The sequence below is a fragment of the Lethenteron reissneri genome, chromosome 64 (assembly GCF_015708825.2).
Source record: "Lethenteron reissneri isolate LAM-NWPU_2019-01 chromosome 64, ASM1570882v1, whole genome shotgun sequence".
Taxonomy (NCBI): Eukaryota; Metazoa; Chordata; class Hyperoartia; order Petromyzontiformes; family Petromyzontidae; genus Lethenteron; species Lethenteron reissneri.
Window position 1 is genome coordinate 9,359,546 of NC_083842.1, and position 127,620 is coordinate 9,487,165.

At 46.0% G+C, this 127,620-nt stretch overlaps 3 protein-coding genes across 8 annotated transcripts; all 3 read left to right on the forward strand.

Moving 5' to 3' along the window:
• Positions 1–4,935: 4,935 nt before the first annotated feature.
• On the forward strand, positions 4,936–29,672 carry LOC133359177 (tumor necrosis factor receptor superfamily member 6-like). Of its 3 annotated transcripts, none has more exons than XM_061577590.1 (10): positions 4,936–5,292; positions 6,416–6,487; positions 7,822–7,897; positions 8,849–8,983; positions 14,531–14,641; positions 16,076–16,177; positions 20,068–20,124; positions 24,175–24,242; positions 25,643–25,961; positions 26,299–29,672. In XM_061577590.1, exons 1-10 carry the CDS (start codon positions 5,224–5,226, stop codon positions 26,832–26,834), a joined length of 1,545 nt encoding a protein of 514 aa, XP_061433574.1. In that variant the 5' UTR covers positions 4,936–5,223; the 3' UTR covers positions 26,835–29,672. The 3 variants fall into 3 exon arrangements, with proteins under 3 accessions (XP_061433574.1, XP_061433575.1, XP_061433576.1); XM_061577591.1 differs by having other exon boundaries at positions 24,190–24,242; XM_061577592.1 differs by having other exon boundaries at positions 25,643–26,441.
• An 11,057-nt stretch (positions 29,673–40,729) lies between these two features.
• LOC133359012 (tumor necrosis factor receptor superfamily member 6-like) lies at positions 40,730–67,177 on the forward strand. Its single transcript, XM_061577385.1, has 7 exons — positions 40,730–41,067; positions 44,929–45,004; positions 46,140–46,274; positions 48,935–49,045; positions 62,553–62,666; positions 64,640–64,707; positions 66,992–67,177. Exons 1-7 carry the CDS (start codon positions 40,999–41,001, stop codon positions 67,175–67,177), a joined length of 759 nt encoding a protein of 252 aa, XP_061433369.1. The 5' UTR covers positions 40,730–40,998.
• A 16,978-nt stretch (positions 67,178–84,155) lies between these two features.
• On the forward strand, positions 84,156–115,382 carry LOC133359188 (butyrophilin subfamily 3 member A3-like). 4 transcript variants are annotated; one of them, XM_061577610.1, is made up of 9 exons: positions 84,156–84,509; positions 88,676–88,787; positions 94,947–95,022; positions 95,508–95,642; positions 98,063–98,173; positions 108,536–108,652; positions 111,643–111,710; positions 112,687–113,002; positions 113,408–115,382. In XM_061577610.1, the coding sequence occupies exons 2-9, from the start codon at positions 88,719–88,721 to the stop codon at positions 113,953–113,955; spliced, it is 1,440 nt and encodes a 479-aa protein (XP_061433594.1). In that variant the 5' UTR covers positions 84,156–84,509; positions 88,676–88,718; the 3' UTR covers positions 113,956–115,382. The 4 variants fall into 4 exon arrangements, with proteins under 4 accessions (XP_061433594.1, XP_061433595.1, XP_061433593.1 ...); XM_061577611.1 differs by lacking the exon at positions 88,676–88,787; XM_061577609.1 differs by lacking the exon at positions 84,156–84,509 and having other exon boundaries at positions 88,401–88,787.
• Positions 115,383–127,620: the final 12,238 nt, after the last annotated feature.

Genomic DNA, 127,620 nt, shown 5'->3' on the forward strand with positions numbered 1-127,620 from the left:
GTGCCCTGATTGGCTCCAGCAGAGGTACATCTTGCTTAACCCCTGGTCGTGTAAACGTTGGTTGAGAGAGCTCTGAGAGTCTTTGTTAGAGTGCAGAGGTCGCAAACGGGTTTTGATTCCTTACCCATACCCGGCCGCACCAGGGTCGCAAATGGGTACCCGTACCCGGCCGGGTACGGGTACCCGTTCCCTACCCTTACCCTACCCGAAATGAGTGACAAGCGGTTACTCACCATAGGTTACTCACCAGTGACTCACGGCCTACCCGTACCCGTACCCGGCCGCACCAGGGTCGCAAACGGGTACCCGTACCTGGCCGGGTATGCGTAGCCGTGTATCGGGTAGAGTACGGGTATCGGGTACCCGGTTGCGACGTCTGTTAGAGTGGGTCTCCACTCAGCCCCTGCAACGTTCCAGCGGCTGATGGAATTGGTCCTCGCTGGGCTCCAGTGGGACACCTGTTTTATTTAAAGACCTGAAAGGGGGGGGGGGGGGGGGAGAGCATCGCATCGGGCAAGAGGGTGGGGCTAGAGATTGTGAGAGATTAGGATGTCAATGTATGCGCTTAGTATGTAGAAGCCTTGGTGACTGAGCGGGTGGCAGAGATCGCAAACGGGTTTTGATTCCTTACCTGTACCCGCACCCGGCCGCACCAGGGTCGCAAACGGGTACCCGATACCCGTACCCTACCCGTACCCGGCCGGGTACGGGTAGGGTACGGGTATCGGGTACCTGATTGCGACCTCTGGGATGAAGCCATGTTGCAGGCGCGGGTGGGTTGATTCTAGGAACTTGAATTGTGAGAATAGACAAGACGTTGGGAAATGAGTGACAGTTACTCACCAGTGACTCACGGCCTACCCGTACCCAGCCGCACCAGGGTCGCAAACGGGTACCCGTACCCGGCCGGGTACGGGTAGCCGGGTATCGGGTAGGGTACGGGTATCGGGTACCCGGTTGCGACCTCTGGTGGGTGGAGACTGAGCGAGTGGAGCATCCAGAGAGGGGTGCCGAGTCGAGGGAGGGGAAATGTGCGAAAAAGAGAGAGGTGTTCCGATTGCTGCACAAGCAATCGTCTTAAGAGAGAGAGATAATAAAGAAGCTGAGACATCAAACTTAGCAAACTTAGAAATGCAATGCAACTCAGAGAGTCGGCTAACACAACAGTTAATACTTTACCTGGTTGATCAGGTCCTTCCAATGATTGATACATTTGTATCCATCTTCTCGCTTGAAGTTTTGTCTGAGTTGTGTGGAAATCCTCCCTGTAGAGGTGGTTCAATCTTGATTTGAAGTTCGCTCAGTCTCCACTCGCTCCATCACCGAGGCTTCTACATACTAAGCGCATACATTTGTAGTGGATACAAACTCGCAGGTGAGGTATTCTTGGAGGCAACACGTTTATTCAGTAATAACCACAATAACAGTTGTCCCTGACACGAAGGGGTACGGCGACTTCCACCCACTATCCTGGGGGAGGTATAGCCTCCGGGCTAGCGTGTCCTATTCAACTCGGGACTACGCTCCCTATTGGGTCCTCCGCTATGTGACCGAGGGGAGGATATTCTGACCCGACCTTGCCAGGGTCTCCGGGTCTTATCACTGGCCCACTCGAACCCGGCTCTGACAAGAGCCTTGATTGAGGGGTCCACGGTCCTAGGCTTGAAGTGTCTTCAGTTCGTTGAGTGGACGACAACTGCCGGTCCCGTTGAGAGGACCGGCTTTTATACACGAGTCCGGGCTCACTCCGCCCCGAGCCACTCCTCCCTTCTCGAACCGTCCAGAGGATCCTGGAAGGGTCTGGAGTGAACCGTTAGCTCCCCCCCCCCAGCCTCCACCCCCTGGGGGGTCTGTGGTCCACACCTCCGGTCACGAGTTTACCCCAGGGGGGTTACCTTCGTTTAACTGCCACTCAACCTGCTACGCCTCCTTTCCGCCCCCTGTTGACCTATTGGCGTAGTAGGAGGCTGACTTGCACGTAGCGCCTTAATAACGTGGCTATACATTGACATGCTAATCTCTCACAATCTCTAGCCCCACCCTCTTGCCCGAGGCGGCGCTCCCCCCCTCTCAGGTCTATATAATGCCTTGTCTCAGTTGCTTTTCTCTCTCTCTCACCTGAAGACGATTTATTGTGTTGCCATCGTGATCTATTATTTATTTTTCTATCTATGAGACTTTACCGAAAGAACCAAGGAGTATGAATTCCTGCAGTCACGAAAGCTTCAAATTAATATTATTGTGCTTAATTTACAAAGCACTCTTTCAAGAACTGCCTCAATATTTTAGTTTGACCTCCTCACACAGCCACGCTTTTGGCAAAAACTTTTGTAGTTTTGGCCTTTTTTTTGGTCCTCGGCCCTCAAATTTGGAATGCTCTGCCTGAAAACCTTCTATACCTGATCGCCGGGTAGTAAAAACTACTTATTTCCTATGATGTGGTAAATAAACTAGAGATATATTTTTCTGTACAGCACTCTGAAGCCCTTTGTTGAAACTGGTGCGGCTTAGAAAACGTAAAATAATAATTAACATAGAGTAATACCTCGGTTAATGAAGAAAATGCGTTCCATGACGTCACTTCGTTATTAAAAACTTTGTTATCAGAGGTAGATATAACAAAGGAGGCATTGGGATGCGTTTCAAGACTTCAGAGAAGGCGGTACAATAAGATAACATGGCCAACACAGTCGTTTTTACTTTGTCTGCTTGGTTTTGAAATGATCTTTAAGGTGGACTGCACTAACCATAATGAACGCACAACTTCAAAGTAATCTCTCCCGCCTCTACCCTCCTTATGATCTGCATTTTCGTTTCCAAAGGGAGGGATTTACGCTGTACTTTTTGCCCAGTAAGGCCACTTGGATTCGACCAGGGGTCAACAACTTTTCAAATAAGAAGAGCCATTCTTTATGTTTTTGCCTTTGACCAAAATAATTCGAGAGCCACATCACACGCAGAGCTACTTGTACACAAAAAACAGCAGGTGACAAATTCTGACTTAAACTAAATATGTGATGGAATAAACTGCGTCTATTTAGTGCTTGTCTCCCTTAGTTATTTTTTAACAACACTGTACATTTTGTCGTCACCAAGACAATCGTATTTAATACATTGCTAATTAATTATATGCGTATTAATTTACGTTAAAGATTTCGCCTTTTATCAACAGACAGCTGCCAGCAAGGGGGCAGCCAAAGAGCTGTAAGAGGGAAGCCAAAGAGCCGCATGCGAGCCCGGAGCCGCAGGTTGCCGACCCCTGCGCTAGATGGTCATTTGTATAACATAATGTGGGGGTAATCAAATATTTGTATCACTGCAAAAAAACCGATACAATTTTATCAATACGAGAACCTCCAGCTGTGGCGGGCTGGAGACGGAGACTCTCGAAACTCTTTCCTGATTGGCTACTGGTATTGTAATCGAACCCCACTCGGTTGAGTTCACGCGGCGCGTTTGGAATGTCACTCTTTTGAATCGCTTCGCATGATTTTGACTTAAAACTTTCGTGACTGCAGGAATTCATATTCTTGGGTCTTTCGGTAAAGTCACGTAGATAGGTCCGACGAAAACAAAAACATACAAAAAACGTCTCGAGCGCAACACAAGCGGTCGTCCCCAGGACGACCGCTTTTGTTGCGATCGAGTCCCCAGGACAACCGCTTGTGTTGCGATCGAGAAGCCGTGGTTTTTTGTTATTTGTTGTTGTTTTCTTTGGACCTATCTATGTGACTTTACCGAAAAACGTAAGGATATAATAATACATATGAATACTCTTAAGATGTCGTCCTAACCTTTGGGGCTCCGCAACCATCACAAGGCAGGTTTAAACATAAATCTTGGGATAACAGAATCTGAATATTTATTTATTTTGGAGGTATTCGATGAGCTATGAAGCTCTTTTTCACAGATGTCCAGTACCTATAAGGCAGGTAACACGATCTATAGTTAAATAAAATCTCTATGACTGATATAACAAACTCTGTAAAAAAGTAAGACTAGATTTAAAAATCCAATAAAAGCAGGTGACAAATTCTGACTTAAATAGACAAAATATGTGATGGAATGAACTGCGTCTATTTAATATTTGCCCCTCTTATTCTATAACAGTGTTGGTCATTTTGTTGTCACAAAGACAATGTATAGTGACCCATTCCCTGTCGCATATAATTAATTGTTAATTACCTTTGCGTTAAATACAGGAATAATAATGCTATACAGTACTTTATAAGTGTATTTGCTATGATCACGGCGCATGTTTTGCTACAAAAGATGTTTGCCGATAACCGCAGATGAGAACGACTCATAAATTGCGGATAAACGAGAGGAAAAGGGGCCTTGATAATAGTCGGAGTCGAGGGTAAAAGCGCCGTGGATAAGAGTTCCCCTGTACAGTATTCAAATGGCAAGTTAAAAAAAACGTTTCAAAGAGAATTGTATTACTTGTCATTCTCCAGCTTTCACCCCTCTATTTATTTGGCCGCTCTGAAGAAGGCTCATTACCCTAAACGTCAACTATGTTGTTGACACTGTATTTTCATGTAAAACCACAGTGTTATTGATGCACATGTTGAGTTTTTTGTTATGTATGTATACTGTTTGATTTTTTTAAAGGGAAGTCATACAATACCTGCAAGGTATGCAGCTCACATTGTTAAAGAAACTGTACTTTCTTCAAATACAGTACTCTACTGGTGGTTCAGATGTCTTGTGACCCCCTAATTAATTGACCCCTTCCGATGTGCTTCCTTTGCATGTTTATTTCTGCTTCAAATACATCTTACTGACACAAATATGACGATTTAATGGAGAATGAAATGGTGATCACAAGACATCTGGACCACCACCCAGGCAGTTTTTCCAGTTGGACCACTCCTCTGAAGCGACAATGAAAAGCACGGAATGAGGAACTTGTAAAGGAGTTGCGGTCGCCGTTTTCTAGATTGCTGGGTGTCGTTAGTCTAGAAACTGGCACGGTACATTCATCTTAATCTACATGTATTTTGAGAGACATTAACAGTGTTAATAGCTAAGTGTTTTACACTCATAGCCACTGATGATCCAGCTGGGGTTTCTTCTGTAGAAATGTTCAAGTGCCACAAGGCGTATTTGCATTATTTGACAGGGAAGTATCTCTAAAGTAAAGCTACATAACAGCGATATTAATTAATTCATCGTTAGGTTCGTGCTCCAGTAGTACCATTTTGACACCAAGTTTGAACGATGCAGCCAAAACAAGTGGCAGCAATGGGGCTGATCTCTGGAATCATCTTATTTACGTTCATCTCAATGGTAAGTGTGTAATACAGTATATACCCACTACGAGCATACGATTTCGACTCAGCTGCTCCTAATCTATTTCGTTATCAAACATTACCTCCCATCATCTTCCCAAGCCTCCGATCACCATTGACATAAAGTCCGATGGCAAGTGTCGCTATATCCCTTCTGCTGCCAAAATGGTGTTTTCTCTCTCAACTGCCCGTGATTTTTCTCCGTTGCTTCTCAGTGGCGATCAGACAATGGGAGGTTGACACTTATTTTGGGCTGCTCTCAATATCTAAAAAATAATACACGATGTGAGGTCTTTTATTCTCGTTGGCTGCTCCTTCAGTTTCGGCTAGCCTGTTTCTTGCCGTTAATGTTTCAGATGTTTTAACTATTTAATAACTAAATATTTATATCGTCACTTGTGTATAATTGCATTACACCTTTCTTTCAACTATACATATGAATAATCTTAAGATGTCATCCTAACCTTTGGGGCTCTGCAACCATCGAACACCGAATTAATTTTCCCCATAAGAATGAATGTAAATGACATTAATTGGTTCTCGACACAAGAAATCTTTCATTATAAAGCATTTTACACGAAGTTTACAGTAATTACATGCATAAAATCATAATAAAAACAAGAAACAATAAGTAAATGGAATAAATGAATAAATATATAAAATAAATGAACACTGAACTTCACTTTCCCTGTAGTAAAGATAGTTGATGGCTTGAGTGGAAGGTAGTGAGGAGGTGGTGGTGATGTTATTGTTTGGAAGGGGAGTCCCCTTCCATAATAACGTCGGGGAACTGCCCTTCTGGGGTTCTTTCTCTTTTGTGCCTCTTTTCTGCCACTGTGAGTCACTTGAGCTCTTTCTGACTAAAAAGATATCTAAAGAGGTTTGTTTCTGCCTCTCATACGGTAAAACCTTTGTCTGGGCAAGCGTCATGCACGCTGGCCATACGCGTCTCAGCCGTACAGGTTTTTTCAAGTCGCGATTGCCCGTTCGACCTCCGAATTTCGTTGGGTTTCCGGGGCAAAAGATGCTCGAAAATATTGTTTGAACACCGATTTGTTCGAGTTCTGGTGCGTTCGATCTCCGAGGTTCTACTGTATATTTATTCATCTTTTACAAAATAGGGCGGTGAAGCATCCCTCTCCAGCCGACTTGGTTATAAAAGATCTGCGTTCCAAGAGGAGTCGTTAACAGAGGTATTACTGTATTTACTTACCTTAAAAAGAAATAATTTTGTGTTACACTTAATTAGATCTGTATAAAATATTAACACGTTGCATAATGCATGATACAATGATATATAATTGTTAGCAACATCAATAAATTAACGTGAACATCAATATCAACATGATCATATATACAGCATTAACCTTTTTATGCAGAGCCACAGTTCATCATCTGAAGTTAAGCTTTTATCCAGGAAGTATGAAGGCCCATTGTAATATTTGCCTGGTCAACAATTGTCAGTGACATGGGCCATGATGCTGGGTACTCTGTAAAAAGGAACTGCATCATCAGCATAGTTGAGATCAGTAAACAGTTTGTCCCCAGCAACCCTTAATCAATCTTTTGTCCTTTTTGTATCTAATAGATTTGCCAATTTCTGAGTAAAGGTTTGGGTTAGCTTCATTTCTCAAGTTTAGAATACTGTGAGAATGGGCCTGCCACTTTCTCTTAGCTAACTGGAACCTCGCTCAGCCAGTTTCTTGTTCAGTGTTCTTGACTAATTTTCAGAGGGGGGCCACTTTCGCCGATAAGACATCATCAGTGTGAGGGCCGTCACATATTTGAAACCATTGGGTTTGACAGAACAATGGTGGGAGGTGTTTTCACAATTGTGTAATGTCGGGGGCCGCACGACAGGGGGCGCACTAAAGGCCACCAGGGGTGCTAGTGGCCGGCGGGCCTTGCAATGAAGAACACTGATATAGGGCGATCTGGACTGGCTATCCAGCACAGTAGTCGCATCTGCACGTGTCAGAGTCCCAAACCTCACCCATCTCCCATCGGCATCAGGAGAGGGGAATTATGTCATTCCTAAATGTAAACAATGCTCGTATTCTCGATATCAATGTTAACTGGACAGAGCCCAAATAATTATGGGTTTGATGGTCAAGAGAATTCATAATTAGTCTTTTTTCAATTCTTACGTTTAAAATTTATTTTTCAAGTCGAATAATTGTATTGTTTAAGTAATACATTATTTTACTCATTTTCCTTCAGGGTAATATAACGAAATGAGACTGGAAAATGTCGGCATACCGTACAGACAAGACAGTACAAGCAAGGCAGTACAATACAAGACAGTACAAACGATACACTGTGCGAAGCAGACAGTATATTTAGACAGTAGAAACGAGGCTTAACAGGCAAGACAAAAATATATTGAATTGATATTGAATCACGATAATACATAGAATCGCATGGGGTTTGGATTAGAGTGAATCGTTACCTATATTATTGATGAGTCATTGTTGAATACACACGTAGCTGTGCCCTGACTCTTGTTCTACTTTAATTTCATGTTAAGGTTAAGCATAATGAATGTGAAGATAAAGGACAATACAGATCAGTGAAAGGGTTTTGCTGCCACCTCTGTCCTGCAGGTAACGAAGCAAAGCAGTAACACATTGTGATTAACAATGCATCCACTGCCCTATGTGGTCAAATGTTAGTTTGTAGAGTGTGTGTTTTTCATGTAGACAATTTAAGCGATTGATGATTGTATTTGCAAAGAATACCACACGTTAAATTACGGCAATGCTTGCAACAGAGCGTAAATATAGCTGGGAAGGCCAAAGTTGATCACCATCACCAATGGGCGAGGTTATATTGAATCAGCTGTTCAGTACTCAGCTGTGTGCTAATGCCCATAGAGAGTTTTTGGCTGCTATACATTTCCGTAATTTGTGGTCAGGTCGCTTCTGAAAAATATCTCAGTGGGCCTTACCTAGTAAAAAGATACAAATATCTGACATGCCTTTATTCTTTGCTCAAATTAAATACTCTGTGGCATCATTTATTACAGAAGACCATAGCATAACATTAAAAGGCATTATAAATACATGTTTTGTAATTAATATTATGCTTTGTATAAACAATGTCATCAATTAGAAATGCATACAGATTGAAGAACGTGTTTGAAATAAAAGGTATTGAGGTTTCGATTTAAAGCTTTCGTGACTACAGGGATTTATCTTCTTGGTTCTTTCGGTAAAGTCACGTAGAAGGGAAATAATAAAATAATTCTCACGACGTTTCGGCCACAACGCAAGCAGCCGTCCTCAGGTGAAGAACAGGTCTATTGGAAATACGTCTGAAAGACAGCGTCTGAATGACGCTGTCTTTCCGGCAGACCTGTTCTTCACCTGAGGACGGCTGCTTGCGTTGTGGCCGAAACGTCGTGAGAATTGTATTTTATTGTTTTATTTTTATTATTTTATTATTTCCCTTTTACGTGACTTTACCGAAAGAACCAAGAAGAGGTATTGAGATGTAATATTTAATCAAACGTTATTTTCTGACCCCATAATTATTTGAACTTGTCCATTTTACAGGAAATAAGTGGCTTGATGACTGCATTTCCGATGACGGCCAATCTTTCTGCAAATCTTGCATGCCAGGGAAGAGCTACATGGACGTTGCAAACCGTGATCCTCAATGCAAAAAGTGCAGCACTTGCAATATTCTCTGTAAGAGTTCCACATCAGTAGGTTTTCTGTGTATATAGATGTCATCCGAGTGTGGAGATGCATGCATCAAAGGTTAATAAATCACTCTATGTTAAATACAACATAACTAAATCGATGAGAAAGTGTGTTGAATCACCTTGCAATTCGTGAGAAAGTGGGTTGTGGTGGAAAAACATTGTAATACGAATATAAAGGTCTATGAAATCCGAGGTTGGTTGAAACCATGTTGCCTGATAGGCTGCACCCAAGATTCCATCTTTGGATGGACCATAGATGACAAGGGTCGATTCATGAGAAAGGTGGGCTGAGCAAAAACAATCTCAGGTTATTTCATGGAGTCAGCACTCCAAGTGGGACTCGCTTTACTCCACAAGAGGCTGTGGGCTCTAATCCTGGAGCTGATCTTTTACCTCAACTTGAGCAGGGTGGTATCCACCTTGTTGCTACATATCATGAAATTAAAGAGAAATGTTCTCCATCTTAAATAGTTAAAAAATAATGGCTGTCAAGATATTGAGCTGCTTGAATGAAGAGGACTGATGATCGCACAGGCAATTGCAGCTGGCACTCCCCAGTTGCACGGCGGGCCAGCATGACGACAAGGTGGCCTGTCGAGTTTTACACCAATTGGCTCCAGAAGTTGCATCAATTGAAAAGGCACATGCACAAAGTGGAAATGTATCATACGTTGGTAATGTAGGATGGTCTGAGAACAGGAAAATTCTTAAATAATACGAAAAGCTAACAGGTCCCTGCGGGGTGGGCTGGTAGGAACGAATAACCAAAGAATATAAACATAATGTATTATTACACTTGTTTAGCCAGGAAAGCGTCACTGAGTCTAAAGGTTTTTGTAGGGTCCTGCCAAGTGTTTGCAGTAGGGGGCGATGTTGCTACACCTAATCGGACGATACGAAGGGAGAGTTTGAGGCCTAGTTCTAGGCTTTAGGCCTAGCTGTAGGCTTTAGGCCGCTGTGAGTTATTTTTTATTTCAAAGTTTTAATTAAAAGCTATCTCAGGGAATTATAAGGGAATGTTACACTTGTTTAGCCAGGAAAGCCTCACTGAGTCTAAAGGTTTTTGTAGGGTCATGCCAAGTGTTTTCAGTAGGGGGCGATGTTGCTACACGTAATCGGACATCGGACGGACGATATTATTTTTTAATTTCAAAGTTTTAATTAAAAGCTATCTCAGGGAATTATAAGGGAATGTTACACTTGTTTAGCCAGGAAAGCCTCATTAATTTAAATGTTTAATTAAAAGCTATCTGAGGGAATTATAAGGGAATGTTACACTTGTTTAGCCAGGAAAGCCTCACTGAGTCTAAAGGTTTTTGTAGGGTCATGCCAAGTGTTTTCAGTAGGGGGCGATGTTGCTACACGTAATCGGACATCGGACGGACGGACGATATAATCTATTGTAGGCTGGTTCACTTCGTTCCTACCAGTATAATTCAACCATTAAAAGGGGATGAACACACGCAAAGGAACCTTGACAGAGAAATCATACATAGATGACGTCACTGTAAGCTCTAGCACTTCCTATTTTAGAGTTTAGATTAATATGTTCTGGTTATTCACAACTCACCTAAAATGTCCACAATTACACAGTCAATAGGATCCATAGCAGCATCAACTAAGCCACTATTCTCCATTAAAACAATGAAATGCTGGCAGATTACAGGCCATATCACCCAGATACAAATGTTTTTAAATTCTTATTTTCTTATACACATGTTGTGCAGTAAGACCACGCGGAGACGGGATTTACTATAAGGGCTGCTGCCATGTATTAACACTGTAGCACACAACACTCTAAACTCACACCAGAGGTAAGTGTTCTCTATTCTTGATCCTTGCTCTGGACCCCCGAACACTAAATTGTCCTACCCTCGGCTATCCCTTTGGACTCTCTCGTCTGGCCGGAGCGGGGGTTCATCCAACACCGCCCTGCGACAAGGAGAGAGAAACCCTCTCAGCCGATCTTTACTAAATACTCGGAGCCATGTTCTTGACTGTTCCCTTGGCTCTCCCACTCGTCTGCTCGGGACAGGGGTTCAGCCAACACCGCCCGGTGATGAGGAGGGAGAGACTTCTTCCAGCCGATCCTTTCCCTGACTCCCCACAACGACCCTGCCTTCGTCACGGGGTCCCCCTTAAGTACTCCTTTGGCGGCTCCTCCCCCTAGCTCAGACCCGCCTTTGTTCCCGAAGGTATCCCCTTATAGCACCCGTGATAGCACCCGTGACATGATGTCATCCTCGGCTGTCAAATCGCTCGCACCTCCCTCTGTTCTCCCCTTCATGGTTGCTCACACTACTCCTCTCCATCACCCCCCCCCCCCCCATGAAAAAATTCAGCCGTCCCGGCTGCTAACTATACTGGAACCAACCCGCATTGGGGCCTATGGCAAACAGCCAGAAAACCATCAACAAGAACAATTGTAACAACAACATAACAATATCAACAACAACAATATCAATGGAGGTGTGAAGGCAGCCGTCTGCGGGGGGGACAACACGGGTGTTAAGGCAGAACGGCAAGTGCAAGAAAGGCCTTCATCTCTCAGTCCAAGGTGCCGACCACAACGTCGGCGATGGCTGGCGTTTGACAACAACGGGCTCAGAAGAAGGTGCTCAACGGAAAAGAGCTACTCTGGACCGTGTATGTCCCGCCGGTCCGCTCCCACGGGCAGCATCCATGAGCGGGCGGTGTGTCCGCTGATGTCGGGTTCATTCCCGACGGGGAAGCAGGAAACTCCACGGGAACTACTCGGAGTGGTTCTGTGGGTGGACAAACAGAAATTATGCTGCACCCCGTTCCGGCCGCGATGACCCGGTTCGTTGGACGCGTCAGACACCGGCCGTTCCGGAGATGGGGATGAATCTACGGGACAAGGCAAAACATCTTTTCAACCTAGATGGATGCACGATCCAGTGACGGCGACCGAACTGGATGCGCACGCACTGTGGCCGGCGAACCACCACGACCTCAATGGGACCCTGCCAAGGGCAATGTAATTTCGGAGACGTCCCAATGGGCACCTGGGGGCAATGTAGCCATGCTTTGTCCCCCTTCCTCCATGGAAGCCCGGATCCCTGGTGTTTTTGTCGGTTGGCCGAATTATCCACGGCAGCTTCCCGTGCTTCACGCAGCCTGTCAAGCATGACCCTCATCGAAGCGGGCATGACGGATCCCATCTTAGACGAGCTCAGGCCCATTTGCACATGCCTTGGGGGTTCTGGCTCTCTCTCGTACATCAGATAAAAGGGTGAAAAACCCATTGAGGAGTGAGGGGCCAACCTGTACGCGGCCAGGATGCCCGGAAAAAACAGGTCCCAGTCCGACTGAGACACGTTCACTTCGTGGCACAGCATGGATGTGAGGGTGTGATTTAACCACTCCAACATCCCATCTTTTTGAGGGTGTAGGGCGAGGTACGGATTTTATTCATGCCAAGTAGGTCACAGACCTCCTTTAGCAGTTCGGGAAGAAAAATTCCGACCCTGGTCGGTTAGACGCTGCTCAGGGGCACCCTTATCTAAAACATGCCCATGCAAAAAGGCATTGGTGATTGACGAGGCCGACTGATCTTGCAAGGGCCACGCCATGGGCCAATGTGTGAGGTATTTGACTCGAACCAAAAGATACTTGTGGCCCCGTTGGGAAGTTGGAAATGGGCCTAAAATGTCGAGGGCTTCAAGTTCATTTACACGAGAAACCTGAATAGACTGCAGCGGGGGCCGATCACGCACAACTGGAGGCTTCCACCATGCACAATAATTAGCGCCACGTCGCTTTCCATGCCAGTAATAATCCCGCTTGATGGTCAACAAGGTCTTGTGGGTATCAAGGTGCATCAATTTCTCGAGAGGTATCCTCCATCTGTAAGCGAGACCATTCATCCTGAGGTAGACTTAGGCCAAAATCCGCAGGCAGCGACGCACCCGGAAGAGGAGCTGCATCAGCTGTTGCCACAAATTGGGGCCCGGGGTCAATTGGGGCCTTGCAATGACACGAGCCAGTCATGCATGCACACCTGCTCTCCTGTGGCAATCTAGACAAAGCGTCCGCATTTCCATGCTGTGCCCCCTTCCTGTGAATGACGTCGAATGCATACTCCTGCAGCACCTCAAGCCAGCCGAACAGCTGACCTGAGGGTTGGTCTATGTGTAGCGTCAGAAATGCACATCTTATACTGTTGGTATATACTAACCTGCAATTGCGGGCACAGGCCCATAGGGGGTACCACCCTGAGCTGGGGAAGGACAGAGAGAGCCGGACCATTGAGGGGCCGGGTTCTCCCCCCCCCAGACCCCAGGTAAGGGGTTGGGGGGTTCTTCCAGAACCCCCTTGAAGGTTCCAGAAAGGGGGCAGTACCGGGGGCGGTGAGCCCCCGAGAGGTGTATAAAAGGGGCACCTCTGGGACAGCTCGGGGCAGTGCTCGGAAGACGAAGAACAGAAGACCAGCCTAGCTAGGACCCTGGGACCCCGGGACCCGACGTCCTTGTAAGGGCCCAGGCCGAGCGCGGACCAGTGGTCAGGACCCATACCTTGGCTAGGTCGGGTCAGTTAGCCTCCCCTAGGGCACAAATAGCCGGAGGGCTGGGAGCTAGCTTTACTCCGTGTGAGGGCACGCTAGCCCGGAGGCTGTACCTCCCTAGATAGTGAGAGTTAAGGGGAGTTCTGTTTGTTTTTTGTAACTACAAATAAATTATGTTACCTCTAAAGACAACGTCTCCAGTCTCCGTGGATCCCACTACATATGTGCAGGGAGTATTGCAAGGCGGCATGATCCATCTGAACAGTGAACCGCCTGCCATACAAATGGGGCCTGTACAGTTGTATAAAGTACACAATGGCCAGCAGCTCCCTACGGGTCACGCAATAGCGTTGCTCAGCGGAGGACAACATGCGACTGCCATATGCAACAACCCTCTTGGCACCGTCGACCACCTGGGAGAGCAGAGCCCCTATGCCTGTGTCACTGGCATCTGTGTCTAACACGAAGGGCAGCGAGAAGTCGGGGTAACCCAGGGGGGGCGCATCAGCCAGGGACTCCCGAAGCGCGACAAACGCTTCCTCTTCTTTGTTGTGCAGTAAGACCACATGGAGATAGAATTTACTATAAGGGTTGTTGCCGTTTATTAACACTGTTGCACACAACACTCTAAACTCACACCAGAGGTAGGTGCTCTCTATTCTTGATCCTTTCCCTGGACCCCTGAACACTATATTCTCCTACCCTCGGCTATCCCTTGGGGCTCTCTCACTCGCCTGGCTGGAGTGGGGGTTCATACAACACCGCCCGGCGACCAGGAGGGAGAGACCTCTTCCAGCCGATCCTTGCCCCGGCTCCCCACAACGACCCTGCCTTCGTCACGGGATCCCCCTTAAGTACCCATTTGGCGGCTCCTCCTTACAAAATTGTAATATACACTATGCTAAAATTATAGCTACTTGGGACAATGCCAAGACCAACATTTCGTACATTAAACAAACAGTACAGTACTGAAATTAAAGTTTCCTTTTGTTCTCTGATGTGTAGATGAAGATGTTCAACGGTACTGTACTGTCACTTGTGACACTGTGTGTCAGTGTAAGGATGGATACAGTCGGCCTCATCCTTTACAGCCTTGTGGAGTTACATCAAACACAGGTGAGAAATGTCCTGTTTATTTCTATAGCCTCTGTTACCAACATATGCAATTAAGAACGATTGGCATCAGGAAATACACCAACTTGCAATCGGTAATGAATTTACACATTTTGGACGTCATTGATATATTGTCAGTAGGGCTGTTTCGAAGATCCCACTGGAGTTAAAATCAGGTTCTTCTGTGTGGTACATTTTTGCACAATTGTAAAAAAAATATGTAATTTTTTGTGGCTTGTGTAATAAAAAAAACATAATTGTTACGTACAGTACACATGTTTTTGTCAATCCACTGCTGGATGAGGTCCTGTAATTTTGATATCAGGGCTCTGACACATTCGACCACTTTTGAGTCATGACATAGCTAACACGGTGGTGTGTAGCTTAGTGTCGACAAGGCTCGAATATTGCAACTCACAACTCTACGGGACGTCTCGCAAAAACATTACCAAGCTGCAGCGTGTACAAAATTATTTGGCACGTCGTGACGGGTACTGCAAGATCCGACCTTGTTCGTGCAGTGCTTGCCAAGCTGCATATGCTTCCAGTTGCCAAACGAATACATTATAAGGTCGCACTCATTACACATAAAGTGCTTGCCACAAATTATCCACAATACCTTACTGATCTCCCATGAGCATAAATCATCACACAAACTCCAGTCATCATCACAGTGGCTTTTTTGGCTAACCATCAACAAAGACGGTCACTGTATCGTGTGCTCTCAGATGTGCTTCTGCATCTGTCTGGAACGCTCTTCCTTTCGATCTATGCACGTTAAAATCTAGATACAAAACTAATTTATTTAGAACTGGTTTTGTGTTGTTTGTTGTCCTTCGCCCACACCTCCGATTAGCACGGTTGGCTACATACAGTGCGAAAAAAGTTCAACATACATTTATACATGTGGATTGTGGGTGTTATTTTACAAAACTGTACCACACTGGTTAGTGGGGGTTGCTGAAGAGGGGTTGCATAGATTCATAGGACAACGAATCTTGCTACATTGTCCCCTGTTGCCCACCACAGTATGTTAAAATGATATCTATACTTTGATCCATCAGGCTTCATCGTGCATGTTTACTTCATTAAGCAGATCCCTACAGCAAAGCAAATTTAGTGTGGCACTAACCAGTCGTCACGATGTTTGTGGCTAGCTCTTGCCTACAACATCTTGCTAACATTTGTATAATTGGCCACAATGCTGATGAGACATTGCCAGTATAAATCATCCCCAAGTTTGCGCACTTAAATGCATGTTACTAGGCAACATTGCTCCCGAATTAAAATTGTTTGATGCACTGATATAAAAGCATAGGCACTGGTGTCGATGTAACATTATTTCAGAGGGTGATATGCAATAGTATTGGCATTTAATTGTATATGTCAATAAATATACATGCTGAATGTTTATCCTCTGCCATTTGCTGCCTGCAGAAAAAAACATTGCAATTCCTACTGGAATTGGGACCTTCACGCTTCTGGTGGCGGTGGTGGCCTTATTGATTTATCGGAAGAAGAAATGCTTATACCCCTTTGGTAAGAAACATTACAGCATTTTACGTCATTTGCATTGTTTAATAATGAGACCAATGCTTCCACGAGTGGCCCAGCTGTGATTCATGAGACAACAAATCAGGGCTGTAGATTAATTGGAAGACTTCCCATTGCACATCACAAAAACTTGAAGGGAAATGGGCAATGTCCAAGATAAGACTGCAATAATCCTGCTTATTACAATGTTATTGAGCAGCATTTGAATCATGCAAAATATTAACTTAAGATTCTAGTCAACAATTACACTGTCTAACAATTTTTTTTGTTCCTTGGTAGTAAGTGTTATTTCCTAATTGCTTATGCCTCAAAAGTACAAAAAATGGCTATTATTCTCCACAAACTTTGGTTTTGTGACCAGGACAGTGATATTTTGAAATTTACTCATTTTCCAGAACATTCTTGATAGATTCAGTGCTGAATAAACTTGGAGTAACTTCTAGAACATTCTAGAACTTTCCAGTAATATAAATAGTAGTATAAATACAGGGGCCTGAAGACCACCAGTTCAGTTTAGTTCCAGCTGCCTAAGTAGATACATATCTGCATTTTTCTGAGATGGCATCAAGAAGCTGCAAGCATCCAGCAGACGCATTTTGCTATGTCTGCGGCCAACTTATCAAGATAAGAACGAAAAGGTACTCTGTGGAAGCATCTGCTAAGATGTGTGAGGCGTACAAGGCATATTTTGGCATGCTTGTGGGGGATCAAGACAAACCCTGGGCACCTCATTTCACCTGCGAGCATTGCAAAAAACTCTGGAAGATAAGATGGACAATTGTTGCTGGGAATTTTATGTCATATCAATTGTAAAAGAAAAAATATATCATATATGAAAAATGTTGCGAGAATCTCTTACACATTAGTCATGGGTGAAATCCACTGACCACTCAAGCAACTGCTACTTCGGCATGGTGGACCCTTCCAAACGTCGGACTGGCAAGAATGCACCTGTTATCACGCATCCGGACCTTCCTTCATCCATCGCCTCGGTTCCACACTGCCATGAGCTCCCTGTACCCACTCCTCCGGAGAGAGAGCAGCCGACTTTAGAAGAGAGCAGCAAGTCAGAGAGCGAGGAAGACGTAGATCCAGATGACAATTTCAGAGGTGGAGCTGAGGAGAGAAACCCATACTACCCCAACCAAAAAGACCTCAACGACTTGATCAGAGATCTTTGTCTCACCAAGTCCAATACCGAGCTTATGACGTCTAGGCTCAAGCAGTGGGACTTGTTGGATGAAAGTGTGCAAGTCTCAGAACAACATCAAGTGGGAGCCACTGGTGAACCCCCGGAAGGTGCTGATGCCACCACTGCACATCAAATTGGGCCTTATGAAACAATTTGTCAGAGCTGTAGATAAGGAGTTGGCAGCCTTCAAGTACCTTCAAGGTCAAAACCGGTGTCTTCGTCGGACCACAAATAAAGACGATCCTGGAGTGCAATGAATTCCCCAATAAGCTCACTAGTCAGGAGCAAAAGCGGCTTGGAACAGCTTTGTCGTAGTGGTTCGTGGCTTGCTGGGCAATCACAAGGTCGAAAACTATGTGGAGCTGAATTTCGATTTAAAGCTTTCGTGACTGCAGGGATTCATCTTCTTGGTTCTTTCAGTAATGTCACGTAGAAGGGAAATAATAAAATAATCAAAATAAAACATAATTAAACAATAATTCTCACGACGTTTTGGCCACAACGCAAGCAGCCGTCCTCAGGTGAAGACCAGGTCTGTCTGACTCATTCAGACACTGTCTCCCCGACAGACCTGGTCTTCACCTGAGGACAGCTGCTTGCGTATGTGGAGCTGGTTTAGACTGGTGAAGAGCTACGGCACAATGGGCTGTAGGATGTCCCTCAAAGTCCATATCCTTGATGCTCATCTTGTTAAATTCAAGGAGAACATGGGAGCGTACTCGGAGGAGCAAGGCGAGCGCTTCCACCAAGACATACTGGACTTTGAACGCCGCTAACAAGGACAGCATAATGAGAACATGATGGGAGACTAAATTTGGGGGCCGATTCGTGAAAGATATTTACAGTACAATCATAAATCTCGAAAAACTACTCACTTCTAAATCTTTTGTAGTGATTGTTGTCTTACTTTAGTATAAATACATGTAATTTTGTTTCATATGGTTTTTTCTGACTTTATGTGAACGAAAAGACACAAATTAGCCCGTATTCTCATTGAAAATAGGTACATTTCTAAATATCACTGTCCGGGTCACAAAAGCAAAGATTGTGGGGAATAATACCCATTTTCTATACTTTTTAGGCATAAGCAATTACGAAATAACACTTACTACCCAGGAACAAAAATTGTGTTACATAGTGTTATGAATGGGATGCATCTCCACATAGACACCACTATGTTTGTATAATAATTGTATTGTGTTGATTAGTTTCAATTTTTTCCTTGTTTGTGCTTCACAAGACTCTTCAACGTGTAGTGCTGAACTTTACGTGGACAACTTCCTTTTCTGTCGTCACTTTATTTTATCCAACTCAGCGCATTTTTCCGCCACTCCCCGGCGCGTTCTCCGCTCGCTCGCTGCCCTCCGCCGGCCTCGCTCGCCCCGTTCCTCCCCCTCTCTCTCCGTCTCTCCCGACTCTCCTCTCTGCTTCTCCATCCCACTCCAGCCGTCTCTCTCTCTCGGCTCCTCCGTCTCACTCCAGCCGTCGCTCTCTCTCGGCTTCTCCGTCTCACTCCGACTGTCTCTCTCGTTCCCGTTCCACCGCTACCCTATTCTACCTCTCATATCTTCCTCGTCTCCGTCTCTACTGCTACCCTATACTTCTTCTTCCACTCCACTGCTACCCTATACTTCTCGTATCTTCTTCTTCTGCTCCGACCGTCTCCGTCCAGCTCCCAGCACAACTCCCTGTCTTACTCTGACGCTCCCGTATTTATCCCCGTCCCTATTAATTTCCAATTAATTAACTGGCGTCCCCCCAACGCCCCGCGCCCCCGGCCCCCGCCGCCACCTGTTCCCATTCCCAGACTTACAGGCGCCACCTTGTCCCTGACAACAACAACCGGCCAATCACTGCAATGCATCCATAATTGCCTAACGGGCCGTCTCCGTCTCACCCGTTGCCCCCAGCAACACCAGCATGTACCGATACGACTCCACTGTTCCCAACCCGCACGTGTTTACAATTACCCCCCTTGGCGCGCGTTAAACCACTACAAACATAACTAACTTCAACAAAATGTCACTAGACATCCACCTAAATATTTAAAAGACACAAAAACATCACGCAACTATACATGTGTAGAGTCTTCAAAAATTACTCACACTGACACGTTGTAAAAAGTCACCTGCTTACACTTTATTCACCTGTTCTTGCACCAGTTATAGGCACTCCTATAACTATCTGTACGGTCACTTATACTTAACTTCTCCCCACTCTTATCTATTCTGCACCTCACTTATCCTGCACTCAGCAGCTCTGCTCTCAGCGACTCCACACACAGCAGCTTCGCACCCAGCGACTCCGCACACAGTGACTTCACACTCAGCGACTCTGCACACAGCAGCTCTGCACTCAGCGACTCTGCACACAGCAACTTCGCATCTCCACCGCTGCCCTCACCTACACTCCCTCAGACCCGCTCATCCGTCTGTCCCGGGCAGGGGGTTCAGCCAACACCCGCCTGACGACGGCGTGAGGGTTGAGGTCCCATTGATGGCTGGAGTGGCAGCGGCGAGATGTCTTCATTCTTGGTTCCCGGCAACAACTCCCCTCGCTCAAACACACTCCCGCTTATATCCCCCTGCTTATCTGGAGTCCTCATGTGCTTCCACTTAAGCTGCCGCCAGACCAGCGCCAGTTGTACTATTAATCTCTTATCATCACCCCCCATCTCCCATAGGCGCCAACCTCTGGTCACAGTGTAGAAAAGCTCCCACGGACGCACTCGGAGACGGAGGTAAGTTATGGGCTTTCGCCAGGGTTTATTAAAGCTGTTACAATAATACACAGGGTACACAACTCCCAGGGGCTAGGGGTCCTACTCTGAGTCCGGGTCCCTGCCGGCTAGCTCCGGTCTCTCTCTCTCTCGTGTCGGATCGTGGACTCTGCCGACTCCACCAACCGGAGAGAGAGCACCTCTATCGGCTACCACCGACTTCTCCCCTGACTCACTATTCGATCCCTTTCTCTACCCCTCGTTCCCTCTTCACCCTTCTTACTCTACCCGTTCCCACAGTGACCCCGCTTACGTCACGGGGTCCCCCTTAAGTACCCTCTAGGAGACGTGACGTCATCACATTGAACGGCACACCTGACGTCACGTCCCCATTTTACTCCTCTACATTACCCCCCCCCCCTGTGAAAAAAATTCAGCCGACTCGGCTGTAAACAATATAAAGTAGAGGAGTCCCAGAACCACAAACCAACATATTCACAACCAACTACAAACACCCAAGCAGCATGACAACAATCAATCAATTTCAAAACCTTTAAACCCTCATCACGCGCTGCCATCAATACAAAGGCGGAATCCTGACGGCCCAGACAACACACACCAACAAACAACAATTGAGCAGCCCAGACAAACCACACCAAAACCGACAATTGGGCAGTCTAGACAAAACACACCAACAGAACACAATTTGGCGATGAGGGCTTGAGGCCGACGGCAGCGGTCCCACAGGTCATCAACAGAGCGCACGCCTCCCCATGTGGCACGAATCGCCAGGGCAGGCACCGCGCCAGCTGGTCACAGGCCCCGGGAGAGCTGCAGCAGCCCAGCAGCCCAACAATGCTCCTGCCAGGCGCGCCGGCCCGAGCGGCGGCTCCTGCTGCGACCGAATTGGATGCGCACGCACTGTGGCCGGCGGACCTCCACGACCTCAACGGGACCCTGCCAAGGGCGATGTAATTTTGGGGACGTCCCAATGGGCATACGGGGGCAATGTAGCCACGCTTTGCCCCCTTCCTCCACAGAAGCCCGAAACCCTGGTGTTTCTGCAAGTGCTCGTTAGCCGCTTGTTGGTTGACCGAATTGTCCATCGCAGCTTCCTGTGCTTCACGCAATCTGTCGAGATTGACCTTCATCGAAGCTGGCACCGCAGATCCCTTTTTAGGCGAGCCCAGGCCCATTTGCACGTGCATCGGGGGTTCGGTCTCCCTCCCGTACATCAAATAGAAGGATGAAAAACCCATTGAGGCATGAGGGGCCAACCTATACGCGGCGAGGATGTCCGGAATAAACAGGTCCTAGTCCGCCTGGGTTGCGTTCACTTGGTGGCACAGCATAGACGTGAGGATACGATTCAAACGCTCCACCATCCCATCGGTTTGCGGGTGGTAGGGCGAGGTACTGATTTTCTCTGTACCAAGGAGGTCATAGACCTCCCTGAGCAGTCGAGAAGAAAAATTCTTACCCTGTTCGGTCAGAAGCTACTCAGGTGCACCCTTATATAAAACGTAGCCGTGCAAAAAGGCATCGGTGATGGACGAGGCTGACTGATCTTGGACCAGCGTGTGAGGTATTCGACCCCGACCAACAGATACTTGTGGCGGCTCAAAAATCGCGGCTATTTGGGCGTACGCCAGAGGGAGCGTCGCCCTATCCGAAGCCAAAATTGAATTGAAGGCGGTCAAGGAATCGTCATCTAATGCCGTCGGAAGTACCTTGAGTGCCTCATCCATAGGCCATCCGACCGAGGCGTAAGCCGCTTAGAACCGGCTCTGGAAAGACGTCCACCAATCGCACCCAGCTGCGTTGAATGAGCGAACAGGAGGTAGGCGCCGAAGTTTGAAGGAGCTGGAGTTGACGACTGGTGCGGGCGCTCCACAAGCAGCACTCGGCGGCGTCGCTGCGGTAGAGTCAATGGCGCCCGGTTGCTGCGTCGCACTTAAAATGGTGCCCGGTAGCTGCGTCGTACGTAAAATGGCGCCCGGTAGCTGCGTCACACTCGACGGCAAAATGGCACCCGGTTGCTGTGTCGCACCCGTTGAAAAGTTGGCGCCAAATTCAAACGTGGCGTGAAGCGCCCGTTTCCGCTCCAACACTGCGATGGGCATGCACGGCTGGGCTCCCGCCTCCGAGATGAGGGAGACGAGGCGCGCGACGAACTGCAGCAGTTGGCCGAGCTGGCTGGTGAGGAGCTTCCAGTTCTCCCCACAACGACCATGCCTTCACCGCCTTTGTTCCCGAAAGTACCTCTTACACCACGCGTGACGTCCTCTTTGGCTAACAACCCGCTTCGCACCTCCCTCTGTTTGCCCCCTTATGGTTGCTCACAATGCTCCTCTACACAAATAATACACTGTTTAACTGCATGACTGTACAGGTCATCATAAGTCGATGGGGATAACCTGTGAGCAGATAACAGTTACCATTATTTTCGTGCCCACAAACATCAGGATGTACAAGAACAATGTGCATGCATAATGTGAATTGCCATATGAATAATCCAACCATAATCCATTTATTACCCCCCCCCCCCCTCATGGACTTTGCACGTGAGTTGCTCACAAGTAACTGCATCACATCTATCCCTCTATTGAAGAACGAAACGGGATAATTTATTCACAAATCTGGCTATCGCTTGATGATGCTAGTTATCACTACTGAAGAAACGTCGTACTCGGATTGTAAATGTTGTGGATTTACTCTCCAACACACCTGTGTGCTGTACGAGTAACACATTGGCATGTTTTGTTTACCTAACAAGCCTTACTAATTGGCTGTGTCGGGTGGTGGCAGGCTTGATGGCACATTTATATTTACGCGATCAAATACAAAAATCTGTATTATGGATCCAAAGATCTGCAACACAATTAAGACCAGAATTCCATTTTCATGAAACAGTTGACACACATTACCTTGGAGATTTTTCATATTAGTAATAATGGTGCATTTAACACAAAATCAAACAAGAAAAAATGTTAGTCAAGATATCAGAAAAAGTATGTTTTAATAATAAGAACTTGCATCATGCACAACAGATGAATTAATGTAAAAAACAAAGTAATTGCTGTACAATTGATTCAGTAGATACAGTGATCCCTCGTTTATCGCGGTTAATGGGGACCGGAACTCCTCGCGATAGGTGAAAATCCGCGAAGTAGGATTGGCCCCCCTAGGAATTTCCGTAAATGTGTGTGTGGGTACCAGAATGTTTAAAATATGTATATTTATACTTTATATATATATTTTACTTAAATCTATTTAATTATAAAACCTTAATATTATACATTCACTGACTCATATATTTTACTTAAATCTATTTAATTATAAAACCTTAATATTATACATTCACTCTCTCTCTCTCTCATACAATACGTATTATGGTGTTCTACACTCACGAGTTAATTTCGAACACAACACTAAGATACGCGAGACACAGTTGACAGCGTGAACGAGAGTGGCGAGATACAACAAGGGAAGAAGCTTAGAGAAGATGCGATGATGCGCAGCCAATCAGCTCACGGGATACTGTACATCCACTCGTGCTCTCATTCGTCGATATCGCACCGGGAACTAATCACGTGCCTTGTCTGAGTGCCCGTGGGTATGTACAAAGCCTCTGAGAAAGTTTCTCTCTTTGTCTGGCATCCTGGGAAACCGTTTCTCTCGCGCATCACGATGAAACAACGCTGCTTTCCGCAATACGGCTGCCGATATGGCGGTATTTTTTTTTATTTTTCGATGAATATTTTTGAAAAATCCGCGATGCACTGAGGCCGCGAAACTTGAACTGCGAAGTGGCGAGGGATTACTGTATCTAATAACTGATAACACCATCCTATAAAATTACACCTGTACTGTCACTATGATCACGCAATATTTTTTACTCCACGTGTTGTAGTTTACTTACGAACTGAGCAGGTTCACTTTTAGACACTCCCATAATACCATAGTCATAACAGCATAAAGCATACATTGTGCTCCCAGGATCATTAGCAATGCTTTCAGTAGATGCTACAGAGTGGACATGTGTCATGTTGTCTTCTTGTACGGGAACAGATTATTCTGGCAAAGTGACAGAGACTGTGCCCCTTCTTCATTTGAAAGTGCCCAAGGATGTCCTTAAGGTAAGTCAAGCAGCATATGCTGGGGCCTGGCTCCCATCACAGGAACTCATGTACTCTTGTGGAGCCTCCCACTGTTTAATTGTGAATATAGACTCTCACAAAACTATCTTATCCCTACTTTTGGTGTGGTGGTGTGGGTTGTGGTTTGTTGTGGTGATTGGGTAGGGTGTTAGAATGGTTAGCCCAAGCTGGCCGAAGTATTTCCCATCATGTTTTTCAAGACTTCCCTGGGACTCTGTTGTCTGAATGTTGCCCTATTGTACTTGTGGTGGTCACTGTCATGTTCTTCTGCCATGGATATTTTGTATAATTTTCATAAATTTTTCTTACTCTGCATTTTGCTCTATTTTCACTGTTTTGTATTTCACTGTATTTTAAGTTGCTTTGAGATACTGTGGAATTGAAGCTATAAATACAGATAATCCTCATCCAATAGCACAATAGCAATGTATTGCCAATCGCAATATATTTTTCACTGTCTTAATAAATACATTTACTCATACAATAAAAGTAATCGCCATGATCTATTTACAATCGATTGACCAAAACCTATGTCACACATTTCAATCGCAGCTATAGCTGGAATTATGAATCAAATTGATCCATTAACTGTAATTTGTAATTGACTACTTTTTTGTGGTCAATTGCTCTGGCCATTGAAAAATGGCAGCTGCCCCGCTTACTGCCTCCCGAAGATAGAAACCAAGTATACATTCAATGTTGAGCCAACGTTGGCATGTGAATGGACCGTTAGACGAATGTTCCATGCTTACTGTAAATTTCCATACAAGCTCCACTCTGTGACGTGGCTGATGATGCAATGTACTTCACCAAGCTCCTACGTCACCTCCCATACAACAGAAAATATAGGACCAGAGGTGAGATGTGTGTTTTCCAACTTTTATTTGCGTAAGCCAATTCACGTAATCAATCCAATAACTGGCAGAGTACTAAATATAATATATTCCATGAAATAACTGGATATCTTAGCTCTAATCAGAATCACTATAAGTATGCATCTTGCTGTAGATACATACGTTAATACAGTATTGGCACTGGAGAACTGAAAATTATCAAAGGAAGATGTATAGTAAGCAGTGAAACTGTAAAATAATACCTTTGGAAAGTCAGTTGTCACCTTTATAACAATTGTGGGATCCTGCAAAAATAAAGCTCAATGCCTTGGTAGTCCTAAACCATTACAGGAAATTCCAGATTACAATGGCAGGGCCATTTATTCCTTTACAGACATGTAAGTGTTTCAATAATATGCACCAAAAATGTAACACTCTATTTTAGCAATTCTGGAGGAATGGTGTGGAATAATGCAAGAGTAAAATCTACAACCATAGAAATTCTATTAAACAATTCCCATTGTGGCTTCTTTCCCGTGTGGACAGAAACCACGAATGCTCATCAAGAAGAGAATGAAGTCCAATGATGGAGAAGTTTGGCGCCAGTTCCATGAGTTGTTGCCAGAAGTGTATAAATCCATCTCTGAAAATACCTTCTATTTCTTGTACGAGATGGATAAAAAATACAACATTCACATAAGCGTGTACTGGAACGTTTATGAAATTACTGACATCTCAGCACGTGCAAGCTATTTACTCAATTACTTTATTCGTGCGGGTGAGAAAGAGTGCCAGGGGCTCCTAGAGATGATCCTTGCAGGACAGAACAAGCAAATGCAGCTGCAGACCCTGCTTGACTTTGCCGGTATGTGGGATCTGATGAGTAACTGGGCCTCACTGTGGGACTTTTCTTAGTTAATCATGGATATCACTACTAAAGGCATAGATGTTGCTGATAGTTATCGTTTAAGTATGCATTACAGCTAAAATAAGTATAAACTAATAGTTTTTTATCTAAAAACTGAGGCAATTGTATTGTGAAGTACAAACATTAAGTAATTGTTTAAATTGCAATAATTTAACAATATCATCCATGCTTCCGTCTCATTTTGTTTTACTGAAAACTAGTTATACATCTTGGATTGATAAACTGAATTCTGGTTGTGAATGTCTGTTCTCATGTTTCACTGGTTTCTTTGCAGTTAAATGCTCTCCAACTCTTAATCGAAACACTGCACATAAAGAACTTAACATCTCAGAGGATGGTAAGACAGTGGAATGGCTCGAGAGCCCTCCAGATAAACCCGATCACCCAGATCGGTTCAAATGCTGGTCACAGGTGCTGTCCTCTGAGACTTTCTCTGGAGGATGCTTCTTCTGGGTGGTGAATGTGGGGGACGTGGAAAACCTTCGTGTTGGTGTCTCTTACCAGAGTATTCTACGTAAAGAACAAGACAGTGCATGCCTGATGGGATTTAACAGCAGGTCCTGGTGTTTATGGAAACGTAAGAACAAATACAAGGCCTGGCACGACCAGCATAGCACGGAGCTGGAAGTGGGTGAACATCCTCGCAGAATCGGTGTTGGTTTGGACTATGAGAAACGGGTTCTGTTATTTTACAATGCTGACAACAATGAGCATCTACACACATTTTATGCTCACTTCTCTGAACCCCTGCATGTTGCTCTGTGGGTGTGGCATGGGTTCCTCACTATTGAGCCTGTTAACAACGATTAAAATGGATATAGATTTAATAATTTATCCGTGTAAAATAATAAACAGGATCAAATTGCCATCCAAATTCTCTTAGGAAAGTCGTAGGAAGGTTTTAAGAAACTCTTTCCATTCACCATATTGTTTTCACTGCCATGTGCACTGATAATCTCTATATATAATTATTGGGAAGGAAATATCTTTCCAAAAGGATGCTTCTCCATAGTAATTTCATGTTCAGGAGTTTTAACAGCCAAACGTGACTTTTTTTTCAAATTCACTGTTTATCACAGATACCAATGTAACTCCACTGAACAAGTTGAGCTTTGCCAGCCAGGTTAATTATCTTTATAGGAAGGGTTACTATTTGCAACGTCTGAATGGCACAATGTTCTCTTGTAATTTCATCACATTAATTCGATGGAACTTTCCTTTGGGCTGTAAATTGCCTACGACATAGTCCATTCCTTTTCCACATATATGTGGATATTACAAATAGAAAGGTTTTGTATCCATCTACTGGTCCACCCACGCTCTTATAATCAGCAAAATCACGGATAACATAAACTTCCAATTTGAAGGTAAGAATGACAAATTGGTCTAACTCCATGGATAAGACAGTCACAAATCACAATAGATGTATAGTACTGTATTTCCACATTTTTGCTGAGTAGTTGGATAACTGTCATCACGTCCAATCTCTATCAAAAAATTTGTAATGTATATAAAATATCGTATAGTCCCATGGGATTGGCTATCAACAACAAGGCAACTCCTATGACTAATTGGGAATGGGACGCAAGCGTAGGATTGATCACCCTGTCGCTGGCCGCCTTTGGGGAGGGTGTATAGTGTGAAAGGCCGAAACACCCTAGGAACCAAAGGTACACTACTGACGATGCGCTCCCCAAATTTCACCAGGCTCACTGTTCATGAACTCTTGGAAGTGCTTGCACAAAGGATAGTAACATCTCATCCTGTGTTCTTGGAATCTGGCAATTGAGCAATATGTGTTACCAGGCTGTGATTCATACTTTTATATATGAAGAACGTTTAATGGGAAGTCAACCCCAGAAAAAAACAATAAACAGCAGTCTTGATTTGAAGCTTTCGTGACTGCAGGAATCCATACTCTTCGGTTCTTTTGCGAAAGTCACGTAGGTAGAAATAAAATAAATCACGACGTTTCGGAGGCAACACAAGCCTCGCTGAAAAACAGCAGTCTCTTGAGACCTGACTTCAGTCAAATGAAGTGATACAGACTTTGGCCACTAGAGAGCAGCAGTGACAGCAAGCACTCTGCGACCACTTGTTGACCCTGTCGGTACCATTGATGGCTGGAGTGATGTTGCCTTGACTAGAGATTGTTTATTGTGTTTTAAGTAAGAGGCCTCATAATAAATTCCCCCGAGAATTAGTTTGATACATGTCTGCTTTAAATCGCAGGTAAACTGGGTCTTTTTAGCCTAGTTATTGTTGGCCATAACGTCTGCGCGAAGCATGGGATTAATAATCTTGGGGTGGTATTTGATGCGTCTCTTTCCTTCGAAGCTCAAGTTAATAAGGTTGTGAAAACCTCGTTTTTTCACCTAAGAAACATTGCTCGACTGCGCAAAATCATTATATCGTGACTTAAAGTCTTCGTAACTGCAGGAATTCATATTTTTGGGTCTTTCGGTAAAGCACCGTAGATAGAAAAAATAATAAAATAGCAATATCACGACGTTTCGATCTCAACACAAGAAATCGTCTTATGGTGAAAAATATATCACCAAAAGATTATAATTATATCGGTTGATTCTGAGGTTGTTCCACGCACTTGTCCTCTCGCGAATCGATTACTGCAATGCCTTGCTTGTTGGTGTTTCAAATAAGGTCCTTGGGAGACTAGATGTTGTTCAGAATGCGGCAGTTAGAGTACTCACCCGAACCCCATTACGTGACCCCATTTCTCAAGTTGTCTTATCATTTACACAGGCTACCGGTCTTGAAACGAGTAGAATTTAAGTGCCTTCTACTAGTTTTAAAGCCTTGCATGCGCTGGCACCACCATATAATCACGAGCTAATTCATCCATACACCCCCTCAAGGTCGTTAATATCTGCAGACTCTGCCCTTCTGTGTATCCCTCGATACTGGCTGCGTTCCTGGGGTGAGCGGGCATTTGCAATGTCTGCGCCTCGGTTGTGGAATTCCCTCCCGTTCGAAATTCGTTTCGCCTACAATGCGGATACTTTTAAGTCACGTCTAAAAATTCATTTTCTTAAGTCTGTTTGATTTATTTAGCTCTCCTCACTTGACTTTCCTTAATCTTACAAGGCGATTTCACAAATTAGTGGAAGGCGCCTTACAAATGAATGCAAATTATCGGTTTTCATCGTAGTTTTGTGCTGTACGAATGAATTGTGGTGCAAGGGTCAGCCGAGTGGTTAATGGATGAACAGAAAAAACGTGATGGAGGGTGGATTGACACCGGTTGTTGCTGGGAATAAGTGTCCTCAGGTAGATCATCGTTATGAGAGTTAAAAGTGTTTTCCATCACGGTTAGAAGCTTAGAGCTAATTATTTTGCTGTATCCACCTTCCAGGGGTAGATATCCTATAATCAATTGTAATCCACAGCACAATAATCCAGAGAGCTCTGTCCTCGATAATTGTAAAGCACCACGAATATATGCAGTATGCACAATCTTTAATTCACTAATGTATTTACCAATACACGACTATTAAAGCAATTTACAATGTAAGTTAATATAAAATACCTAAACGTAATATTGAGAAATAAATCATTATAATACTGCAATATTCTGTATACGCAAATTGATGGATTGATGGTTGCCATAAATAAACACTGGCTCATGAATCTGCGTGTCTGTGTCATATTTTCATGTTAGCACAACCACTGCTTTCAACTCGTTTATACTGTAGTGTGTCTCACTGTAGCTATCACCCTGACTAGTGATTCCCGTTTTCCACACATTTTTGGCAATACCTTGATATGGGATTATATTTCTGATGTCGTTCATCCCTGCACTAGTGGTTAACGGACTTCGTGTGCCTTGGTACTTCACATTTTAGGCATATTTCCTGCCAGTGTTACGTGAATGGTGCATGACTTCAATGTTGTTTACCTTGAATGTATTTGCTACTCCGTCTGTGCAATGTTCATCTGCTGTATTTATTTTCTTATTCCACCAAGTTCCTTCACGGGTCATTCTTGTAAAGCAACTTACGCCTGAATGTTTCTTACTCGTATCAACAAATAAAATCGATCAAATGAAATCATCAATCACAAATCTTTTCCCGCACCTTCCTGTGCATTGTTAGTTAGTTTATCCTTCTAAGCCTTGGCTGCTGTCAGAAATGCTGTCGTCTGCACTCCCATGGTGTATGCACTCACGAACTGCGTTAACAGCTGTTTTATGTAGCCGCCTTTGCCAACAATCCTCTATGATCCGATTATTTGCACCTTCAAGGGACGGAGCATCCACACCTCCACGACCCACTGTCTCGTGTGCATCGGGATATTCAAACAAAAGTGGTCGATATTCGTCAAAAATGGGTTGCATATTGCCTTTAATGAAGAAGAGAATGATACCTATTGGGAATAGTTTGAGACTGAATACGCACACTTGAATACATCTGCAAGGGAAATACATTAAAACAATCCATATCACTTTGACTTCGTGGTTTTAAATGCAACTGGATATATTATAATTGAAAAAGTGTGATTGGAAAAGTGTGCAAATACAGTGTTAATCAGCCATTCCCCAATGAGGTGTTTTCCATTGACTGAGTTCACCTATTAGCACCCTCACTCCACCAAAAACTCTCTCAATGAGCTTCTCAACCCGTTTACACCGTACCCCCCCAAAAGTGACACATCCTCTCGATGTGTCTGCTTTTTGTAGAAGGGTGGTTGGCAGTGCGTCGCGCGCAAAGCCACACCAGGAGAGCCCAACAATAATCGGGGTGCAACGCATTTTATGGAACCCGATGGCCAAGGGGACAACCCACCACGTGTGACCCATGCAATAATGTAGGGAAAAGATATTAACGGTAAATTGCCACCGAGTCTGGAATTCGGTCCCATAATCCGATGGCATTCATTCTCTTTCCCCAAGCTAAATCCACGAGGCTAATCTACACATCTGTTTTGCCATGGTGCCTCAGGTGCCTTTGTGTTGCCTTTCACAACACCCTTATGAGTAAGATATGTGTGTGCTCTCTTCCCCATGCTTTGTAAATGTGGGCCCGTTTACGTCGATACCTGCACCAACTATCAACATTCAGGTTGGACTGTCGATGATGAACCCTGTGTTTAACCAGACTGGATTGTATGAAGAACTCTCGGATAACTTTCCAATTAGTGAGCTCCTCTGGAGGAAAATATGTACTGGCTCGGGCATTTAGCATGACCAGCCATTGCATGTTCAAATAACTTCTATTTTGCTAGAAAGAGTTGGATAAATTGGCATGGCACAGGCTAGAGAAGAAATGGGCTGATGTGCTACAGGAGAATTTGGAGCAGATTGCACTTGGTGATGACTGGCACCTGTGGTGTGAATATTGTGTGTATATATTTGTGTTTGAGTGCAGTCTGCATGAGTATGTGTAGTCTGTATGGGTGTTTGTGTAAAATTAATAAATCCCCACACATGCTCACTCTCCCCCAACTGCAGGTGAGGAACAACACACATACATGCAAAAAACAAACTCAGCAATTTGTTTATTATGCAAAAAAACATCAATAGTTCTTAAGTAAGGTGCATTGTGGTCGTCTTGTTCTCGGTCAGCAATTTGTTTAGTTTGCGTCTGGGAACCACATATCTAAAACCCATATTTTCTGAAAGTGCTGATGGTTTTTTGTATAAAGTACAAAAACTGGGCACTTTTTTACACGTTTTTGTGTTGCTGTTTTAAACGTATGGTTTCCCAGCCTGCACTAATTTTCTGTAATGTTTTTTAAAATAATTTACAGACTGATTGCGGGCGGGGAACTGAGTTTTTGTGTGGCAAATAGAGCTGTAGGTGGGACATCAACCATGACATTTCACGGGCAAATTCTCGTGCTGCATTCATTATTGTCAAGTTATACCATCTACTTCGTGCAGGCTGTAGCAACAGCACGAAGACTGGCAGACACAATTTAGTCCAAAAAGCAGGTTACGTAGATGATGCTCGCTCTCAATTATAATTTAAACAGAAATGTTCATGTAATAAACTCCTTTAAAACATTTTTTTTTAAGTTCCCCTGTTCAGTATTCATATGCCAAGTTAAAAGATTTGCCAAATATAATTGTCAGTCTCCAGCTCTCACCCCCTCTATCTCTCTGGCCGCTCTGAAGAAGGGTCATTTCCCTAAACGTGACCTATTTTACTGACACTGTATTTTCTTGTAAGACCACAGTGTTATTGATGCACATGTTGAGTTTTTGTTATGTATGTATACTGTTGATGTTTTTAAAAAGGGAAGTCATGCAAGACCTGCAAGGTATGCAGCCCACATTCTTGCACCAGCACGAAGATTAGCAGACAATTTAGTCCAAAAAGCAGGTTACGTAGATGATGCTCACTCTCAATTATAATTTAAACAGAAATGTTCATGTAATAAACAACGGTTTTAATCACAACTTCGTTTAACTCACGGTCGAGAAGTACATCAATGGCGCCTGAGACACGCGGCACCTGCGTTTTGTGCGAGCCGATTCCACAGTTTAGGGACCGCGGCGTTTTTGACCTACACAAATACAGTACAGTGGAACCTCTGGTCACAAACGCTTCTGACCACGACCAAATCGGGTTCCGACCAAAAAATTCACAACATTTTTGAGTCTGGTCACGAACACAAACTCGGGTGGCGATCAAACACGGCCGCGGCCGATTTGCCCTTCCGCGCCGTTTTTTTTTTGCAAGCGCCAAATTTTCTGTTCTTAGGGTTTTTCGGTAAAGTCACGTAGGTAAAAAAATAAAATTAATAAAAGTAAAATAAAAATAAAAAATCACGACGTTTCGGACGCAACACAAGCTTCCGTCTTCAGGTGGAACCGTCACAGCCCGACAGCTGTATCGGGCTGTGTCGGGCTGTGACGGTTCCACCTGAAGACGGAAGCTTGTGTTGCCTCCGAAACGTCGTGATTTTTATTTTACTTTTATTAATTTAAATTTTTTACCTACGTGACTTTACCGAAAACAGGTCCCTGCGGGGTGGGCTGGTAGGAACGAATAACCAAAGAATATAAACATAATGTATTGTTACACTTGTTTAGCCAGGAAAGCCTCACTGAGTGTAAAGGTTTTTGTAGGGTCCTGCCAAGTGTTTGCAGTAGGGGGCGATGTTGCTACACCTAATCGGACGATACAAAGGGAGAGTTTGAGGCCTATTTCTAGGCTTTAGGCCTAGCTGTAGGCTTTAGACCGCTGTGAGTTAATTTTGAATTTAAATGTTTTAATTATTAATGTAAAAGCTTTAAATGTAAATGTTTCTATTTAAAAACATCAGGGAATGTAACATTGTTAAACATTAACTCCCTTTCACACATGCGGGGGTACGATACGAAGGGAGAGTTTGAGGCCTAGTTCTAGGCTTTAGGCCTAGCTGTAGGCTTTAGGCCGCTGTGAGTTAATTTTTAATTTAAATGTTTTAATTAAAAGCTATCTCAGGGAATTATAAGGGAATGTTACACTTGTTTAGCCAGGAAAGCGTCACTGAGTCTAAAGGTTTTTGTAGGGTCCTGCCAAGTGTTTGCAGTAGGGGGCGATGTTGCTACACCTAATCGGACGGACGGACGGACGATACAATCTATTGTAGGCTGGTTCACTTCGTTCCTACCAGTAAAACCTAAGAATATGAATCCTTGCAGTCACGAAAGCTTCAAATCTAGAATAAATTTCCTGTTGTTTACAAACAACAGCAACCCACGTGTGGCCGCTTGCTCAGTCAGTCTCGCTTAGTAATCGGTCTCGGTAAGATATTAATTTTGTGAGTGTAGTTATTCCCCTCATTCAAGCTGTAATTTAGAGAGCGAAAGCGCTGAGTTCGTAAATCGCTAACATAAGAAACCGTTAATCACTTATCGCATCATTCATACGATGATATTACGGTGAAGGCTTCCCAAAACAATACTGTACCCAAATATTACTGTTAACTTACTTTCAATAGAAACATAAATTGCTCATACGAATATCCTCTCTCTCAGAATCGACCGACTGATGTAGCAGACGAAACAATTATCTTGTTGAACGATTCTAAACCTTGTTAGTTTTCTCTGTTGTTCAAGGTTTTCTCAGTGTTATTCAATGTTTTTACATTTAGTATAGTATTACACTGTGACTTCTATTGCATAATTAACTATTTTTGTGCTTAAAAATCTTTTAAAAAAACTATGTTTATATACAGTTCGTAGGAGTCTTGAACGGATTATTCGTATTTACATACAATCCAATGGAGAAATTAGGTTCGAGTCACGACCAAATCGGGTTGCGACCAAAGTTATGGAACGAATTATGGTCGTGACCAGAGGTTCTACTCTTTATGTAAATAATAAGGCATCAATACAAAATGTAAATTGCTTTAAAGTAGCGAATTAATTAACTGATGCCGACTTTGATACAGGCATGCATTGTCACCGGATGTGAGTACGTGTGCAAAATGTGGAATTGATTGGACAACGGGAAGTGGGCGAAATTTTGATTACAAGATTTGACCACGACAAACAGAGGAATCAACTTCTTGGTTCTTTCGGTAAAGTCACGTAGAAGGGAAGTAATAAAATAATAAAAATTAATAAAAATAAAACATAATAAGAGGAATCAAGTTAAGTAAAACCGTTGAGCTAATTTAAACAGAAATGTTCATGTAAAAATAAATACATTTTGACCACATTATGAGGATCACACATGACACGATGGCTACTTTTCACATAATGTGCAAATTCACGACCAAAGAGAACACGTTTGTCGATTTACATCTCGCCATAGCTTCTGGTCAATATAGTCAGAGCTTTCTGCAAGGACGTTCATATCGCTGTAAGAATAAAAGGTAAAGGTGCAGCCCTGCAATTTCTTGCGCATGCCACTGCTGCTGGAAGAGCCCCTTGAGAGGGCATTTGGTCTAATCTTTCACGCTGGACATGTGTTTTTGGAAACGGTGGGAGAACCCTCGATGGATGAATCCCACAGGACCTGCCAACAGACTAAGTGTGGTGAACCCTTTTACACTGCTAGGATGACAGGTGGGGGAATTTAACAAACGTGCCCAGTGTCTCACCTATCGTGCCCGGGAGATCGAACCAGTGACTGCTGGATTACAAGTGCTGTAACCAATACACCATGGCACCATCCAGCTGTAGCAATACCGCAATAATAATACTAATACTGTACAGTACTTTATAAGTGTCTCGATGTGTCTCCGTGTCTCTCTGGCTCTGTGTCTGTGTGTCTCACTGTCTTTGTGTGTCTTCTTGTTGGTGTCTCTTCTTATTTCTGTGCGTGTATCTGTCCGACTTGTCTTCTTATAAAAGCAAGTGTCGCCCGCGCATTGGCTTTGATTGCTGCGCATGTTTTGTCACAAAAGATGTTTGCCGATAAGAGGGTGATGACTCATACATCGCGGATAAAATAGAGGAAAGGGGGCATGGATCGTCGGAGTCGAGGTTAAAAGCGCCGTGGATAATCGTTCCCCTGTTCAGTATTCATATGCCAAGTTAAAACATTCGCCAAATATAATTATTTGTCAGGCTCAATCTCTCACCCCCTCTATCTCTCTGGCCGCTCTGAAGAAGGGTCATTGCTCTAAACGTCACCTATTTTACTGACACTGTATTCTCTTGTAAGACCACAGTGTTATTGATGCACATGTTGAGTTGTTTTGTTATGTACGTATGTTTGATGTTTTTAAAAAGGGAAGTCATGCAAGACCTGCAAGGTATGCAGCTCACATTCTTGCACCAGCACCAAGACTAGCAGACACAATTTAGTACAAAAAGCAGGTTACGTAGATGCTCACTCTCAATAATTTAAACAGAAATGTTCATGTAATAAACTCCTTTAAAACAATTTTTTTTTAAACAACGGTTTTATTCACAACTTCGTTTAACTTACGGTCGAGAAGTACATCAATGGCGCCTGAGACACGCGGCACCTGCGTTTTGTGCGAGCCGATTCCACAGTTTAGGGACCGCGGCGTTTTTGACCAACAAATATATGTAAATAATAAGGCGTCCATACAAAATGTAAATTGCTTTAAAGTAGCGAATTAATGAACTGATGCCGACTTTGATACAGGCATGCATTGTCACCGGATGTGAGTACGTGTGAAAAATGTGGAATTGATTGGACAACGGGAAGTGGGCGAAATTTTTATTACAAGATTTGACCACGACAAACAGAGGAATCAAGTTAAGTAAAACCGTTGAACTAATTTAAACAGAAATGTTCATGTAAAAATAAATAAATTTTGACCCAATTATGTGGATCACACATGACACAATGGCTACTTTTCACATAATGTGCAAATTGACGACCAAAGAGAACACGTGTGTCGATTTACATCTCGCCATAGCTTCTGGTCAATATAGCATGTTGCAAGGACGTTCATAGCGCTGTAAGAATAAAAGGTGAAGGTGCAGCCCTGTAATTTCTTGCGCATGCCACTGCTGCTGGAAGAGCCCCTTGAGAGGGCATTTGGTCTAATCTTTCACGCTGGACATGTGTTTTTGGAAACGGTGGGAGAACCCTCGATGGATGAATCCCACAGGACCTGCCAACAGACTAAGTGTGGTGAACCCTTTTACACTGCTAGGATGACAGGTGGGGGAATTTAACAAACGTGCCCAGTGTCTCACCTATCGTGCCCGGGAGATCGAACCAGTGACTGCTGGATTACAAGTGCTGTAACCAATACACCATGGCACCATCCAGCTGTAGCAATACCGCAATAATAATACTAATACTGTACAGTACTTTATAAGTGTCTCGATGTGTCTCCGTGTCTCTCTGGCTCTGTGTCTGTGTGTCTCACTGTCTTTGTGTGTCTTCTTGTTGGTGTCTCTTCTTATTTCTGTGCGTGTATCTGTCCGACTTGTCTTCTTATAAAAGCAAGTGTCGCCCGCGCATTGGCTTTGATTGCTGCGCATGTTTTGTCACAAAAGATGTTTGCCGATAAGAGGGTGATGACTCATACATCGCGGATAAAATAGAGGAAAGGGGGCATGGATCGTCGGAGTCGAGGTTAAAAGCGCCGTGGATAATCGTTCCCCTGTTCAGTATTCATATGCCAAGTTAAAACATTCGCCAAATATAATTATTTGTCAGGCTCAATCTCTCACCCCCTCTATCTCTCTGGCCGCTCTGAAGAAGGGTCATTGCTCTAAACGTCACCTATTTTACTGACACTGTATTCTCTTGTAAGACCACAGTGTTATTGATGCACATGTTGAGTTGTTTTGTTATGTACGTATGTTTGATGTTTTTAAAAAGGGAAGTCATGCAAGACCTGCAAGGTATGCAGCTCACATTCTTGCACCAGCACCAAGACTAGCAGACACAATTTAGTACAAAAAGCAGGTTACGTAGATGCTCACTCTCAATAATTTAAACAGAAATGTTCATGTAATAAACTCCTTTAAAACAATTTTTTTTTAAACAACGGTTTTATTCACAACTTCGTTTAACTTACGGTCGAGAAGTACATCAATGGCGCCTGAGACACGCGGCACCTGCGTTTTGTGCGAGCCGATTCCACAGTTTAGGGACCGCGGCGTTTTTGACCAACAAATATATGTAAATAATAAGGCGTCCATACAAAATGTAAATTGCTTTAAAGTAGCGAATTAATGAACTGATGCCGACTTTGATACAGGCATGCATTGTCACCGGATGTGAGTACGTGTGAAAAATGTGGAATTGATTGGACAACGGGAAGTGGGCGAAATTTTTATTACAAGATTTGACCACGACAAACAGAGGAATCAAGTTAAGTAAAACCGTTGAACTAATTTAAACAGAAATGTTCATGTAAAAATAAATAAATTTTGACCAAATTATGTGGATCACACATGACACAATGGCTACTTTTCACATAATGTGCAAATTGACGACCAAAGAGAACACGTGTGTCGATTTACATCTCGCCATAGCTTCTGGTCAATATAGCATGTTGCAAGGACGTTCATAGCGCTGTAAGAATAAAAGGTGAAGGTGCAGCCCTGTAATTTCTTGCGCATGCCACTGCTGCTGGAAGAGCCCCTTGAGAGGGCATTTGGTCTAATCTTTCACGCTGGACATGTGTTATTGGAAACGGTGGGAGAACCCTCGATGGATGAATCCCACAGTACCTGCCAACAGACTAAGTGTGGTGTACCCATTTACACTGCTGGGATGACAGGTGGGGGAATTTAACAAACGTGCCCAGTGTCTCACCTATCGTGCCCGGGAGATCGAACCAGTGACTGCTGGATTACACGTGCTGTAACCAATACACCATGGCACCATCCAGCTGTAGCAATACCGGAATAATAATACTAATACTGTACAGTACTTTATAAGTGTCTCGATGTGTCTCCGTGTCTCTCTGGCTCTGTGTCTGTGTGTCTCACTGTCTTTGTGTCTTCTTGTTGGTGTCTCTTCTTGTTTCTGTGCGTGTATCCGTCCGACTTGTCTTCTTATAAAAGCAAGTGTCGCCCGCGCATTGGCTTTGATTGCTGCGCATGTTTTGTCACAAAAGATGTTTGCCGATAAGAGGGTGATGACTCATACATCGCGGATAAAATAGAGGAAAGGGGGCATGGATCGTCGGAGTCGAGGTTAAAAGCGCCGTGGATAATCGTTCCCCTGTTCAGTATTCATATGCCAAGTTAAAACATTCGCCAAATATAATTATTTGTCAGGCTCAATCTCTCACCCCCTCTATCTCTGGCCGCTCTGAAGAAGGGTCATTGCTCTAAACGTCACCTATTTTACTGACACTGTATTCTCTTGTAAGACCACAGTGTTATTGATGCACATGTTGAGTTGTTTTGTTATGTACGTATGTTTGATGTTTTTAAAAAGGGAAGTCATGCAAGACCTGCAAGGTATGCAGCTCACATTCTTGCACCAGCACCAAGACTAGCAGACACAATTTAGTACAAAAAGCAGGTTACGTAGATGCTCACTCTCAATGATAATTTAAACAGAAATGTTCATGTAATAAACTCCTTTAAAACAATTTTTTTAAACGGTTTTATTCACAACTTCGTTTTACTCACGGTCGAGAAGTACATCAATGGTGCCTGAGACACGCGGCACCTGCGTTTTGTGCGAGCCGATTCCACAGTTTAGGGACCGCGGCGTTTTTGACCAACAAATATATGTAAATAATAAGGCGTCCATACAAAATGTAAATTGCTTTAAAGTAGCGAATTAATTAACTGATGCCGACTTTGATACAGGCATGCATTGTCACCGGATGTGAGTACGTGTGCAAAATGTGGAATTGATTGGACAACGGGAAGTGGGCGAAATTTTGATTACAAGATTTGACCACGACAAACAGAGGAATCAAGTTAAGTAAAACCGTTGAACTAATTTAAACAGAAATGTTCATGTAAAAATAAATAAATTTGGACCAAATTATGTGGATCACACATGACACAATGGCTACTTTTCACATAATGTGCAAATTCACGACCAAAGAGAACACGTGTGTCGATTTACATCTCGCCATAGCTTCTGGTCAATATAGTCAGAGCTTTCTGCAAGGACGTTCATAGCGCTGTAAGAATAAAGGGTAAAGGTGCAGCCCTGCAATTTCTTGCGCATGCCACTGCTGCTGGAAGAGCCCCTTTAGAGGGAATTTGATCTAATCTTCCACGCTGGACAAGTGTTATTGGAAAAGGTGTGAGTACCCACGATTTATGATTCCCACAGGACCTGCCAACAGACGTACTGTTGTGTACCCATTTACACTGCTGGGATGATAGGTGGGGGAATTTAACAAACTTTCCCATTTTCTCACCTATCGTGCCTGGGAGATCGAACCAGTGACCACTGGATTACAAGTGCTGTAACCAATACACAATGGCACCATCCAGCTGTAGCAATACCGGAATAATAATACTAATACTGTACATTACTTTATAAGTGTCTCGATGTGTCCCAGTGTCTCTCTGGCTCTGCGTCTGTGTGTCTAACTGTCTGTGTCTTCTTGTTGGTGTCTCTTCTTATTTCTGTGCGTGTATCCGTCCGACTTGTCTTCTTATAAAAGCAAGTGTCGTCTGCGCATTTGCTTTGATTGCTGCGCATGTTGTCACGAAAGATGTTTGCCGATAAGAGGGTGATGCCTCATACATCGCGGATAAAATGGAGGAAAGGGGGCATGGATAGTCGGAGTCGAGGGTTAAAGCGCCGTGGATAAGAGTTCCCCTGTTCAGTTTTCATATGCCAAGTTAAAACATTTGCCAAATATTATTTGTCAGTCTCCAGCTCTCAACCCTTCTATCTCTCTGGCCGCTCTGAAGAAGGGTCATTGCCCTAAACGTCACCTATTTTACTGACACTGTATTTTCTTGTAAGACCACAGTGTTATTTTGTTTGTTATGTATACTGTTTGATTTTTTTTTAAAGGGAACTCATGCAAGACCTGCAAGGTATGCAGCTCACATTCTTATTCCAAATACAGTAATTTACTGGTGGTTCAGATGTCTTGTGACGCTCCAATTAATTTACCCCTACAATGTGTTTCCCTTGCATGTTCTTTTCTGCTTCAAATACAGCTTATTGACAAAAATATGACAATTTAGTAGATCATTAAATGGTGATCACAAGACATCTGGACCACTACTCGGCACAGTGTTTCCAGTTTGACCACTTCTCTGAGGCGACAATGAAAAGCACGGAATGAGGAACTTGTAAAGGAATTGCGGTCGTCGTGTCACGAGATTGCTGGGTGTCGTTAGTGTAGAAACTGGCACGGTACATTCATCTTAGTCTACATGGATGTTTGAGAGACATTAACAGTGTTTAATAGTTAAGTGTTTTACACTCATTGCCACTGGTGATCCAGCTGGGGTTTCTTCTGTAGAAATGTTCAAGTGCCACAAGGCGTATTTGCATGATTTTACAGGGAAGTATCTCTAAAGCAAAGCTACATAACAGCGATATTCATCGTAAGCTTCGTGCTCCACCATTTTGATACCAAGTTTGTAACGATGCAGCCAAAACAACTGGCAGCATTGGGGCTGATCTCTGGCATCATCTTTTTAAAGTTCATCTCAATGGTAAGTGTGTAATACAGTTTATACCCACTGAGGAGACGCTTTCTGCTCCTCAGTTGCTCCTAATCTCTTTTGTTATCAAACATTGCCTCCCATCATCTCCCCAAGCTTCCGATTACCATTGACATAAATCCGATGGCAAGTGTCGCTATTTCCCTTCTGCTGCCCAAATGGTCTTTTCTCTCTCAACTGCCCGTGATTTTCTCTGTTGCTTTTCAGTGGCGCTCAGACAATGGGAGGTTGCCACTTATATAAATATAAAAAATACACGATGTGAGGTTTTTCATTCTCGTTGGATGCTCCTTCAATTTCGGCTAGCCTGTTTCTTGCCGTTAATGTTTCAGATGTTTTAACTATTTAAGAACTAAATATTTCTATCTTCACTATTGTGTATAATTGCATTACACCTCGCTTTCCCTGTACATATGAATACTCTTAATATGTCGTCCTAACCTTTGGGGCTCCACGACCATCACACTGCAGTGTAAAACATAAAACTTGGGATAACACCAAAAGGCGTACCTTTGGTGTCATCTGGTCCAACACCAATGGAGACTAGGCTCTAAGGTAAGCTGTCTCGGGTGTGGACCAATCAACTTCAAGGACAGTGCATATCATTATCATCATCAGAGTTGTTTCTTTTTGTTTGCATTTTGACTACTTGTGTTGTGGTTATTGCAAACATGATGCCTTGTATAAAGGTGTCAGTTTTGTACCAATTTAAAGGGTAAAAACCTACTACTATATTTTGCCATTGGTAAAGGAGGTCTCATAGTATATATTTTTCTGTTGCGCTCTGAAGCCCTTTGTTGAAACTGGTGCGGCTTAGAAAACGTCAAATAATAATCAACATAGACTAATACCTCGGTAAATGAAGAAAATGCGTTCCATGACGTCACTTCGTTAACAGAAACTTTGTTACCAGAGGTATATATAACAAAGGACGCATTGGGATGCGTTCCAAGACTTCATAGAAGGCAGTACAATAGGATAACATGGCTGCACAGTCGCCTATACTTTGTCTTATTGGTTTTAAAATTATCTTTAAGGTGGACTGCGCTAGCCATAACGAATGTGCCACTTCAATGTCATCTCTCCGGCCTCTACCCTCCTCACGATCTGCATTTTCGTTTCCAAAGAGAGGGATTTATGTTGTACTTTTTGACAATTGTCTCGGCCTCGCTGTGTGCAGCGTTGCACCGCTATCCGAGGAGTTAACCTCGCGTCCAATAAACCCTCGGAGCCAGGATGAACGTCCGACTTCAAACGTCATTTATTGAGTTTAACGAGATAAAAAGACAACGCTTCTTAAAGTCCCAAAATGGACAATTGCGGCTGGCTTCACTGGGACGCGATGTGTGCCGCCATCTTGAATTATGTGTGTAATGGCCGACGCCCGCGTGGTTGAGCGGGAATCTTAAATCGCAACTTCCTGGTCACGTGACCAAAATTAGCATCAAAAACAGGAAATTCCTGTCTACATACGCCCCCCCCCCCCCCATCTGCCGTGAGGCAAAACAACAAGTAAGGCAACTCGCATTCGACCAGGGGTAAACAACTTTTCAATTAAGAAGAGCCATTCTTTTGGTTGTTGTCTTTGACCAAAATAGTTCGAGAGCCGCATCACACGCAGAGCTACTTGTACACAAACATAGCAGGTGACACATTCTGACAAACAAAATATGTGATGGAATAAACTGCGTCTATTTAGTATTTGTCCCCTTTAGATATTCTTTAACAATACTGTACATTTTGTCGTCACCAAGACATTCTATAGTGACGCATTCCCTGACGTATTTAATATATCGCTAATTATCTTACCATTAAATAATGTTTAAGATTTACGCGAGGGGGCAGCCAAAGAGATGCAAGAGAGAAGCCAAAGAGCCGCATGTGGGCCCGGAGCCGCAGGTTGCCGACTCCTGCACTAAATGGACATTTGGATGAATTAATGTGGGGGTAATAAAATATTTTAATCACTGCAAAAAAAACTATCCAATTGTATCAACACGAGGACCTCGAGCAATGGTGGGCCCGAGAGGGAGACTCCCCAAGCTCTTTGCTGATTGGATATTGATAATGTAATCAAACCCCACTCAGTTGAGTTCACAGGGTACAGTTTACCACGTAGGCTTTCGTGATCAATATCATTCATAGTAGAGGTGTTTTGGGTTAGATCACGTAAATGTGTCGTTAAACCCGCCACCACCCAACACAGCCAATTACTGAGGGTTGTCACGTAAACAGAATGTGCCAATTCGTCCCTAGTACAGCACACCCTAGTACAGTGCGTTGGAGAGCCAAGCCACAACATTTACAATCTTAGAACGACGTTTCGCCAGTAATTACAACTAGCTTCATCAGGCGACAGTGACAACCAACTAACCCAAAAAAACCTGTATTATGGATGATATTGGTCGCGAAAGCCTACGTGTTAAACCCATGATCTGAAGTTTAGCTTTTGTCCAGGAAGTTTGAAGGCCCATAGTAATATTTGCTTGGTCAAATCCTGTCGGTGCCATGGGCTGTGATGCTGGGTGCTCTGTTAAAAGGAACTGCATCATTAACATAGTTGAGGTCAGTAAACAGTTGGTCCCCAACAACCGATCATCAATCATTCATCCTATGTGTACCTAATAGAGCCAACTACTGAGTAAAGTTTTTGATAAGGCCCTTCTTATTCTCAGGTGTAGAATACTGTGAGAATGGACCTGCCAATTTTGTACCTAACTGGAACTCCTCCTTCATCAGCCAGTTTCTTAGGTAGTGTTCTTCACTAATTTTCAGAGAGGGGCCACTTTCGCCAATAAGACATCATCAGTGTGAGAGCCGCCACACATTTTAAACCATTGGGTTTGACAGCACTATGATAGGGGAGTGTTTTTAAATCATTTATATTAAGTTCGCTTGCTTGCTTGCGTGCTTGCTTGCTTGCTTACGACCGTGCAAATCTTTCGGTCGTTTTTTAATCCACTTCCCGTGATCCAATCGAGCTGACATTTTGCACACAGACTCGTTGTGCGAGACAATGAATGTTCGTGAATTTTTTTTTCCAAAATTTTACACTGTTTAGGGAAAACAAATTAAATATTTAATTACCAATTGCTTAATACTGGCAGACAATCATCTGACCCATAGGTGGCAGCCATCTCAAGCCAGAGGACGAGAGGACTCTAGCCGCCACGCATATAAAGGATTTATAGTGAAAAACTTTGTTTTTACGGGTTATACTTATTACAAATGTGTATTGTCGGAGGCCGCACATCAGGAGCCCCACTAAAGGCCACCAGGGGCCACTCGTGGCCCGCGGGCCTTCCAATGAAGAACACTGATATAGGGCGATCTGGACTGGCTATCCAGCACAGTCGTAGCACCTGCACGTGTCAAGAGTCCCGAACCTCACCGAATCTCCCCTCGGCATCAGGAGAGGGGAATTACGTCATTCCTACATTAATAAAATGCTCTTATTCTCGATTTCAACGTTAACTGGACAGAGCCCAAATAATTATGGGTTTGATGGTCAAGAGTAAGTATTAACAATAAGTAGTTTTTTTTCAATTCTTACGTTTAACATTTATTTTTCAAGTTGAATATTTTTATTATTTAAGTAATACATTCTTCTATTCGTTTTTCCTTTAGGGTAATATAACGAAATGAGACTGGAAAATGTAGGCATACAGAACAGACAAGACAGTACAATCAAGGCACTATACATAAAACAGACAGTACAAACGATACACAGTGCGAAGCAAACAGTACATTTAGAGTGGAAACAAGGCTTAAGAGGCAAGACAAAAATATATTGAATTGTTGCATACATTTAGCTGTGCCCTGACTCTTGTTCTACTTTAATTTCATGTTAAGGCTGAGCATAATGAATGTGAAGATAAAGGACAATACAGAGCGGCGAACGGGTTTTGCTGCCACCTCTGTCTTCCAGGTAACTGATCAAAGCAGTAACATATTGTGACGGGCAATGCATCTACTGCTCTATAAGTGGTCAACCATTAATTTGTATAACGTGTAGTTTTCATGTAGACAATATACGCGATTGATGATTGTTTCTACAAATAATAAAATTAAGGCAATGCTTGTGTAGTGGGTTCACCGAGAGACACACTTAACTCAGGAGGCAACACGTTTATTCTACAACCACAACGGGGTAACTATGTAAACGTAAACGTAACCACCGGAGATCGAGGAGAAGACGTAGCACGGCGGGTTCCATTTCAGCAGACAGCCGTGATGGGACCCCGGGACCTCCCTTTTATGTCCCCCAGCGTGGCCTGGCTCCGCCCTTGGCCACGCCCCCTTCTGGAACTCACCAGAAGAATCTGGGCCATACACCACGTGTCCCTTCTGTCACCTTTGGCCCACTTTCTTACCCTGTCCGGTCACGTGCCCTTGCCAGCCAATCGGGCTGCTATGTCATCAGATGCCCTCTCTCTGCCAGCCACCAGAACCATGCCCTTTGGAGACCCTTTTCCATTACATAGCACACCCTGCTGTCAGAGAGGGCTACTCACTCCCAGTTCTCTCTATCAGTAACTGGCGCCAGGTGCCGTCGTGACCCATTATATGTCACTACAATTGCAACATAGCATTTCTATAATATACCTGGGAAGGCTAAAGTTGATCACCATCACCAGTGGGCTAGGTTATATTTAATCAACTGGTCAGTACTCAGCTGTGTGTCAATGACCATTTCGAATAATTGGCTGCGAAACATTTTCATATGATAAGCTATCATTTGTGGCCAGGTCGCGTCTGAAAAAGAGCTATATAGCTCAGTGGACCTTACCTGGTAAAAAGCAAAAACATTCTGAAATATCGTTGTTCATTGCTCAAACTAATGATCTTGTGATATGTATTACAGCAGGCCAGAGAGTACCATTAAAAGGCATCATAAATTGATGTTTTGGAATTCATATTATGCTTTGTATAAATAACGTCATCAATTAGAAATGCATCCACATTGAATAACGTGTTTGAAGTAAAAGGATTGAAATGTAATATTTAATCAAACAAAAGTAATTTTCTGACAACATGATTATTTGAACTTGTCCATTTTACAGGAAGCAGGTGGCTTTATGACTGCTTTAACAATGGCGACCAATCTGTATGCACATCTTGCATATCAGGGAAGGACTACATGGACGTTGCAAACCGTGATCTTCAATGCAAAAAGTGCAGCACCTGCAATCTTCTCTGTAAGAGTTCCACATCAGTAGGTTTCATGTGTGTATATACAGTAGGTGTTATTTGAGTGTAGAGATGCATGCAACAAAGGTTAACAAGTCACTCTCAGTGAAATAAACAAACAGGTCAAGTAACTAAATGGATTAGAAAGTTCGTTATATCACCTTGCAATTGGTTAGAAACTGGTCGTGGTGTATGATATATTTTAAAAAGAGGATAAAGGTCTATGCAATCCGAGATTGGTTGAAAGCATGTTGCTTCATAGGCTGCACTTAACATTCCATCTGTGGACGTACCATACATGACGAGGGTCGATCCATGACGAGAAAGGTGGGCTGAGAAAAATCATTTTCAGGTTTTTTCATGGGGTCACAGCACTCCAAGAGGGACGCGCTTTACTCCAAAAGAGGCTGGGGTCGGTGCTTGAATGCAAGGGCAGACAGTGGGCCCCAATCCTCGAGCTGATCTTCCTTTATCTCAACTTGAGCAGGCTGCTATCCATCTTGTTGCTACATATGACGATCGTCTTTCTTCATTCATGAGAAAGGGCCTCCATCTTAAATAACTTAAATAACTTAAATAATTCTAGATTTGTAGTTTTCGTGACTGCAAGGATCCATACTCTTTGTTTTTTTCGGTAAAGTCACGTTGGTAAAAAATATGAATAAATAAAAGTAAATAAAATCATGACGTTTCGGTAGCAACACAAGCAATCATCATCAGGTGTGAAAACCACAGTAAATTTAGTTTTTAACTGAAGTGGGAGAGATGCCGGGGTTAAGGAGGTTATATACGTCAGAGAGGGAGGGAGGGGGGATAGGGAGAGAAGGGGGGGGGCGTTGCGTGGACGTTAGGGACTGGGAACGTGAGACTGGGCGGGGGGGGGAAGTTGGCGGATCTAGAAGCGAGAGGCTGAGGGAGCTGGAGATGCGCGGGGGGGGGGGGGGGGTGAAGCAGCAACAACGACTTCAGCCAAAACCGATGAGGGCACTTAAAGCAAAATAGCAGCACTGCTAAACGCTGGGGATGCAATTAACTCGGTAAAATAGACTAGTACCTGATAAATAAGATGGGACAACTATGAACAGTTACATTTTTACTTGGTTAATAACATCTTTCCAATGATTGCTCAATTTGTATTCATCTTCTCGTTTGAAGTTATGTCTATGTTTGTATATCTGGGTGGCTTCATGAACAAACCTTCGATGGTAGCCAGACGGTTTTCAGAGTACCTTGGTCTCGGAAAAAACAATATCATGAGAGCCCACAGTGTTATAGCAATGATCAACAACGGCGGAGGTATTAGTTCTGCCATTTCGTTTCCCCAATGTAATAGTACCCAGATGCAACTTAGTTCGTAGACACCAGGGTATTGCACGTCAGGAATGGCATAATTTACAGATAGGATTAGATCACAGATTTTATGTACTGTAATGAATCGGACTTGGATCTTGTGTTTGTTTAAGATTTTGGCAATTTTTTGGTAACGCCTGCTGTGTATGGTAACTTAAAGAATATGACTATCACGATATTGAGTTGCTCGGAAGAAGAAGATGGCACAGACAGTTTGAACCTGTACTCCCCGGTCGCACTGCGGGCCAGCAGACCGCAGTCAGGAGGGTGAGGACAAGATTGCGGGTTGGGTTTCACATCAATTGGCTCAAGAAGTTGCAGAAGTTGAAAAGGCACCATAGACAAACGTGGAAATGTATAATAAGTCGGGAATATAAGATGGTCTAAGAAGAAAATTACATACTATTAGAATACTAAAATCTGAAATGAAACCGTAAAAAAGAGGATTAATCAATGCACATGAACCTGGGGAGAGTGAAATCATATGCAGAGATGACATCACTGGAAGATCTAGCAATTCATATTTAAGAGTTGAGATTAATATATCCTGGTTATTTACAACTCGCCTAAAATGTCCACAATTACAGTCAATATGGTCCATGGCAACATCCACTAAGCCACTAACTCCAATACTGGCAGATTACAGGGCAATGTCGCCCGAATAAATTATGTTTCTAGTCTTTTTTTCTCACACACACATCGCCAGGTGATACAAATTGAGTACTATGCAGCATTAAAGAGGAAAGGCCAACATCTATGACTTCTTAAACTGCCATCGCATGAGTCCCTCATCTCATCTCTGATGAACCTCCACAGGTGAGACGAGATGAGATAAACTGACCTCATGTCGCCTCGGTTATAATTCCAACAATTGTCTGGGTTGACCTGCGTTGCGGCATGCATTCTCGAATGCCATGCTACTGGTAAATGTGACTCACTTTTCGATTAGTTTTTCAATTATCATGATCTCCACAGCCATCACAGATAATTTGTGTGTATCATATTGCCATTTGTATGTGGAGTATGCTAAAGTTATGATCACAGTTTTTGAACAATAGTTACTTCGGACATATATTACCAAGACCAACATCAATAATAGAGGTTTTTGGGTTAGATTGCGTCAATATAAATATGTCGTTAAACCCACCACCAACCGACATAGCCAATTATGAAGGTTTCTCATGGTAACAAAACATGCCCGCACCAGTATGTTGGAGAGTAAACTCACAACATTCACATGATCAAAATGGTTTGTATATCAAACAATCAATGCAGTATTGAAATGAAACTAAGTTTCCTTTTGTTCTCTGTCGTGCAGATGAAGATTTTCAACAAGACTGTACTGTCACTAGTAACACTGTGTGTCAGTGTAAGGATGGATACAGTCGGCCTGATCCTTCACAGCCTTGTGAAGTTACATCAAACACAGGTGAGAAATGTCTTCTTTATCTCTAAAGCCTCTGTTACCAACATATGCAAGTAAGAGGCAAAGTTATTATGAAATGCACCAACTTTCAATTCGTAAAGGATTTGCACATCTTGGACGTGATTCAAATCTTGTCAATATTGCTGTTCTGAGTATTTTTTTAAGTACCATACGCAGACAACTTCTTCCTTTTCTATCGTCATTTTATTTTATCCAACACAGCACATTTCACCACCATTCTCCAGCGCGTTCTCCGCTCGCTCGCCGCGCTCACTCTGTTCCTCCCTCTCCCTCTCTGTCCCTCCCGACTCCCCTCTCTGCTTCTCCGTCCCACTCCAGCCGTCACTCTCTCTCGGCTTCACCATCTCACTCCGACTATCTCTCTCGTTCAACTTCTCCGTCTCTACTGCTACCCTATACTTCTTCTTCCACTCCACTGCTACTCTACACTTCTTCTTCTACTCCACTGCTACTCTACACTTCTTCTTCTGCTCCGACCGTCTCCGTCCAGCTCCCAGCACAACTCCCCGTCTCACTCTGACGCTCCCCTATTTATCCCCCTCCTCATTAATTTCCAATCAATTAACCAGCGTCCCTCCCGACGCCCCGCGCCCGTGGCCCCCGCCGCCACCTGCTCCGAACCCAGACTTACTGGCGCCACCTTGGCCTTGACAACAACAACCGGCCAATCACTGCCCTGCATCCCATAATTGCCTAACGGGCCGTCTCCGTCTCCTCCGTTGTCCCTCAGCAACACCAACCTGTCCCGGTACGACCCCACTGTTCCCAGCACGCACGTGTTTACAATTACACCCCTTGGCGCGCGTTAAACTACTACATAAGTGACATGCCACACACATCAGAGAAATGTATACATGTGATACTTCCCTTGCTATACAGGTGTCAAGTCTAAAACAGGTTATTCCCTCACCAAGGACCAAACCGTGATTATTTCAGACATTGGCCACTCCATACAAGAGCATGGCTACTGTTTTCCATTGGAACAATTAGCTGGTAATTACTGAACCAAATGTGTATTTAGAGCAAAGAAGTCTAGAATCAGCTGCTCCCAAAATATATTGGGGATACTGTGGATCGAAACCTAACCAACCATTGAAGGTTGATGAAAAAATGAAACCTTATCCACAAAGTCGCAAACACTAGTTGGAGAGCAGATGTGCTTAAACTACACATTAGTATTATACCTGTTTTATATTTGTACATCTGTAGTAAGTATGTAGGAGGCTTGACGACAGGATCGGAGGCACACTTGTTTATTACACCAACTTGTGCATACACAGTAATTACGGGTCACTGGGCTACAGGGATACACAACAGCTAACCCCGCTAACCTATGCCCAAGTCCTCCACTACGGAGCTAGGGGAGGCTATCTATCCCAGCCCTGGTCAAGCTGGGATCCCGGCACCCTGAGTCTCCAGACCTGCTCGTCGGTCTGGGCTCTCGGGGCCACGCCACCGGCTTGCCCTGGTCGGCCCTTATAAGGACAGCGAGCCAGGGGAGCTCTGGGGCCTATTCTAGCAGGTCTTCCTTCTTCTCTGGTTAAAGCTGAGCTCCGACCTCGAGCCCTCCGGCTCACCACCTTTTATAGGGCTCGGCCCCCGGGAGGGGCCCGTGGGGGATGCAGGTGCGGACGTCGGTGCGAGCACCTCCCCTGTGTACGGCCGTAACCCCGCCCCTTGTGTTTGTTAGCCATCCGTGGCCATGCACAATTACACCTCAACATCCGTGGCCATGCACAATTACACCTCTACATCACCCCCCCCTGTACAGCTCGCAGCCGTCCCCGGCTGCAAAAAATTTAGAATAAAGGTGCATCTCACCCGAAAACCGTGTGTGTGCCTCGCGTAATTTTAACAAGAACAAAGAGAACCATAACAAGAACAACAACAGGAAGAGAAAAAAATAACCCGACGCACCCCCCCGAATAAATACCCCAAAACCGACATATATACACGCACTCCGGACGCCACCCCCCCCACTGTCCGCAAGGCCCCCCAACGGCCGACCTCACAATAGTCTGCGCGTTTTGGCGCGCGTTCTCGCGGCGGGCCCGTCACAAGGGCCCGTCCCGGCACGCTCAGTGGCGGTTGTTGACGATCCGGGTGCAAGAGAGTCTGGCGTCGCTGCCGAGTGACCCCCGACCCCTCCGGGAGGGGTTGGCGGGCGTGGACCCGTCACTCCTGTTGCACCTGGAGACGGAACAGTTGATGTCAGGTTAGGCGAGAGCAGCGACGTCGGGGAGTCGGCGGAACCCTCACACGTTTGGCCATGCGTGTGTGTGTGTGAACCACGGGGCGGCACGATGAACGGTTTCAACCTTGAGGGGTGCACGTACCACCGACGCCTCCCCCATTTGACGCGAACACATTGCGGCCGCAAGACCTGTACGACCTCCACTGGCCCCCGCCACGGCCGTACCAATTTTGACGAGGTTGCCAGCGGCACCTGGGGACAGTGCAACCATGCCCTGTCCCCTGGTTTCCATTTGAACACATGTACCCGCCCCAGCCGAAGCCTCTCGTTCGCCCTCTGGCGGAGTTCAGAATTTTGCACGGCCGCTTCCCGCGCCTCAGACAATTTGCTGATGTTAAATTTAACGTGTTCGGACAAGTTAGACTTCGCCTGGGGCGCCGAGAGCTTCAGCTGGGTCGTTACAGGGGGGTTAGCCTCGCGTCCATACATTAAAAAGAAAGGGGAAAATCCGGTGGCCGCATGGGGAGCCATCCTGTAGGCCTGCAACACACCGGCTATGCGAAGGTCCCAATCTGTCTGGGATACTGACACCTGCTGGGACAGCATAGACGTGATGGTCCGATGCAGCCGTTCCACCATCCCGTCAGTTTGTGGGTGATACGGGGAGGTCCGAATTTTCTCCGTACCCAAGAGGTCGCACACCTCGCGGAGGAGTTTTCCCGAAATATTCTTACCCTGGTCAGTAAGCAGCCGTTCCGGAGCACCCTTGTCGAGGACATAGCCCTGGACAAAGGCCTCCGCGATGGCTGCTGCCGACTGGTTGGCCAGGGGCCAGGCCATAGGCCATCTCGTGAAGTACTCGACCCCTGTCAATAAATACCTATTCCCCCTGGGTGTAGCGGGAAATGGGCCGAGTATGTCTAGAGCAACGAGCTCGTTAACCCGGGAAACCTTTATGGACTGCAGCGGAGGGTTGGACCCCCTAGCAGGTGGCTTCCGCTGCGCGCATTGCGTGCACGACCCCAGGAGATCCCCCACGTCCTTTGCCATGCCCGGCCAGAAGAAATCGAGCTGGAGCGTGGCAAAGGTCTTGTGAACCCCCAAGTGCAGAAGCCGCTCATGAACAGCCCATACCACCTTACCCCTTAATGCTGCAGGCACCACGAGCCGCTGGCGGCGGGTTTTTCCGTCCCAGTGCATTAAAAGACCCTGGAACAACCCCCACGAGTCAACGTTCGCCACTCCCTGACCAACCCCCCCGGCGCGAAGGAGGGAGGTGTTCTCCATTTGGAGGCGTCCCCATTCCGCGACCGACAACCCCAGCAACGAATCCCTCCCTTCTTGCTCGATAGGACCCGAAGCCAAAGGCACATCGGCGGCGGCCACGAGGACCGAATCGGTGGTGACGTTCGGGGGCCTACAACGCCCCGAACCCAAGAGGCAAGCGCACTCCGAAGTGGGTGGCAACCGCGACAGGGCGTCAGCGTTCGTGTGGCAGACGCCCTTACGATATGTGGTGACAAAGTCATAGTCTTGGAGAATCTCCAACCATCGAGATAACTGGCCCGATGGTTGTTGAACCCGCAGGGCGTATTGTAGGGCCGCATGATCTGTACGGACGGTGAAACGCCGACCGTACAGATACGGGCGGTACTGCTGAATGAAATAAACAATTGCCAATAATTCCCGACGGGTAACGCAGTACCGTTGTTCGGCTGGAGACAGTACCCGACTACCGTAAGCCACCACATGCTCTACGCCCCCAATGAGCTGGGACAGCACGCCCCCGATGCCCGTGTTACTTGCATCTGTATCGAGCAAGAAGGGTTGTGAGAAATCGGGGTAATTCAACGGCGGAGCCCCCACCAGGGCATTCCGGAGGGCGCGAAAAGCAGCTTCCTCCTCCGGCCCCCAATGAAACCTGACTCCCTTGGACGTCAAGGCATGCAATGGTTTCGCGATCGTAGCGAAGTCAGCCACAAACCGTCGATAATACGACGCGAACCCAATGAAACTCCTGACCTCTCCCACCGAGGTGGGAGTCGGCCAGGAGCTGACGCATTCCGTTTTGGCGGGATCAGTGGATATCCCCGAGCGCCCAACATTGTGACCCAAATACCGCACCGATTCGCGGAGCAAATGGCACTTCTGCGGTTTAAATTTTAAATTGGCAGCCCGCATTTTGAGAAAAACAGCACGCAACCTCTGGAGGTGTTCCTCGAAGGATTTGCTAAAGACGATGACATCGTCCAAGTAAATTAAACACGAATCCCATTGCAAGCCTGCCAAGACCAGTTCCATTAACCGCTGAAAAGTTGCCGGCGCAGAATGTAAACCCATCGGCAACCGGTTAAATTGGAAGAGACCTTGCGGTGTACGAAAAGCAGTCTTAGGTTTTGATTCGTCATCCAGAGGAAGCTGCCAGAATCCAGATAGTAAATCGAGGGTGGAAAAGAATCGCGCCCCCGCCAAGGCATCGAGCGATTCATCCATTCGAGGAAGCGGGTACGCATCTGCCACAGAAATTTTGTTCAAACGCCGAAAGTCGACACAAAACCGCAGTGAGCCGTCGTGTTTTTTCACCAAAACGATCGGCGCGCCCCACGGGCTGTTGGAAGGGGAAATGATATCGGCGGCTAGCATGTCATCAACAGCCGATTTGACATGATCCTTTTCGGCGGGACTCAACCGAAAGGGATTTTGGCGGATTGGCGCGCTGTCACCCGTGTCAATATGGTGTCGCAGCAATTTAGTACAACCAATATCAAATTTGTGTTGACTAAAAACGTCAGCAAATTCGCTCAGGAGAACTCGCAGCTGCGCGCGCTGCGAGTCGGACAGGTCCACTGATCCCGCGCAAAGCGCATCCAGCCATCCGTCATCACAGTCCGAATGCGGTCGCGACGGAGGATCGGTGGTTACCTGACCCACGAGTGGTTCCTCATAGGGCACCGGCGTTGCGTGTGCAAGCACGGTCCCTTGAGGAACCACGGCCGTTCGCGATCCTACATTAAGGACTGCAATGAAGGGGTCCCCATCCCCTCTCACCATGGTCTGAGCCGCTAGCAAATCGGGTCCATTGACCCCGGCTCGAGATGGTCCCAACAAGACCCCCCGATCCGCAACCCCTTCAGCAAACGGCCGACGCAACCTAAGAGGGACGAGCATCTGAGCCCCCGGAGGTACGCGCACAGTTTTTGTCACGAGCGCCTGCACGGTGGCAAACGCCCGACGCTCCGTGGTGGGGGAAGACAAAAATGTAACACGTCGGCCCGATGGGAGCTCGATGCACCCCTGGTCAATCAGGATACGGATGGGCATTTTGGCCAAGAAATCCGTCCCCAACAGGCACGGAACCGCGAGTGAGGAGGAAACCAAAACAGGCCCGGATAATTTAATGTCTCCAATGCAAATTTTGGCGCGGATTTGCCCAATAATGCCCAGCGAGCCCCCGTTAGCAGCATAGCATGGCACGTCAACAGGGAGCAAGGGACGACTTTGAACGGGAAGGATGTTATAAATCAAATCAGATATAATGGTCGCCGATGCCCCTGTGTCAATTAAAATCCGCACCTCTACCCCATCAATATGACCGACCACAACCGATGATCCCGCCGACGCAGCAACGACACGATGGGCGAGCTCCGACCACTGACCCGGTTGGAGCGCTCGCCGCATTTCAGAACAATCGCGCGCGACGGACGGCGATTTCCGAGCCCTGTTTAGTTGAGCGCGCGAGTGTGTGTCGGATGTGTGCATGGGCCAAACGTGTGAGGTGCCACGACTCGCCGTATTTCTCTGCTGGAGCTTGGGAGGAGACGGCGTGGCGTCCTGACGAGGTGTCGCCCCGCGCTGACAGGGAGCCCGGCATCCTGACGCAACGTGGCCTTGTAGGCCACAGTTGTAGCAGCGTGTGAGCGCCCCAGATGGCCTGGGCTGCTCCTGGCGGCTCGGTCCATTCCGAGCCTGTGGTGCCGCCGATCTCCATTCCCCTCGCCGCTCCACCCCGCAGACCTCCTCCGATGGGAGGGGGGTGGCCGCCATGGCATGGCCGGCCGCCCCCTTGGCCGCCTTTCGACGTAGGGACCGCAAGCCCCCGTGGATGTGGCGCGCGACCAGCAGGGACGACATCTCTGCGTCGTCTTGAGCCAGGACGTTGACGTCCAGCTCATCAGCGAGTAGCAGCAGCTTCTCAGCCACCATGGCATCCACTCCTTCCTCGTCCATCCGTGGAAAAGCAGCCTTCGCCAGGGCCAGGAGAGCCGTCCGGAAGGCCAGGGGCGATTCGTTGGCGCCCCGATGCCGATCGTGGAACAGCTGCCTGCAGTCCGAAGGCGGCCCATAGACGGCTGACAGCAGCTGCAGCGCCAGGTGCAGAGTGGCGCGCTTTTCCTTAGGCGCCGAGGTGAGGGTAGCCAGGGCGTCGTTGTCCAGCATCGCCGGCAGCGCGCGTAGAGCCTCGGCGTCCGACCAGTTCGCCATCTCTTGATGAGCGATGAACCGCCTCTTGAAGCCGCCCCAGTCTCCGTCCGCGCCCACGAATTCTTTGAGAGGCGGCAGACGCTGCTGTAACGCGACGTCCGTGGCTGCAGATCGCTCTCCGTCGCTCCCAGCAGATGATACAGTGTGGGCGGGCTGCGAGCATGGCATCGCCGGTCGCTCTGATGTTGACGTGCTGGCCGGTGTTGATGATGTCACGGCTTGTGCTTGGCGCTCAGCAGTCACCTGACGCGGGCCGGCCCCGCCCTCTGCTCGCACTGTAGTGATGGCGGGAAATTTAACCGCGAGCCGCGTCGGGGTGGCGGGAAACGTTGCCGCGCGTCGGCTGCTGTCGCCGTCCCGCGCAGCCCCTCCAGCCCCCAGCCGCGTGATCTCCTCCAACGCGGCGGCCGCGGCGTAGAGCAACTCCGCCAGGCGGGAGTGAGCCAGCCGGAGTCCTTCGGCCGACGCATCCCCTCCTTCCTGTCGTAGCAGCGCGGGCGTACTCGGCCCTGGCTGCTCCGATCCGACCCCGGCCATCTCTGGTGGTGATTCGGCCGTGGCGTCTTCTATCTCCGACTCCCTGGTACGTGTCGTCCCTCGTGTGTCCATCGTTGAACGTTTTACTTCTGACGCCAGATGTAGTAAGTATGTAGGAGGCTTGACGACAGGATCGGAGGCACACTTGTTTATTACACCAACTTGTGCATACACAGTACCTGCTCCGAACCCAGACTTACTGGCGCCACCTTGGCCTTGACAACAACAACCGGCCAATCACTGCCCTGCATCCCATAATTGCCTAACGGGCCGTCTCCGTCTCCTCCGTTGTCCCCCAGCAACACCAACCTGTCCCGGTACGACCCCACTGTTCCCAGCACGCACGTGTTTACAATTACACCCCTTGGCGCGCGTTAAACTACTACATAAGTGACATGCCACACACATCAGAGAAATGTATACATGTGATACTTCCCTTGCTATACAGGTGTCAAGTCTAAAACAGGTTATTCCCTCACCAAGGACCAAACCGTGATTATTTCAGACATTGGCCACTCCATACAAGAGCATGGCTACTGTTTTCCATTGGAACAATTAGCTGGTAATTACTGAACCAAATGTGTATTTAGAGCAAAGAAGTCTAGAATCAGCTGCTCCCAAAATATATTGGGGATACTGTGGATCGAAACCTAACCAACCATTGAAGGTTGATGAAAAAATGAAACCTTATCCACAAAGTCGCAAACACTAGTTGGAGAGCAGATGTGCTTAAACTACACATTAGTATTATACCTGTTTTATATTTGTACATCTGTAGTAAGTATGTAGGAGGCTTGACGACAGGATCGGAGGCACACTTGTTTATTACACCAACTTGTGCATACACAGTAATTACGGGTCACTGGGCTACAGGGATACACAACAGCTAACCCCGCTAACCTATGCCCAAGTCCTCCACTACGGAGCTAGGGGAGGCTATCTATCCCAGCCCTGGTCAAGCTGGGATCCCGGCACCCTGAGTCTCCAGACCTGCTCGTCGGTTTGGGCTCTCGGGGCCACGCCACCGGCTTGCCCTGGTCGGCCCTTTAAGGACAGCGAGCCAGGGGAGCTCTGGGGCCTATTCTAGCAGGTCTTCCTTCTTCTCTGGTTAAAGCTGAGCTCCGACCTCGAGCCCTCCGGCTCACCACCTTTTATAGGGCTCGGCCCCCGGGAGGGGCCCGTGGGGGATGCAGGTGCGGACGTCGGTGCGAGCACCTCCCCTGTGTACGGCCGTAACCCCGCCCCTTGTGTTTGTTAGCCATCCGTGGCCATGCACAATTACACCTCAACATCCGTGGCCATGCACAATTACACCTCTACACATCCGAGCCATGCGGGGGCCATGCCATGCCAGCATGGTGCTTCTTTGGAGGCATGAGTTGCTTTACCACTGCACAAGCTGAACCATGCCATCGTTGTCACATGCAATTCTAGATATAAAGACACCGAGTTGTGCTGACTGATCTCACACTAGTTGTGAAACACACGAGTGTACTTTACTGCAGAATACTCTGCTCCTCGTTGGGCTGAGAGTTACCACACCAACAAACATCTTAAACATCACAAATGAGTATCGTCACCAGCAAAATAAAGTTAACTCTATTACTCTGGCTCTCTGTTATAGAAGATGTCTCATAAAACCAGTCTTCTTTTATATGGCATTTTTGGGGATTGCAACAGATTACAAATTTATGTCGAGATTTCATATCCATTCGACTACTTCAGGAGTAGTCACGTGGATTTGTTTCAGATTGCCATTGAATTATCTGATTAGGCAGTCCTTCACGGTCTGAGATGTCGCACCACAGTCACAAACTGTTTGTTTCATTTCTCAATCCACTTATCTTAGTGAGGGTCGCGGCATGTTGATTAGGGCAGACTCTAGCTCTTTCTGGGGAATTCCCAGGCATTCCCAGGCCAGCCGAGCCACATAGTCCCACCAGCGTGTCCTGGGCAGGCCCCAGGATCTCCGCCCAGTGATTGTAACCCTGCCATAGGATCGTAACCTGATCGTGGTTTGTGTGTTCCGATGACCCTCAGCGCTATGTCGCCTGTAGTCTTGTACTCCTCATCCTCCCCCCAATGGAATTTTTGCCCCTTAGTTGTCAAGGCATGGAGAGGTTTCGTAATGGACGCAAACCCGGTGACAAAACAGCGACAAAACGGCGATAGTATGACACGAAGCCGATGAAACTGCACACCTCCCTCGCCGAGGTGGGGGTCGGCCATGTTCGGACACACGCAGTTTTCTCCGGGTCTGTTATGATACCCGCTTCGCTAACTGTGTGGCCCAGATATCGAACTGATTTCTGGAGGAGGTGACATTTCTGCAGCTTAAATTTCAGGTCGGCCACATGTATTTTAAGGAAACAGCCCGCAGGCGATCCACATGTTCATCGTACAACCAAAAACGATAACATCGTCCAAGTATACCAGGCACAAATCCCACTGGAGGCCCGCTAAGACCAGATCCATTAACTGCTGGAACGTGGCTGGCGCAGAGTGGAGCCCCATAGGGAGCCAGTTAAACTCAAACAACCCTTGCGGCATCCGAAAGGCCATCTTGGGTTTTGAAGCCTCATCAAGTGGCAGCTGCCAAAACCCCGATAGAAGGTCAAGGGTAGAAAAGAACCATGCCCCCGCTAATGCATCTGCGACAGCAACCTTAAAGTTTGCGGAAATCAACACAAAACCGCAAGTTGCCGTCGTGCTTCTTGACATGCACAATCGGAGCACCCCAAGAACTGGTGGATGGTGAGATAATGTCCGCGACCATCATCTCATCAACCGCCATCTGAACATGTTCCTTTTCGGCCGGACTCAGTCAATATGGTGGCTCAAGAGAGACATGCGGCCAATGTCAAATTTACTCTTACAAAAAATATCAGAAAATTCACGTTAGAGTGCTATCAGCTTCCCCATTTGTCCCACAGACAAATTGCCACACTCAGCACAAAGTTTGTCGATCCAACTTTCATCCGCATCACAGGGTTGGCATGAACACTGACCCTGACACTCCCGACGACGTCCCTCTCCGGACGCGCCGGTGACGCATGAGCTAGCATGGTACCCTCCTGAATAACCGTTGTGTCCGACCCGGCATTAAGAACCTGAATGAAAGGTTCCTGGTTCTGGGACACCAACGTCTGAGCCGCCACAAGCGACATCCCGCGACCGAGTTTATTAGAGGGCCCTAACATGATACGGTCCCCCGCAGTACACAAATCAAGCGGTTTCCGCAACTGGAGGGGTACTAACATTTGCATGCTGGGCGGAATCCGCACCGTTTGGGACGCAAGTGCCTGCATTGTGGTGTTAGTGGCACACGTACGGGTGGGAGACGGAAGGAATACCATACGTCGTCCCGATGGCAGTTCCAAACAGCCCTGATCAACACAAATCTTCAGGGGAATTTTTCCTAGAAAATCGGTCCCGAGCAAACAGGGGACGGCTAGGGCCGTGGAAACCAGAACATGACCCGACAATTTAACATCAGCGATATGCAATTCGGCTGTTATCCGACCGATAATGCCCAGCAATCCGCCGTTGGCGGCAAAACACAGAGCATCCACAGGCTCCGAAACGCGACACCAGGGGGGTAAAAAATGATAAATGAGTTCATAAATGATGGTCGAGGATGTGCTGGTGTCAACGAGCCTACGAATCTTTACCCCCTCAATAAATCCGAGCATGGCCGATGATCCCACGGCTGCCGCTACCACCCGATGAGCCAGCTCCGACCACTGATTTGGTCGGAGCGGGCGAGCGTCACGAACGCGTACCGACTCCCCCCGTACCCACGCACGACCCCGATGCAAATTGAGCTCGGCGAGGATCGTGGACGCCGCCTGGAGAAGCTTTGCGAGACAAACATGTGCGTCTCTGACGAGCGCCTCCATCGATGGCGAGGTGTCGCGTGCCTTGACAGCACTCTGCTCCACCGGCAGCACCTCCGCTCCCTCCTCGGGGGCCGTGGGCGGAATCAGCTCCTCGTCGTCATCGTCTGACGCCCTGGTACGAACTATGTGATGTGTGGATATGACTATCTACTGCTAGCTATAAAATAGCAAGTTAGCCACTTCCGCCACCAGTTGTGGTGTGTACAACTGAGTCGCTGCTGCTGACTTAGGAGCAACACGTTTATTTGTACCAACATAACATACACCTAGGGTGGTGACCACCCGACTAACCACGCTAACACATTAACACATGAGTGCTATGCTATCCCGGTCTGGACCACGAGCTTGGTCCGGGACCGCATGGTTGGAGGCTTCTTCAAGGCTTGACGTGGATCTTGCAATACTGCAACACGAAGAACCCTGGGCCCGTCTCAGGGACCCCATTATATCTGCCCGAGCTGGGGCTGGCTCCGCCTCTGGTCCCGCCCACGTTCGAGATCTTTCTCGCCCTTACCTGAAGGCTCTAGAAATCTCTTCCCGGATCACGTGACCACCCTTTGGCCCCCTCCGCCTGGGGCCCCCCTCCGGTATTGTCCGGTCATGTGTTCACAGGTCAGCCAGAGTGTCATCACCCAAGGTAACCCATGCTGGGCTGACATCCTCTCGCTCCTTCAAGCGGGAGCCCGCACCGCACGCTGCGTGTGGTGCCACCACGCTAACCAGCGCTCCCCCAAGCCCCCACTAGGGTTGGTACTACACCCCATGTCTGGGGTGTATGCGATGACGATGCATCGTCCGCCGTGGCCTTGCAGGCCCGGCTCCATACAGTGACATTCCCAGTCACTACAAATGTATACCCCATGCGCAAATGGTTGCAGGTGGATAGTTTGAGGGTGCTACTCTTCCAACTTGTCTTTTGCAGTCCAGTAAATCCATGCAATTTCTCATAACAGCTCAACGCAGGTAAAATATTCCGAATATTATGGCCACATACTTATTAATTAAATTACTTGACCTTACCATCTGAAATTGAAAAATCAAATACGGTGTTTTTTGCACTGCAAGCCACCACTCCCAAGATCCCATTGGAGTTAAAATCACGTTCATCTGCATTGTATATTTTTGCAGCTCGGTGCACAATTGTAAAAATCTGTTTTCGTAAATATTTATTGTGTAATCAACAAACGAAACCAACATTTTCATATACAGTACAGATGTACAGCCCTGTTGTCAATCCACTGCTGGATGAGGTCCTGCAATTTTGATATCAGGGCTCTACGACAGATTCGACCAATATTGAGTTGTGACATAGCCATTATGGTGGCGTGTTGCATAGTATGGACAGGGCTCGATTATTGCAACTCACTACTCTACGAAACGTCTCGCAAAAACATTCCCAAGCTGCAGCATGTACACATTTTTTTGGCATGTGTTGTGACGGTTAATGCAAGATCTGATCATGTCCGTCCGGTGCTCGTCATGTCCGTCCGGTGCTCGCTGAGCTGCATTGGCTTCCGGTTGCCAAACGAATACATTATAAGATTGCACTATTACATGCAAAGTGCTTGCCACAAATGAACCACAATGCCTTGCTGATCTCAAGGAGCATAAAGCATCACACAAACTCTGGTCATCATCGCAGTGACTTTTGGCTAGCCATCGAACAAAGATGGTTACTGCATTGTGCATTTTCAGATGCACTTCTGTGGCCGTCTGGAACGCTCTTCCTTTCGATATTAGGAAGCCACTGGATCTATGCACGTTTAGATCGAGAATGAAAACTTATTTCTTTAGAAGTGCTTTTTGTGCTAAGTTAGTTGCCCTTCCCGCGCAACTCCGATTAGCACGGTTGGGTATGTACAGTGTGAAAGAACTTCAACATACATTTATACATATGGATTATGGATGTTATTTTACAAAATTGTACCAATTTGATTAGTGGAGGTTGCTGAAGAGGGGTTGCATATATACACGGGACAACAACGAATATTGCTATGTTGTCCCCTATTGCCCATCACAGCATGTTAAAATTAATATATACTTTGATCCATCAGGCTTCATTGTGCAAATTTACTTTATTAAGCAGATCCCTACAGCAAAGCACATTTAGTGTGCCACTGACCAGTCGTCACGATGTTTGTGGAAAGCTCTTGCCTACAACATCTCGCTGCCTGGAATTTGTTGAATTGGCCACACTGCTGATGAGACTCTGAAAGTATAAACCATCCCCAAGTTTCGGGGATGCTCCCAAGTGTAAATTGGTTTATGCACTGATGTAACATTATTTCAGAGGGTGATAATCAGTCTTAGCAATGAATTGTATATGTCAATAAATATGAATGCTGAATGTTTGTCCTCTGCCATTTGCTACCTGCAGAAAAACACATTACAATTCCTTTTGTAATTGGGACCCTCATTCTTTTGGTGGTGGTGGTGGTGGTGGTGGTGGCCGTATTGATTTATCGGAAGAAGAAATGCTTATATCCCTTTGGTAAGAAACATTACATCATTTTATGTAATTTGCATTGTTTAATAATGAGACCAATGCTTCATGAGTGGCCCATCCGTGATTCATGAGACAACTAATAAGGGCTGTAGATTAATTGGAAGATTTTCCAAAGCGCATCACAAAAAGCTTGAAGGAAAATGGGCAATGTCCAAGATAAGACTCTGCAGTACTCCTGCTTATTACAATGTTAATGCGCAGCATTTGGATAATGCAAAATATTCACTTAAGTTTCTAGTCAGCAATTATGAATATGATGCATCTCAATATAGACACCACTATGTATATATAATAATTGTATTGTGTTGATTTGTTTAAATGTTTTCTTTGTTCGTGCTGCACACTACTCTTCAACGTAACTAACGTCAACAAAATGTCACCAAACATCTACTTAAATATTTCAAAGACACAAAAACACCCCACAATTATACATGCTTTATGCCCACGCCAAACTTACCAAATCATTAGGACCTTCAGAACCTCAGAAAGTCTAGATTAAGATCCTGGAACCCACTGTGAGATCGAGCATAAGGTCTCAAAGTGCCCTCATTCAACTTGAGTCCCGGGAGTGAGTCACCTACAACACTGCAAAAGTCCCTAACCAGCACAGAATCACTGAGTTCATGGAAGAAACTATCAAATACAATTTGCCCTACAAACAATGGGCTGTATTTATCTGAATCAGAACATCGCATTGCAGATGTGGCTATATTATGCACTGAAAATTTAAGAATAGCACACAGTGTGATAGCAGACACAACCTCAAACCTTGGAGCACATAGTCTGGCACTACCTGCTTTTAAAATTAACTTGTAGAATTTCAGATAATCATCAAGCTCTTCCAGCAACCGTTCACTGGTTCAGCAACCTCGACATAAATTTAGCTGATCAGCTTCCATCTGTACGAAAAAAAATGTGTTATTCTACAATATTAATGTGCATTGATCCTGTCATCCAAGTAATACACTGTTTAACTGCATGCCTATACAGGTCACCATAAGTCTATGGGGATTACCTGTGAGCAGATAACAGTTACTGATATTTTCGTGCACACAAACATCAGGATGTACAAGAACAATGTGCATGCATAATGTACTTGATTACCATATGAATAATCCAACCAGCAATGGATACCCATTATAATGTATATGCATTCCAGGGGCTCCCAAGTGAAGACATCAAATCTATTTCTCTATTTAAGAACGAAACAGGAGGATATCTCCACAAATCTGGCTGTCACCTGATGAAGCTAGTTGCCATTATTGGCGAAACGTCGTACTCAGATTGTAAATGTTGTGGATTTACTCTAAAACACCCCGATGTGCTGCACTCGTAACGAATTGGCATGTTTTGTTTACGTAACAAACTTTACTAATTGGCTGTGTCGGGTGGTGGCGGGTATAACGACGCATTTATATTTATGCGATCTAATCCAAAAAAGATTTGATATGGATCCATACATCTGCTTCACATTTAGGACCAGAATTCCATCTTCATGAAACAGCTGACACACATTACCTTGGAGATTTTCCACATTGCTAATAATGGTGCATTTAAACACAAAATCTAACTTAAATAAATGTTAGTCAAGATATCAGAAACAGTATGTTTTAGTCGGAAAATTTGGTTGCTAATTAGAGATTGCATCATGCACAACAGATGAATTAATAAAAAAAAATATTGCTGTACAATTGTTTCAGTGGACATCTAATGACTGATAACACCATCCTATAATCTCACACCTGTACCGTCACTATGATCACGTGCCTTGCAATCGTTTTTACTCTACGTTTTGAAGTTTACTACGAACAGAGCTGGTTCACTTTTAGACACACTCCCATAATACCATAGTCATAACAGCATTCAGCATACATTGTGCTCCCAGGATCATCATTAGCAATGCTTTCAGTAGATGCTACTGAGTTGACGTGTCATGTTATCTTCTTGTACGGGAACAGATGATTCTGGCAAAGTGACAGAGACTGTGCCCCTTCTTCTTTTGGAAGTGCCCAAGGCTGTCCTTAAGGTAAGTCAAGCAGCGTCTGCTGGGGCCTGGCTCCCATGACATTGCATCACAGGAACTCATGTACTCTTGTGGAGCCTTCCACTGTCTAATTGTGGTGTGTAGACTCTCCCAGAACTATCTTACACCTACTTTTGGTGTGGTGGTGTGGCGTTGTGGGTTGTGGTTTGTGGTGGTGATTTGGTAGGGTCTTAGAATGGTTAGCCCAAGCTGGCCGAAGTATTTCCCATCATGTTTTTCAAGACTTCCCTGGGACTCTGCTGGTGCTGGGAATCTCTGTTGTCTGAATGTTGCCCGATTGTACTGGCTGTGGTCACTGTTTGTCATGTTTCTCTGCCATGGATCTTTTGTATAATTTTATATCTCTTTTCCTTACTCTCTCTTTTGCTCTATTTTCACTGTTTTGCATTTCACTGCATTTTAAGTTGCTTTGAGATGCTGTGACATTGAAGCTATGAATACAGATCATCCTCAACCAATAGCACAATAGGAATGTATTGCCAATCGCAATATATTTTCCAATGTCTTAAAAACTACATTTACTCATACAATAAAAGTAATCGGCATGATCTATTTACAATCGATTGACCAAAACCTCCCATGTCACCCATTCAATCGCAGCTATAGCTGGAATGATGAATCGATTTAATTGATCCATTAACTATAATTTGTAATTGACGACGTTGTTGTGGTCAATTACTCTCGCCATTTAAAACTGGCAACTGCCCCACTTAATGCCTCCCAAAGATAACAACCCAGTATACATTCAATGTTGAGCCAACGTTGACATGTGGATGGACCGTTAGACCAATGTTCCACCCTTACTGTAAATTTCCATACAAGCTCCACTCTGTGACGCATCTGATGATGCAATGTACATCAACAAGCTCCTACGCCACTTCCCATTCAACAGCAAATATGGGACCAGAGGTGAGATGTTTCCAACTTTTATTTGAGTAAGCCAATTCAACAGATAATCAATCCAATAACTGGCAGAGTACTCCGAAACAAATACAATATATTTCACAAAATAACTGGATATCTTAGATTTCGATTTAAAGCTTTCGTGACTGCAGGGATTCATCTTCTTGGTTCTTTCGGTAAAGTCACGTAGAAGGGAAGTAATAAAATAATAAAAATAAAACGTAATAAAATATTATTTTATTACTTCCCTTCTACGTGACTTTACCGAAAGAACCAAGAAGATGGATATCTTAGCTCTAATCAGAACCACTATAAGCATGCATATTGCTGAAGATACATACGTTCAAACAGTATTGGCACTGGAGAACTGAAAACTATCAAAGGAAGATGTATAGTAAGCAGTGAAACTGTAAAATTATACCTTTTGAAAGTCAGTTGTCACCTTTATAACAATTGTGGGATCCTAGACAAATAAAGCTCAATGCCTTAGTAGTCCTAAACCATTAGAGGAAATTCCAGATAGCAATGGCAGGGCCATTTATCCCTTTTCAGAAATGTAAGTGTTGCAATAATACGCACCCAATATCTAACTCCTTATTTTAGCAACTCTGGAGGAAGGATGTCAAATAATGCAAGAGTAAAATCTACAACCATAGAAATATAATGAAACAATTCCCCTTGTGGCTTCTTTCCCGTGTGGACAGGAAGCACGAATGCTCATCGAGAAGAGAATGAAATCCAGTAATGCTGAAGTTTGGCGGCAGTTCCATGAGTTGCTGCCAGAAGTGTATAAATCCATCTCTGAAAACACCTTCTATTTCTTGTACGAGATGGATAAAAAATACAACATTCCCATACGGGTGTACTGGAATGTTTATGAAATTACTGACATCTCAGCACGTGCAAGCTATTTACTCAATTATTTTATTCATGAGGGTGAGAAAGAGTGCCAGGGGCTTCTAGAGATGATCCTTGCAGGACAGAACAAGCAAACGCAGCTGCAGACCCTACTTGACTCTGCCGGTATGTGGGATCTGATGAGTAACTGGGCCTCACTGTGGGACTTTTCTTAGTTAATCATGGATATCACTACTAAAAGAGATGTTGCTGCTAGGTATCGTTTAAGTATGCATTACAGCTAAAATAAGTATTAAATAATAGTTTTTTTTAATCTAAAAACTGAGGTAATTGTATTGTTAAGTACAAACATTAAGTAATTGTTTAAATTGCAATAATTTAACAATATCATCCATGCTTCCATCTCATTTTGTTTGACTTAAAACCAGGCCTTATATATCTTGGATCGATAAACTGAACTCTGGTTGTGAATGTCTGTTGACATGTTTCACTGGTTTCTTTGCAGTTAAATGCTCCCCAACTCTTAATCGGAACACGGCACATAAAGAACTTAACATCTCAGATGATGGCAAGACAGCGGAATGGCTCAAGAGAACTCCAGATAAACCTGATCACCCAGATCGGTTCAAATACTGGTCACAGGTGCTGTCCACTGAGAGTTTCTCTGAAGGATGCCACTTCTGGGTGGTGAATGTGGGGAACGTGGAAAACCTTCGTGTAGGTGTTTCTTACCAGAGTATTCTACGGAAAGAACCAGACAGTGCATGCCTGATGGGATTTAACAGCAGGTCCTGGTGTTTATGGAAACACGCTAACAAATACAAGGCCTGGCACGACCAGCATAGCACGGAGCTCGAAGTGGGTGAACATCCTCGCAGAATCGGTGTTGGCTTGGACTATGATAAACGGGTTCTGTCATTTTACAACGCTGACAACAATGAGCATCTACACACATTTTATGCTCACTTCTTTGAACCCCTGCATGTGGCTCTGTGGGTGTGGCGTGGGGTCCTCACTATTGAGCATGTTAACAGTAACTAAACATGATAATTGGTTCTTTACCCTTCTATCTGGCAACAAAACTGACACCTTTTTGCAAGGAGTCATGTTTGCATAGACCGCAATACCTGCAGTCTATGCAAACATGACTCCTTGCAAAAAGGTGTCAGTTTTGTTGCCAGATAGAAGGGTAAAGAACCAATTATCATATTTTTACTGGCAAATGAGGTCCCCATAGTGTAGATGCTTGCCCCGAGCTCTCATACTCTGATGGTGCATTGTCCTTGAGTTGTGCGCCTTTTGGCGTCATCTGGTCCAACCCATATGAGACTAGGCTCGAAGGAAAGCTGTCTCGGGTGTGGACCAATCAACTTCAAGGACAGTGCACATTATCAGAGTTATGTTTTTTTTGTTTGTATTATGACTGCAGGTATTGCGGTCTATGCAAACATGACTCCTTGCAAAAAGGTGTCAGTTTTGTTGCCAGATAGAAGGGTAAAGAACCAATTATCATATTTTTACTGGCAAATGAGGTCCCCATAGAGTAACTAAACATGGATACAGTTTAATTAATTTATTCATAAAAAATAATAACGATAATCAGATTGCCATATATGTACGTATGTTGAACTTCTTTCGCACCGTTCATAGCCAACCAAAGGTGTTTACAGTAACCATATTGTTTTCACTGCCATGTGCATTGATAATCTCTCTATATAAACAATATTATAGGTTAGGAAAGATCTTACCTAAAATATGCTTCTCCAAACATAGTACTTTCATCTTTAGATTTTCGCTCGTTCGTTTCTCAATCTGCTTGTCCTGGTGTGAGGGTCGCTGGCCCCCGAGATCCCTCCCTCTGTACCGCTAACGGCCGTGTTAACCTCATTATTAACCTCATTACTCGCCCCCTCGCTACTAGGCGAACCGCTGTTGGGTTCTTCACCCATGGGGTGAGAGCCGTCGCTCGAGGATTCCCCTCCCCAGCGGGTCCGCGTAATAGGCATGGTTAATTACGTACGCGCACACCCACACACAGCTCTGCGCGGCACTCACTCAATACAGACCCCTCACGTTAGGATCGCGCACCTGTATTATACACGTAGTGAACGTGCGCGCACACACGCATACAGCTCCACACACGATACCCACTCTTGCGCCGCTCTGCGCAGCGCTCGCCGCCTGCTGGCCGCTTACGTTATGATCGCACACCTGGGGTACGCCGATTACGCACGCCGCGAGCTTACGCACACACAGTACCACACGCGTTCCCACACGCTCACACTGCACGACAAGATCACGCGAGACCACGCTTCGCTATTAATGATTTATTACCTGGTAACTAATGTTGAATCAGTGAGTCGACGAGGCTGGCCTATTCCACTAAACCGGCACCTATTCCCTATTTATCGGCTATTATCCTACTTCACCTCCCCACTCACTGTTTGGCGCCCGCGGAGGTTCGCTGCTCCCTGCGCTAACAACGTACCTCGATGCGTCTCACGGACGTCCGGGTCGCTGGCTGGAGCTGCTGCTGATCCGCTGGCCTGGAGAGAAGAGAGCGATTTCCCCTCTGCGCTCCTCTATTTATCCTCCCTACCTCAAAGGGGATGCTGCGCTGAACAATGGGCTCGTGCACCCCGAGCCCGCGCACGGCGGTTCCGGGCGCTTTTGATCTGCTAATCAGTGAGCGGCGTTGGCGGCGTACATCCTAATTACTCCCTTACCCTTCCTAACAATGGGGCCTGCGCGCTCAAGCGTAATTATGCCGTCCCTCCGCTGCCGGTGCGGGGGTGCCTGATTATGCAGTTCAGATGCGCTGCGTGTTTTCTAATGATGCTCCTCCATCACAATGCTTATTCCCTCTGCCTGCCCCGTCGATACTGGTGTGTGGGGGGAAATGCGCCTCAACAGCGGTGGCCGAATGCCCCACGCCGCGACCACACCATATTAAGGCCGGTCGCAGCGCCGCGGCGCAACGTAGCACGGAGGAGGTCATCCAATTCCCTGATCGCCGGAAACCGTGAGAGTTGATCACGATAAGGGTTTCTCGGATAAAAACCGGTCGGCCAGGCGACCTCCCCTCGGAGCTCTATGGGGGGGGGGGGGGGGGAAATGAGTGCGGGTGTGTTCATGTGAGGTGAGGTGAGGAAGACAAGGGGTCGGCTCCGTTGCTTGGTGGTGGCGAGGTCGGAGATTTGGCGCCTGCCGAACGGCTTCGTGGCGGCGGCATCACATAGCCCCCCGAGGTGCCAGTCCCCGTCCCGGGTTGACTGGAGTACCTCGCTTGGGCCGCGCCCACGAGGAAACGTTGCGGCGTCCGGGGGATCCGTCCGGACCTGGTGGCTGGCCTCGGGGCGGGTGGTTCCGTCCTCTGCAGCTCCTGCGGCGGCCTCCTCCTCCACTCCAGCGGCTCTCCCCGTCCTCCGGCACCTGTGGGCTGGGGCACAAACTCGGCAGCGGAAGGGTCTAGGGCCCGTCGTCCGCGCCGTCTCCGGACTGGATCGGGGCGTCTCGGGGGTCCGGCGGGGCCCATGTAGTGTGCGAGGCCCCCCAACACGAGGGGTGCGGGTACTCCGGGATTTCGGGGCCTTCGGGTGACGGGGTTCTCTCTCGCCGGGGCCGCTTTCCACGGTTTTAAGCGGCGGACATTGACCACCGTCTCTCGACCCCCCTCCCCGCCATAAATTAGTACCGTCCAGGGGGATATCTGCCGCACCACGGTCCAGGGTCCCCGCCAGTAGGTCGTCAGTTTCCCCACCTGCCCGGCCCCGACGCGAGGAGTGTGTAGCCACACTTTAGCGCCTGTCAGGAATAAGGGGGGTTCCATGAGGGGTCGGGTGCCCTGTTCCTGCCGCCGATGCGCGGCTTCCCCTTGCGGGTATGCTCGGCCTCGGGCTTCTCGCAGGGTCTCCAACAGGTGTTCCACGGGGCGGCTTCCCTCCTCCGGCTGGGGGGAAGGGACGCCGAATAGCAGATCTGCGGGTAAACGAGACTCACGGCCGAACATCATTAAAAACGGGGTTTGTCCCGTCGACGTGTGTACGGTGGTGGCGTAGGCGAAAAGGGCGTAGGAGAGGTGTTCGTCCCAATCCCGTTGATTTGCAGCCGCCATACGTTTGAGTTTCCCCGCTAGGGTCTGATTCATGCGTTCTACCATACCATTCGCCTGGGGGTGGTACGCTGTGGTTCGGTCCTTCTGGATTCCGAATTCTCGGCACAGTGCCTGGAACAGCTCGGCCTCGAACTCGCTACCCTGGTCGGTGAGGACTCGTTCTGGGATCCCGTGCTTGAGTACGTAATGTTCCACGAATGCCCGGGCCACCACCAAGGCCGTTTTATCAGGGATGGCCACTGCCACGGGGTAGCGGGTGAAATACTCTACTGCGACTAGAATATACCGGTTGCCTCGATGGGATCGTGGGAAAGGCCCCTGTAGATCGATCCCGACCAGCTGATTCGTGCGGCTGACGCGGAACGGCCTTAGGGGTACCTGGTATCGTGCCGGTTTCGGCCCGCACTGCTGACAGGCGCGGCAGCCCTGTACCCAGGCCGCCACGTCTTGTGCCAATTTGGGCCAAAGATACTGGCGACGCAGGGTCTCTCGAGTGCGTCGTTCCCCATCGTGGCCCCCGAGTGGGTGGTCATGCACCAGCCGTAGCAGCTGGGGTCGCACCTGGGCAGGAACACAGATGCACCCCGGCTGGCCGGCCTCGGTTAACTCCCGTACCACTCCGTTCTGCACACACAACCGGGCATACAAACCGCTCCAGGGTCCTGGTAGGGCGCTCTTTTCCTCCCGCAGTGCCGCCTCCACTGCCGCCAGATCCGGATCTCGCTGCTGGGTCTGTCTCAGCTGCTCGTCGTTTAGGCCCGGGAAGGCACAGCCGACGTCCTCCTGGATCCGTCCGATCGGGTCCCGAGCCGCGGGTCCCGCGCTTGCCGGGCGGTCGACGGGATCTTCAGTGCCACCTGTGAGGGCCTCTGTGGCGCACACTGCACTCTCTCTCGCTGGGGGGGGGTCAGTGGCCGCGGCCTCTCGGGGGTCCGTTGCCTGCCGGCAGCGTCCCCCCGTGAAACACGGGCAGGCCTCCTCCGCCCTCGTCTCGGCGTACACCGTGGGTCGCCTCGACAAGGCGTCCGCGTTTGCATGCGTCCGGCCAGCCCGATACTCGATTTGCAGGTTGTACTCCTGCAACTGCGCCAACCACCGGGCCATCTGCCCCCGCGGCTCCTTGAATGTAAGAAGAAACTGCAGAGCATAATGGTCAGTGCGTACGCGACATCTCCTGCCGTACAAATACGGCCGGAACTGTTTGCATGCGAAAATCACGGCGTACAACTCTTGGCGGGTCACGCAATAGTTCAGCTCGGCCCCACTCAAGGTCCGGCTGGCGTACGCGATGACTCGTTCCGTCCCATCCTGTACCTGTGACAACACCGCGCCCAGCCCGCTGCTGCAGGCGTCGGTGTCCAGAATAAAATCGGTGGTAAAATCGGGGAAAGCGAGGGTGGGGGCGTGGGTGAGGTGGTCTTTGAGAGTGGTGAAGGCCGTCTGGCAGGCCCCCGTCCACTGATAGGGGTGCTTAGGGGAGGTGAGTTGGGTGAGGGGGCGTGCAATCTCGCTGAATCCCTTTACAAATCGACGATAATAGGTGGCGAGCCCCAAAAATGATCTGATCTCCGTCAGATTCCTTGGCCGTGGCCACTCCACTACGGCGCGTACCTTCTCCGGATCGGTGCGCACGCCTGCCTCGCTGACGCGATGCCCGAGGTACCCCACCTCGCGTTGTGCGATGTAACACTTACGTGGCTTGAGCTTGAGATGAGCCGCTCGCAGTCGCTGGAACACCTCTCGTAGCCTGGACCAATGCTCAGACAAAGATCTACTGAACACGATCACATCGTCCAAGTAAATCAGGCACTGTTCCCATTGCAAACCCCGCATCACCAACTCCATCAGCCGCTGGAACGTCGCGGGTGCATTGGTGAGTCCGAACGGGAGTACTCGAAACTCGAATAGTCCCATCGGGGTGGTGAATGCGGTTTTCGGCCGATCCTCCTCCGCCATCTCCACCTGCCAGTACCCGGACGCGAGATCGAGGGTGGAAAAATATCGCGCTCCGGCGAGGCTGTCAAAAGTGTCGTCGATGCGGGGTATGGGGAAGGCGTCGCCGAGCGTGACTGCGTTCAGTTTACGATAATCGACGCAGAACCGGGTTGACCCATCCTTTTTCGTTACTAGTACCACCGAGGCTGACCAGGGGCTCGCCGAGGGCTGAATTATGTTATCGCGAAGCATGTCCCCAACCGCCTCTTTGATCTGGGTGCGTTCGGGTGCGCCCACTCGGTATGCAGGGAGTTTGATGGGTCGGGCTGCACCGGTGTCAATTTGGTGCTTAACAAGGTCGGTCCGACCAACGTCCGAGTCGTGTTCGCTGAACACGTCGGCATACTCTCGCAGTAACTCGCGCAGCCGATCAGCCTCTCCCTTAGGTAAGTCCGCCCATGGTACATGTAATGCGTCGAGCAGGGGAACGACCTCGGCTCGGGGAGTCGGGCCGACTCGCCAGGCCAGGTCCTGCTCACCCTCAGGACGACCGGGGTCCTCAGCCCAGAGTGCGAACACCGAGTCGTTAGAGTGGCGTGCGTGCAGGGGGTGTACTGTGGCTATCGGGGTGCGCCGTCGCAGAATCGCTGGGGTATTGTGGGGGTTAAACATCCGCATAAACAATCGGTCCCCATCTGCGTTTACCAACGTGGCGGATCCCACAACCCCATACCGTTTTGCCAACTCCGGGTGAGGAGTTAGCATTACCTCCCCTGATGGTCGGAGCGCGGGGTCGGTGGGGGATGTTGCCACCGGCACCAGCATCTCGGTGAGCGGGCCGATGGTGACTGCCGTCGCCAGGATAGCGGCCACAGGTGCAAAGCGGAGGCGCGTTGGTTCTCGTCCCAGGAACGGTATCCGCTCGCCGTTGCTCTCCACGGTGGCGCATCGCTGGCGGGGTTGCACGTTGAGTCCCAACCGTTCTATGAGGTCGGTGCCTGCGATACACTCGTGACACAACGCACTCGACACGTAGAACTCCTGCGTGCACACCTGGCTGCCTATGCGGACCTCTAGGGTGGCTCTCCCCAGCAGCCCCATTCCGGCTCCGCTCGCAGTGTGCAGCGCGCGGTCCGGGGCCTGCAGGTGACGCACGTCGACCCCGATCGCGCTGCAGTGCGCTGCGCTCACGAGCGAGGCCACCGCCCCCGTGTCCAACAGGATTCGGGTACGCACTCCGTTAACCTCCCCTTCCACCAGCGACGTGGCTCCCGTGATCCCCGCCACCAGCTCCCGTAGCCAGTCGCCAGGAGTCACCGTTTCCGTGGGCGTTGTTGCTGGAACCTGTGTGGAGATCACTCGCTCGCCATTATTCTCATTATCGTCTATTTGTATCGGGACCGCGTCGATTGCACCCCTAGTTGGTCCGCATTCTAGGGGGCGTTGGAGTTTAACCCCCGCATCTGCCTCGCTCGGGTGATTTCAGGACAGTCTCTCACTAAATGCCCTCGGCGATCGCACATATAACATGCCCGAGGAGGGGGGGCGGCTCCATAGTGGGCCCCCTGCCCACTCCCTCCCCCCCCATTACGCCGCTGTCCACCCTCCGCCTCTAGTCGGGCTACCCTTCCAGATAACCCCCCTACCGTGGCGCGTAGGTCCCCCATTTCGGATCGGATGGTCTCAACGGAGGATTGCAGTTTGGTCATATTTTTATTCGTTTCCTCGCGTACCTGGGTTACCCTCTCACCTACGTGGGTTACCTTACCGTCCATTCGGTCTACCCGGCCAGCAATATCTCCAATGCCGGTCTGTAACCCGGCTACCCACCCCGGGGTCGTCTCGCTGGGTCTCTGTGGCTCTCTTTCCCGGCCCCTTACCGTCCTCGCGAGCTCCTGTTCCTCCTCCTCGTCTTCCGAGAGCAGGCTCGCAATGGCGCGCTCTCGTCCCAGCCCCCGGAGCTGCGCGCGTTCGCTGTGAATTCTTTCACACTTACGTGCGCGCTCGACAAGGGCGTTAAAGGGAAGACGTGGGCAGCTCATGTCTGGCTGCCACCACGCCGTGCGAGACAGGTACCGCTGGATTTTCTCGGCGGCCAGTTCCTCAATAACATCAGTTGCGTACCCCGGGCGTGCGATCTTTGTTAACTCGCGCACATCCTCGGCGTAATCACGTAGATCTTCGCCAGGTTGGCGACGGCGCGCCTCTAAGGCCGATTTTGCTTCCTCCTCGTCATGCGTGCCAAAACGCTGATCGAGTCGGCGCATCAGCTCCTCTAGCTGTGTCTGTGCGCTCGCGGGTAACGCTTCTACAAAATCGGCTGCCCGCCCATCAAGATTCATATTAAGTTGACGTACTGCCTGCGCGTCCGTCCATCCATTAATTTCCTTGGCCCCTAAGAGATTGCGGGCGAATGCCTTCCACGAAGGGGCCCCCCGGCCGGTAAATATTAGTCTTATTTTAGCGTGAGGTAACGCGGGGGTCCATCCCACTTCTGACACCAATTTGTGAGGGTCGCTGGCCCCCGAGATCCCTCCCTCTGTACCGCTAACGGCCGTGTTAACCTCATTATTAACCTCATTACTCGCCCCCTCGCTACTAGGCGAACCGCTGTTGGGTTCTTCACCCATGGGGTGAGAGCCGTCGCTCGAGGATTCCCCTCCCCAGCGGGTCCGCGTAATAGGCATGGTTAATTACGTACGCGCACACCCACACACAGCTCTGCGCGGCACTCACTCAATACAGACCCCTCACGTTAGGATCGCGCACCTGTATTATACACGTAGTGAACGTGCGCGCACACACGCATACAGCTCCACACGCGATACCCACTCTTGCGCCGCTCTGCGCAGCGCTCGCCGCCTGCTGGCCGCTTACGTTATGATCGCACACCTGGGGTACGCCGATTACGCACGCCGCGAGCTTACGCACACACAGTACCACACGCGTTCCCACACGCTCACACTGCACGACAAGATCACGCGAGACCACGCTTCGCTATTAATGATTTATTACCTGGTAACTAATGTTGAATCAGTGAGTCGACGAGGCTGGCCTATTCCACTAAACCGGCACCTATTCCCTATTTATCGGCTATTATCCTACTTCACCTCCCCACTCACTGTTTGGCGCCCGCGGAGGTTCGCTGCTCCCTGCGCTAACAACGTACCTCGATGCGTCTCACGGACGTCCGGGTCGCTGGCTGGAGCTGCTGCTGATCCGCTGGCCTGGAGAGAAGAGAGCGATTTCCCCTCTGCGCTCCTCTATTTATCCTCCCTACCTCAAAGGGGATGCTGCGCTGAACAATGGGCTCGTGCACCCCGAGCCCGCGCACGGCGGTTCCGGGCGCTTTTGATCTGCTAATCAGTGAGCGGCGTTGGCGGCGTACATCCTAATTACTCCCTTACCCTTCCTAACAATGGGGCCTGCGCGCTCAAGCGTAATTATGCCGTCCCTCCGCTGCCGGTGCGGGGGTGCCTGATTATGCAGTTCAGATGCGCTGCGTGTTTTCTAATGATGCTCCTCCATCACAATGCTTATTCCCTCTGCCTGCCCCGTCGATACTGGCGTGTGTGGGGGGAAATGCGCCTCAACCGCGGTGGCCGAATGCCCCACGCCGCGACCACACCATATTAAGGCCGGTCGCAGCGCCGCGGCGCAACGTAGCACGGGGGAGGTCATCCAATTCCCTGATCGCCGGAAACCGTGAGAGTTGATCCCGATAAGGGTTTCTCGGATATAAACCGGTCGGCCAGGCGACCTCCCCTCGGAGCTCTATGGGGGGGGGGGGGGGGGGGGAAATGAGTGCGGGTGTGTTCATGTGAGGTGAGGTGAGGGAGACAAGGGGTCGGCTCCGTTGCTTGGTGGTGGCGAGGTCGGAGATTTGGCGCCTGCCGAACGGCTTCGTGGCGGCGGCATCACACTGGTGAGAGTCGCGGCAGCAGCATGTTGAGTAGGGCAGTCCAGACCTCTCGTTCCCTGACGACAGACTCTAGCATTTCCTGGAGAATTCCCAGGCGTTCCCAGGCCAGCCCAGCGACATAGTCCCACTACCGTGTCCTGAGGCGACCCCGGGGTCACAGATACCAGTAGCCCCAACTGACAAGCTGAGACTTGCCAGCCAGTTACATTTATTTTATAGGGTTACTATTTGCAATTTCTGAAAGGCACAAAGTTCTATTGTACTTTCATAGCATTATTGACTTGATGGAGCCTTCTTTTGGACTATATATTTTTTCAGCACAGTACATGGCTTTCCACGGATATGTGAATATCACAAATAATATAAAGGGTTTGCACCCACTTATAATCGGCACAATTGCAGGTAACAGAAACTGCGAATTTCAAGGTGAGAATTACAAATTTGTCCAACTCCGTGGATAAGACAGTTGCAAATAAGAATAGTTTAACTCTGCTATATTTCCATATTGTGCAGTTTAGTTGCACTGCACACCCACACATCAGTGCCACGGTGCCACTACACATCGTTTCTTGGCCGATGAACTTCCTGTGGAGCTCTTTCTCACCTGTGCTGCGACAAGGAACAATTTCCACATTTTCATTGCAGATTAACTCAGCATAATTTTCTCAATTGAGTAGTGTACGTTCCCATTGCATGCAAACTTGAGTGGAACAAAGTTACATGAAAGTTTCTGAGCCATTGGCCCTGAATGCAGCCCTAATAATTGTTGGGTAGTTTGACAACTGTCATGACATCCATTCTCTAGCTATCATTCATTGCTATTGTATATACAAAATCTTACTTTGATATGGGAATAGAGGAATATGTGTGACCAGTCTGTTATTTTAAGTATTAATTTTACGTATAATTGAAGCACAATTCATAGGGTAGTTTGACAACTGTCATGACATACATTCTCTCACTATCATCCATTGCTATTGTATATACAAAATCTTACTTTGATATGGGAATAAAGGAATGTGTTACGAGCCTGTTATTAAAAAATTTACTTTCATGTATAATTGAAGCATAATTCATAGGAAAGTAACACAAAGAAAAAAATAACAGCGTCTCAGTCTGAGACCTGTCTGGCAATGAAGTGATACAGCCTTTGGCCACTAGATGGAAGCAGTAGCAGCAAGCACTTTGACCACTGCTGACCCTGTCAGTGCCATTGATGGCTGGAGTTAAGTTGCCATGACTATAAGTGGTTAATTTGTGTTTTAGGTAAGATACCTCATGGTAATTTTTTTCGAGATTAAATCTATGCATGTCTGCTTTAAATCGCATGTATAATCAGTTTTCGTCAGAGAATTGGTATAAATATGTAAATATAAATGTAATGGCCCCTGGACCTATTGTGCTGTACTCATGAATTGTGGTGCAAGGCCCCGCAGAGTTATTAAGGGATGAACAGGGAAAACGTGATAGAGGGCAGATTGGCACCAGTTGATGCTGGGCAGAAGTCGACTCAGGTGGATTATCTTTACGAGTTTTGAAATTTTTTCCCTCAAAGTTGTATGCACAGAGCTAATACATATCTTGTATTCACTTTTCAGGGGTGATTATCTTTTCAGCACTTGTAATCCACAGCACGATAATACTGAGCTCCATCCTCAATAATTGTAATGCACTACGAGTATATTCAAGATGAACAATCTATCTTTTCCCACTTTTAATCGCAAGCGTATTAATAAACGCACGGCTATCAAAATAATAGACAATAATGTATGCTAGTCTCTAATACTTGTATGTGATATTTAGCGTTTATACATGGTAACAATACCGCACAGTTCTCTATGCTGAAAATGATTAATCGATGTTTGCCATAAATAAATACTGGCTCATAAAGCTTCGTGTCATTTTCTCATTACCACAAAGACTGCTATCAATATGTAGAGGTAATCGGCACTCACCACCATGTGGGCTGGTAGCTCCCCCTTCTCGTCAATAGGGGGCGGATGCGCTATCACATCAATGTTAATAACCATGGCCCAAAAGGAGCCAACGACAATCCCTGGGAAACGGATCCCGGGACACATTCCCCTAGACCCCTGGGAAAGGGGGGGGGGGGGGACCGGGGGATGATGTCATCTTTCAGAAAGTTCTGGAAGGGAGGCTGGCTGGGGCGTAGCAAGCCACGAACCAGTATATAAGCCAGACCTTTCAAGGGTCTGGCTCAGTCATCTCCAAGCCGAAGACTTAAGACCTGGGCTGAAGTTAGGACCCTGGACCCCAAGCTCCATTGTCCTTCTAAGGGCCGGAGCTCAGTGAGGCCAGCGGTCAAGACCCGAAGACCCGGTGCGGTCGGGTCAGCATAGCCTCCCGTAGGGCTCCAGCCGGAGGACGAAGGTTAACGTGGTTCCCAGTGATAGGGCTCATATAGTCCGGAGGCCATACCTCACCAGGTATCAGGTAAAGGGGCCGCTATACCCCTTTGTGTTAGGGACCTTGTATAAGAGCCAAATAAATATCGTGTTGCCTCACACGAAGTTCTCCGTCAATTTATACCCACTCCAAATACACTCATAGCAACAGCATAACTAACACACAATACAGTTTAAAATCCGGTTTTGTAGATGACTCCCATTTCTCCATGATGTTTTAAAGAGAAGTATTCAACTAAAAAAGAATACATTTTGAACGTGGTATTAGGATTACACGTCAAACTATGGCTCATTTTCAGGTAATATGCTAATTCACCACTTAAGTGAACCGATTTATCAATTTACAACTCGCTATAGCTTTTGGCCAATATTGTCGGAGCTTTCTGCAAGGACGTTCATACCTTAACACTGTAACAATAAAATGTAAAGTGCAGCCCTGCAATTTATTGCCCACGCCACTGTTGGTGAAAGAACGCCCACTAGAGGGAGCTCTAGAAAGCTCATTTTGATAGTATTTGGTCTGATCTTCCACGCTAACCGTGTGTCGAGAAAAAGGTGGAAGTATTCATACTTGACTCCACCCTCACGACCTGCCAATGTACTAACTGTGGTGTACGCATTTATACTGCTGGATGGAAAGGCGTGGAAATGTAAGATACTTGTCCATTGTTTCAAACCTTACTAATTGGCTGTTATCGGGTGGTGGAGGGTTAACGACACATTTATACTTATGCGATCTAATGCAAAAAAACATGAATTCATAAATCCTGTCTAAATATCACTAATCTGCAAAAAAAAAACACGACCGCTTTATCCAAAAGAGGTTTTTTGGGTTATATCCCGTAAATATAAATGTGTCGTTAAACCTGCCACCACCCGACAGCCAATTAGTAAGGTTTGTCACGTAAGCAAAACATGTCAATTCGTTATTAGTACAGCACACCGATGTGTTGGAGAGTAAACCACAACGATTACAATTCGAGTACGACGTTTCGCCAGTAATCACAAATAGCATCATCAGGCGACAGTCAGATTTTGTGGAGAAATCCTCCTTTTCATTCTTAAATTGAGGGATAAATGTGATGTCGTCACCTGTGAGCCAATCAGGTGCGAAGGCCAGGGGGGGGGGGGGTTAATGTCATCTTTTGAGGAATGCCAGTGAAGACATCAGCTTCATCCGCTTGATTCGGAGTTTTACAATTTTCTGGTTTGAAGAAACGTATCTCTATAGAGGTTAATCAGTTTAACACGTAGGTCGCGAAGGCCTTCGTGTTAAACTACAGCTTTACCAAATTAATTGTCCCATGCCCATACCTGTCAATCCATATGGTTTATCCGTATTCTTGTCGAGGGAAATTGAGTTTTTTAGGTTCATACTGCATACAGCCGTTCCAATACGGGCAATTTTTTTTTCTATTTGTTTGTGTTTCTCCCTTGTGATGGGACTTTATAGGTTAAACGTTGAGGTTTGTAAGGGCATGGGGTGACCAATAAGGTCTGAATTGGTCTGTAATAAGGTAGGCACTGATAAGGGGTTAACAGGTATGCATGCCTACATATACATCCCATACTGTAACTGCAATACGAAGCAGAACTCCAAAAATGAACAATCCAATAAATCCGCAAATAGAATTCGTGGATCCCCACGGTTCTTGACCACTACCGTAATCCGTGGCGATGGAGATCAAAACAATGAGGCAACCCGCGGATTTTGTATCTCTTCCAGGAACGGCTAATATTTTTTAAGTGCAGCGAGCTGAGTAAGATGAAGGTGTTCAGGAATTTCTCTTAAGAGTGCTTTTGCAAAGATGGTTTGGAAAGTGCTATCCCCCCTGTGTGGAACAAATGCCACTTGAAGGAATTTCATAGGGAGCTCCGTGATATCTGCTTCAGTTGGCCGTTCTCTCCACTGGTCTGGGAGAGATCCACGTATGTTATTCGTCATGACATGACGCCGATGTCACAATCAAGATAAAGGATGTAATGAGTGCTTTGGCAGAAATGTGTTTATAATATTATATACTTTACGTATCTATGTTGAACTTCTTTCGTAACGTACGTAACCAAACGTGCTAATCGGAGATGTGCTGGAAGGACAACAAATAAATGCGAAATTACTTATTCTGCAAGTGAAATTCACGTAAAAAAATCCATTCAGTGTTTGAGCTCTCGATTTAAAATTATAAATTTGAAATTATTATAATAATCATCATCATAATCATCCACGATCTACATTGATACATGTCTGTCTGTCCAAGCTGTTGCCATACCTGATACTCATGCAGAGCAACACTCCACACAGCCCCTGTATATGAACTCAACTAATTGCTACATCTTTATCGTGGATGTCCTCTCGGGCGTGTTCCCTTCATCGGTTGCCACTCTACCGATAGTCATTTCTACAAAGGTTATGCGAACATGTTGGCCCTGATGTGGTTATGGCTTCGCTTGATCCAGCCCCAGTCTTGCATCCATACATCGATCCTGGCCCTTGCCTGCGAGCTGGGCGCCACTGTTTGCTGCTGTCCCAGCTGCCCACGGAGTGGTGGTGGCGCCTCCGTCTCCTCCCAGCGCAGGCGGCCGCTCCCCTCTCCTCCCAAGCGCTGCCCTCGACTCCCTTCCCTGAGACGCAGGGCAGAGGCAACAACAGAGACAGCGACACTCGCTGTTTGAGACCTCGCACTCCTGACCAACGACATCAAGCATCGCCCTTCACCACCAATAATGTAAAGGTACATGAGGTAAAAGGGCAGCCCTCGCAACTGCTTGTTCACTGCTAGCAGACAGCTCCTCTAGAGGGTAAATTGGTCGATTATTTTGTTGTGCTTTGTTTTCGTGCCATTTCTTCATTTAAAAAACATTCTTTATGTTTTTTTCTTCGTAGTAGGGGTTTCATTTGCTTGGTATTGGCTGTATATGGGATTTGGTCCTCATATATAATTAATGTACAGCGTTATGTGATGCTATTAGCATGACATTTAAGTATTATTATTACTGTAGTAGTAGGTTTTTACCCTTTTAAACTGGTACAAAACTGACACCTTTATTCAAGGCATCATGTTTGCAATAACCACAACACAAGTAGTCAAAAAAGCAAACAAAAAGAAGCAACTCTGATAATGATAATAATATGCACTGCCCTTGAAGTTGATTGGTCCACACCCGAGACGGCTTTCTTTAGAGCCTAGTCCCCATTGGTGTTGGACCAGATGACACCAGAAGGCGTACAACTCAAACACAGTGCAATATCAGAGTATTGAGAGCTCGGGGTAAGAATTTACACTATGAGATCTCTTATACCAGTGGCAAAATATAGTAGTAGGTTTTTACCCTTTTAAACTGGTACAAAACTGACACCTTTATTCAAGGCATCATGTTTGCAATAACCACAACACAAGTAGTCAAAAAAGCAAACAAAAAGAAACAACTCTGATAATGATAATAATATGCACTGTCCTTGAAGTTGATTGGTCCACACCCGAGACGGCTTTCTTTACAGCCTAGTCCCCATTGGTGTTGATATATTATTAGTATTATTATTACTCTTCCACGATGGCCAGATGTCCCACGCTTTAGCTCACCCCATGTGACCTGCCGATGGTTGTGTAACCATTAACACTGCTGGGTGGACTAAGGGGATATTTAAAAACGTCTTCATTATTTACACTCGAACGCTGAAGGTTTGAAACCGGCGAGCTCTTGATTGCAAGTCACGTGCAAAACACTACAAAAGGGTAGAATGCACCCAGAATGCACGTTTGCCAGGACTTACAGGGTGATTGCAGTTTGGCGCTTGTTTGACCGAGATCTTGAAATGGTTGAGATATCTCGATGTTCTCACATGTATACGTACAAAAACACTTGTCAGTACACTGCAGAATGAGGGCCACTATCACAGGTAACCTGGTGCCTCAGAGATCCTGAGTTAAGATTTACGTTGCGGCTGCCCATGATTATACCGACTTCTGTAACTGCACGGGGACAAAAAAGGGACAGAAGTGAATGAGTGTGGTAATAATATAAATTCAAGTTTTGCCAGGTTTAAACGAATTCCTTGAAGTACCAAATTAGAGTGGCTAAGATGTGTACAGTCACAGTTTCCAAGCAGAAGGCCTGATATGGCCTTGTGCCGCATCAAATTAAGTTGCGGGCTGGGTCGTAGGTTCCTCATCCCTTGCCCAAATGAAGACTTAAGCTTAACACTGGAACACTTATTGCACGCATGCTTGTCAACAAACACCTTTATAAACTGTACCTTCAGACATCTCAACTTTGATGTTGTGAGCCACGCCATTGTGTCAAACCATTGGCTTGTTCCACAAATAAGCATTTCAAACAAATAAACCTAAATTACCTTCAAGATTCTACTACAGTATATACTATGAATTGTCACTGCGAGGTTTGCTACTTGCGGAATTGTCCATCTGGTGAAAAGATAACAAATATTCTATTGCGCTGTGCCAGACAGGCGGTTGTGGTCGTGTTCACCATCGTCTTTCATTTGTGTTGGCGAGCAGTGTTCAACGTTGGTAAACACTTCGGTGGCATCTAAAGCCATAACACAAAATCCACCGCGAACCCAAATGAATTGTATGATTTTGAAAACAGGTGTATGGGGGAATTATTGCAAATGGTAGGGGAACTGTATTGTTCCGTTCAATACCAACACGAACACTTGCAGGGCAGGGTACGGAGACTTTTTATTTAACTTCAGCCTCTTCTTCCCAGAGTCCCGAGCCCATCTCCAACACCTCTCCTTTCCCACCAATATTTATCTTTTGGGTTTTCACCCAATTCCCTAATCCCCCTTTTCGCGCCTGTCTTTAACCATGTCTCTGGGCGTGATCCCTTGTCCCTTGCGTGACCTCTACATTCAGTCCTGGCCGTGGCCCCAGATGACCATTTACACGTTCCATATCATATTTTAACATTTTCAGAAGGCATTGTAAATTCAAAATAAATTATCTGTGGTGGGGTGGGGGCATGCAGTTAAGAAAACTAAGCAATAAAAAAAACTTTTTGTCATGAAAATATGTTTTATGAGCGATGTCACAAGGTGACTTGCATGGTATTCAGCTCACATTGTCAACACATGAAACACTGTATTTGCATGCAGGTACTGCATTTCCAGGTTAGCCACTGGTTTAGCTTCATACCTTGTTACGCAACAGTGGGAGGAAGCTGCAAAGAACCTGCGGGGGTGGGGGGGGGTCTGACTTTTTGTGACGCCTTGTGAGGAGGGGGGGTGTCAAAAATAGTCCAAAATCGCGTGACGTAATTTATGGACGGCCCCTTAGTCTTTAAAACCTACAGAGTAAGTTTATCTTAGTCTACATGTACTTGTACTTTTGATAGACAGCCACAATGTGTAAGAGTTAAGTGTTTTACACGCATAGCCACGGGTGGTCAAGCTGGGGTTTTCTGTACAAATGTTCAACGGCCACAAGGCATATGCGCTTTATTTTAGTGACGTTCTCTTAACCAACGCTGCATAACAGCGATATTCATCGTTAGGTTCGTGCTCCAGTAACACCATTTGCACACCAAGCTTGTAACGATGCAGCCAAGACAAGTGACAGTAATGGGGCTGATCTCTGGCATCATCTTTATTACGTTCATCTCAATGGTAAGTGTGTAATACAGTTTATACCCACTATGAGAAGACGCTTTCTGCTTCTCAGCTGCTCCTGATCTCTTTCGCTATCAAACATTACCTCCCATCATCTTCCCAAGCCTCCGATCACCATTGACATCAAGCCGATGGCAAGAGTGTTGCAATTTTCCTTCTGCTTTCCAAATGGTATTTTCTCTCTCAATTGCCCGTGATTGTTCTCTGTTAGTGGCGCTCAGACAATGGGAGGTTGTTTCTTGCCGTTAATGTTTCAAATGTTTGAGCTTTTGAATAACTAAATGTTTATATCTTAACTATTGTGTATAATTGCATTACGTCTATTCTTTGGGTTTTTCGGTAAAGTCACGTAGATAGGTTCAAAGAAAATAAAAAAAATACAAAAAATATGCATTACGATTTTCTTTCACTGTATATATGAATAATATGTCCTAACCTTTGGGGCTCCGCAACCATCACAATGCAGGGTAAAACATAAATCTTGGGATAACACAGAATCTGAATATGTATTTATCATGGAGGAATCCGATGAGCTATGAAGCTCTTTTTCACAGATGTGCAGTACCTGTAAGGCAGGTAACACGATCTATAGTTAAATAAAATCTCTATGACTGATATAACAAACTCTGTAAAAAAGTAAGACTAGATTTTTAAATCCAATAAAACCAGGTGACAAATTCTGACTTAAATAAACAAAATATGTGATGGAATAAACTGCGTCTATTTAGTTGTTGCCCCTCTTAGGGGCCGTCCATAAATGACGTCACGCACCTGGGGGGTTGGGAGGTCAGACATTCGTGACGATGTGTGACGAGGGGTGGGGGGGTGAGAAATGTGACGCCACATCAAAATGCGTAACTTTAAATAAATATAGACAACACGTTCTACTTAATTAAATAGACTTTTTAATCAATGTTTTCTCCTACAGCATCAGAGTGCAGCACCACATTAAATACGCACTACAATGACAATAGTTTGAAGCATGTTTTATTTGGGGGGGGGGGGGGCAGAGCTTTGTGACGTCATATTTGAGGGGGGGGCTGACTTTTTGTGACGCCGTGTCAAAAATCTTCCAAAATTGCGTGACGTCATTTATGGACGGCCCCTTAGTTATTCTTTAACAGTATTGGTCATTTTGTTGTCACAAAGACGATCTATAGTGACCCATTCCCTGTCGTAGAAAATCAATTGTTAATTATCTTTGCGTTAAGTACAGGAATAATAATGCTATACAGTACTTTATAAGTGTATCTGTGTGTCTCCGTGTCTCTCTGACTCCGTGTCTGTGTGTGTCTCACGGTCTTTGTGTGTCTTCGTGTCGGTGTCTCTCCTTGTTTCCGTGTGGGTGTTCGTGTGTGTGAATCTCATGACAGAGGTGTAGCTAGGATATTTTGCGCCCGGGGACAAACTATAAAATTGCCCCCCCCCCCCCCCCCCCCCGTTTAATCACATTTTCCTATTACATCGAATAAGGAATAATTTACATTTTAATGAAACATTGTATTTAAAGAAGCAAATTTATATAAATTATATTACATGGCTCACTCAGTCACTGTCGTAGACTGGTTGACATAGTCTACAAAATATTATTTTTTCTTTATTTCACTGTCGCAAACTGGTCAATCACGTAATCAAAATCAGTTTTTTTCCAATGTTTTTCTTTCAACGCTAAGAAGAGCAAGATCGCTGAGACGATCTTGTCCAATTGAAGCACGCAAATACGACAAATAAGTTTCAACGACCGCTCACAGCTTGCAATTGAAACTGCTATTGTTAATAAAATTTGCAGTGAAATTCGCAAATTCGTAAATGTCGTCTCCATAAAACACAATAAACCTAAGAAGATCCAAAGGAGTTTCTGGTAGAACTTCATTCCGGTTACTGAGCAGCATTTTGCAATCTCCAATTTCTGTGTAAAGTTAGTGGCCATTGATGTCAGTGTAATAGAAATTTCCAAAATCTTTGCAATTTATACGAATTGCATCGACATCTGTGTCGGATAAAAGAGTTTTGACGTCCAGCAGAAATCCAAATTTTGTGTTCAGGTCTTTTAGTCGTAAAAACCGTGTTGACATCTCCTGTTGAAGTCGATAAAATACGCTCTTCATAACGCGCACAATTTCTTCTTCTGCTGAAAGTCCTGCATCTCTTGCCAGTTCTCCTGGCATCTTCCGACGTCGCCTAATTCTTCTGTCCACATCGATCCCCCAGGCTGTTGACGAGCGTGGGCTGCTCCGGCTGCTGCAGCCGCCTGGAGCGTGGTGGTGTCACTAATAAGAACTAAAAATAGGCCGTCGTAGTTTCCGCCACCAAAAAACAGGCCAGTGACTCAGGTTGAAAGACTGCGCCTGTCTGTTGTTTGGGACGTTCTTCCATGTTAGTTCTTAATAGGCGCACATACCAAAATGTAATTACATGACATGTAGGCTGTGTGTGGCGGGATATATAAACTTTTAGGTTGAGGTGTAGATTTGTGCAGTAGTTTCAGGCTGCAGCGCCTGCCGCAATAAGTGATAATGTAACGTTCTAAGCCACATTTTGGCGCCCCTTTACCTTGGCGCCCGGGGACATATGTACCCCCCTGCCCCCCTAGCTACGCCTCTGTCTCATGATTAATGTAAGTGTCGCCCGCGCATTTGCTATGATCACAGCGCATGTTTTGCTACGAAAGATGTTTGCCGATTACCGCGGGTGAGATCGACTCATAAATCGCGGATAAACGAGAGGAAAAGGGGCATTGATAAAACTGGTCAACACACTTTTTCTGGCATAAGGTATTCCAACGGTTTAAAGGTAAATTTGGGGTGCTGATTCCAAAGCTGGCATCGGTTTTTGTCTATCACATCAGTTGATTTTTGAGATATCAAATATTGCATTTTCAATAAAAACTGCAGAAAAAATATATTAAATAAATGTGGATATCTACATAAAATTATATTATAAACACACTATTCTAAAAATACAGCACCATATTTTAACACTAAAGCAGTCATTGACTCGCAACAACTTGCAATCAGCACCCTGAAATTAGTCTAAAAAAGCTGCAAATGTCCAGGCCAGAAAAAAATGTTTTTTTTTGTTGACTAGTGTAATAGTCGGAGTCGAGGGTAAAAGCGCCGTGGATAAGAGTTCCCCTGTACAGTATTAAAATGGCAAGTTAAAACATTTTCTAAACATAATTATTTGTCAATTCTAGATTTGAAGCTTCCGTGACTGCAAGGATTCATACTCTTAGTTTTTTTCGGTAAAGTCACGTAGGTAAAAATAAATAATAAAAACAACAGAAATTATAGAAATAAAATAATAAATCACGACGTTTCGGAGGCAACACAAGTCTCCGTCACCAGGTGGGACCGTCACAGCTAAATTTACTGTATCAAGTAAAACGTGATTTATTATTTTATTTCTATTATTATTTCTATTATTTTTATTATTTATTTTTACCTACGGGACTTTACCGAAAAAACCTAAGAGTATAATTATTTGTCAGCCTCCAGCTATCAATCCCTCTATCTCTCTGGCCGCTCTGAAGAAGGCTCATTACCCGAAACGTCACCTGTGTTGTTGACACTGTATTTTCATGTATGGCCACAGTGTTATTGATGCACATGTTGAGTTTTTTCAAATAATATATACAAACTGTACTGTACTTGCTTCAAATATAGAACTCTACTGGTGATTCAGATGTCTTGTGACCCACCACAATTAATTGACCCCTAGAATGTGTTTCCTTTCCATATTAATTTCTGCTTCAAATACATCTTACTGACAAAAATATGACGATTTAGTAGAGAATTAAATGGTGATCACAAGACATCTGGACCACCACCCTGGCACAGTGTTTCCAGTTTGACCACTTCTCTGAAACGACAATGAATCGCACGGAATGAGGAAGTTATAAAGGAGCTGTGGTCGCCGTGCTTCTAGATGGCTGAAAGTCGATAGTCTAGAAACTCGCACGGTACATTCATCTTAGTCTACATGTACTTTTGAGAGATATTAACTGTTTAATAATTAAGTGTTTTACACTCAGGCACTGGTGATCCAGCTGGGGGTTCTTCTGTAGAAATTTTGATGGGCCACAAGGCGTATTTGCATTATTTGACAGTGAAGCGTCTCTAAAGTAAAGCTACATAACAGCGATATTAATTATTCATCGTCAGGTTCTTGCTCCAGTAGTACCATTTTGACACCAAGTTTGAAACGATGCAGCCAAACCAAGTGACAGTAATGGGGCTGATCTCTGGCATCATCTTTTTTACGTTCATCTCAATGGTAAGTGTGTAATACAGTACAGTTTATACCCACTACGAGAAGACGCTTTCTACTCAGCTGCTCCTAATCTACTTCGTTATCGAACATTACCTCCCATCATCTTCCCAAGCCTCCGATCACCATTGACATCAAGCCGATGGCAAGTGTCGCTATATCCCTTCTGCTGCCCAAATAGTGTTTTCTCTCTCAACTGCCCGTGATTTTTCTCTGTTGCTTCTCAGTGGCGCTGCAATTACCAGCGAAACGTCGTACTCAAATTGTAAATGTTGTGGTTTCACGCTTCAACACACCGGTGGGCTAAAGCAGTGCACTAATTGTCTTTTGTCAACGTGACACTTTTTTACTGATTGGCCGTGTCGGGTGGTGGAGGATTACGACACATTTATAAATAACGCGATCTAAACCCAAAAACGTTGATTATGAATAATATTGGGCTGCTCTAAATATCTCCAAAAATACACGATGTGAGGTCTTTCAATCTCGTTGGCTGCTCCTTTAGTTTCGGCTAGCCTGTTTCTTGCCATTAATGTTTCAGATGTTTTAACTATTTAAGTACGAAATATTTATATCTTCACTATTTTGCATAATTGCATTACACCTCTATTTCACTGTACAAATTAATACTCTAAATATGTCGTCCTAACATTTGGGGCTCCGCAACCATCAACTATTTTTTTTGCATAACTCAGAATATGAACATGTAATTATGCTGGAAGAATCCGATGAGCTATGAAGCTCTTTTTCACTGATGTTCAGCACCTATAAGGCAGGTAACAAGATATATAGTTAAATATAATATCTATGACTGATAACATATGTAAAAAAACGTAAGACTAACTTTTAAAACCCAACAAAACCATCATTTCACGAACATTAGGTTCTTACATTGCTTTTGTATGTCACTGCTACATAGCAGGCTGTCGCACACCCTTACTAGAAGCAGCGGCAAAGCCATTGGCAATGGTACCACATGAGTTTGTTAACGAGTGTCAAGACAAAACATCTGTCAAGCACAACTGGACATGTATCAATTATGTGTATTGGGATATGAATTGCGGGAAAATCCAATAATATTGATGTGTTTAATTCACAAAGCACTCTTTGAACAACTGCTTCAATATTTGAGTTTGAGCTCCTCACACAGCCACGCTTTCGGCAAAAAACTTTTGGAGTTTTGGCTTTTTTTGGTCCTAGGCCCTCAGATTTGGAACGCTCTGCCTGAAACCCTACTATACCTCACCACTGAGTAGTAAAAACTACTTATTTCCTATGATGTGGTAAATAAACTAGAGATATATTTTTTCTGTACAGCACTCTGAAGCCATTTGTTGAAACTGGTGCGGTTTAGAAAACGTAAAATAATTAACATAGCGTAATACCTCGGTAAATGAAAAAAAATTTATTCCATGACGTCACTTCATTATCAGAAACTTAGTTACCAGAGGTAGATATAACAAAGGAGGCATTGGGATGCGTTCCAAGACTTCAGAGAAGGCAGTAAAAGAGGATAACATGGCCAACACAGTCGTCTTTACGTTGTCGGCTTAGTTTTAAAATTATATTTAAGGTGGATTGTGCAAGCCCTAACGAACGCACCACTCCAATGTCATCTCTCCCGCCTCTACCCTCCTTATGATCTGCATTTTCGTTTCCAAAGAGAGGGATTTACGTTGCACTTTTTACCCAATAAAACAACTTCCATTCGAGCAGGGGTCAACTTTTCAAAGAAAAAGAAGAGCAATTTTATTTAGTTTTGTCTTTGACCAAAATAGTATGAGAGCCGCATCACACGCAGAGGTACTTGTACGCAAACACAGCAGGTATACAGCAGATGCCAAATTCTGACTTAAACAAATTGTGATGGTAACACATTCCTGCGGAGGGAGCTGGTAGGAATGTTGGGTTGCTCGGTCAATGGCCAGGGTCAACGGTGGCGTGGTGTATTCCGCAAATATGGCCGAGGGCGGGCACAAGCTGGCGTTGAGTTTTATAAGGGCACCACGGGGTGACCAGCCCCTCCCCACCCAGCCCCACCCCTCCCACCCCCCACCCAGCCCCACCCTCCCCAACCAGCCCCTCTCCACCCTCCCCTCTCCACCCAGCCCCACCGCTTCCAATTTTTGGATGCACAATTGATGGACGGACACAATAATCCCCTGTGGGCTGGTAGAACCAGGTGGTTCCTACCAGTATAAACTTTCTATTTAGATTTTGTCCCCATTAGTTATTATTTCACAGTCCTGTAAATATTGCCATCACCAAGACAATACATAGTGACCCATTCCCTGTCGTATTTAATAAATTGCTAATTATCTTTGCATTAAATGATGTTTAAGATAACATTTTCTTCATCAAACGGTTGCCCGCAAGGGGGCAGCCAAAGAGCCGTAAGAGTAAAGCCAAGGAGCCGCATGCTGCTCCAGAGCTGCAAGTTGCCGGCCCCTGCGTTAATTGGTCATTTGTATTCCATGATGTGGGGGTAATGAAGTAATTTATGTGACTGCAAAAAAATTATTACAATTTATCAACACGAGGATCGTGAGCTATGGCAAGCTGGAGAGGGCGCTTTTTAAATCCTTTATATTAAGTTCGCTTGCTTGCTTGCGTGCTTGCTTACGACCGTGCAAACCTTTCGGTCGTTTTTTAACCCACTTCCCGTGATCCAATCGAGCTGACATTTTGCACACAGACTCGTTGTGCGAGACAATTAATGTTTTTTTCCAAAATTTTACACTGTTTAGGGAAAACAAATTAAATATTTAATTACCAATTGTTTAATACTGCAGACAATCATCTGACCCATAGGTGGCAGCCATCTTAAGCCAGAGGACGAGAGGACTCTAGCCGCCACGCATATAAAGGATTTAGAGTGAAAAACTTTGTTTTTACGGGTTATACTTATTAAATATCACTCTTTTGAATTGCTTTCCATGATTTCAGAAGATATGTAGTCCAACTGAGTTGCAGACGTTGTCTTGGGGGCAACACGTTTTATTGAACTCTTAGCACAACATACTCCAGGCTATTAACACAGCACACTCTCGGGTGGTGACCACCCAACTAACCACGCTATGGCGGAACACGACACGGTTCCACTATCCCGGTCCGGACCACAAACTGGGTCCCGGACCGCGTGGCTGGAGGCTTCTTCAAGCTTGACGTGGATCTCCTGCCTCTCCAACAGTAAGAACTCCGAGCCCCTCACAGGGCGCCCCCCTTATATCGGGCCGGGCTGGCTCCGCCTCTCGCTCCGCCCACCTTCTCGAGCTCTCTCACTCTTGCCCGAAGGCTCTCGAGAGTTCTTCTCAGACCATGTGACCACCCATTGGCCCCCTCCACCGGTGGCCCTCCTCCAGTATCATCCGGTCACATGTCGCCAGGTCAGCCAGAGTATCATGCCTCCAACGTAACCCCAGCTGGCTGACACTCACTGTCTCAACGGGAGCCCGCACTGCACGCTGTGCGTGGCCACCGCGCTTAACCAAGACTCACCCAAGCCCGCACTAGGGCTGGTACTACACCCCATATCCGGGGTGTACACACAACAGTATACATCCCGCCATGGCCTCGCAAGCCCGGCACCACACAGTGACATTCCCAGTCACTACAGATATGTAAGTATTTATATTCTTTCAATAATTGGGCGGTGAAGTGTCCCTCTACAGGCGACTTCGTTATAAAGGATATTCGTTCCCAGAGGAGTCGTTAACATATGTAATGTATTATTGTATTCTTTGGGTCTTTCGGTAAAGTGATGTAGAAAAAAAACATAATAAAATTATAAAAATGAAAATAAAGTGAATAAAAAACTATTATTTTTTATTCACTTTTTTTTCATTATTATTTTTTATTCACTTTATTTTCATTTTTATTCACTTTATTTTCATTTTATTATTATTTTTTTTCTATCTACGTGACTTTACCGAAAGACCCAAAGAATATGAATTCCTGCAGTCACGAAAGCTTTAAGTCAAGATTCATATGTATGACTGTATACACATCTTAAAGGTAATTATGTTGTGTTATTCTTAATTAGATTTGTATAAAATATTAACATGTTGCATAATGCATAATAGAATGATATATCATTGTTAGCAGCATCTTCAAATGACCGTGAACATCAATATCAACATGATCAACAACATCATCAACAATAGTTGGCCTATGGCCATACCTGCAGCATTAACTTTATGCTACAGAGCCACAACCCACGACCTGAAGTTTAGCTTTGTCCAGGAAGTATGAAGGCCCCTAGTAATATTTGCCTGGTCAACACTTGTCAGTGCCATGAGCTGTGTTGCTGGGTGCTCTGTAAAAAGGAACTGCATCATCAGCATAGTTGAGATCAGTAAACAGTTGGTCCTAAACAACCCTTCATTCTTCCTTTTTGTACCAAATTCTGAGTAAAGGTTTTGGTAAGCCTCCTTATTCCCATGTGTAGAATGTTGTGAGAATGGGCGAGCCAATTTTTCTTACCTAACTGGAACACCTCCATCAGCCAGTTTCTTGCGTAGTGTTCAATAATTTTCAGAGGGGTCCAACTTTCGCCGATATCACATCATCAGTGTGAGGGCCGCTACACATTTGAAACCATTGGGGTTGACAGCACGATGATGGGGAGTGTTTTCACATTTGTGTATTGTCGGGGGCCGCACGTCAGGGGCCGCACTAAAGGCCACCGGGGCTGCTGGTGGCATGCGGGCCTTGCAATGAAGAACACTGATGTAGGGCTATCTGGACTGACTATCCAGCACAGTCGTAGCACCTGCACGCGTCATTCCAAAATGCAAGCATTCCTAAATGCAATCAATGCTCATATTCTTGATAGCAATGCTAACCACTGTATTGAGCCCAAATTATCGTGAGTTTTATGGTCAATAGTACAGGTAGTCCTCTACTTATGATGGAGATGCGTTACGACGACCCCATCGTAAGTCGAAAATATCGTAAGTCGAAGATGGCCTCGCCTACCCAGGAGTCTTAAAAAATGGTGATAATTTAGCAAAACAGAGCAATTTACAGTAGCGTACTGTATAAACTATATACTGTATGTATTTATTAATTACAATACTGTATTGCACAGTAAAATGTAAAATAAAAAAGGTAAATTCTTAGCCTACCTATATGAACTGCAATTTAATAGAAAGTGTTTTTCAGGAAACAATCCTATCTGCTATAAAAACGTTTAACATGCATTTAACGTATCGTATCGTGGTAACCTTAAAATGAAATCGCTAAAGCTACGTATCATACATGCATTGAACGTATCGTAACGTATCATATTGTACTGTACTCACCAAGATTCTGTCCGTCGTCTGCACACTTGAACGATGTTAGGTTGTTGATGGCATTTTTGTCGTATCGCCATTGTAAGATCTAAATATCGTAAGTCGGACCGTCGTAACTTGGGGACTACCTGTATATGTTACCTATTGATAGATTTTTTTTATTTAAATAACTTTTATGTTTAGAATGTATTTTTCAAGTCGAATATTTTTATTAATATTATTTAAGTAATACATTATTTTAATAGTTTTTTCCTCCAAGGAAGTAGCACGAAATGAGACTGGAAAAAATTGGCATACAGTACAGACATGACAGCCAGTATGGGCAAGGCAGTACACATACAATAGACAGTACAAACGATCCACAGTGCGAAGGAGACTACATTCAGACAGTAGAAACGAGGCTTAACAGGCAAGACAAATATATTGACTTTGGATCACGACAATACGCAGGGGATTTGGAGTCGAGTGAATTGTTACATGTGCAGACGAGACTTGAGCTGGTCAAGACGGGTCTTTATTATCGACGCCAACTCACACCACACTTCCACTCGGCATCCAAAACCAACCCCAACCCTCCAATTTCGTCCCCTATTACAGCCCTTCTCCCCCCTTTCTCGCATATCACCTTCTTGGGGTTTCCCGCCCTTTATAATCCTTCTCGTACCAATCCGATCAGTGCCCTCCATTCAATCATCGGATTGCGTGTCGTGTACGGCAGTGCTCCCTCGACCCTTGACCCTTAGCCCGTGGTTGTGTGGTGTTCGTGTGTGAGGATGTCTCGAACATCCTCTACACATGCATTGTTGAGGAGTCGTTGTTGCATATACGTAGCTGTGCCCTGACTGTTGTTATACTTAAATTTCATGTTCAGGTTGAGAATAATGAATGTGAAGAGAAAGGACAATACAGAGCGGTTAATGGGTTTTGCTGCCACCTCTGCCGTGCAGGTAACCAAGCAAAACAGTAACATCTATTACTCTGCGGTCAAACGTTAGCTTGTAGAATGTGTGGTTTGCATTTAGACAACATAAACAATTGATAATTCGGTCTGCAAAGAAAATTACACATACAATTATGGCAATACTTGCAACAGAGCATCTCTAGAAAATAGCTGGATAGGCTAAAGTTGATCACCATGATCAATGGGCTAGGTTACATTAAGTCAGCTGTTCAGTACTGTGTGATAATACCCACATTTACTGACAAGCCATTGTTACATTACAGCAGGCCATGGTGTAAATAAAAAAAGGCATCAGCATCGAGTAATCCAATTTTGGAATGAATATTATTATTTGTAGAAACTTGTTATCAATTTGAAAAGTATCCACATCAAGTAACTTGTTTACAGTAAAAACAATCCTGGAATGTAAATTAAAATTAACCAAAAGTTGTTTTCTGACCCCGTTATTATTTGAACTTGTCCATTTTACAGGATTCAGCTGGTTTCACGACTGCTATTCTGATGACAGCGATTCTCTCTGCCTACCTTGCATGCCAGGGAAGAACTACATGGATGTTGCAAACCGTGGTCCTGAATGCAAAAAGTGCAGCACCTGCAATGTTCTCTGTAAGAGTTCCACACGAATAGGTTTCATGTGTGTATATAGATGTCATCTGAGTGTGGAGAAGCACGCATCACAGGTTAATAAATCACTCTATGTTCAATAAAACAAATGACTTATGTAACCAAAATGATGAGAAAGTTAGTTGTATCACCATGCAATCAGTTATACAGTGGGTTCTGGTGTATAAAACATTGTGAGAAGAAGATAGAGGTCTATTAAATCCTAGGTTGGTTGAAAAACATTTTGATTAATAGGCTGCACCCAAGATCCATCCATGAAGTGAAAGGCAGACTGAGCAAAAATATTCTCAGGTTATTTCATTGGGTCGCAGCACTCCAAACAGGACTCGCTTTACTGCACAAGAGGCTGGGGTCGATGCTGAACACATGGGCAGATTGAACAGAAGAATCCCCACTTTCCTCCCGTGGGCCCCAATCCTTTAGCTGATCTTAATTTATCTCAGCTTGAGTAAGGCGGTATCCATCTTGTTGCTACATAAGAAAGGGCCTCCATCTTAAATAGCTTAAAGAATATGGCTGTGACGATATTGAGTTGATAATTGGTTCTTTACCCTTCTATCTGGCAACAAAACTGACACCTTTTTGCAAGGAGTCATGTTTGCATAGACCGCAATACCTGCAGTCATAATACAAACAAAAGAACATAACTCTGATAATGTGCACTGTCCTTGAAGTTGATTGGTCCACACCCGAGACAGCTTTCCTTCGAGCCTAGTCTCATATGGGTTGGACCAGATGACGCCAAAAGGCGCACAACTCAAGGACAATGCACCATCAGAGTATGAGAGCTCGGGGCAAGCATCTACACTATGGGGACCTCATTTGCCAGTAAAAATATGATAATTGGTTCTTTACCCTTCTATCTGGCAACAAAACTGACACCTTTTTGCAAGGAGTCATGTTTGCATAGACCGCAATACCTGCAGTCATAATTATGACTGCAAGGAGTCATGTTTGCATAGACCGCAATACCTGCAGTCAGTTTGTTGCCAGATAGAAGGGTGAAGAACCAATTATCATATTTTTACTGGCAAATGAGGTCCCCATAGTGTAGATGCTTGCCCCGAGCTCTCATACTCTGATGGTGCATTGTCCTTGAGTTGTGCGCCTTTTGGCGTCATCTGGTCCAACCCATATGAGACTAGGCTCGAAGGAAAGCTGTCTCGGGTGTGGACCAATCAACTTCAAGGACAGTGCACATTATCAGAGTTATGTTCTTTTGTTTGTATTATGACTGCAGGTATTGCGGTCTATGCAAACATGACTCCTTGCAAAAAGGTGTCAGTTTTGTTGCCAGATAGAAGGGTAAAGAACCAATTATCATATTTTTACTGGCAAATGAGGTCCCCATAGTGATATTGAGTTGCTCAGAAGAAAAAGAGGAGGATGATGATGGCGCAGACAGTTTGAATTGGTACTTCCCGGTTGCACTGCAGGTTCGCAGGTGAGGACAAGATGGCGAGTCGGGTTTCACACCATTTGGCTCCAGAATTTGCAGCAATTAAAAAGGCAAATAAAGAAAGAGGAAATGTATCATACTTTGGAAATGTAGAATGGTCTAAGAACAGAAAAAATACTTTCATAATATGAAAAGCTGAAATGAAACTGTTAAAAAAAGGATTAACACACGCACAGGAACCTAGAGAGAGAAATCATATACACAGATGATATCACTGGAAGCTCTAGCACTTACTATTTTAGAGTGGAGATTAAAATATCCTGGTTAATAACAACTCAGAAAATATCGACAATTACACATTCAAGAGGGTCCATGGCAGATTACAGGCAAAGTCACCTGGATAAATGATTTTACTCATCTTTTTTCTCAAAACACACATCGCCAGGTGATACAAATTGAGTACTATGCAACATGAAAGAGGAGAGGCAACATCCATAGTTGATTAAACTGCCATCACATTGGTCCCTCATCTCATCTCTGATGAACCTCCACAGATGAGACGAAATGAGATGAACGCACCTCATCGCGCCTTTGTTATTATAATTGCGATTGTTGTTTGGGTTGACTTGCGGTGAGTCATGCATTCTAGAATGCCCCGCTACAGGTAAATGTGACCCACTGTGATTAGCGCCTCTCATCCATACATTAGAATCAGAATCTTCATTTACACAGAAATAATCCAATGAGCTATGAAGCTCCTTTTCACATGTCCAGGAGGGGCAGATCAGCAAGTTCCAATAACAAACATTCGTTGATCAATTACCCTGTTCTCGACAGCCATCAAAGATAATGCATTTTCCATTGTATTACCAAATTTTTATGTACAGTGTACTGAAGTTATAGCTATGTGGGACATATTGCCAAGACCAACAAGTTTTGTTCATTAAGCAAACAGTACAGTACTGGAATAAAACTACGTTTCCTTTTGTTCTCTGCTGTGTAGATGAATATGTTCAACAAGACTGTACTGTCACTAGTGACACTGTGTGTCAGTGTAAGGATGGATACAGTCGGCCTCATCCTTCACAGCCTTGTGGAGTTACATTAAACACAGGTGAGAAATGTCGTATTCGTCTCTATAGCCTCTGTTACCAACATATGCAATTAAGAGCTATTTGCATCAGGAAATGCACCAACTTGCAATTGCTAAAGAATTTACACATTTTGGACGTCATTGAAATCTTGTCAGTAGGGCTGTTTCGAGTAGTTATCAAGGTACCAGACAGAGCTCCGTACTTGTCCCAGCATTATACATTTTTTAACCGACATACCACACACATCGGAGAAATGTATACACACGATATTTCCCTCACTACACGTGTCAAGCCTAAAATAGGTTATTCCTTCACCAACGACCTAACTGTTAATATTTCAGAAATTGGCAACTCCATACAAGACCATGGCTACAGCATTCCATTGGAACAATTAGATATTACTGAATCAAATGTGTTTATTTGCAGCAAGGCAGTCTAGAATCACCCATTCCCAAAGTATATTGGGGGTACTATTGATCGAAACCTGACCTACCATTGAAGGTTGATGAAAAAATTAAAACCTTATGCAGAAACTCGCAGACACTAGTTGGAAATCAGATGTGATTGCACTACATATTAATCTTATACCTGTTTTATATTTGCACATCCAAGCCATGCTGGGGCCATTCCATGCCAGCGTGGTGATTCTCAAGAGGCATGAGTTACTTTTCAGCTGCACAAGCCGAGCCATTCCATTGTTGTTATATGCAATTCGGGACATCAAGACGACTGTAGACAATGCGGTGATACTGAGTTGTGCCGACTGATATCACACTAGTTGTGAATCAGACATGCACACACGAGTATACTTTACAGAACACTCTGCTCCTCTTTGGGCTGAGAGTTATCACACCAACGAACATCTTAAACATCATAATGTGAATCTTGACTTAAAGCTTGCGTGGCTGCAGAAATTCATTTTCTTGGGTCTTTTGGTAAAGTCACGTAGATAGGTTCAAAGAAAATAACAAAAAATAACCAAAAACTACGATGTTTCGATTGCAACACAAGCAATCGTCATCAGGAGAAAAAATTGTGGTAAAGCTGCTGAGGCAGGATGTTTCAAAGGTTTGAAATGGGTGTAGCCCAAGGGTCATAAGCGAAGAGGGCGGGGCTAGTGATGTTAAAGTGAGAAATTTGCATGTAAATGTAAGTTCGGAGAGCTACCACGACGACGAAGCTGCGGAGGTGGCCATTGTATTGTGAGAGAAGCTGCAGAGGTCGCCATTGTATTGTGAGAGATTGCTAATCGCTCACAATACTTGCTGATTTTCTTACAAAGTGCTCACACTATGTTTAAGTCATAATATTGATCCAGCATAGCTAAGATTATGGATCGTTTACCCCAAGCGCAAATGGTTGCAGGTGGATAGTTGGAGGTGCTACTAATTCCAACTTACGTTTTGCAGTTAATATAATCTATGCAGTTTCTCAAAACAGCTCAGCGCGTGTAAAACATTCCAAATATTATGGCCACATGATTATGAATTAAATTACTTGACAGTACCATCTGAAAAAAATAGTGAAATCCGGTGTTTTTTGCACTGCAAGGAACCACTCTGAAGATCCAATTGGAGTTAAAATCAGGTTCTTCGGTGTGATAGATTTTCGCACAATTTTTTTAATGTTTTCGCAATTTTTGGTGGATTGTGTGTAATCAACAACTGAAACCATACTTTTCATGTACAGTATACATGTGTAGGACTCGTACTCCGGTTGTCTTTCTCGTTCCATTTATTTGCACTTTAAAGTTCACACCCTCATCGTCACCGCTCCGTGTCTCCCCGTTCGCTCCGTTCCACTCCGCGATTCCGCTCCGCTCTCTCTCCATCTCTCCCAAGGTCCGTACACTCTGCTGCTACCCTACTCTGCGCACCTCTCTCTATCTACTGCTACCCTACTCCCTGCTCTCTCTATCACTGTTACCGTACTCGCTGCTCTCTCACTGTTACCGCACTCACTGCTCTCTCTATCACTGTTACCGTACTCACTGCTATCTCTATCACTGTTAGCGTACTCACTGCTCTCACTCTCACTGTTACCGTACTCACTGCTCCCTCTATCACTGGGCACCATCACTCCAGCTCCAACCCAGACTCCAACTCCCACCAAGACTCCTGTCTCTTCGTTATGCTAACCTTTTATCCCAGCACCAATCAGTCCCAATCAATTATCTCACCCCCCCCTCCCCCCCCGCTTTTACATTCGCCCCCAGGCCCCCAGCCTCACATGACTTTGTTATTCCCGCCTGAGCGGCGCCACTCATTAAGAACTCACCCTCCTAACCAATCACCGGCATGCGTCCTCGGTTACCCTTAACACCTGTCGCGCCTCTTAACAACGTTTCTCTCTCGCCCAACAACAACAACCCCGTCCTCGGATACCCCCTACTGTACTCTGCTCGCTTGCATAGCAACAGAACAACCGAACGTGTGGCGTGTATATTTCATGTCCTACACATGTACAGCCCTTTTGTCAATCCACTGCTGGGTGAGGTCCTGCAATTTTCACATCAGGACTCTACGATACATTCGACCACTAGTGAGTCGTGACATAGCCAACACGGTGGCGTGTACCATAGTTTCGACAAAGTTCAATTATTGTAACTCGCTACTCTACGAGATGTCTCGAAAAAGTATTACCAAGCTGCAGCGTGTACACAATTCACTGGGACGTGTCGTGACGGGTACTGCAAGATCCAACCATGTTCGTCCAGTTGTAGGGATTATTAAGGGAGAAACGGCGGACAACAAACACAGGGGTGTTGGCACTCACATACACGGGTGGTCACACCGACGTCCGCATCCGTTATTGCCCACGCCCCCAGCCCTCGGAGGTGATCCCTATAAAAGGTGGAGACCCAAAGAGCTCTAAGCAGTTCGACACGAAGCTGACCAGTGAAGATCCAAGACTCGGAGATTAGGCCCTGGGACTCCCCGGTCTCGCCGTCCTTATAAGGGCCGAGCCGGGTAAGCCAGCGGCGCGGCCCAAAAGCTTCCAGACCGCTGCCCTTATCAGCGCAAGGCTGGTTAGCTGGTGCCGAGATCTGTGCTTGCCAGGGCCAGATCAGTCAGCCTCCCGTAGCCCAGTAGAGGAGGACTGGGGAACAGGACAGGGGGCTTAGTACTAGGGTGGGTTTCCCATAGTACGGGTGAAGGGGCCGATACCCCTTCAACTATTGTGCCTGTCCCTAGGTTAATAAACAGAGTGTGCCTCAACTTCGACATCGTCTCCTCGAACTTACTACATCTGGTGTTGGAAGTGGTCCAAGCATGGATACGAGACGGACGACTCGTGCCCAAGACCCAGGAGAGGATGACGACGAGGGAGGGGCGGTGCAAGACATCACCGCCGACGTACCTGCACAACCGCTGCCGGCTCCGACATCGGCGGGGTCGTCGGAGAGGGCCGGGACGTCGACTGACGAGTTGGCGTTGGCTCACTCGCAGCTGGCGGAGCTCCTGTATGCAGCGGCCGCCATGCTGGAACAAATAACTCGCCTGGGGCCAGGAGGAGCGACGCGGCGGGAAGATGGACAACGCCCGCCAGAAACTCCCGCCTTTACAACAGAGAGGAGACTCGAAATTCCCGCCACAAAGACAGTAGGGGCAGAGGGAGGAGCTCCAGCTCGTCACGCGGGGGACGGAGCCCAGCCAGCAGCCGCCACGTCATCGGCGAAGGCGGGTCGCAGTGGCTGCCTATCGGGGGTTGCAACGTCACCACCATTGGACGCCGGCACCGACCAAGCCCCAACCAGCACGTCACTGACGGCGCGACACCCATTAGAGTCCGCCATTACTCGTACAGTACGGGGACGCGATACGGAGGCTGCAAGAAACTCGGAGACGGAGCCGACATTCCAGCAACGCCTGCCGGCCCTGCAGGTATTTGTAGCAAGCGACGGCGATTGGGGGGGGTTCCAGCGCCGGTTTCTTGCCCACCAAGAAATGGCGGGCTGGTCGGACAACGAGGCGCTGTGTGCTCTCCCGGCGATGCTGAATGGCGACGCCCTGGGCACCCTCACCGCTGCACCCAAGTCGGCACGCTCCACGATTCAGTCGGCGCTGCAGCTGCTGGCCACAGTTTATGGGCCGCCTTCCGATTGTCGCCAGCTCTTCTATGAACGGCAGAAGGGCGACAAGGAATCGCCACTTGCTTATCGCACGGCCCTGCTGTCATTGGCGAAAGACGCTTTCCCGCGTATGGACGAAGAAGGGATCGATGCGATGGTGGCCGAGAAAATTTTGCTGCTGGCCGACGACTTAGACTTCATCATCCTAGCACAGGATGATGCGGATATGTCATCATTGCGGGCTGCAAGGCACATTCATGCCAATCTCATCTCCCAGCGGAGGAAGGCAAACAAGGCAGCTGCACGACACACCGTGGCGGCGACCTCTTCCGGAATGGAGGGGGCCTTCGCTGCGGACCGTTCTGCAGGATGGCGATCTGCCGAGCGACCGGCTCGGGACGTTCCGAGCCACCGAGATCAGCCCAAGTCCTCTGGAGCGCTCGTCGTCTGCTACAATTGTGGCCTCCGGGGCCACGTGGCGTCCGGATGCCGGGCTCCTCGACAGCGCGGAGCGAGACCTGGAGCTGCGGACGGCCCTCCCCACAAGCCTTCGCAACATCCTCGGGCAAGTCATGGCACCCCACATGTTCGGCCTGCACACACACCCACTTTCCTCTCACAAGGTCCGATACACTATTCTCGGGGTTTGGGTGCTGGTGCGTCGGGTCGCGGCATGTCGGGGAGGGCGCTCCAACCGGGCCAATGGTCCGAGTTGGCTCACCGGGTTGTGGCTGCATCGGCGGGGTCGTCCTTTGTCACGGGGCATATTGACGGGGTGGAGGTACGGGTACTGGTCGATACGGGAGCTTCGGCAACTATCATTTCGGATTTGATTTATAATATCCTGCCCGTTCAGAGTCGTCCGTTGCTCCCTGTCGACATACCATTTTACGCTGCGAATGGGGGCTCGTTGGGTATTATCGGCCAAATTCGAGCGCAAATTTCTATCGGGGACATTAAACTATCTGGCCCGGTGTTCGTCTCCTCCTCGCTGGCTATTCCGTGCCTGTTGGGGACAGACTTTTTGGCCAAATTGCCCATCAAAATTCTGATTGACCAGCGATGCATCGAGCTTCCATCAGGCCGACGTATTACGTTCCTGCCTTCCACCCCTGCCTTGCATACTGCCTGTGCTACGGTACAGGCGCTCGTTGCTCGAACGGTGCGTGTACCCCCGGGGGCACAGATGCTAGTACCCCTGCGGTTGCGTCGACCGTTCGATAAAGGGGTCTCTGACCGGGGCATTATGTTGGGACCATCGAGAGCCGGGGTGAGTGGGCCAGATTTGGTGATGGCCCAGACTATTGTTAAAGGGATGGGGACCCGTTTATCGCGGTCCTCAATGTCGGGACACGGACGGCGGTTGTTTCGCAGGGTACCGTGTTCGCACATGCAGTTCCGGTACCTGCGGAAGCGCCGATCATTGGCCAGGTGGCCACCGATTCTCAAACGCGATTAGCCTCAGACACTGACGAGGGTTGGTTGGAGGCGTTGTGTGCTGAGTCACCTGACCTGTCCGACGCACAACGTGCTAAATTACGCGCCTTATTGCGAGAATTTTCCGACGTCTTCAGTAAACATAAATACGATATCGGATGTACCAAATTGCTACGCCACCATATTGACACCGGTGACAACGCTCCTATCCGCCAAAATCCTTTTCGGTTAAGTCCCGCCGAAAAGGATCATGTTAAATCAGCTGTAGATGACATGTTGAAATCTGACATCATTTCTCCCTCGATCAGCCCTGGGGGTGCACCCATAGTGTTGGTTAAAAAGCACGACGGGTCCCTAAGGTTCTGTGTCGATTTCCGGCGATTAAATAAGATCTCGGTGGCCGATGCTTATCCGCTTCCTCGAATGGACGAATCGCTGGATGCCCTCGCGGGATCGCGATTCTTCTCCACTTTGGATCTGCTCTCAGGATTTTGGCAACTTCCCTTGGACGACGAATCTAAGCCCAAAACAGCTTTCCGAACGCCGCACGGCCTCTTCAATTCAATCGCTTACCCATGGGATTACACTCTGCTCCCGCGACGTTCTAGCGCCTGATGGAATTGGTTCTCGCTGGCTTGCAATGGGAGGTGTGTTTGATTTACCTGGATGACGTTATCGTATTCAGTAAGACGTTCGAGGAACATCTTAATAGGCTTCGGGCCGTCTTTCTCAAGATGCGCGCTGCTAATTTGAAATTCAAGCCACAAAAGTGCCATTTGCTGCGCGAATCTGTTAAATATTTGGGTCACATCGTCGGCCGGTCAGGCATCTCAACCGATCCTGCCAAAACGCGTTGTGTCAGCTCCTGGCCTACTCCCACCTCGGTGGGGGAGGTTAGAAGCTTCATCGGATTTGCTTCATATTACCGCCGGTTTGTCGCGGACTTTGCTTCCATCGCTAAGCCACTACATGCCTTAACGTCAAAAGGGGTCAAATTTCATTGGGGGCCGGAGGAGGATGCCGCTTTTATCTCTCTTCGGGATGCCCTGGTGGGGGCCCCGCCGTTAAGCTACCCCGATTTTTCCATGCCCTTCGTGCTCGACACGGACGCAAGCAATACCGGGATTGGAGGCGTGCTGTCACAAATTGTGGGTGGCGTGGAGCGCGTTGTGGCTTATGGTAGTAGAGTATTGTCTCCGGCCGAGCAGCGGTACTGCGTCACCCGCCGCGAACTGTTGGCTATCGTGTTCTTTATCCAACAGGACCGACCATATCTGTACGGCCGGCATTTCACCGTCCGTACAGATCATGCGGCGTTGCAGTATGCCCTACGAATTAACCAGCCATCGGGACAGTTGTCCCGATGGCTGGAGATCATGCAGGATTTCGATTTCGAGACAACTTACCGAAAGGGGATTCGCCACACCAATGCCGATGCCCTATCACGCCTGCCGATCGCTCCGAATTGCACTTGTTTCTTGGGTTCGGGCCGTTGCAAATCGGCAAGTGACGGCCGGGATCGGGTTCTTGCGGCCGCAGTTGACACCCCTTCGAACGCTGGTCCTATTTCGGGGGGAGGGAAAGATTCCCTACTAGGCTTGTCAAGTGCTGAGTGGGGTCGCCTCCAAATGGAGGATGCGACCCTCCTGGCGCTATGACGTCGCGCGGAAGGATCAGGTCAAGGGAAGTCGGGCGTTGACTCATGGGGGTGGTGCCAGGGCCTACTCATGCATTGGGATGGGACGATCCGCCGTCACAGGCTGGTGGTGCCTTCCACGTTGAGGGGTAGGGCTGTATGGGCTGCTCATGAACGGCTCCTGCACCTGGGTACCCTCAAAACACTTGCCATGCTCCAGCTTAATTACTTTTGGCCGGGCATGGCAAGAGACGTGGACGATCTGCTGCAGTCCTGTACCCAGTGTGCACAACGGAAGCCGCCAGCAAAGGGAGCCAGTCCACCGCTCCAGTCTATTTCGGTCACCCGGGTTAATGAGCTGGTCGCCCTTGATATTTTGGGACCGTTTCCTTCCACGCCGAGGGGTAATAAGTACCTGCTGGTTGGCGTGGAATATTTCACGCGATGGCCTATGGCTTGGCCCCTCGCCAACCAGTCCGCAGCAGCCGTTGCGGAGGCTTTTGTTCAGGGCTACGTCCTCGACAAGGGCGCTCCGGAACGGTTGTTGACCGATCAGGGAAAGAATTTCACTAGTACCCTTTTACACGAGGTATGTGGCCTTCTGGGAACAAAGAAAATTCGTACCTCACCTTACCATCCACAAACGGATGGGATGGTGGAACGCCTGCATAGGACTCTTACGTCCATGCTATCCCACCAGGTATCTGAGTCCCAAACCGATTGGGATCTACAGATCGGGGGAGTCCTGGCAACATACAGGATGGCTCCTCACGCGGCGACTGGATTCTCGCCATTTTTTTTTATGTATGGCCGCGAGGTTGACCCGCCTGTCGCGACTCAGCTGACGATTGCCGCGCCTCATGCTAAGTCCAAACTCGCGGACCATGTTAAATTTAACATCCTTCGGTTGGCCGAGGCACGGCAGGCGGCCATGCAAAACTCTGACTCTCGCCAGAAACAAAACGAGAGATTGCGATCGCGCCGGACACACACGCACGAATGGCACCCGGGCGACCGAGCATGGTTGCACTGCCACCAGGTGCCATTGACCACCTCGGCTAAGTTGTTGCGACCATGGAGGGGCCCCGTAGAAATTGTGCAGGTTATGCGGCCTCAATGTGTGCGCATTAAGTGGGGGAAGCATCGGTGGTTTGTGCACCCTTCACGGTTAAAGCCATTTTTTGCTCCGCACGCTTCCTCTCACGAAAATGGCCGAACATGTGGGGAGTCCACTGACTCCGGGAGGGCGGGGTCACCGCCAGCCTCTGATCCGCTAATGACTGTCCCGTCTTCAGGAGCCCCAGGACTGAAGCCCTCTTGGCTGCCAGCCTCCCCCGTGGGGGTCGGCGCTGGCACGTCCGAGAAACCGGACGACCAGGCACCTGCAGATGCGACACCTACCGCCGACTCTACCAAGCCGGCCCCTTGTGACGTGCCCGCTGCACGGACACGCGCCAAAACGCGCCGGTTGTTATGAATAGCTTTCCGCGCGTGTTCCGTTGCTGCGGAACCCGCTCATTATATATTTTTTTTGTTTGTGTGTGTGTGTGTATGGATGCTTCTTGTGCGTGGGGATGGCGAACCGCGTTCTGTATATGTGTTGCATTTTTGGGGAGGGGGTTTTTATAGGGGACCATCGGTTGTTGTTACACTTGTTATTGTTACTGTTACGAGGCACACGTGTGTTGACTGTGTTAATCTTTATTCTTGGGGGTTGAGGGATTGTTGCAGCCGGGACGGCTGCGAGCTGTACAGGGGGGGGGGGTGATGTAGGGATTATTACGGGAGAAACGGCGGACAACAAACACAGGGGTGTTGGCACTCACATACACGGGTGGTCACACCGACGTCCGCATCCGTTATTGCCCACGCCCCCAGCCCTCGGAGGTGATCCCTATAAAAGGTGGAGACCCAAAGAGCTCGAAGCAGTTCGACACGAAGCTGACCAGTGAAGATCCAAGACTCGGAGATTAGGCCCTGGGTCTCCCCGGTCTCGCCGTCCTTATAAGGGCCGAGCCGGGTAAGCCAGCGGCGCGGCCCAAAAGCTTCCAGACCGCTGCCCTTATCAGGGCAAGGCTGGTTAGCTGGTGCCGAGATCTGTGCTTGCCAGGGCCAGATCAGTCAGCCTCCCGTAGCCCAGTAGAGGAGGACTGGGGAACAGGACAGGGGGCTTAGTACTAGGGTGGGTTTCCCATAGTATGGGTGAAGGGGCCGATACCCCTTCAACTATTGTGCCTGTCCCTGGGTTAATAAACAGAGTGTGCATCAACTTCGACATCGTCTCCTCGAACTTACTACACAGTGCTCGCCGAGCTGAATTTGCTTACGGTTGCTGAACGAATAGATTATAAGGTCGCAGTCATTAGACACAAAGTGCTTGCCAGAAAAGAACCACAATATCTTGCTGATCTCGTCAAGGAGAATAAACCATCACAAACTCTGGTCATCCTCAAAGCGGCTTTTGGATAGCCATTGAACAAAGACGGTCACTGCATCGCGTGCTTTCAGATGTGCTTATGCGGCCGTCTGGAACGGTCTTCCTTCGATATTCGGAAGCTACTGGATCTATGCATGTTTATATCTAGATTGAAAACTACATTCTTGAACAACTTTTTGTGCTAAATGTGTTGTCTTTTCCGCGCAACTCCGATTAGCACGGTTGGCTATGTACAGTGTGAAATAAGTTCAAAATAAATGTATACATATGGATTGTGGGTGTTATTTTACAAAACTGTACCATGCTGGTTAGTGGGGGTTGCTTAAGAGGGGTTGCATAGATTCACAGGACAACAACGAATCTTGCTACATTGTCCCCTGTTGACCATCACAGCATGTTAAAAATCATATCTATACTTTGATCCATCAGGCTTCATCGTGCATATTTACTTCATTAAGCAGATCTTTACAGCAAAGCAAATTTAGTGCGGCACTGACCAGTCGTAACGATGTTTGTGGATAGCTCTTGCCTGCAACATCTGGCTGTCTGCCATTTGTTTAATTGGCCACACTGCTCATTTGACTCTGCAAATATAAGCTATCCCCAAGTTTGCTGCTTAAATGCATGTTACTAGACAACATTGCTCCCAAGCGTCAATTGGTTGATGCGCTGATATAAAAGCATAGGCACTGGGGTCGATGTGACATTATTTTAGATGGTGATGTGTAATAGTCTTGGCATTTAATTGTATATGTCAATAAATATGCTGCTGAATGTTTGTGTTTTCTGCCATTTGCTAGCTGCAGATAAAAACATTACAATTCCTTTTGTAATTGCTGCTGGAATTGTGACCATTCTTCTGGTGGCGTTGGTGGCCTTATTGATTTATCGGAAGAAGAAATGCTTATACCCCATTGGTAAGAAACACTTGAGCATTTTACGTAAATTTCATTGTTTAGTAATGAGACCAATGCTTCCATGAGTGGTCCAGCTGTGATTCATTAGATAAAACAATCAGGGCTATAGATTAATTGGAAGATTTCCCCGTCTACATCACACAAACTTGAAGGGAATTGTGCAGTGTCCAATTTGAGGCTACACAGTAATGTAGCTTATAAAAAACGGTATTGGGAAACAATTGAGTGATGCAGGCTCAACATCTCTGTACAAGCTTGTCCTAAAATATGAATGAGATGCAGCTGCATATAGACACTATGTATATACAGTCTGTTCTATAACGTGTGTTTTCATAACACGAATTGGCTATAACGCGATTAATGTATTAGGGAACACATTTTTGTTATAACACGGAAACTAATTGGATATAACGCGATTGAGTGAACAGAACTACGTTGCGTGATTAGGAATAAAAGGTTATACAGCTGCCTCGATATAGCAGCAAGGCTGCTGCTGGATGTTTCGAGATGCCACCCATTCGCCTCAGTCTTTATTCAGCCTGCATACGCATTTTACGTGTTATCATGGACTGTGTTTCACCCTATATTAATTATTGTGTAGTGTTCTTGTAGGGAGACGGAGTCGTCGTAGAGGCAACACGGGTTTATTTATAATATAACAGGGTACACGTAAACCCTAACACAAAGGGGTAATGGCCCCTTCCACCCACAACCTGGGGAGGTACAGCCTCCGGGCTATTGTACCTAGTCACTCTCTTCTCTAGCCCTCCGGCTGGCTAGACCTAGGGGAGGCTGACCCACCTCTGGTCCAGTGGGTCCCTGACCACTGGCCCGTCCGGACCTGGCCCTTAGAAGAACATCAGGCCGAGGGAACCTCAGGGTCCAAACCTCTCGACCACTGGCACCGCACTGAGCCCCGGCCCTTAAAAGGACGTCGGTGGCTTGGGGTCCAGGGTCTTCTCTCCAGGCGGCTTCTGGCTTCGACTTGAGGCGAACTGCTCGGCGCTTTCAAGGACCCGCTTTATATACTGTTTCTCCCTGAGGGGCGGGGGCTCTGTGGGATCGTAGCATCCCCCAGCTCCCTCCCCTCAGAGGGGTTATAACCAGAAGTCGCAATCGGGTACCCGATACCCGTACACTACCCGATACCCGGCTACCTGTACCCGGCCGGGTACGGATACGGGTACCCGTTTGCGACCCTGGTGCGGCCGGGTACGGGTACGGGTAGGCCGTGAGTCACTGGTGAGTAACCGTTTGTCACTCATTTCGGGTAGGGTACCCGTACCCGGCTGGGTACGGGTACCCATGTGCGACCCTGGTGCGGCCGGGTACGGGTAAGGAATCAAAACCCGTTTGCGACCTCTGGTTCTAACCACCGTTGGCCCAACCGGTCCGGACCGGTTTCTACCGCTCCCCACCGAGGGGCGGGGGGTTCTGTGGGATCGTAGACACTGCCCACAGCCCCCTCCCCCCGGCGGGTCCCGCCCAGGAGTACACAACCATCCCATACCGTTAAGCACCCTGGTTCTGGCGTGCGTGTGTGTCAACATGACCACCACAATTGTAACGCTAATTTTCCATCACTCGGTATTCTTCAGGAATGGAACTACCATGTAAAGATAACTTATGTCATCAAAAGGCCACCAGATATCCATCCAATATCAGAAAAGAAGCACAATCATCTCACAATTGTACACGCATTATGACCAACCTGAAACTACCAATTTAAGATAACTTTCAGAACCTGCCAAAGTCAAGATTAAAGTCCCATTTTTGAATTGCAAGCTATCAAAGTTCATTTGATGAATCTTGAGGCACAGTGAAGAACAACCTGGGAGAATGCTAAAATACCTAACAGCACTTAATCACTGACTCCACAGAAGAACCTCTCAGTTAAAATGTCCCATAAAGAATGGTTGGTGTTGAACTGCACAGAATATCATAAGGCAGATATGGCTATCTCCAATACTCATGAAAATGTTAGAAAATTTTCGAAACTTCAACTACATCGTGTGGCACTGCCTGCGTCAGTCATTTGTTGGCAGCATTTAAGATATTCATCCGGTGCTAAAACCATTCAATGGCTCATAAACTTCAAAACGAATGTAAATATGTTGCTGATCAGCTGCACATTATCCAAAGTAAAAACATATATATATTCTTCAAGATAATGCACATTGATATTGTCAAAACATCTGCCGCACATTTAGGGCAATAATTCCATATTAATGAACCAGCTGAAATACATCACCTTGGTGATTTCCATTTTGCTAATAATGAAGATAGCTGTGCATTCTCCCAAAACATCTTGTATTAATGAGTAATTGTCAAGATGCCACTCAGCCCCTTTATGCTAACAAAAATTTTCATCATACAGAACATATTCTTGGCCCGAACTGAAGCATATTTAAAATTTAATTGCAGCACAATTATACATTTTCAGTAGACCGTCAATAACACTATCAGATGTACACTTCATTGGAACCTCATTTGCCAGTAAAAAATACGATAATTGGATTTTTTACCCTTCTATCTGGCAACAAAACTGACACCTTTTTTACAAAGAGTCATTTTTGTATCATCTGGTCCAACCCATGTGAGACTAGGCTCTATGGAAAGCTGTCTCGGATGTGGACCAATCAACTTCAAGGACAGTGCATATATTATCAGAGTTATGTTTTTTGTTTGCATTATGGCTACAGGTATTGTGGTCTATGCAAACATGACTCCTTGTAAAAAAGGTGTCAGTTTTGTTGCCAGATAGAAGAGTACAAAACAATTATCAGATGTACACATCGTATAATCTCACACCTTTACCGCCACTGTGATTCTTTGCCTTGCAATTAATTCACTTGATTATGGTATACTACTAATGAACAGAACAGGTTTATTTTAAGGCTCGCTCGCACCTTAGCATAGCCGTTATAGCTAGCAGTGCTTTTAGTAGATGTTACCAAGTGGATGTGTCACGTCTTCTTGTACATTACCAGAGTTGACTGGCCAGATGAGAGAGATGTTGCCTCTTATAAATAAGGAGAGGCCCAAGGATATATTTGAGGTAAGTCACGCAGCATCTAACCCTTCCATGTCCTGCCAGGTGTGACACCAGAGTATGGGACTTGTTCCGGGACCTGGCTGGCACGGTATTTCAGCACAGGGACTCGTATTTGTGTGCAGCCTACCACTGTTTAATCGTGATGTATAGACTCTCCCGACATTTAAGCTATAAATTCAAATGTATATCCAATAGCACAATATAAATGACTATAATATATTTTCCAGTTAGTCTTAAAAATGTAGATTTCTCCATAAAATCCAAAAGTAATGTTCACAAGATATTTACAATAAGTCTCCAAGCTCCCGTGTCACACATTTAATTACTAATATAGCTGATATGATAGGTCAATTAAGTTGATTTAATAAACTATAATGTGCAATTAATTTTTTTGCCAAGTATTGAGGCCCTTAAAGGATGCCAGCTGCCCCCACACATCGTGCTGACTGAATACAGGAAATCCCATATTAGCCACCCCCAGCATGACACTGCTGATGCAAATTGTCACTAAGAGATGAGACTTTTTAAAAATGTTTGTGTTATCGATCTGATAACCAGTAGAGTGATCAATTTTAATTATATTATTGGGTATCCCAGTTCTAATCACAACACTGGCATGTATGACATGCTGAGGATTTGCTCTTGGCATAGGAGAGCTGAAAGTCTGTCAAAGCAAGAGGGGTGAAATTGTTAAATCAGACCTTTGGAAGTAAGTTGGCGCCTTTATAAAAATTGTGGGATATGGTAGAATTACTGTCCAATGCCTTGAGTTGTCCTCAACTATTGGAGAAAATTAAATGTTACTATTGCATGGCCATTTATCCCTAAAGATAACTTTTAATTCTGAACACATAGCACCCAATGTGGTGCTCCCTTTTAACAACTCTGGAGGAATGATGTTAAACAAAATTAAAACCAACTATGCGCCAAAAGTTAAATTGAAAGGTAACTATTGGTTGCCTCTTTTCCGTGTGCATAGAATCAACGCAAGCTCATCGAGAAGAGAATGAAGTCCAGTGATGCTGAATTTTGGAAGTTGTTACATGGGTTTCTGCCAGACGTTTACAAGTTAGTCTCTGAAAATAGCTACTTTATCTTGTACGAGATGCGTAAAAAATACAATATGAATATATCCGATTATTGGGAGGCTTACGAAGCTACTGACAGCTCCGAACGTGCAGTTTGTATTCTCAATCACTTTATTAATGAAGGTGAGATTTGCCAAGGGCTTCTAGATGTCATCCATGCAGGACAGGACAAGAAAACACAGCTGCAGACCCTGCTCGACTTTGCCGGTATGTGGGCTATGAGGGGCCACAGTCTCTTATTGTGGGATGTTGCTTACTTTATTATGTATATGTTTCACTTGGGTGTCAGGCCTTCGGTACTTATGTGAATACAAAGACCGTAGTCTGTAAATATATTTTTGGATGACGTGCTAGTTCAGTTAAAATATGGTCTAATTTAAACATTTCATTTGGCTAATCAAAAATATATTTTCATATTTGAGCTCACAAAGGTGTGTTTTGTGCTACTAGACATTGTTTTCCATATGAAAGTGGTGAAATAAGTATGTAAATGCAGACCAACATACCTGACTTTTTTACTCGTAGTTCCAAACATTTTTTTAATGAAAATACCAGAATATTAAAATATGAAACGCAATACATTATCACCATGTATCATTGGTTTTATTACAGAAAAATGCTCTCCAGTTCTTGATCCAGACACGGCACATAAAGAGCTTCTTATCTCAGCTGATCACAAGACGGCAACATGGATCAAAGACGCCCCAGATAAACCCGAACACCCAGACCGGTTCGATTACTGGATGCATGTCCTGTCCTCGAATAGCTTCTCGGAAGGATGCCACTGCTGGGTGGTGAATGTGAGGGAAGTGACGAATTTTCGTATTGGCGTCGCTTACGGGAAGATTGCACGGAAAGGAGAAAGCAATGCATGCCTGATAGGATACAACAGCATGTCCTGGTGTTTACGAAAATACAACAACAAATTTAGGGCGTGGCATGACAAGGAAAGCATCGAGCTGGAAGTGAATGAAAATCCTCGCAGAATCGGTCTTGGCCTGGACTATGATGCAGGGCTTCTGTTGTTTTACAACGCTGACAGCAACAAACATCTACACACATTTTATGCTCACTTTGCTCAGCCTCTCCATGCTGCCTTTTACGTGTGGGGAGCAGCCCTCACCATTGAGCCTGTTAACGATTACAATTACTGTGAATGAAGTTTGAATCATCCGTGAGAGTAAAATAATTTAATACAAAAATTCCCATGAAGCTCAGAATTGAGTACAATACAAATTATAGCTTTCACTTTTATTTATTCTAATACAGTATAGAAAAGACGCTGGTGAATGAAAGTTGATTTTAATGGGATGAGAAAATAACTTTCAAATAAAATACAGTAAAACCTTGGATTGCGAGTAACTTGGTCTGCGAGTGTTTTGCAAGACGAGCAAATTTTAAAATAAATATTAATTTGATAAACGAGCGAGGTCTTGCAATACGAGTAGTATGTATACGCTCTGTCTGCCGAGCATCACGTGATCACAACTGATATACGAGTGCTTTAGATTACAAGCACGTTTCCGGAACGAATTATGCTCGCTAAGAGCGAGCACAAACCAAGGCCCGAGATTGCCACTGCGTGGAATTGCTGAGAGTGCTGTTGTGAGCGGGAACTAAGACCATAGCTGATGCTGCGCGCTGCGCTGAATCCTGGGAGCACAGCACTACCGTTGGTCCGGGGGGAATCCCTGAGGCTACACGTGACCTCGAGAGTGGATTTAGGGACCCTGGGCTTCTGATGCGTCGCCGCATCACCCAGGAGTGGAGCGTGCGTAAGGGTTGGTGCGAACGGTGGGTGCGGTGGTCTGTAATCGCTCTACTGTCGCGGTGTTCTATACCTGTTTTTTTTGCCGTGAGGTTTTGTACTTGTGTTGGTGTCAAGGGGTTCTGTACCTATTTTGTCGATGCATGGGGTCGCTTTTGTTAAGCTGGTGAACTATGGGGCTATGTAAATGCTTGCTACTACCAACCATGCTACGCCACTGGGCTAGACCTTGGATTGCCACGATATACTTGTCACGATAAAATATACATTTTTACGATGTAAAAATTAATGTAATATCAGTTTCCCATAGCTTTGAAACTATAATGCACATGTTTATTGACAGTGCGTGTGTGGAGACAGTGTGCGTGCGGGGACAGTGCGTGGCCCAGCAGTCACGGGAAGTAATTACAGGGGTGGATATGAAGAGGGCGAGTTCAGAAGGAAACCATATGGGAAGTTCTAGAGAGTTCGAGAAAGGGGGCGTGGCGGGATAAGGGCCATGCCTGGGATAAAAAGAGGCGAGGTTAGGGGTTGCCCTGGGATCGGGGTCATCTGTCTTCACGCCGTTAGACTGATCGCCTTCATCTAAGTTGTTTTGTGTTGTTGTTGGTTGTTTGACTTGCATCCCACTGGGATTTTTGCACACAGCGTTGGCGTACGGTGTTTTTTCTGCAATATTTTGCTGTCTTTTCTTGGATTTTCTGTTTGCACATAGTCACTTTAAGATGTTTTTGTTCATATTTTTGTTTGTTGCGGTTGCACCCGATTCAAGAGCCGAATGGCTCACAGAGCTATACCTAATAAATGAACTTGAACTTGTCTTTGCATCGTCACTGTCTTCACGTCGTTGCCACTTGCGTGCCATTCCTGGCCGAAGTTATCTGTGTGAAGCGCCCTAATTAAGAAATAAAGCAACCCTCTATACAGTTTGTGTTGTCCGAGAGTTATTACATATGTAGGACTCGTACTCGGCTGTCTTTCTGTTCTCTTTATTTTCCGCTCAATGGTCCACCTCCGCCGCGCCACCTCTCCGCGTCTCGGCGCGGCCTCACTCTGCTCCGCGTCTCTCTCTGCAGCACCACCGCTCCGCGTCTCTCCGTGCCCTCACTCCGCTCCGCGTCGCTCCGCGTCTGTCTCTCTCGCCACGCCGCGTCTCCTCCGCGTCTCTCTCTCTCTAGGTCTGTCGACTCCCCTGCTATTCTACACTGCATCCTTCAGATGCATGGCTACCCCTGTTCGCACACTGCGTTCTTGCTATCACTGCCTCTCTATATTCTACTCAGTTTGTCGCCGCTAACCCACTCTATCTCTGCTCTACTACCATCACCGCCTGCTCTGCGGTTCCCTGGGCACCGTCGCTGCAGCTCCATCCAAGACGCCCACCAAGATAAGAAAACCCTCTCTCCGTCGCGCTGTGGCTTATATCCCCACACCAATTAATCCCCATTAATTATCTCAACCCCCCGCTTATTACTCGCCCCCCTGACCCCCGGTCTCACATGACCTTGTTATTGCCGCCAGAGCGACGCCAACTAATAACCAATTACCCTCTTAGCCAATTGCTGGCCTGTGTCCCCCTGGCTACCCCGAACACCTGTCTCAACACTTAACGACCCTCTCACCTAATGCCACAACAACAACCGTGTCCTCACATACCCCCCACTGTACTCTGCTCGCTCGCATAGCAACAGTGGAAGAGAATGCATGGCGCACTATAACTCAAGTCCTACACATATGTTGAACTTCTTTCGCAACATACATAGACAATCACACTAATTGGAGGTGCGATAGAATGACGATAAATGAAATACAAAATTTTCTATTTGGAAATTAGTTTTCAATACAGATTTAAGTGCATAGCTCCAGTGGCTTTCTATATATACCAGTGCGAATCAATATTACTGAAAAGGGCTAATCAATTGCAGCTAAACAACAAAATGCAATCTTTGCAACCTATTATGTTTATAACACACCAAAAATGACTTAATAATTGTAACACCTATGATAAGTGTTGCATAATCGCCAATTCCTCCAGAAAACATTGAGCATGTAAGTCATTTATAGATAAAAGCTATTTAGACCTTTTATCTTGTACTGCATTTGCCCCGTGCCCCCCGGTAATACATCTCAATGTTCATCCTACAAGGGACAAACACAAAAAAATAAACACATCTTTTCGTGACTTAAAGCTTTCATGACTGCAGGAATTCATATTCTTTGGGTCTTTCGGTAAAGCCACGTAGATAGAAAAATAATAAAATATCACGACGCTTCGATCGCAACACAAGAAATTTCACCTGATGGCGATTGCTTGTTGCAATCGAAACGTCGTGATATTTTCTTATTTTTCTATCCACGTGGCTTTACCGAAAGACCCAAAGAATACGTATTTTTTTGTTACCCGTGTAGTGAGAGTGCCATCGCCTGGATTATTAATGGGGCATGTATTTCATTCTACAGCCATATTTAGCCATAGTGAGGTTTATATCTGGGTGAAAGTTTGAGAGGCGGTTTTACTAGGGAGGCTTTGGGAACATTTGGGAAGGTTCCAGAAGGGGCGTGGCCAGAGGCGGGGCTTAGACCCGGGTAGGGGGATATAAGGGGACACGGAGCAATGCGATGGAGTCGGTGTCGAAGACTGAAGAGGAGGCCCTGCCGCTGCTGCCCCGCTATCTCCATCAACCACGTGGCGGCTCGTCCTCCAGCCGCTCCTTAGCGCACCATCAGCCAGCAGTACTCTGGAGAGCGGGTGAATGCCACGCGGCGCGGGGCAGCGTAGCTACACGAAGAGTGGATGCCGCAAGGAGAAGAGACGGAGACGAGTGGCTGTACTGAGCTTTTATTAAATAAGCAACTTAGATTTTTTACCGTGTCGGAGACGACTCATTTCACATGTATTGAAATGACTGTACGCCCTATGGACCTGAACTAAAGTTCCCTCTACAAGAACACGGGGTAAACCGTATGGGTTGACGAGTGTGTTAATGTCACCATCGCTTGCAGGCTGCACCCAAGGCTCACCGCTCCTCCTCGGCTGGGATGCAAATCTGGCCACGCCCCTAACCCCGCCCATTTTATCGACTCTCGGGGGGAGGGGCGGGCTCGTAATCGGCAGTCAAAGCAATTGAGAAGACAGCGGGTGGTGGGGGGTGCATCAGCCGATTCGAATCTGCGGAAATCCATTCATCAACCCTCAATGCATTTGTCAATAACACTCATAAAAGAAAAAAACAACACACTTGTCAGTAATAGTAAAAAAAAATCTGCATATTGCCTTTAGACAAGATGAGAATGAAACCAATGGACACAGTTTTTCAGAGTAAATGTGCACACTTCTAAATTAGCCACGAGGGGCTTGTGGGTTGAGAACCACTGGTAACAAAAAAACTACCTGGTCATTTGAATTAATCACTTTGAACCGAATCTCTAATGCTTGGTCTTCGTTCATACGAAAGAAGACCACTTATAAAGATGAGAAACCACATAGACTCCCTCCCTCTAACTCCTTTCCCCACTCCCCCGTTCTAACTCCGGAGCTAGGTGATTTAACTTTTTAAAACCAAAATTTTCACCAAAATGTGCAAAAGCTATGCTTGTTCGCACTGTGAACGTGTAAAGTACAGCCCTTATATCAATCTCTGGTTTGGCCATGCAGCCGGGTGCCACAATGACAGCAGCAGCAGGAACGGCCCTCCAATGCCGATGGGCCTGCACCACCATCATTATCACCACCCCTACAATTACCTGCATGTGACAAAAACAAAACTACAAAAATGTTTTACCAGGTAAGGCCCACTGTGCTATATAGCTCTTTTTCATAAGCAACATGGCCACAAATGATAGCTCAAGGAAGCGGCTTATCACGTGGAAATGTATAACAGCCAAATTATCTAAAAGCATGTTTATAATTGTAGAGGGAAAATCCGGATGACTCAGGAGAAAAAAATCCACACGACCACGGGGAGAACATCCAAACTTCAAATATACAGGAGTCAAGGTCAGGATAGAACCCTCGACCTGTATACCAGGCAAAGCAGTTAACATCTAGCCACCGTGGCATCTCACTTCCAGCAGTACATCTCACGCCTTCTCACTATATACACTTTCAGCACGGTGGGCGTCCAGCGGACAAGAACCCTTTCGTCGACTTCATGTGGATGGCGAACGAGGAGGATTACAACGAACAGGTGGAGCGGGAGCTGTACGAGGAGGAGTTCATGGAGCGTAACTGCCAGAAGATGCTGGATGAGGAGAGTGAATGGCTCATCCCGTCGCGTGACCTTCGATGCCAGGCAGCGAATGAGGCAGCGGCGTAGCCCAATGGTTTGAGCCTGGGCGATAACCTGGCCATCTCTGCTGTCCCTATGCAACCGTTGAGCATTGGGAGTGGGTGGTGGTGGGGCAGTGCCCTGTGCATATGTAATATCGTAAATTACGGCGGGAGACCACTTGACGGGTAGCACACTTTATTAACACTTGTCTTTGCCACAATAACACGTGTGGTCACTACAGCTCACGCTACACATTCCACCCGACACGTGTGGTCACTACAGCTCACGCTACACGTTCCACCCGGCTACACACACACGGGCTCTCCAGCCCCATAGCTTCCAGGGGAACCTACAGACCCACCCCAGCTTGGGTATGGGTCACGACCACTGGGTCCCGTGGCCCGGCCCTCACACGAACGTCCGGCCCCGGGTCCCAAGGTCCCGCCTCTGAGCCACACAGTGTCCCGGCCCTTACAAGGACAGCGGGACTAGGGGTCTCAGGGCCCTATCTCTTCCTCCTCCGTCTTCCGTCTTCACTGGTCACTAACTCCCCGAGCGCCCGCGCGCATCGCCTTTTATAGTCCTCCGCTCCCGGGGAGACGGAACCTATGCGGACGTCGATGTGAGCACCACCCTAGTTGACCAATCACCACGCGCTGCAACACGATCCCTTTTCCCAGCTCGTGTCAGCGCACACAACCAATCACCACGCGCTGCCACACGATCCATCACTGTCAGCACGCGTCACCACTACACAGCCAATCACCACGCGCTGCCCCACGATCCCTACTGCCAGCGCGTTTCACCCCTACACATACTCGCTCAACGACATTGCCCTGCTGCTTTCAGCTGTTGATCTCTACCACAAACAGCCACCTTTACCGCAAAGCAGAAATGCAGGTTTGTGGAAATGTGCAAGCCGATGTTTATGTTTACAAGGTCAATTGAGCAGAAAGAGGCAGTCATTGGTAGGGAAACGATTGGACGCTATTAAAGTGCCCTTGTACCGTTCTCGTTCTGCTGTAATGTGTACTGATGCTTACTTTTTTGAGGGCCATATTGGCACATAACATAAAAATCGATCGACTGCATTGCTTGGCGAGTTCAGAATAGATACGTTGATATCAGTAGCAAAAATGGGATGCAATTGGGGTAAAAATAAATAAAGGTATATTGCTTTGAAGCTAAAGAGAACAAGATTAGGGGCTGTATAAGGTATAGGGTGGTTTATAGCAATACAGTATATAATTTAATGTTGGGTTTGTCTATGGCAGTATATAGTACGGTGTCGACTCGTGTGATGTAAGAGAATAAAGTTTAGATGGAAGCATATTATATAATTTTTACGACGTAGAACTGTAATGTATTACTTACTGATAGTAACTCAGCTTATTGTAGAATATAGTAAGTATACTGATGATACTATGTAGTTTATACTTTAGTTGTTTACGTGTTGGTTTTAGTTACTGCAGCTACATACTATTAACACTCCTTCCCTTTATTAATGCTACTCCTATCCCCTCCCTTTGATGCTGAATTAGTGCTATTCACATGCCTGCATTTCCCATATCCTCTCCCTTTGATGCTGTTAACCCTGCATAATGCACATGCATATGTAGTACTAATCACATTCCTGCATTTCCCATTAATATGCTAAATTCCTCTTGATATGCAAATTCCTTTGTCAAGGCGCCCAGCTTATATATATGCTCCAAGCTCGTGTGCTGTTTCATTCAGACGCTGTCGCCTCGACAGACCTGGTTTTCACCTGAGGACGGCTGCTTGTGTTGTGGCCGAAACGTCGTGAGAATTATTTTATTATGTTTTATTTTTATTATTTTATTACTTCCCTTCTACGTGACTTTACCGAAAGAACCAAGAAGATGAATCCCTGCAGTCACGAAAGCTTTAAATCGAAATATTACCTGTTCATTGACTGTGTTGTGTCCCATTGTAATGCTGGTCAATGTGGAAGGATGAAGTAGGTGTGCCAGGACTGATTCAGATATTATTTGCCACCAGAGTTTATTTTGTCACTGAATATTTTCCAGGTCGCTGGTAAACAGGAGTAGGCACATTTCTACGGGCCACATAGAGGAATATTGGATGTGGTGTACCGGAACGATACTGATCAATAAATAAGAGTACATATTATGCACGGTTAACTCATTGACAATTGTTTCTACGTTTGACATTTATTTCATTATTAAAATTCAATAACGCAGTACGAGTACAATCCATTCACACTCGTTCGTGTCGATGTAACTGTTTTCATCACAGCCACGTGCTCTCCAACTCTGAATCGTGGCTCCACACATCCAGCCCTTAACATCTCAACCAACTTGAAGACAGCAAAATGGAGCAGTAATCCCACAGCCTCACCGTGAAGACGTACAGAAATTTGGTCGATGGGCTTACATGCTGTCCTTTGAGAGCTTCTCTTCAGGATGCCACTGCTGGGTGGTGAATGTGGGGCATGTGGAGAATGCACGTGTTGGTGTCGCTTATGGTACAACTTCACAGGAAGGGGCAGACGATGCATATCTTATGGGATGCAACAGCGTGTCCTGGTGCATACAGAAAAAGAATGTATTTAAGGTATGGTTCCCTCATCATTGAGGTTATTTAGGATCAAAGGGAAGATAAATGCAGTATATTACATAAGTCATCGACTTACGAACACAATTTGTTCCTGAGACTCGGTTCGTAAGTTGGAACAATAATGTTACTGTTTTTAAATGCCCATACGGAGTCAGTGCTATGAAATGTGTTACGGTTAAACAAAAAGGGAAGCATTGCTAAACTCATAAATAAGAAATATTGTACATTTGCATGTAACACAAAAAAAATACTGTTGAGCAAATAAAACATAAAATAAAGTAACAAATAGAAATTTGTTCTTATTTTATTTTCACTTAGGGGCCGTCCATAAATGACGTCACGCGATTTTGGACGATTTTTGACCCCCCCCCCCTCGTCACACGGCGTCACAAAAAGTCAGACCCCCCTCACATATGACATCACAAAGCTCTACCCCCCCCCCCCAAAAAAAAAATGCTTCAAATCGCTTTAAACTATTGTCATTGTAGTGCGTATTTAATATGCTGCTGTACTCTGATGTTGTAGGAGAAAACATTTATCAAAAAGTCTATTTAAGTAGAACGTGTTGTCTATATTTATTTAAAGTTGCTCATTTTGATGTGACGTCACATTTATCAAACCCCCCCTCGTCCCCCATCTTTACAAATGTCTGACCCCCCCCCCTAAGTGCGTGACGTCATTTATGGATGGCCCCTTACCTTGTGAGTCCTGATGTTGACTTGATAGTCACAGTTTCATACACGCGCCCGCACCCACACACACACATCAAGGATAACGATCTCCTGTGTGGCCTTAACAGGCTGTTGAATCAAGCACTGTTTGCAATCAGCGCCTATGAAGGGTGGCACAGCACACAAGATGGTGGGTAGGCCATGTTCATACACCACACAAGGTACTCACTTGAGGCTGATTCGACCGAGGGGAGGCACAAGACCGGTTCAGATAATCATCACTGGTGTTGGCCGTGAGCGGGAATCGAACTTGGGTAGTCACTTTTGTAGCGTAGCGCATTAACTGCTACACTACCGCTCTCACACAAACACACAACATGAATACTTAGTCACAATTCTGGCAAATCGCCTGATGAAGCTGGTTGTAATCACTAGCGAAATGTCTTACTCAAATTGTAAATGTGGGTTTACTCTCCAATACACCGGAGTGCTGAATAGGGTAACTAATTGGCACGTTTTGTTTACACTACAAACCGTACTGTGTCTCGGCCTCGCTGTGCGCTGCGTTGCAGCACTATCCGAGTAGATAACCTCACATTCAATAAACCTTCAGAGCCAGGGTGAACATCCGACTCCAAACGTATTTAATGAATTGAACGAAGTAAAACTGATGGAAAAACACAGCACAAATACAGCATCTGTTAATACTTGGAAATATCAATACAATGAATGAACACTATAACATCATAACATTGTCTAATATAACATGAAACTCAACAATAGATCCTTGATGGACCAGGCACCCACATTAGTACTGAATAGCTATACAAGAGAATACGTTACTGTGTTAAGTAAGGGCACATCGTGTAATCACCATGCTGCAGCCTAAATGTACAGCACTACACATAACACTGAACTGTGGATGAGATATTTCGTCATCCTTGCTCTCAAGATCGCAATAAGGTTACATGTGTACAAGTCTTACTCGACTTATACAATTACAAGTAACATTCACAGGCAGGCTACGTTAACTAGGCCTCATATTTATCGTAACAATTTAACACACCTGCCATGAGTCAGAACAAACTGGCTGTGTCGGGTTGCTGGTGGGTTAATCTAACCCAAAAAAAACCGACATGAATAATATTTGGTCGCTAAACCCACGCGTGCTAAACTGACGGAGCATTGCGCTGGATGAAAGTGTCACAAGAAGCTGTTTCATGACGTCCCTCGTTATCGAGATGGACCTCCTGAGGTGGACTCAAGAGGGCCGAGGTCCACCTTTGTTCTGCCCTCTCCCGATCCTTGCCCTTGTCCCGGCCCATACTCTGTCCATGCTGGTCCTGGGACTGAAGTCCTGGTCAGGGCAATGGTAAGAGATCTCAAGTCATGGGTGGAGGCCTCGTTGAAGAGAGATCTTTAGCTGTAGTAAAACAGCGTGGTTGGCCGTCTGCTCCCTTCTCACGAACTCTACAGCATTCATTGTTTGCCATTCCCTTACTTTGTAGTTGCAGCATCGGCGTGGGTAAGCTACGCCCCCTGCAGGATTATGTTATTTTCTCCACATCACCCGCACCGACAATGTCCTTAACACGACGTATATACATGCTCGAGTGCAACTGTTCACAACCTGGGGGAGTACGCGAACCCCTTTAGGGGGGCACGTGGCAATATCCCAGGGGGTACGTGAGGTGATTTATAAATGTACGAAATTATTACAGATGCGAGTCATTGGTGAATAATCACGTATGAATCCGCCAATATAAAATAACTACTATAAATGTTAAATCCATATGCTAACCGAGAACGATATAAAAGACCTTTCTAAAACTCATTTGTCGTAAACAATGTGGGTTTTTCAAGAGTAACCAGCGAGCGCGAACAAATGACGGCAAGCATGCTGAGTGTCCGTTGATTTTTCTTTCGCTTGCAGGTACAAGCTAGTCAGGATACCTCACAAAATGGACAATTAGGTAATACATTGATGTTCATTATTCATACATTTATTTCTCATAACCATGTTCGGTCAGGCAAGAGGGATACTCGCTTGAAACTAAATTCAACAGTAACCACAACAAGTTTGAGAACCACTGCTAGTGAGAATAAAAATATCTGAGAGGAAAAATATGTTATTACAGTAAGCCACACCACTGCATATTCAGTTAACACAGAAATGGTGGTAGAATGCTACCTATGGTGTAATCCACAGCACACTGGACTTGCAATCCCAGAGGTCGCCGTTTGAAACAATGGTGCAAGTTTCTTAAATCCCACAGTTTCTGTCCACCAAGGGGTATACAACGCAAACCCATCCATTACTGTTAGTTGAACTACACGGCGTGAATTTATTGGCTCGCTTTATGACTGCATTAGCTCCGTGTAGTTGAGTTGAAACCATGAACGTTACGCCTCGTCTACACCTTTCTACAATTGTAATCAATATTGTTCATATAAGTGGGCATACGTCATCCATACTAAACTATTTACAAGGTAAAGCCCACTGAGCATTTAGCTCTTTTTCAGAGGCGACCTGGCTACACATAGTGGCTGATCTCATTACTGGGAATTGATAGTAGGAGGCAAATAATATAAACGCATGTTTCTAAATGTGGAGGGGGAAACCAGAGGACCTGGAAAAATCCACTTGATCACGGGGAGAGCACACAAATCTTGACTTAAAGCTTTTGTGACTGCAGGAATTCATATTCTTTGGGTCTTTCGGTAAAGTCACGTCGATAGGTTCAAAGAAAATAACAAAAAATAACAAAAAACTACGACGTTTCGATCGCAACACAAGCGTTCGTCATTAGCGTTCGTCACCTTCCTGATGAAGAACGCTTTTGTTGCAATCGAAACGTAGTTTTATGTTATTTTTTGTTACTTTCTTTGAACCTATCTACGTGACTTTACCGAAAGACCCAAAGAATAAGAACACACAAACTCGAAATATACAGGTGTCAGTATTGGGATTGAACCCATGACTTCCTGCATTCCAGACGAGAGATGTTATAAACACTCTTTGGTTCTTTCGGTAAAGTCACGTAGTTATAAAATATAATAAATCACGACGTTTCGGGCGCAACACAAGCGTCCGTCATCAGGTATAAATACATGTAATTTAGTACTCAACAATAAAGTGCACAAAGCATATTTACATGTACAACAGCCTTACAAAAAAGACACATAGGTTTAAATGACATGGTCCAATATTGCTGCCTTCTCCCCACTTCTGCCCCACATAGTCCATGAGCCCAGACCAGGTATTTGACTTGCTTGTACCACCTGCGGTGGCATAACTTTAGCGGTTACAAATTCTCTCTGTGGTCAACAACAGAGGGTTATGTGATAACCATATTTAAAATTCGTGGGTTAAATAATTCAGACTTGAAATTAATTCGAAATGACTACAATTCTGATACCTTAGGTGGTACCAGTTTCTACTCTGGCCCATGGACTAACAGTCGGACAGAATGTCCAATTTCCTGCCACTTCAGAATCACTACTTTCCACTTTGTACAATGGAGATTCACAGTTTACCCAGTCAGAGACCACTAGATTTTTTCATAAAACTGCAGCCTTGTGAGATATATTTTAAACAGCCATTTTTGTCTCTAAACAAAACATTTAAGTAATACATAAGACATGATTCTGTAATGCTTTCCAACATGTATTCGTAAGTACAGTACAGTATTTCGTAATACTAATGTCACGTACAATTATGCCATTGAGAGCAGAGGTGAGTGCATAATGTGACGTTATCACATTGGACAGAAGGATTACCCATTATCGATGGGATTTTACATGCCAAATTTTTGGAAATTAATACAATTTGGCCCGTTTTAGCTTCTAACATCTCATTTACATTGTATTATCTTCACGAAGTTATTGTGACCCAACGTTGAAGACTGACTGGACGGACACAGCTAATGCATAAATTATTCTAAGCTGAGTTGTAAAGTGTTCAAGCTCCCTCGGTTTTGCAAGTTGCTAGGGTCTGCAGGAATTGACTTAACTCTTGTCTGAATTGTAGTTTTCTGTCATGTAAACATCCACGTGTTTATAATAATTAAGACATTTTACATTTTCATAAATTCAATTGATATTACGTTTTGAAGACCTGTAAAAATTTAACAGAACGGTTGCCTTTTGTTCATGACAAATTAGGGGCCGTGTAAATGCAAATAACTAGCACAAATGTAGTTTCAAATGAACAATGCTGTGCCTAAGTTTCTGCTTGTTCTATGAAACAACTCTACCATGAGTGACGTTTACAGTATTGTGTTGTCTTTCTCAATTTCTACACCGATTGTGCTATTAGTGCCGTGTGCGTTTTACTGCATAGCAACAACAACCGCCATTCGCCACTAAGTGGCGGTGACGTCACCACGACGCTTGTGCCAGGCCATGTGCACCTCGAGGCCACGTGAAGTGTCGAACGCCCGCTAGCAGGAGCATAGCATCACACTGCAGAACATCGCAATGGTTATTACAAATAATAATGAGCCAAGAATGTGTCCCGCGCGTGAAGTCAATCCACATGAGGCCCACCCCCCCATCATTAATAATCATGAGCGGGTGACGTCACTCCACATGGAGCACCCCCCTTATTAATAATCATGAGCAGATGACCTGAGGCACCCCCCCCTCATTAATAATTATCATTAGTGGGTGACGTCAGTGCACATGCCGCACCCCTACCCAATAACCATGAGGGGGTCACGTCACTCCACATGGAGCACCCCCGTCATTAATAATCATGAGCTGAACAATTTTTCTATTTCATATTTCAGGTTTACTGCAATATACACCCGTCCTTGGAGGGGCAAACAAGCGAGTTACAAATAACTGAGCAGGTCGCTTGAAAGTCATTTGTCTCTCCTGCAAAGTAACGAGTGGCAGAGACGTGAACATATAAGATTCCGTGTTCAGTTTCATTGCAACAAAGTTGCGCAACTCATCATTCAGGTGGGGACCCAGCCTTAGAGAATAGCCCACGGCTGCGAATGTTATAGAACTACCTCTGAAATGCCTTCAAATGAACCCTGGTCCATACCGTGGGTGGCAGTACTTTTTCACCTAGCCTGTTACAGAGGGCATTGTTCATCGTGTGGTTGGGGAGAGGGCGGGTGCGGTGTAATACATCAGCACCATTGTCTTAACTGCCGCGCCCAGAGATCGAACTGGTGACCTGCATTGTAAGTCTGGTGTGGTAACCCATTACGGAATGACAACTCTGTACACGTTCTAGTTAAAAAAAAAGGTGAAAAGCTTAGTTTTTTTGCCGTAGATATTTTTACGTGCGTGGGAAACTGGTAACCGTTATTTTTTATTATGGGGTTACCAGAAATTTTAAGCAACTATTTTAACACTTTTTGATGAAGGCCTCCCCAAGCCATCATCATTGGTCACGCTCCTGCGATGTAGCCAGCACAACTGTACAGCGATACTGTGGGATTGACCTAACAAAATAACGTGATTGTTCAGCAACGGGCAGTTCACTCCAGTTTGTGGTGG

What these genes read in the sequence shown, in the direction of transcription:
- LOC133359177 (XM_061577590.1), top strand. Translation starts at nt 5,224, where the DNA reads ATGCAGCCAAAACAAGTGGCAGCAATGGGGCTGATCTCTGGAATCATC. An exon ending in TATTTACGTTCATCTCAATG is followed by an intron (nt 5,293 to 6,415) that starts GTAAGTGTGTAA and finishes TTTACAAAATAG; the next exon opens with GGCGGTGAAGCATCCCTCTC. An exon ending in GGACGCACTCGGAGACGGAG is followed by an intron (nt 20,125 to 24,174) that starts GTAAGTTATGGG and finishes GTACGGGAACAG; the next exon opens with ATTATTCTGGCAAAGTGACA.
- LOC133359012 (XM_061577385.1), top strand. Translation starts at nt 40,999, where the DNA reads ATGCAGCCAAAACAACTGGCAGCATTGGGGCTGATCTCTGGCATCATC. An exon ending in CTGCCACCTCTGTCTTCCAG is followed by an intron (nt 45,005 to 46,139) that starts GTAACTGATCAA and finishes TCCATTTTACAG; the next exon opens with GAAGCAGGTGGCTTTATGAC. An exon ending in CAGCACCTGCAATCTTCTCT is followed by an intron (nt 46,275 to 48,934) that starts GTAAGAGTTCCA and finishes TCTGTCGTGCAG; the next exon opens with ATGAAGATTTTCAACAAGAC.
- LOC133359188 (XM_061577610.1), top strand. Translation starts at nt 88,719, where the DNA reads ATGCAGCCAAACCAAGTGACAGTAATGGGGCTGATCTCTGGCATCATC. An exon ending in CAGCACCTGCAATGTTCTCT is followed by an intron (nt 95,643 to 98,062) that starts GTAAGAGTTCCA and finishes TCTGCTGTGTAG; the next exon opens with ATGAATATGTTCAACAAGAC. An exon ending in GGCCCAAGGATATATTTGAG is followed by an intron (nt 111,711 to 112,686) that starts GTAAGTCACGCA and finishes CCGTGTGCATAG; the next exon opens with AATCAACGCAAGCTCATCGA.